The sequence below is a fragment of the Sus scrofa genome, unplaced genomic scaffold (assembly GCF_000003025.6).
Source record: "Sus scrofa isolate TJ Tabasco breed Duroc unplaced genomic scaffold, Sscrofa11.1 Contig908, whole genome shotgun sequence".
Classification (NCBI taxonomy): domain Eukaryota; kingdom Metazoa; phylum Chordata; class Mammalia; order Artiodactyla; family Suidae; genus Sus; species Sus scrofa.
The window spans coordinates 6,811-149,177 of NW_018085346.1; the positions used below are offsets into that span (position 1 = coordinate 6,811).

Genomic DNA, 142,367 nt, shown 5'->3' on the forward strand with positions numbered 1-142,367 from the left:
AAGGACAGATAGTAGAGTAGGAAGGACTTGGACTCTGTTCTTCAGGAGTGTGTGAGTGTTGGATTGCCAGCAATCAGGGCAGAGATAGACAAACATTGACAGCTGCCATATTGCAGCAGTTCCCACTCCAAAATCCTAGCCAGGCGGTGTACCCTAGCAGGGCCCTGTGGGGGTCCTGGGCACACAAGTCTTTCTGTGTCCTCCATTTCTTTTTTTAGGGAATAATCTTCAGCCTCCATAATCTTCCTTGAGTTCCAAAGGGCAGTTGCCAATCAGCTCTGATCCACATTGCTGTGGCTGTGGCATACTCCAGCAGGTACAGTTCTGATTTAACCTTTAGGCTGGGATCTACAATAAACCATGGGTGTGGCCCTAAAAGGCCAAAAAAAGAGAGAAGGTAACAAAGATGTTAAAGTAATTAAGAAAGACTCACTAGAGATGTAGGTCACTGTAACAAGGAACTAGAAACAAAAAAGGAACCAATAAAAATTAGACAATTCAAGGGCTGTGATAACAACAAGGCTAAAAGCAATGAATACCATATTAAATAATGCAGAAGAATGGATATGTTATCTAGAAGATATAACAATGGAAATAACCCAATCAGAATAGCAGGCAGAAAGATAAATTAAAAAAAAATGAAAGAAAACAATATAAGAGATCTATGGGATAATATAAAGCATGCCAACCTATGCATAACAGGAGTTCCAGAAAGGGAACAGAGAGAAAAGAGGCTCAAAAATGCATTTGACAAATCTACAAATAACAAGTGCTGATGAGGATGCGGAGAAAAAGAACACTCCTACACACTTGGTGGTCATGTAAATTGGTACAACCCCTATAGAAAACAGGTATAGAGGTTCCTCAGGAAGCTGAAGAGAGAACTACCATATGATCCAACAATCCAACTCCTGGGCATATATCCAGACAAAACTAAAACTCAAAAAGATATATGTACCCCTATATTCATAGAATCATTTTTCGTAATAGCCAAGACATGGAAGCAACCTAAATATCATCACTGACAGACAAATAGATTAAGAAGTTGTCAGACTTCCTATCGTGGCTCAGTGGAAAGAAATCAAACTAGGAACCATGAGGTGGCAGGTTCGATCCCTAGCCTTGCTCAGTGGGTTAAGGATCCAACATTTCCTTGAGCTATGGTGTATGTCGGAGATGCAGCTCGGATATGGCATTGCTGTGGCTCTGGCATAGGTTGGCCGCTACAGCTAAAATTGGACCCCTAGCTTGGGAATCTCCATATGCCACAGGTGCAGTCTTTAAGAAGAAAAAAAAAAGATGTGGTATATATATATACAAGGGATTACTACTCAGCCATAAAAAAAAAACAAATTAATGCCATTTGCAGCAACATAGTTGCAACTAGAGATTCTCAGTAAAGTAAGTCTGGAAGAGAAAGACAAAGACAACATGATACTACTTATATGTGGAATCTAGAATATGACACAAATGAACCTATCTACAAAACAGAATGAGACTCACAGGTATAGAGAACAGACTTGTGGTTGCTAAGGTGGGGTGGAGTGGGATGCACTGGCTGTTTTGGGTTAGTAGATGCCAACTATTATATTTAGAATATAAAATGAGGCCCTATTGTATAGTACAGAGAACTACATTCAGTCACTTGGGATAGCCCATAATGGAGGATAATATAAGAAAGAGAATGTATATATATAGGTATGACTGGTAACTTTGCTGTACAACAGAAATTGGCACATTGTAAATCAATTATACTTTAATAATTATACTTTAATAATTTAATGCTTCAATACTTTAATACTTTAATAATTATACTTTAGTAATTTAATAAACATACTTAATGCATTTGAAGAAATTATAGCTGAAAACTCCCAAAACTAAAGAAAGAAACAGATATCCAGGTATAGGAAGCATAGAGCATCCTAAACAAATGAACCTAAAGACACCCACAGTAAGACACATCATGATAATAATGGCAAAAGTTAAAGGTAAAAAGATGAATCTAAAGGCAGAAAGAGAAAAACAAAGTTACAAGGGAACTTCTATAAGGCTATCAGCTGATTTCTCTACAGAAACATCACAGACCAGAACAGAGAGGAATGATGTATTCAAAGTCCTGAAAGGAAATTACCTGAAACCTAGGATACTCTACCTAACAAGATTATCAATTCAAATATAAGGAAAGAAAGAATTTCTCAGAAAAGAGAAAACTGAAAGAATACAGCAAAACTAGACATCACCTATGAGAAATATTGAAAATTTTTCTCTAAATAGAAAAGAAGCAAGAATTATAGAAAATGGAAAAACATTAGGAAAGGCAAATATATAAAAACATGGAGGATCACTTTAAAAAGTCAATACATAGATTAAGAACAATCAAAACTTTTATAAACATGATTATAACTGCAAAAAGATAAACATGAAGATGTAAAATAGACATCAAAATCACAAAATGTTGGGGAGGGGAATAAAAAATGTAGATCATTTAGAATATGTTTAAACGTATATGACTATCATCTAAAGCAATTACATAAAGTCATGGGTTAACATACTGGAAAATCAGGATAACCACAAATCAAAAACCTACAATAGAGTCTCAAAAGCCAAAAAGAAAGGGAAAATCATCAAACCACAAAAGGAAATACAAAAAGAAGAAAGAAATAAAGAATAATTACCAAATCAACTTGAAAACAAGGTTTAGAATGGTAATAAACCCTTATTTATCAATGATTACTTTAAATGTCAACAGACAAATTGCTCATATCCAAAGACAGAGAGCGGAAGGTTGGATTAAAGAACAAGAACCTTTGGTGTTCCCATTGTGGCTCAGCAGAAATGAATCTGTCTTGTATCCATGAGGACACAGGTTCAATCTCAAGCCTTATTCAGAGGGTTAAGATTCTGGCATTGCTGTGAGCTGCAGTGTAGGTTGCAGAGGCAGCTCAGATGCCAAGTTGCTATGGCTGTGGTATAGGCAGGTGGCTACAGCTCTGATTTGACCACTACCCTGGGAAACTCCATATGCCACAGACCACAGGTGCAGCTATTAAAAAGGAAAAAAAAGAACCAAGAACCTAGAAAGAACCCACAATATGCTGCCTCAGAGACTCACTTTAGAGTGAAAGACACACATGGATTGAACACGAGGGGATGGAAAAATATATTTCACACCAATGGAAAAGACACGAAAGCATGTGTAGCAATACTCATATCAGACAAAATAGACTTGAAAACAACATGTATAAAGAAAAAAAGAAAGGCTTTATATAACGATAAGGGATTCAGTTCAAAAAGAATATATTACACTTGTTAATGTGTATGCAAACAAAAAGGAAATAACTAAATATATAAAACAAATACTAGAAAATATAAAGGGAGAAATTGACAGGATTACAATAACAGTAGAAGACTCTAATACCGCAATGACATCAATGGACAGGTCATCCAGAAAGAAAATTGATAAGGCAGCAGAGATTTTAAATGACGCAATAGAACAGTTGGATTTAATTGATATCTGCAACACATTACATTTTGAAAAACAGAATAAACATTCTTTGGAAGCATACATGGAACATTCTCTACAATAGATCACATACTAGGATACAAAGAAGTAATGTCAGGCATCCAGGATGAAGCACATTTAATGTTCAATTCAATTATTGGAAATATATCAACCTCAGAGTAAGTGAAAAGAAGGATATCTACATTTACTGCTTTCTTATTATGTACAAACATTACCTGTTTATTCCTAGAATGTTTAGGTCCTATATCATTAAAAATAAAGAACTAGAATGAGTGAGAGTTAAAAGAAAATACTAAACTTGTCCACAAAACTAAAAACACAAAATATCTGCAAAAAAAAAAAGATTTCAATTTTAAGTATATGAAAAGAGAGTTGTTCCTCTTTCCAGGATCTTTTGCCCATCAATGATAAACTACAATATAACCATAGATATAGTAGGAGTAAGTCACACAGTAATGAAGATATACAAATGATCCCAGTTCTCCCCAAGTTTCATTAAGAAGTACAAAAAGAAGCAATACTCATGTGCAAAGCAAGAAGAGGTGTGAAGGCCATAGGAGCTACAAAGATGATGTGATAAAAGAGGAAAGGTTTGCAGGTCTACATGTTTAGTTTTTCTGCATTTTCCAACATACACTCCAAATGGGTGGCACAGGTACTGAGGTTAGATTGCTTGGCTGAGCAACCTCCTCATGGCCCTTTTGATGTCTCTGTTCTTCAGACTGTAGATAAAGGGTTCAGCATGGGGTGACCACCGTGTACATCACCGAGGCCACTGCATCCTTCCTGAGAGAATGTGAGATGGTTGAGCTGAGATACACCCCAAAACCTGTTCCACGAAATAAGCAAACAACTGCCAGGTGAGAGCCACAGGTGGAGAAGGCCTTATACTTCTGACCTAATGAAGGCACTCTCAGAATGGAGGAAAGAATTTTACAGTAAGAGAAAAAGATTCCTGATATAGGGAGAAAACCAAAAATGGCACCAACAAAATACACAATAATGTTATTGGTGAAGATATCAGAACAAGCAAGGTTGAGGAGTTGAGAAGGGTCACAGAAGAAATTAGGAATTTTCACATCCTTGAAGCAGGTAAGTCGTAACACAATCCAATTGTGCACCTGGGAGTCCAAAAGGCTGACCAAAAAGACATCAAAACTAAGAAGCAGCAGAGGCGTGGATGCATGATGACCAGGTAGTGCAGTGGATGACAGATGGCCACAAACCTGTCATAGGCCATCAGAGACAGAAGCATATCATCCATGCTTCCGAAAAGGACGAAAGTAGACATCTGTGTCAGGCAGCCAGCAAAAGAGATGACTCTGCTGTGAGTTTGGATGTTCCCAATCATCTTGGGGATGGTGGCAGAGACAAAACCCATGTCAGCCAAGGACAAGCTGGAGAAGAAGAAGTACATGGGGGTGTGAAGGTGGGAGTCAGAGGCGACAGTCAGGATGATGAGCAGGTTCCCCAACATGGTGACCAGGTACATGGACAGAAATAGCCCAAGGAAGAAGGGCTGCAGTTCTGGATCATCTGAGAGTCCCAGGAGGAAGAATTCCGAGACACTTGTTAGATTTTGCTGTTCCATGAGGCTTGGATGCTGTGGGGAAAAGAAGACTGGAAAAAATAAGATAGGTAAATGTCATCCAGTACTGTGTATGTTTTGGGGATATAAGCAATTCTTTTGTATTGTCACATTACAATACACTTTAGTACCTTCAATAATATTTTCTCAGTGTGACAAATTCTATCTGCTTGAACTGTTCCCTCCTTGGTTTCTGTTTAGTCACCTCATTCTATATACACTTATCTTATATAAACTGGAATGAAGGGTAAAGAGAAGCAAGAATGTTGGAGATAACAGAGTCATGATCAGTTTTCCTATGGTGCAGCATGTTAGGGATCCAGGGTTTTACTGTAGTGGATTGGGTTGCTGCTATGGTGTGGGTTCAATCCCTGTCCCAGGAACCTCCACATGCCATGGGTGCAGCTAGAGAGAGAGAGAGAGAGAGAGAGAGAGAGAATAGAGCCATGATCTCAGTAAAATATAGCCTACTTTTTAGTAAAAATATAGAATGAGGTGTTCCCATTGCAGCTCAGTGGTAACAAATCTGACTAGTGCCCATGAGGACATGGGCTCTATTCCTGGCCTAGGTCAGTGGGTTAAGGATCTGGCATTGTGGTGAGCTGTGGTATACGTCACAGACACAGCTCAGATCTGGTGTTGCTGTGGCTGTGGTCTAGTATGGCAGCTGCATCTCCAATTAAACCTCTAGCCTGGGACCTTCCATATGCTACTAGTGTGGCCCTAAGAATTCAAAAATAGAGAGAGAAAAAATATATACAATGATAAATTCCCTTCCTTCTTTAATAAAAATATATAATTCAAAATTAATGATATTAGGACATGGTTATATATAAACCTCATATTATTCTAATACAATTCCATATATGTCCTTTAGCTAGAATATTTATAAATACTCTATAAAGCACAATACTGTGGAGCTCCCTTGTGGCACAAACAGGTTAAGGGTCAGGCTTTGTCACTGTTGCAGCTTGGGTTGCTTTTGTGATGTGGGTTCAGTCCCTGGCCCAGGAGCTTCCACATACTGCAGGTGCAGCCAATTAAAAAAAAAAACACAACACTGTGTAAACTGTAATCTAAATTAAAGTTGAATGTTAAGAATCAGAAAATATTTTTGGCCAGGCCCACAGCACATGAAAATTCTCAGGTCAGGGACTGAACCTGTGCCACCGCAGTGACAACACTAGATCCTTAATTCACTGAGCCATCAGGGAACTCTAGAAAACAAATTTTATGTGATAATTATCTTCACGAGTTTTATCATTCTTGAGTTTTCTTTATTCCCTCCGTAAAAATAAGTTTCTCAAATATGAGGGGTGTCTTTTATGAGACTGAGGCTCTACCTACTGAAAGGGCTTTTAAAAGTCATTGGTATATACTTCATATCTTTGGCTTTTCTGGACTTCAAATTTTGATAAGTAATCACCTAATCATAAAGCATTGATGACTACCAAAATTGTGTTAATATACAGAATTTTGTTTTCTTTTTAGAGCCATAACTGCAGAATATGGAATTTCCCAGGCTAGGGGTCAAATCAGAGCCACAGCTGCCACAGCAGGACTGGATCCAAGCTGCATCTGTGACCTATGCCTCAGCCTTCAGCAACACTGGACCCTTAACCCACTGAGCGAGGCTGGGGTCAAACCCGCATCCTCATGGCTGCTAGTTGTGTTCTTAACCTATTGAGCTACAATGGGAACTACAGAATTTCTGTCAATAATTAAACAATAATAAAATTTAAGTAATACCCTTGAAACATTTTGTTTTATATGAGTTTTTTCGACCAAGTAAAATCTCAGTAAAACATCCAGTGTGTGAGACCACTTCTCATTTTTTAGACTCTATTCTGTAGTGGCAAAATAAAAAGTGATCTCACACATTAGATGTAATACTTCATTATTTTTGGGTTAAATTCCAGTTTATTGAAATATAATTGAGAAAATTACATATTTGTTTTGTAAAACATGTAGGTTTTTTGTTTTGTTTTGTTTTTGTCTTTTGCCTTTCGAGGGCCGTACCTGCAGCATATAGAGCCTCCCAGGCTAGGGGTCCAATCAAAGCTGTAGCCGCCAGCCTACACCACAGCCACAGCAAAGTAGGATGCAAGCCGTGTCTGCAAACTGCACCACAGCTCATGGCAACCCCAGATCTCTAATCCACTGAGTGAGGCCAGGGATTGAACCTGAAACCTCATGGTTCCTAGCTGGATTCTTTTCCGCTGTGCCACGATGGGAACTCCCATGTAGATTTTTTAAGATGTACAAAATGATGATTTACTGCACATAGACATTGTGAATGATTATTATAATCAAGTTAATTAACATATCCATCAGATCACATTGTTATTATTTATATTTCTATGTTTGGAGGAAATTCTTAACCAGATCTCTCTCAGCAGATTTCAAGAATACAATACAGAATCATTAACTATTGCCACCATGCTGTATATTAGATCATCAGAACTTATTCATCTTATACCTGAAAGTTTGTATCCATTGAACAACAACTCCCCTCTACCTCTACCCCTTTCCCTTTATAATTACAGTTTTAATCTGTGATTCTCTGAATTTGATTTACTTAGATTCCACGCATAAGTGAGATCATATGTTAATTGCATGTCTGGTCTATTTCAATAAGCATGACATCCTCAAGTTCTATCTATGTTGTCACAAATGGAAGGATCTCTTTCTTTTATAACTGAATAATAATACATTGAATATTTTATGTACACATACACACACACACACACACACACACAGCACATCTTTTTTATGCACTCATCTGTCACCAGACACTTGGGATACTTCATGTTGTCACTATTATGAATAATATTGCAGTGAACATGGGGGTGCAGTGATCTCTGAGGTACCATTTTTTTTTTCCTCTGGACATGCAATCTGAGGCGGGGTCATTTGAAGATACAGGAGATCTATTTTAATTAGTAGCCATTTTTAATTTTTTAGGAAGCTCCATTCTGTGCCAATATTCATTCCCATCAACCAAGTGCAAGGGTTTCCTTTCCTCCACATCCTCCAGAACACGTATTATCATTGGTTTTCTTGACAGTAACCGTCCTAACAGATGAGAAGTGGTATTTGACTAGAGTTTTGACTTTCATTTCCTAAGATTAGTGATGGTGAGTGCTGTTTCATATACCTGGTGGTCTTTTTTTCATGGTCATAAACCCTTTATTTACAGTTGGGGAGCTCAGCATGAGGGATGGTCCCAGAGCCAGGTCAGGACCCATCCACTTGCATCTAGCTAACAGATTTTCATGTCCAACTTTCCTGATAGAGATGGCAATTCCTTTGCTTCTACTACCTGAAGGCAATTCTGGATCATTATTTTGGCATGTCACACTAGGATTTAATTGGGAAAATTTCAAAGTAGAGGAATGTAAACACACCTGGACAGTTCCATTATCTGTTCGATTGTGATAATAACAGAACTACCTAGAACAACAATTGTAGAAAGTTTTAAAAAAATCATTTTTATTGCTCAGACTAGTGATTTTCAGTTCCAGTTGGTCAATATATTTTTGAGAGTTAGTTTTAAAATACACAGTTACCCCAGCCTCAGCCTAGCTAGAAACAATTTTAGGAAATCTACATTTGAGATTCTTGGCCATCCTAATGTGCAGCTGGGGTTGAGACACACTGCTTTGAATATTGACTAACACTTGAAAAATGTTCCAATAATATTACTTATTATTACTATCATCAGTACCCATTACCTATTCAACTTTTTTTGGTATATCAGCTCCATCCCATTCCTCTGCACACCTGTACCCCAAAGGCAACCAATGTCATAATGTGGATGGGTGTATTGTCTTGTCAATGATGCCATGATATCATTAATGATTTATGAATCCATAAATAGCTTTCTTAGGGTTTAAGGACCTGATATCTTTGTGAGGATGCAGTTTCCATCCTGGGCCTCGCTCAGTGGGTTAAGGATACACCCCACCTGCAGTTCTGATTAGACCCCTGGTCCAGGAACTTCAATATGCCACAGGTGCAGCCATAAAAAGAAAAAATTTACCTTAACAATATACTATACATGGTGCCTCTAGAAATGTGTTCAGTTACCACAACCTGGTGGTGAAGTCTTTTTGTAACATACATAAAACTACTAAATCTTGTTGCTGATGCACATTATTATATAAATGAAGTCATTATTTTATTAGTATATAACCTTCTATTTATATATTTTAATATAAATTTAACAAATATAAATATATATTTCACGTATGTTCTAAATGTAATAATATATAATTTAATGTATTTTATTTATGTATTAAGTAAATATTTATTTTAAATGACATTTTATATGTTATAGTATTATTTACAATAGTTTCTTCTTACAACATTCCTATGAAAATTCTTTCACCTCTCTCCATGCCATACATATGAGAATTTGTATATAATATGTGAGTGGAGATTATTCATTAAAATTTCTAACAATTGGTGCATGTTCAATTTTACTTATATTAATTGCCTATATTTGTTTCAATACAAAAATCACTTGATAGAAACTGCATCCTCTTTTATTAAGGTATCATTCGAAAACATCCATGAAGTCTGTCTTGTGATATTTTCATGATAGCTGCACATGACATTTTCATTTTGTACAGGAAATCTTTTCAACTGCAGATTCCAAAGCTGGACAGAAAAACATGAGTGTTCGTAGAAAACCCCGCAATCCACAATGTAGTCCCATCATGGACCCTGTAAAATATTGCTGCATTCTTAGAATTCAGAGTTGCCCTCACTGAACCAAAAGATGATGAATCAACTCTTCTACCTTTATTTCACATCTGGGACCAAAGTTGGTTTGAAAAGAAACACTTTTGGAAGTTTCCTTGTGGCACAGCAGGTTAAGGTGTTGTTACTGAAGCAGCTCAGGTCACTGCTGGGGCCCAGGTTCAATCCCTAGCCCAGGAATTTCTGCACGCTGCAGGTGCAACCAAAGAAAGAAAGCAAGGAAGAAAGAAAGGGAAGGAAGGAGGAAAAAGAAAAAGAAAGTGAAATGCATTTTAGCTGCAGTGGAAGTGACAGAGAACTGTACAGGAAAAAGCACTTCAACTTTAGAGTCCTGGGTCTTTCACCCCCTATATGTGGAGTGTGTGTAAATGTCTCCTCCTCTCTGAGCTTCTTGGAAATGGAAAGTCTATATCCAAAGCTAGACCATGTGTGATCCCTAAGGGAAGTTTGGAATTAATCCATATTTGGTCATTTTGAGTAAATACATTTCAATAATTATTGGGCCTGTGTGTTTATCAATAAAACCCAATCCAAAAAAAAGGTGGAAATGTGGAAGACTTTCCTGTCTTGGAGCACTGGAGCATGGACTGACATGAAACACTAAAATGTGTCTCAGCCCGTGCAGCAAGAGGTACGGTCCCCTTCTTTTCTGACTCTTTCCCCCCATTTTATGATAATCTCTTGAGAGGTTTCTCAATCACTTAATGATGCAGATTCTATTACATGGAAAATAATAGGTACCATAGAAAGTCCATGCTCTAGTTACAAATAAGCACTATTTTATCTTGTCCCTGGTCCTATGGGACGTTCCTGAAAAGGATGAAAACACTGACATGCATGATCCAGTGGATGGAAGGAAGCCCTATTGCCCACACTTTGTTTCTATGAAACTGGAAGGGTCTATTCAACGCTATAACTAGGTTTTTAAAATTCTTGGTGCCTCCTCTCTGCCAACAAGGTGTAAGCTCTGGGGAATCAGAAATAGGTGGGCCCTGAGTTTGGAAGATAATATGAGAAAAATTATATATTATAATTTACATATTTATATATTAATGTATTCATATAAAAATAAATTAAAAAGAAAGAAAGAAAGAGGGAGTGTTAGGACGATTACTCCCTCCTCAAGAGAATAAACATAATTGTGGCAGAAAGTCGAGAGGGTACCAATATACAACATTTCATAATAAATCCCTATGAAATTTATATTCTTGGTTCTGGTTAGGGTGTGAGAAATATATATATATATATATGTATATATACGTACACGCACACACACACACACACACACACACACACACACCCCTGGGTCACTTTGCTGTACAGCAGAAATTGGAAGAACATTGTAAATCAACTAGACTAATTTTTAAAAATTAATAATAAAAAAGAATCTTTTAAAACTTTCAATTTATAAAAAAAGAGAAAGAAATAGGTGACCCTTGGTCATTTCTCTTCAATATGAAGATGTACTTATGTAAACAAATAAAAAAAAGTCCTCTCGTGGATGTAGGAAAGCCATAATACCAGATCACCAGACATTCAAATCTAATAATATAAGAATTAGCCTTGTCATTGTTACCAACAAAATATATGAAATTTATTTTGCACTTACTTTAAGCATCCATCACATAGTTATTGCATAGAGGACAAACATTATTTGCTTAGTCCTAATTAAGGGGAGTTTTATCAATGAGGCATCAACTCAGTTGACAATCCTAACTCCCAGAGAGACCAAGAAATTGCCCAAAGAATAAGGAAAGCACACAGGATTCAAAATGAAGTTGTCAGTCTCTGAGTCTCACACATTAAATTTCACTATTTCCAGGTTTTCTGAATGTTTTAGGCAGAGGTACAGAGGGCTAATCACAAATACATTTGAGATATATTGTTTTCAATGTTTTCATTTTCTTGAGCAGGAGTGAACACAAAGACTCTGCCTTACATCTCCTTTTTGATTGAGTGGGCTGATTATGAGTATGGACGAGGAAGTGAACGCTCAAAGTAAAATCCAGGAGCAAGATCAGCAGAGAGATCTACCCTTAAATTTCCAGTGCCAATTCTTTCTGTGACTTTGCCTGTATCTCATGCAACTTTCCTGTAGCTGATGCGGAAAATGTTCCCTATTGCCCTCCACTATATGCTCCAGAAAACTCCAAAGGGAAGGGCATCCTGAGCAATGAGTCTCTTCCAGGACTGACCTGGAAGTGACATGACTCTGGGTGGGCAGGGGGAAGTCTGCCCAGATACCCTGTGTCTGCAGTTAGTCTGCCCAGAAAGACTGGCTTCAAACATGGATTCAACCTTTTCTAACTCATGACCTGGCACAAGTTACATCAAATGCTGAGCTCCTTTCCTCTTATTAAAAAGAATAACAATGATGTGTGCCCTTGTAGTTTGGGTGAGGTTATACACATGAAATCAAACAAGTTACATAAAACACATATTCTAGAGCATAACATTTAGGAATCACTCAGAAACAGAATATGATGCTATAGTTGATGCCATCTTCCCCATTTTCATCATTCCTTCATGATCACTTGACATTCTCAGGGGGAGTTTTAGAAAGACCCAGGGGCTGCTCTGGTGGGAGATGCCAGCCAGAGGCAGAGCCAGTGAGGTTGCATGCCAAACTCAGAATGAGATTTCTCACACCCCAACCAGAGCGAAGAACATAAATTTCATAGGGATTTATTATGAAATGTTGTGATATTGGTACCCTCTCGGCTTTCTGCCACAATTATCATGTTTATTCTCTTGAGGAGGGAGTAATCATCCTAACGCTCCCTCTTTTTTTCTTTCTTTCTTATTTATCTTTTCTTTTTAAAAATCTTATTATAGTTGATTTACAATGTTCTGTCAATTCTGCTGTACAGCAAAGTGACCCATTTATACATATTTATACATTCCTTTTCCTCATATTATCCTCCATCATGTTCCATCACAAGCTGTTGGATATAGTTCCCTGTGCTATACACCAGGATCTCATTGCTTGTCCATTCCAAAGGCAATAATGTGCATCTACTAGCCACAAACTCCCAGTCCATTCCACTCCCCCCACCTTGGCAGCCACCTAACAGTCCCTCTTTCAATCACGGGCTTACTCAGTACTTACTGGGCTGGACTGCTTCTATGCTGGACCATGAACAAGGAGTATGCCTGGTGTGTGATGAAGTCTCAGGATTTGCAGGAAGATATCAGGCTGGGAACTTCAAATGCAGGTGCCCACAAATGGAAGAGACACAGATAAAGAACCACACTATTAGAACTGGCAAACTAATTGGCAGGAAGCAGCAATTATGCACAGTGGTGTGACCTGAGGGCTCAGTGCACAAAACTCAGAATTAGCCAATGAGCCCATGTGGTCCCAGTCTCTGGAGACTTGCTAATATTAATGGGTGTGGAAAAATATAAGAAAGGTGAAGGTCCTTGGAAGGGTCTCTGTTCTTCCTCTTTTCAGGAGGCAATTCCACTGTATTCCTTAGTTCTTACTTCCAATTTGCAGGATCTTAATATAAAATTATGATGTGTATACCCGACTCACTTTACTGTATACCTGAAATTAACACAACATTGTAAATCAAGTATACTCCAATGTAAAATTAATATTAAATTAAACTGAAAAAACTTCATGCTTTAAAAAATCAAAGCACACAGTGTGTGAGTTTGATATCTATAAATCTATTGTATTAAGCATGAAATCTTTACAGCTTTAGGTCTTCTATATGAAGGATATGATACTCTTTCCATTTTCTCATTTGAGTCTAAGGATAACTTCTTATTTTCATTTCCTTAGCCCTTGCTCAGGTTGGCCTTTTATATGGTGGATATTTTCAAGATTTTTGTTTGTTTGTTTACATATTTGAAAGACTTCTCTAAGTTTTTGCTCTAACCGAATTATAGTGGTGCACTAGAATGCTACTGAATTTTACATATTAACTTTCTAACAGATACTTCACTAAATATTTCAGAGAACACCTCAGAAGGTTGCAATCGAGGTGTCAGCCAGTGCTATAGGAATCAAAATTCCAATTAGGACCACGTCCAAGATGACTCTTGGTAGGATTCACATGTAAACAGGCTATTGTCCAGAATTACCATGGTTCATTGACACATGGGCCTCTTGATGGTCACAACATGGCAGTTGGGTTTTATCAACCTAAGCAACGCAAGAGCAAGAGAGAGGCAAGATGAAGAAAGCCAGCTTTATTGTCTGCTCAATTCTAATTCCCAGAAATGACACCCCAATATTTCTTCCACATTCTTATTGTTGGAAACAAGTCGCTATGTCCATCTCACACTCAGTGAGAGGGAAATACACAAGAGCATGAAAACCAGGAGTTGGAATTATTGAGAGCATCTCAGATGCTGTCACTCACACAGGCATCATCATTTATCAGAACTTTGACTCCAAGCACTTTGAGACTCAGGGCCTGTTCATTTGCCAATTCATAATCTCAAATTCATTGCACCACCTGATCTCAATAAAAATTCCCTGGTGACAATCTAGAAATGTGTGGAACAGTCTCTCCATTTGATGAAGACCCCAGTCCATTGCTCCTTTTCACCCAGTCCTAAAAAAAACCCCTGGTTTCTGAAACAGTAGGAGAGTACCTCCTCCCACCTCAGGCCACATGACACAGCAATTCCACTTCTGGGTATTTGTCCAAAGGAGATAGATGTCGTAACTATCAGAAAAAGATAGCTCAATTGGCATATTCATTACAGCAACTTTCACAATAGCCAAGAAAAAAGAAGAAGAAGGAAACAACCTAGTGTCCATTGATGATGAATGATGATGATGAAAGACAAAGAAATGTGATTACCTAAAATTAAAAAAATATAGCAGAAATTAGCATAACACTATAAATCTACTATAATCTAATAAAAATAAAATTTTAAAGGTCAACTTAAAAATTAAAAAAAGAAATTAAGAGCAAAATCAGTAAGATAAAAAGCAATCAATGCAAGAATTAAAAGAAATAACACAACTTTGTAAGTCAACTATATATTCAAATAAAATTTTTTGAAAAAAGAAATGTGACATACTAGTAGTACACAAAATGGAATATTATACAGCAATAGGAAAGAAGGAATACCTGACACTTGGTAGAATATGGATGAAATTGAGAACATTACGTTAAGTGAAATTAAGTCAGACAGAGAAAGACAACAAATGTAGGACCTGGTTTATGCAGATTCTGAGAATACTGAACTCATAGAAACAGAGTAGAATGGTGGTTGCCTGGGGCTGAGAGGTGGTAAGAATGAGGAGATGAGGTTTGAGTGACAGATGAAGACATTGCAGGGATTTAATGTACATCATGGTGACAATGGCTAACACTACAGTGTTGCATACTTGAAACTGCTGGGAGAGTAGAGTTATTTTTCTTACCCTAACAAAAACACACAAAAAGTATGGTAATTAGCTGAGGTAAAGGATGTGTTAATTAACTTTGGTAAACATTTCGCAAAACATGATAGTGTACACATTAAAGTTATGTAGAAAGTTATGATGTCAATTATGTCTCAATAATGCCAGAATAAAAAACCAACAAAAAACAAAAAACAATGTATCTATTTTTGCTTACAAACAATGTGCATCTACCTCAAGAATAATGTCTGCTGTTCTGTTCTTCACAGTTCCCGAACTGGTAATAGATTGGGGTACTATCCAGAAGAGGGGACTTCAAATGATTTGGTCAGAAAAAGCTGCCCTGTATAACAAGTTGAAGTATAGGTGAAAGTTACCCCATTTGCTAGTCATCTGGGAAATTTTTTTTTTATTTTAACATTATTGAGATATTCACACTCCATAAAATTCACCCATCTAATGTATGCAATTCAATAGTTTTTAGTATATTCACAGAGTTGTACAAGTATCACCATGATCCAATTCTAGAACATTTTCATCACTCCAAAAAGAATCCATGAAATTTTTAGAAATACACTAGCATCTAAAAGAGAACAGCTTGAAGGTCCCACTGTGGTGCAGTGAGTTAAGGACCTGGCACTGCCACCATGGTGGTGTAGGTGCCAGCTGTGGCTCACATTCCATCCCTGGCCTGCGAACTTCCATATGCTACAGGTGTGGCCAAAGAGAGAAAGAGAAAGAAAGAAAAGTTCTTCCCACAAAACATTCATATAATTATAATTATCAAACCCAAAATTAACCCTGCAAGAAATTGAGAAGATGTATTGAAATTCTCTGTGAAAATTTAAGCTGAGATCAAGAGCTGTCAAGAATGCACAGAGCGAATTATTTTTTACACTGTTCTAGCACAGAATGAAAATCCACCAGTTTAGTTGAATAAATTAGAAGGGCATACGGAACATGATTTAGGTGGGTGTGATGACCATGGTTAAAAAGTAATTCAAAATAAGCATAATCATGCAAAAACCAAAGGCAATTTCAGTTTATTAAGAATCTTAGGAACACTATCCTTACTATTTATTTATTTATTTATTTTCTTTTTAGGGCCACACCCCCAACATGTGGAAGTTCCCAGGCTAGGGTTTGAATCAGAGTTACATCTGCTGGCCTAAGCCACAGCCACAGCAATGCTGGATCTGATGTGCATCTGCAACCTATACTACAGCTCACAGCAATGCTAGATGCCCAACCCACTGAGCAAGTCCAGGGATCAAACCCACGAGCTCAGATTCATTTCTGCTACACCACAACAGGAACTCCTCTTTAATTATTATATATTTTTTTTGCCTTTTTTTCTTTTCTATGGCTGCACCCACAGTATTTGGAGGTTCCTAGGCTGGGGTTCCAATCAGAGCTGCAGCTGCCAGCCTAAGCCACAGCCACAGCAATGCCATATCTGAGCTGTGTCTGCAACCTACACCACAGCTCACGGCTGTTGGAGGCATGAATATGTGACGTAATGAAGAATGGAAAGAAAAGACTGGTGCCATAGAGTGGCTGTAGAATGTCAGTCTATACAAAGTCTTGTGACTCTCTCATGACCCTTGAGGCAAAACAAATGAGAACAACATCAAAGAATGGTATCTCGAAAACAAGATTGCTGAAGCATTAATGTTGCTGATGGAAAACCATCAGCTCTGACATTCTCAGGACTGGAGCCTTGGGGGATTTGTGGGAGAGGCCATAGATGGCTTGAAGCAAACAACAAATTATGGCCTGGGAGGGCTAAAACATTTATGATTAGTTTATTTATGTGCTTAGGAATAACTATGCTAACATATCTTGCTATCTATCTATTTGAAGTAAAATACTGATGTATCCCCTGCACGTACAAGGAAGTAGAACATAGGAAATAAAAACCATGAGTTGGGTCAGAGGGTTGCTATTGCCTCTTGAAGGCTGTAGCCCCCTGATCCCCTCTCTATTGCTGTGTCTCTTTCTTCTTATTTCTGTGGCATCACGGACTTCAGGACTTGGGTAGACAAGCAGACCTCGTCACATGGAAACACTGGATCCTTAACCCAATGAGCAAGGCCAGGGATCGAACCCACAACCTCATGGTTCCTAGTTGGGTTTGCTAACCACTGAGCCATGACAGGAACTCTTCCTTTCATTTTATTATTTTACTTTGTGTGTATGCTTTTATTTTATTTGCCACACCTGCAGCATGAATAAATTCTTAGGCCAGCAATCAAGCCACACCACAGCAGTGACAATGCCAGATCCTTAACCCACTGAGCCACCAGGGAACTCAGGAGCTCCTTAATTTTTATTTTATATTGGAGCATAGTTGATTTATAATGTTGTCTTACCTTCAGGTGTGCAGCAAGTATTCTGTCATGTGATGGTTATGATCTGCAAAGATCCTAGAACTCTTTCTCAGACCCATTAAAGAAAGGACAGAAGAAGCAAGAGTCAGGTGCTAAGCAAGGAGAACAGCAAAGGCCATAGGAGCTACAAAAAGGATGAAATAAGAGAGGGAGAATTTCAAGTCTACATGTTTAATGTTTCTACATTTCCCAAAGTACACTCCAAATGGGTGACACCCACATACTGAAATTAGATCATTTGGCCAAAGAACCTCCTCATGGCCCTTTTGATGTCCCTGTTCCTCAGACTGTAGATGAAGGGGTTCAGCATAGGGGTGACCACAGTGTATACCACTGAGGCCACTGCATCCTTCCTGGGGGAAAGTGAGAGAGCTGAACTGAGGTACACACCAAGGCCTGTTCCATAAAATAAACAAACAACTGCCAGGTGAGAGCCACAGGTGGAGAAGGCTTTGTACCTCCCACCTGATGAGGAGACTCTCAGAATGGAGGAAGCAATTTTAGAGTAAGAGAAAAGGATCCCTGAGATAGGGAGAAAACCAGAGATGCCACCCACACAATACATGACTATGGTATTGGTGGAAGGGTCAGAACAGGCAAGGCTGAGGAGTTGAGAAGGATCACAGAAGAAATGAGAAATTTCCACATCTCTGAAGTAGGCAACTTTTACCACCACCAAACCGTGCATCTGAGAGACCAAAAGGCTGGTGAGGAGTGATACCAACACTAACAAGCTGCAGACACGTGGGTTCATGATGACCAAGTAATGTAGGGGGTGACAGATGGCCACAAACCTGTCATAGGCCATCACAGTCAGGAGGAGAGTATCCAAACATCCAAAAAACATAAGAAATGACATCTATGTCAGGCAGCCAGCATAGGAGATGACTCTGCTGTGAGTCTGGATGTTCACAATCATCCTGGGGACAGTGGTGGAGGTGAAGCCCATGTCAGCCAAGGACAGGTTGCAGAGGAAGAAGTACATGGGGGTGTGGAGGTGGGAGTCAGAGGCAACAGCCAGGACGATGAGCAGGTTCCCCAACATGGTGACCAGGTACATGGACAGGAACAGCCCAAGGAGGAAGGGCTGCAGTTCTGGATCCTCTGAGAGTCCCAGGAGGAAGAATTCTGAGACACTTGTTAGATTTTGTGGTCCCGTGTATCTCTGACACCTTTTGAAAAAGAAGAGAGAGAGGTTTGAAAGAAAGGAAACAGGTAAATGAGCATGCAGTCCTACTATGTGCATATTTTGGATTCAGGAAATTTACAAGCCAATATTCACACTTGGGGTCATACACCCTGGTACCTTCAGCACTATTTCACAATGTCCCAAATCCAGTTTTCGTACAGCTCCTTTCTCACTGGATTCTATGTTATTCACCTCTTTCTATACATTGGCTTAAAGAATGTTAGAGGAGCAAGGAAATGGAGAGATAACAAATCCCTGATCATGGCAAAGGACAGTCTATTCTTTCAATGAAATATATTGAGTAAGAAAAAGCACAACATTGTAAATCAACTAAAGTTTAATAAAAACATAAAAGTTATATAAAAAAGAAATATCCCTCTCCCTTTTTGAAAAAAATCATTCTAATTAGTACACTTAGAATCAGCCTTAATTTATTCAGATATAGCACAAGAATTTGTTTTGACTTAGAATCTTGATAATCTAGATATTCCTAGAACTATGTTATCTGGACTCTAAATAAAAGTCAAATGTTCATAATTAGAAAGGGGTTTTGGGGGGTTTTGTTGGGGAGGTCTTTGTTGTTTTTTTAGGGCCACACCCTTGGCATATGGAGGTTCCCCAGCTAGGGGTCTAATGGGAGCTGTAGCCGCAGGCCTATGGCACAGCCACAGCTATGCAAGATCTGAAACACATCTGCAACCTACACCATAGCTCATAGAAGTGCAGGATCCTCCACCCACTGAGTGAGGCCAGGGATCGAACCCACAACCTCATGGTTCCTAGTTGGATTTGTTTCTGCTGTGCCACAATGGGAACTCCTAGAAAGGTTTTTTTATGTGTCTTTTATCTTCATGGGTTTTTATTATTCTTTGACTTTCTGATTTCCCCTATTTCTAGAAATGTATGCTCAATATGTGGTTTGTCTTTTAAAAGTCTTTTCAAGGGAAACCTGTGCACCACTGGTGGGAATGGAACTTTATTTGGCCACTGTGGAAATTCCTCACCTTTATGGTTAAAGGGGAAACATGCTTTTGGGACAAATAGGGTATTGAGACTGACATATAGACACCACTCTATATAAAATAGACAGGTAACATGTATAGCACAAGAAAATCTACTCAATATTAGAATAGGGGAAAAGAATCTGAAAAGGAATGGATATATATAATGGGTTTATTTTGCTGAACACCTGAACTAACACAACTTTGTAACTCCACTATACACCAATAAAATTAAAAAAATAAATAAAACTGCCCTGTGATTCGCTTTTCCATTTTTGGGTATTCATCTTAAGGAAATGAAAACACTAATAGGAAAAGTTACATGCACCGCTCTGTTCATTGTAGCATTATTTACAATAGCCAAGATATGGAAACAACCTAAGTGTCCATCAGTGGGTGAGTAGAGGAAGAAAACATGATATATACACACAATGGCACACGATTCAGCCATAAGAAGGAAGGAAATCCTGCCATTTCTGACAACATGTATGGACCTTGAAGGCATTAGGCTAAGCAAAATAAGTCAGATAAAGACAAGTCGTGTAATTCACTTATATGTGGAATCTAAAATCAAACAAACAAACCCTAAACTCAGAGAAAAAGAGGTGAGATGTGTAGTTTCCAAAAGCTGGGGGTGGGGGTGGGGAGTGGAGTAATTGGATGAAATGAGTCAAAATGTACACCCTTCCATTTATAAGATAAGAAGTACTAGGGGGTGTATGATACAACACAATGACTATAGTTGACACTGTTCTGTGGTATATTTGAAAGGTAGGAGAGCAAATCCTAAGAAATATCGAGAAAAAATGCTTTTTACTTTTTTTCTCTATATACAATGATGGATATTAATTTATTGTGGTAATCATTTCATAAAATGTTTGTCAGGTCATTATACAGAACACCTTAAATTTATACGGTGCTATATATCAATTACATGTCAAAAAACCTAGAAAAATAACTTTTCGACTAACATCTAAACTCGGTCTAGCCGGGAGTTCCCTGATGGTGCAGTGGGTTAAGAATACAGCATTGCCATGGTTGGAGCTCAGGACTCTGTGGTGGCATGGGTTCAGTCCCTGGCCTGGGATCTTCATGCAGCAGGTCCTGCCAAAAAGAGAAAAAAAAAATCCTTACTCTTGTAGACTTCACATTTTGGTAACTATAGGTTAGCAAATGCAAAGTCACAACCTCATTACCCCATAGATGGCATTAGTATACAGTGCACTTCTCAATCATTGAACAGGAGTCCCCGTTGTGACCAGTAGATTAAGAACCTGACTAGTATCCATGAGGATGCAGATTCGATCCCTGGCCTTAACAAGGAAATGATATTTCCATATCTCAGGTTTTCAAACTGGACTCTAAAGTGCATTGTTATCATAGGAAATCTATAATCCATCATATTAGTGCCACCAGTGCCCCTAAAACCACTGGGTCAGTATACTAAATCACAGATATGTGTATAAATGCCTCAGCCTCTATGTGCTGGTGTTCTTTATCTGGAAATTGAGATGATAACAGCCAGCTCCACAGATGTGGGGCATCTTAGAGTGGTGGAACTTAGAAACATTTGGTCCTTGCTTTGTACCAGAATTATAATTATTTTTGGAATAGTGGGTTTATGGATGAAATGCAACCCTAAGAGAGTTTTAATAATCTTTTATTTGATTATAGTTTTACTTAAAGGATAGTTGATTTACAGCATTGTGCCAATTTCTGCTGTACAGTATAGTGATCCAGTCATACATATGTATACATTCTTTTTCTCATGCTATCTTTTGTCATGTTCTATCCCAAGAGATGGGATATAGTTCCCTGTGCCGAACAGTAAGACCTCGTTGATTATCCATTCTGAATATAATAGTTTGCATCTACCAACCCCAAACTCGGTGTCCTTCTCACTCCTTCCCTGCTCCCCCTTGGCGACCCAAAGTCTGTTCTCCATGTCTGTGAGTCTGTTTCTGTTTTGTAGATAAGTTCATTTGTGCCATATTTTAGATCCACATATAAGTGATATCATATGGTGTTTGTCTTTCTTTTTCTGACTTACTTCTCTTAGTACGAGAATTCCTAGTTGCATACATGTTGCTGCAAGTGCCATTCTTTTGTTCTTTTTAGGGCTGAGGAGCATTCCATTGTGTATATGTAATTGGTTATATGGCAGAAAATCTGAAGGGTCTCTTTTCCCAGGGAAGGCACATAGAATGACTTGGAATCCTTTTTCTTTTTTGGTCTTTTTGTCTCTTTTTAGGGCCGCACCTGCAGCATATGGAGGTGCTCAGGCTAGGGGTCTAATCGGAGCTGTAGCAGCTGACCTACCCCAGAGCCACAGCAATGCGGGATCTGAGGCGCACCTGCAACCTACACCACAGCTTACAGCAATGCCAGATCCATAACCCACTGAGCGAGGCTAGGGATCAAACCTGCAACCTCATGGTTCCTACTCAGATTTGATGCCACTACACAATTATGGGAACTCTGACTTAGAATCCAAAAATGTGTCTAATCCCACATGATAAAATGTAACTTCCCCTACTCCTTCTGCCTTTTCTTTTTAATATTTATGAAAATCACTGTGTTGTTCTTTGAGTAATTCAATGTCATGGAGCTATTAAGTGGAAAATAATAGATCCCATTGAGAGTCCATGTCATACACACAGGCAAGTACCATTTTATCTTATCTCTTGTCCTATGGGGCATCCCGTAAACACAGGCAAGAAAGCATCAGTGTGTGCAAGCCATATTGATGATTCTGTGTTTCTGTGACCCAAGGAAGGGTCTACTCAATAGTTATCATACCTGGGGAGTTAAGGATCAAGCATTGCTGCAAGCTGGGCATGGGTCACAGACTCAGCTCAGATTGATGTTGCTGTGGCTGTGGTATAGGCACAGCTGCACCTCCAATTCGACCCCCAGCCTGGGAACATCCATATGCCATAGGTGTGGCCATTCAGAAAGAAAGAAAGAGAGAGAGAAATCAATGCAACTCAGCCACTTCCATCTAAGTGCTCAGTATCTACTCGTGTAGGGACAAAAATAAAATGTTTTGTCAGGTATTCATTCAAAATTACACTGTTAGATCACAGGATACTTTGCCCAATTATATGAACCTTAGAGTTATCAAAATCAATAATATTTTTATCAAAAAGTTTGCCCTTAGTTTATGCATCCACCCCATATTTACCCACATAGACAGTATCCATTCCCTGTTTCTTACTCAGTGAGGTGGTATCAAACCAAAATCAACTCAGATGACAATGTCAATGCTCTGAGATACTAAGAACTTGCTCCAGCTCGCTAGATAATAAATACAGCAGATAGGATTTAAAATTATATGGTGGATCTCTGAGTCACAGGTAGTTAACTTCTTCACACTAATACAATTCAGGGAAGTTTAAAGCAGAGATCCACAGGTCCTAACCAATGACACATCTTCTGTACATCGTCTCTGTTTCTGGTCTCCTGAGTATGGATGATGTTATGTCTCCAATTTAAATGGGGAAGGCTGAATTGCAAGAATGGAGGAGGAAGTGGACGGGTGAGGCAATATCCAGGAGCAGAGATCTGCCCTCAGCTGTTATGAGCCATTGATTTCTGTGATCCTGCCTATGATCTCAGCCATCCTTTCTATGGTTGGTGCCACCCACGGCTCTCCACTGCGGTTTACTGGTAACCTCCAAAATGAAGATCACAGTAACTGGAGATGCTTGATGGAATGGCCAGAGAAGTGAAATGACTGGGTTGGCAAAGGGAGAATGTTGGCCAGGTGCCTGTATCTGGATTCAGATTGTTTGATTCAAAGCTGGCATCATCTCATTCTATCCCATGATCTGGTGCAAGTTACAATAAAAAAAACCTATCATCTTTTCCTCATCTGTAAAAGAATAATAACCTGTACACATATATATGAGGAGTGACTATGCAGATGAAAAAAATAAGCTATGTGGAGCACTTAATTCAGAGCCTGACCCTTGGGAAACTTTAATGAATATTCATGATACCACATATATAATCATCTGGCATCATCCTCATAAACACCTTCATGATCATCTTGGAATATAGAGGGGACAGTTTAGAGGGTCTCATTTCCTGCTCTGGTGAGAGAGATGCCAACAGAACCTAGAGCCAGTATGGGAGGAAAGCAGAAATAAGACTTCTCACTGAGACCAACAGCATCAACTTCATACGCCTCTGAGCTGACTGCGTATTGGTGCCCTACTCACTCATCCTCCAACTGTCCTGCTTATCCTGATGATGAAGAAACCATCCTGATAGATGCCCAAGAGTGGGATTGCAGGGTCATATGGAAGTTCTATGAATAGATTTATAAGGTATCTCCAAACTGTTCTCCAAAGTGGCTGTACCAGTTAGAGACACATTCACCCTCATGTTCATTGCAGCACTATTCACAATAGCCAGGACATGGAAACAATCCAAATGTCCATCGACAGTTGATTGGATTTGGAAGATGTGATATATATACACAATGGAATACTACTCAGCCATAAAAAAGGATGACATAATGCCATTTGCAGCAACATGGATGGAACTAGAGAATCTCATACTGAGTGAAATGAGCCAGAAAGACAAAGACAAATACCATATGATATCACTTATAACTGGAATCTAAATTCCAGCACAAATGAACATCCCCTCAGAAAAGAAAATCATGGACTTGTAGAAGAGACTTGTGGTTGCCTGATGGGAGGGGGAGGGAGTGGGAGGGATCGGGAGCTTGGGCTTATCAGACACAACTTAGAATAGATATACAAGGAGATCCTGCTAAGTAGCATTGAGAACTATGTCTAGATACTCATGTTGCAACAGAACAAAGGGTGGGGGAAAAACTGTAATTGTAATGTATACATGTAAGGATAACCTGACCCCCTTGCTGTACAGTGGGAAAATTAAAAAATAATAATAATAATAAAAAAGAAAGAAAAAAAAGAAACCATCCTGCCCCAGTCCCTCCCATACTCAGTCTCTCCAGTGGTACTCACTGCAGGGCACTGCCTTCTTGCTGGGGCATGACAAAGGAATGATGATCAATTGCCCTTCACAGGCTGGGTGAGCGATGAAGGTTCAGTTTCTGTTCACAGGACAGACAGGAAGACAGGGTCAGATGGACCCCTTGATGAAGACAATGACTATGACAGGAGAAGACACACGTACTGATCCAGCTGGACTGGGACCATCAAACTGAAATGTTGCAAGAGAGGACAAGATGGCGGAGGAGTAGGGGGACACGCTCGCCCTCTCCCACAAACACAACAAAAAAAGCACATCTACAGAAGAAATGACTCGCACAGAACAACAACCAATCGCTGGCAGAGGAACCTAAACTCCAATAACGGCAAGAAGTTCGTGACATTATTGGGCAGAACGGGAGAAAAGAGGAGAGTGAGAGAAGGTGAATCCGAGCGGGACGGGCGATCCCGAAAGGGAACTGCGGAGGAGAAAGGGATCCCGCACCCTGGAAAGTCTCCTACCGGGGGAAAGATCAAACGAACCGGAGGAATCTCCAGATGCAGAGAAGAATGTAGCAGTAAGTCGGAGTACGGAAAAACGATCAAGAACCCAACGGACCATCTGAACTACGGGCACAGTCACCAAAAATTGAGACGCCTGGGTGGGGGCTGGGCACCGAATCCTCAGCTCCAGAGGTTAGTCCCCGGGAAAGGGCCGGGGGACGCCTGGGTGGGGGCTGGGCACCGAGACCTCAGCTCTGAAGGTTGGTCCCCGAGAGGGGGCTGGGGGACGCCTGGGTTGGGGCTGGGCACCGAGACCTCGCCTCCGAAGGTTAGTCCCCAAGAAAGGGCCGGGGGACGCCTGGGGGGGGGCTGGGCACCGAGACCTCAGCTCCAGAGATTAGTCCCCGGGCTAGGGGGGCGGGGAAGAGCGGAAACTGCTTGGGAGGTCTCTAAACCATTTGACGGGGCAGAGACTGCCTGGGAGACTAGAAAACAAAGCTGTCGCAGAGGAAGGGAGCAATACTCTAGGGGCGGGGAAGTGGAAAGCCGCCTCAGAGGGAACCTGGGAGAAGAGCCTGGTCTGCGCCCGTGCTGGGGAGGGGAGAGAAGAAGGGGTGGGTCCCCATAGAATACCCCCCACGCCACAGCAAGCTTACAGGCCCGCTAGCTAGCAGAAAGCTGTGCTTCCCAGTGCATTCCCTCCCCCCACCCCCGCCACCCCCTACGCTCTCGCCGAACCTGGGGCTGCCTGCCATCCAGGAGGGCTGGCCTCAACAATTGCCTGAAGCCTACCACCGCAGGGGCTCTCCCTGCACAGGCCTGCTTGCCCTTTGGAGGGGCTACACTTCCACAGAGCAGCACCAAACACCACCAGCCCCCTAGAAAAGGCCTGCAGCCCAGAAAAGCTAGAACAAGCCTAGCCAGGCCGTGAATAGATTGAACTAATTCTCCAACGGTTTTTCTGAGACTGGCTCCCCCGGGGAGGAGCCTCTTGAGTCTCCAAGGGCCCTGCTACACGCCCAAGACCCCAGGGGGTGCTAAGACCTAGTGGACCAGCTGCATAGGACTGCCAGCTCCAGGCAGGACCCCCTGCAGCCCAGAAAAGCTGCAACAAGCCTGGCCGAATCGGGAAAAGATCTCAGACGGTCTTTCTGAGTCGGGCTGTCCTGGGGAGGAGCCTCTTGAGTCTCCAAGGGCCCTGCTACCCGCCCAAGACCCCAGGGGGTGCTGAGACCTAGTGGACCAGCTGCATAGGACTGCCAGCTCCAGGCAGGACCCCCTGCAGCCCAGAAAAGCTGCAACAAGCCTGGCCGAATCGGGAAAAGATCTCAGACGGTCTTTCTGAGTCGGGCTGTCCTGGGGAGGAGCCTCTTGAGTCTCCAAGGGCCCTGCTACCCGCCCAAGACCCCAGGGGGTGCTGAGACCTAGTGGACCAGCTGCATAGGACTGCCAGCTCCAGGCAGGACCCCCTGCAGCCCAGAAAAGCTGCAACAAGCCTGGCCGAATCGGGAAAAGATCTCAGACGGTCTTTCTGAGTCGGGCTGTCCTGGGGAGGAGCCTCTTGAGTCTCCAAAGGCCCTGCTACCCGCCCAAGACCCCAAGGGGTGCTGAGACCTAGTGGACCAGCTGCATAGGACTGCCAGCTCCAGGCAGGACCCCCTGCAGCCCAGAAAAGCTGCAACAAGCCTGGCCGAATCGGGAAAAGATCTCAGACGGTCTTTCTGAGTCGGGCTGCCCTGGGGAGGAACGTCTTGAGTCTCCAAGGGCCCTGCTACCCGCCCAAGACCCCAGGGGGTGCTGAGAACCAAGTGAAATCTGCTACCATCGTGGGGTGGACCTCCCAGTCCTGTCTGCCCTCAGGAAGTCCTCCTTTGCTTCAAAGAAACACTGTTAGTCCCATCAACACTCCAGAAAAGCCACACTGCCTCAAAAAAGATTGACCAACAACGACAGCCCTCAGGAAATATTCCAGGGCAGTGACAAGGCAAACACTACCCGATAAAGGAGAGTACAACTCCCTCAGGAGAAAGAAGACAACAAGCAAGATGAAGAAGCTGAGAAACCACCCCCAGTCAAACCAACAGGAGAACTCACCTAAAACAGTCAACAATGAAACTGATCTCTGCAGTCTGACAGACCTGGAGTTCAAAAGAGAAATAGTGAAAATACTGAAGGAATTAAGAGAAGATATGAACAACAATGCAGATACCCTCAGAAAGGAGCTAGAAAATATAAGGAGGAGCCAAGAAAAACTAGAACATTCATTTGCAGAGATGCAAACTGAACTAGGGGCAGTAAAAACCAGAATGAATAATGCAGAAGAACGAATCAGTGATATGGAAGATAGAATAATGGAAATCACTCAATCTGGTCAACAGACAGAAAACCGAATCAAAAAACTGGAAAGCAATATAAGAGACCTATGGGATAATATAAAGCAGGCCAATCTACGCATAATAGGAATTCCAGAAGGAGTAGAAAAAGATAAGGGAATGGAAAATATATTTGAAGAAATTATCGCTGGAAACTTCCCAAATCTAAAGGATACTGGATTCAAGATACAAGAAGCACAGAGGGCCCCAAACAAACTGAACCCAAACAGACCCACACCAAGACACATCATAATAAAAATGGCAAAAGTTAGTGATAAAGAGAGGATCCTAAAGGCAGCAAGAGAAAAACAGAATGTTACCTACAAGGGAACCCCCATAAGAATATCAGCTGATTTCTCTACAGAAACACTACAGGCCAGGAGGGAATGGCAAGAGATATTTAAAGTGCTCAAAGGAAAAAATATGCAACCTAGAATACTTTATCCAGCAAGAATATCATTTAAAATAGAAGGGGAAATAAAAATTTTTCCCAACAAACAAAAACTTAAAGAATACAGCAACACAAAACACAGGTTAAAGGAAATATTGAAAGGGCTTCTCTAAACCAAAAAGAAAGGAAGGAAAGGGAAGAAAAAAGAAAAGAAAAAAAAAAGAAGAAGAAGAAGAAGAGGAAGAACTAGGACTGAGGAAACCACAATCAGAGAGCAGTCACTCAAATAAGCCAGCATACAGATTTAATCATGAACATGCTTCAAACAAAATAAAATTAAAAAGAAAAAAATAAAAGAGTCATCAAAACCATAAAATGTGGGCAAGGGATGTTAGGAGGTAAATAATCCTTTTTGTTTGTATGTATGTCTCTCTTCTTAATTTTAATATAATAATGAAGTGTTTGAACTTACAGGACCATCAGGCTAAAACACACAATTATGGGAAGGGGTTAGCATACTTAAAAAACAGGGCAACCACAAGCAAAAACCAAATATTGCATTTGCAAAAAATGGAAAAAAAAATACACTCAAGCAGATAATAACAGGAGACCATCCAACCAAAAAAAAAAAAAAAAAAAAAAAGAAGAATGGAGAACCATAGAATCAACTGGAACACGAGGATCAAATGGCAATAAATAATCATCTATCAATTATCACCTTAAATGTCAATGGACTGAATGCCCCAATCAAAAGACACAGAATGGCTGAGTGGATAAAACGGCAAAAACCTTCAATATGCTGCCTACAAGAAACTCACCTTAGGACAAAAGATACATATAGATTGAAAGTGAAAGGCTGGGGAAAAGTATTTCATGCCAATAGACATGACAGAAAAGCAGGAGTTGCAACGCTCATATCAGACAAAATAGACTTTAAAACAAAAGACATAAAGAAAGACAAAGAAGGACACTATTTAATGATTAAGGGATCCATCCAAGGAGAGGATGTTACTATCATCAACATATATGCCCCAAACATAGGAGCACCCAGATACATACAACAAATATTAACAGACATAAAGGGAGATATTGATGAGAATACAATCATAGTAGGAGACCTTAATACCCCCCTCACATCAATGGACAGATCCTCTAGACAGAAAACCAATAAAGCAACAGAGATCCTAAAGGAAACAATAGAAAAGTTAGACTTAATTGATATCTTCAGGACACTACATCCACAAAAATCAGAATACACATTCTTCTCAAATGCTCATGGAACATTCTCAAGAATCGACCACATATTGGGACATAAAGCGAATCTCAATAAATTTAGGAGCATAGAAATTTCTCAAGTATCTTCTCTGACCACAATGCCATGAAATTAGAAATCAACCATGGGAAAAGGAAAGAGAAAAAACCTACTCCATGGAGACTAAACAACATGCTACTAAAAAACCAATGGGTCAATGAGGAAATCAAGAAGGAAATTAAAAACTATCTTGAAACAAATGATAATGAAGACACAACCTCTCAAAATCTATGGGATGCTGCGAAAGCAGTGCTCAGAGGGAAATTTATAGCAATCCAGGCCTTTCTCAAAAAAGAAGAAAGATCCCAAATTGACAACTTAACCCTCCACCTAAATGAATTAGAAAAAGAAGAACAAAGAAGTCCTAAAGTCAGCAGAAGGAAGGAAATTGTAAAGATCAAAGAAGAAATCAATAAAATAGAGACTCAAAAAACAATAGAGAAAATTAATAAAACCAAGAGCTGGTTCTTTGAAAAGGTGAACAAAATTGATAAACCCCTGGCCAGACTCACTAAAAAGAGGAGAGAAAGAACCCAAATCACCAAAATTATAAATGAAAAAGGAGAAATCACAACGGATACAGCAGAAATACAAAAAACCATAAGAGAATACTATGAACAACTATATGGCAATAAGTTTGACAATCTGGAAGAAATGGACAATTTTCTAGAATCTTACAGCCTGCCAAAACTGAATCAAGCAGAAACAGACCAACTGAACAGACCAATCACTAGAAATGAAATTGAAGAGGTCATAAAATCACTCCCTACAAATAAAAGCCCAGGACCAGATGGCTTCACAGGTGAATTCTATCAAACATATAAAGAGGAATTGGTGCCCATCCTCCTTAAACTCTTTCAAAAGGTTGAAGAAGAAGGAAAACTCCCAAAGACATTCTATGAGGCCACCATCACCCTCATTCCAAAACCAGGCAGAGATACCACCAAAAAAGAAAACTATCGCCCAATATCATTGATGAATATAGATGCAAAAATTCTCAACAAAATCTTAGCCAACCGAATCCAACAACATATCAAAAAAATTATACACCATGACCAGGTTGGGTTCATCCCAGGTTCACAAGGATGGTTCAACATACGCAAATCAATCAACATCATACACCACATTAACAAAAAAAAAGTCAAAAATCATATGATCATCTCAATAGATGCAGAAAAAGCATTTGACAAAGTTCAACATCCATTCATGATCAAGACCCTCGCCAAAGTGGGTATAGAGGGAACATTCCTGAATATAATCAAAGCCATTTATGATAAACCCACAGCAAATATAATCCTCAATGGGGAAAAACTGAAAGCCTTCTCACTCAAATCTGGAACAAGACAGGGATGCCCACTCTCACCACTGCTCTTCAACATAGTTTTGGAAGTCTTAGCCACAGCAATTAGACAAACAAAAGAAATCAAAGGCATCCATATAGGAAGAGAAGAGATCAAACTGTCACTGTATGCAGATGACATGATTCTATACCTAGAAAACCCTAAGGACTCAACCCCAAAACTCCTTGAACTGATTAATAAATTCAGCAAAGTGGCAGGATATAAGATTAACATTCAGAAGTCAGTTGCATTTCTGTATACCAGCAATGAAACATTAGAAAAGGAATACAAAAATACGATACCTTTTAAAATTGTACCTCACAAAATCAAATACCTCGGAATACACCTAACCAAAGAGGTAAAGGACCTATATGCCGAGAACTATAAAACCTTAATCAAAGAAATCAAAGAAGATGTAAAAAAATGGAAAGATATTCCATGTTCCTGGATTGGAAAAATCAATATTGTGAAAATGGCCATCCTACCCAAAGCAATCTACAGATTCAATGCAATCCCTATCAAATTACCCATGACATTTTTCACAGAACTAGAACAAACAATCCAAACATTTATATGGAACCACAAAAGACCCAGAATCGCCAAAGCAATCCTGAGAAACAAAAACCAAGCAGGAGGCATCACTCTCCCAGACTTCAAGAAATACTACAAAGCCACAGTCATCAAGACAGTGTGGTACTGGTATCAAAACAGACAGACAGACCAATGGAACAGAATAGAGAATCTGGAAATTAACCCTGACACCTATGGTCAATTAATCTTTGACAAGGGAGGCAAGAACATCAAATGGGAAAAGGAAAGTCTATTCAGCAAGCATTGCTGGGAAACCTGGACAGCTGTATGCAAAGCAATGAAACTAGAACACACCCTCACACCATGCACAAAAATAAACTCCAAATGGCTGAAAGACTTAAATATACGACAGGACACCATCAAACTCCTAGAAGAAAACATAGGCAAAACACTCTCTGACATCAACGTCATGAATATTTTCTCAGGTCAGTCTCCCAAAGCAATAGAAATTAGAGCAAAAATAAACCCATGGGACCTCATCAAACTGAAAAGCTTTTGCACAGCAAAGGAAACCCAAAAGAAAACAAAAAGACAACTTACAGAATGGGAGAAAATAGTTTCAAATGATGCAACTGAAAAGGGCTTAATCTCTAGAATATATAAACAACTTATACAACTCAACAGCAAAAAAACTAATCAATCAATGGAAAAATGGGCAAAAGACCTGAATAGACATTTCTCCAAAGAAGATATACAGATGGCCAACAAGCACATGTAAAAATGCTCCACATCCCTGATTATAAGAGAAATGCAAATCAAAACTACCATGAGATACCACCTCACACCAGTCAGAATGGCCATCATTCATAAATCCACAAATAACAAGTGCTGGAGGGGCTGTGGAGAAAAGGGAAGCCTCCTGCACTGCTGGTGGGAATGTAAACTGGTACAGCCACTATGGAGAACAGTTTGGAGATACCTTAGAAATCTATACATAGAACTTCCATATGACCCCGCAATCCCACTCTTGGGCATCTATCCGGACAAAGCTCTACTTAAAAGAGACACATGCAGCCGCATGTTCATTGCAGCACTATTCACAATAGCCAGGACATGGAAACAATCCAAATGTCCATCGACAGATGATTGGATTTGGAAGATGTGGTATATATACACGATGGAATACTACTCAGCCATAAAAAAGGATGACATCATGCCATTTGCAGCAACATGGATGGAACTAGAGAATCTCATACTGAGTGAAATGAGCCAGAAAGACAAAGACAAATACCATATGACATCACTTATAACTGGAATCTAATATCCAGCACAAATGAACATCTCCTCAGAAAAGAAAATCAATCATGGACTTGGAGAAGAGACTTGTGGTTGCCTGATGGGAGGGGGAGGGAGTGGGAGGGATCGGGAGCTTGGGCTTATCAGTCACAACGTAGAATAGATTTACAAGGAGATCCCGCTGAATAGCATTGAGAACTATGTCTAGATACTCATGTTGCAAAGAAGAAATGGTGGGGGAAAAACTGTAATTGTAATGTGTACATGTAAGGATAACCTGACCCCCTTGCTGTACAGTGGGAAAATAAAATTAAAAAAAAAAAAAAAAAAAAAAAAACTGAAATGTTGCAGGGCACAGGCTGCTTATTTACACGAGTCTGGGCTTGAGAGCTCAATGCCCAGAGCTCATAATTAGCCAAATTGGCCCATATTATCTCAGTCTCTGAGGGTTTGTTAATATTAATGGTACAGGACTACAAGAGATCTCCTTCATAGGATTTGGATCCTGCCCCTTCTCAGGAAGAATATCACCTTTACTCCTCCTCCCGAGCTTACAGTTTCATACATCTTAATAAGAAAATTCAGACTTACTCTGTGTGCGTGTATTAGTTTCATGTGTACAGCAAAGTGATTAAGTTATGCATGTATGCATATATGCATATATATATTCTTTTCATATCCCTTTACATTATAGTTCATTATAAAACACTGAAGATAGTTCCCTGTGCTATAGAGCAGATCCTTGTTGGTTATCTATTATATATAGTGTGTATATGTTAATCTCAAACTCCTAATTTATCTCTCCCACATCCCTTTGGTAACTATGTTTTCTATGTCTTTGCATCTGTTTTGTAAACACAGTTCATTTGTATCACATTTGTCTATGTGGCATCATTTTTTAGATTCTACATATAAGCGACGTCATATGATATTTGTCTTTATGTGACTTCCTTCCCTTAATATGATAATTTCTAGGTCCATCCATGTTGCTGCAAATGGCATTATCATTCTTTTTATGGCCCAGTCATATTCTACTGCATATATGTACCACTTCTTCCTTGTCCATTCATCTGTTGATGGACATTTAGGTTGCTTCTATGTCTTGGCTACAGTAAACGGTGCTGCAGTGAATATCGGGGTGCATGTGTCATTTCAAATGATAGTTTTCTCCAGATATATGCCCAGGAGTGGGACTACAGGATCATACAGTAACTCTATGTTAGTTTTTTTTAGAGAACCTCCATACTGCTCTCCACAGTGGCTGCACAATTTACATTCCCACAGATGTGTTAAATTAACCTCTATTGACATGTCAGTTTATAATCATCAAATGCATTCAAATGACCGAGTGATTTTAGGGAGAATTGGGTCTTCTATAGCAAGAATCTGATGGTATTCTTATTTTCTCAGTTAATTTTTTGATTGTGGAAACAACACTTAACATGAGATCTACCTTTTTAACAGATTTTGAAATATTCATATATTATAATTGACTGTAGGTACACTGTTGTACAGCACATCTGTAGGGCTTGTTCATCTTCATTCACTGAAATTTTATGCCGTTTTATGAGTAATTCTCATATTATTTCCCTCTCCTGCCAGCCCCTGGCAACCACTTTTCCACTATATGATTTTATGAATTTGACTATTTTAGATGAATCATATAAGTAGAATCATGCAGAATTTGTCTTTCTGTGATTGTCTACTTCACTTAGCATAATGTCTGCCCATGTTGTTGCAAATGGCAGCACTTTTTTCTTTTCTTTTTTTTTTGTTTGCTTTTATGGCTGCACCCAGGGCATACAGAAGTTCCCAGGCTAGGGGTCCAATTGGAGCTACAGCTGCCAGCCTGTGCCACAGCAGCACATCATCACAGAAGCACCAGATCCTTAACCCACTGAGCAAACCTGCAACCTCATGGTTCCTAGTCAGATTTGTTTCTGCTGCGCCATGACAGGAACTCCGTAAATGCTTTCTTGAATGTGGTTTGTAGACACTAAGAGAAAGCAGTTTCCATAGAAAAGGGAACACTAACAGAAAACACAAGCATACATAACAGAATGAGAGTTAGAAGGCAAGAAGAAATCTTAAAGGGCTGCTCCCCAACCTGGAAGCCTCACAACCAAGGTCATTAATTCCATGTGTTTCCATTTCTCTCTCCTTCCCATATTATTTTATGCCAAGTACTCTATGATATCCCATCCCTCTAAGGACTTACCTCACTGCCTTCAGATCTTCAGATGCCATTTCCCAACTTCTAAAATATATTCAGCCATGATTTAACTAGGTTTCCATAGTGTTCCAGGCACTGTTCTTTAAAACATAAACTCAGAGTTCCTGTTGCGGTGTAATGGAGAAGAATCTGACTGGTAACCATGAGGTTGTGGGTTCAATCCCAGACTTTGCTCAGTGGGTCAAGGATCCAGCATGGCTATGGCTGTGGCTGTGGCTGTGGCTGGCAGCTATAGCTCCGATTAGACCCCTAGCCTGGGAACCTCCATATGCCATGGGTGCATCCCTAAAAAGCAAAAAAATAAAATAAAATAAATAAACCCATTTATCACTCTCAACCATTCTATGGAGTAAGTATCATTAAAAATCCCATTTCATCAAGTAGGAAACTGAGGTACTGAGAAATCAGAGGACTTGGCAGTGGTTAGCAAAGAGTAGAACCAGGATTTGTGGCAGAGGAGTCAGGCTCTAGGATTTATAATTTGACATGATCCTTACTACCACACCTAGCTTAGCAGTTCAGTACACTGGTTCTGAAGCATAGGCTACCTTCTGTGCAAGCATAGTGATGGCTAGCCTCAACCCTGGAAGCTTAGTTGATTTGTCCCATCAAGCCCACCCCCTCAGATTATTAACTAAAATATGAGTTTTATTTGAGCGTTTCTCCAGTGAAGCTCATTGTCCAGATTGAGCCAGACACCACAGTCTAACCAAATTAGTTCTTGGCAGGGGGCAATGAGGCCAAGGCACCACCAACACACATGGCTGTGCTAGAATACTAGGTGAAAGTGGGAAAAGGCAGAATCCTCCAAGAGGCAAATTTTGGCACCTCCGAAGGAAGAATGGTCAAATCATCTGAAAGGGGCTGATGCTGAGCTAGACACCACAGAGGCTGATGGACTCTTTTTTGAAGTGATAGATTTTGAAGGCAAAGATTAAATTGTGCTAACAATTAGAAGGAAGGAAGAGATCATCCCTGAAAGTGTTATCTGTATATAATAATGACATTTGTAATTGCTTCTACTGAATGAAAACTAAATTGTTAGCCAAAGTTTACATTTTTTCTGTTTTTATGGGGGGAGGGGTGTCACTAATATGGTAAAAATATTTTACATTTGTGGACTCCATTCCATCCATCGCTTTGTCAGTTACACGGCAGAATTATCAGCTCCATGGATGTACGAAACCAAACAGGTGTCTTGGAATTCCTCCTCTGGGCCTCTCAGAGGACCCAGAACTCCAGCCACTCCTCTTTGGGCTGTTTTTCTCCTTGTGCCTGGTCTTGGTGTGTGGGAATCTGCTCATCATTCTGGCTTTTACCTTCAACTTCCACCTCCACACCCCCATGGGCTTCTTCCTCTCACACCTGTCTTTTCTGATATTTGTCTCAACACCACCATGGTTCCCAAGTGCTGATGAACATCCAGACAGTGAGCAAAGCCATCACCTAACCTATGCTGACTGCATTACCCAGATCTATTTTTTCTCAGTTTTTGTGTGTTTGGACAACCTCCTCCTGGTCATGATGGCCTATGACAAATTTATGGCTATCTGTCACCCCTGCACTAAACAATGATGATGAACCCACACTTCTGTAACATGCTGGCTCTAGTCTCTTGGATTGCCAGTGTCATCGTCCCCCTCCTCCAGAGTCTGATGGTGCTGCATCTCTCATTCTACACACACACGGAAAGACACCACTTCTTCTGTGAACTGGCTGAGGTGCCCGAGTCCACCTGTTCTGATGCTCTCAGCAATTATATTGTGCTGTATTCTGTGACAGGCCTGATGGTTATTATTCCAGTAACTGGGATTCCTTACTCTTCCTAAGATTATTTCCTCCATATTGAATGTGTGCTCAGTGGAGGGGAAGTACAAAGCATTTTCCATCTGTGGGTCTCACCTAGTGGTCATTTCCTTATTCTACGGGACAGGGTTAGGCATGTACCTCAGTTCTGCCTTCTCCTCCTCCTCCTCAAAGGGGACAGTGACCTCAGTGGTGTATACCATGGTCATCCCCATACTGAACCCCTTCATCTAGAGCCTGAGGAACAGGGACATGAAGGGGGCTCTGAGGAAATTTGTCATCAGGTCCTTCTTCCCCCTGTGAAGAACCATGGATGCTGAGACTGGGATGTTATTATGATAACCAAGGGTCAATACCCTGGTAGACAGAAATACCAAATATTTGACTCCTTTGAGCATGTGACTTGTCCCTCTTGTTCTGAAAGACCATCACTTGGGTTTCTTTTGAGTTTACATGCCCACAAGCAACCACTTCCCATGAAATACCTTTAGTGACATTTATGCCCTCTTACCTCTGCAGATGGGTTTATACTTGGTCTCTGAGAATTGTCATTAGCTATATCAAGATAATCATCAATTCATCCACCATAATGGCAAACACTCAAATGTCTGAAAATACCAAGAACTAGCAGAGACTTGGAACAATGGGAACTTTCAGAAACTATTAGTATACTTGTATATTTATACAAGAAGTATAACTCCATGCAATTACTTTGGCACTTCTACTAAGTGCAAATATACTCCTACAGCAGAGCTCTCCAACTCTCAGGTATATACCTAGCAGAAATGGGTGCTTACATCCACAAAGCAGGTCTAAAAATGTTTGTAGCAATGCTTTTCATGAAAGCATCAAACTGGAAATAATTCAAATGCCCCTTAGTGGTAGAATGGGTAAACAAACTATGGCATATGGCATAAATTATGCAGAATGCAGAAAATTCCACACCAATACAAAAAGAACAAATTAGAGCTATGTACAATGACATGGACAAGCCTCAAAAACATAAAAGGCATGAAAGTGTGTTTGAAAGGCATGAAAGTGTGTTTGTTATATGACCTCACTTTCATTGACTCTAAGAGCAAGTAAAACCACCTGACGGAGAATGGAGTCAAGATAGTGACTGTTTGTCTCTTTCAGACTTACTTCACTTAGAATCTCTAGCTATATCCTGTTGCTGTAAATGGTGTTATTTTGTCCTTTTATGGCAGAATAATATTGCATTGCACATATGTACCACATTTTCATAATCTGTCAGCGGAAATTTAGGTTGTTTCTATGCCTTGGCTATGGCGAATAGTGCTGCAGGGAACATAGGGGTGCATGTATCTTTTAGAATTAAAGTTTTGTCTGGATATATGCCCAGAACAAATATCCTCATCTTACTCAGCTGCCCATCATCTCTGGAGCTGTCTCATAGTCTATCTCTGTGCAGTCCAAGATGGTAATCACCAGCTACCCATGACTATTCACCACATTTCAAGCACTCACTAACCCATGTGCCCAGGAACATATTTGGACAATGAAGATATAAAACATTTTCATTATCAAAAAACAAAAGTTCAATAGGACAGCTTTTTTCTACGGCTTTGTGGGGAAATGAAATTTTCCTGGATTTCTCACTGCTCTTGCACTGAGAGCCCTAGCCTCCCCGAAACCAGAAAGTATATGAAGTAAAGATAGAGAATGTTAGATTTCACTTCCCTTGGAAATGTTTTGCTGTTGTTACATGAATGAGCCAACGATGGCCTCTGTCTATTGGCCCCCAAGGATGTTTATAGCTTCCTTGTGGGTTATCACTCTTAAGTGCAAAAGCCTGTCAGCACTAAACTCAACTTTCAGGCATCCAGATTTTAGAAATAGCTCAAACAATCACATTTGAAGCCATTTAGAGTTGCCTGCTTTGCACACCCTGAAAAACTCACTGGAGAGCTGTTACCAATGGATGATAGAAGGACCTTACAGATTTAAGACCCCAAGCAGCTCTAGCCCTTTCCTTCCATGGCTCTCTGACCCAGGGACCCAGTGTTCCTGTGTGTGAAAGTGAGCTCAGGGTTTCCCACTTTGCTGTCTTGGACACTTTTCACCTATGATTTACTTCATGTAGTGATATGAAGAGATCTCCTTTTACCATGTGAAAACCAACTTGTTCTAATTCTATGCTTGTGTTCCTCCCCCCATTATCTTATAGATGCATTTTTATTTTATTTTATTTATTGTATTTTATTTTATTGTTTTATTTCAGTGGCTACTCCTGTGGCATTGGTAGTTCCCATGCTAGAGGTTGAATCCAAGCCTCAGCTGCAACCTATACCAGGGCTGTGGTATTGCCAGATAATTTAACCCACTGCAGCCAGCCAGGGATTGAACCCAGGGATCAAGCCAAGGTCTCTGCAGTGACCCAAACCTCTGCAGTCAGTTCCTGAACCTACTGCACGACAACAGCAACTCCTGAAAGCCTGATTTTATTACCAATATGCATATCACAGTTTTCCATCTATTCTAAAATCAGGCATCTGATCCAATCCCAACTCTGCCATTTACAGCATATGACTGAAGCAAATTGATCATCTTCTCTACTGTGTTATTCACCCTAAAATAGAGGTTTTAACCCTCAGGTAAGGTTATTATTAAATAAACGAATATTAATAAAGACTATGATATTCATTTTTAGTACTTCCGTTAATAAGTTTTCTTAACTGTGAATACCACACTCTTTATTACTATTCATTCGTTTAATAATAATCCTGACCTAAGAGTTATTGTCTCTATTTTAGGGATGAGTAACACATAGAGGAGCAATGGAGTTGTGTATTATTTATACAATTTCATATATATTCATATGACTGTGAAGAATATATTCATAAACTCTAATATATTCATATATTCTGAAAAATATATTCAGATATTCATGTCTGATAGAGCAAGTCTTTGATTTAGGGTGCTGGCAGATACTTAGATGGCCCTATAGAATTGCTCCTTAAGGATGTTGATTGGCAAAGAATGAGTAGTTTAGATTCTAATGGGATATTTTTCAGAGAGAATCCTGAGCCCTGCATGACATCATGCCTATGGAGAGGGGATCTCATAATGTGAAAAAAATGTAACTGTCCACAAATATCCCATGTGGAAATAGAATTGTCAGGCACAGTTTCCAATTTTATTATGGTTCTTTCTTTCTTTCCCAAGGGCAAAGCTGTTTAGAAGGAGTCACACTAGGAACATTTATTTAATTAGGTGCTTTGGAAATTCAACCCCAGATGCCCTGAAAGGATAAATGTTCCTTGTGTGTCCCTGTGCTCCCAGCTCACATACCCCAGAACAGGAAGAATATTATCACCTTGCCTATTCCACGTGTATCTGGACTTCATACCAACTTTCTTTCTGGGGGTCTCTCACCATCCATCAGTGCAACCAGATTTTCTTCCCTGCTATCACCTGGATGGTCGATGTGGGCTTAGTAAGTGCTTTCAGAAAGAGAACCGTGTATATGTGCATGTGGAGAAGGCTTTTGTGAGCAGTTAAGTGATTCTAGGGACAGGCACATGAGTAGTGGCTGTGAGCTTCTACTAAAAATTTCTTAAAAAATGTGGGCATGTGGCTTCTAAGTGGACCAGACTCTAGTTGAATTAAATGATGGTGATTTATCTTCTACTGATAACTTCCATGGTAATCTGACTGGTAAACTGATAAATTTACTGATAAGTTCCCTGTAATCTGACTGCCCTTTCAGGGCTTGGTATGATACTGCCTGAGCATTTGAGCTAGATTTTCCTTATCATTTGGAAAAATAGTGTCTCTTTCTTTGTGTGCTATAAGTGACCCTCCAACAACACAGCTTGTATTATAATCCCCCTGACCACTGGAAGCACTTTATTCTATTTATTAATTTATTTTGGCACTTTAAAAATTATGAATGACTTTAAATTTTGGTAAAGGGTAATTTTGTGCAATATCTTTCTTAATATATATTTCTTAAGGGTAATTTTGGTACAATATATTTCTTAATTTTTAGCAGACTTCAATTGTGAGGATAAATGCTTCATAGTCACACTGAATTTATTTTAATATTTTTTTACTATTTTTGGCAGGTATTTGTATTCTGCCATATAACATCATAAAAGGAATGCTTAGCAAAGTTTTAATATGCCTGGAGGAATTTTTGAAGCTCATAGCAACACAAATCATTTTGTCACTCCACTAATTTTTCCTCTTCATTGGTATATTTTATTCCTATCAGAATGAATTTTGATTCTTCCCTATTGTTTAGGATTTAATCTAGTGAATGTGCTCCTGATTGAAATTATAGAAACCCCGTGAAACCAGCTTCCACAGAAAAGGGAAGATTTACAGAAAACACGTATATGTATTTAAACAGAATGAAGAAGAAGGTGACCAGAAGTCTTGAAGGTGCTGCTCCCCAAACTGGAAAGCCTCCCAGCCAAGGTCATCATTTCTGTTGATTTCCATTTCTCTCTCCTTCCCATATTCTTTGAAGCCAAATGATCTATGATATCCCATTCTCTCTAAGTATTTGACTCACTGCCTTCAGCTCCACAGACTATATTTCCCAAATTCTAAAATGTGTTGAGCCATGATTTCTGATGTTTCCATCATGTTCCAGGTACTGTTGTTTAGAACATCAACCCATTTATACCTCTCAACAATCCTACAGAGTAGGTATCATTAAAATCCCATGTCCCCAAGTAGGAAACTGAGGTACTGAGAAATCCAAGAACTTGGCCAAGAGCAATGAAGAGTAGAACCAGGATACATGGCATAGCAGTCTGACTCTAGGATTCCTAATTTAACATGATCCTGACCACCACACCTAGCTTTGCAGTTCAGTACACTCCTTCTGACTCATAGGCTGCCTTATTTTCAAGCATAACTATGGTCACCCCTAACCCCAGACTCTCAGGTGATGTGTCCCATCAGGTCCACCCACTCTGGTTATTAAGTAAAATATGAGTTTTATTTTTAAATATCTTCATGGAATCTGATGGCCAGATTTGGGCACATGCCACTCTCTCATCAAATTAGTTCTTGTCAGGGGGCAGTGGGGCCAGAACACCACCAACACACATAGTTTGGCTAGAGGACTAAAGAAATGTGGGACAAGGCAGAATCCTCCATGAGGCAAATTTCAGCACCACCAAAGGAAGAATGTTCAAACCATTGATATGCTCCGTCTGAAAGGGGCTGATGCCAAGCTGGGCACCACAGAGGTTGATGGTTTCTTGAGACAGATTTTGTACGCAAAGTCTAATTTGTGATAAATTTCAGAAGAGGGAACAGATTATCCCTGAAAATGATACCTGTATAAGATAATGACATTTGTAATCACTCCCAGGCGATGAAAACTAAATTGTTAGCCAAAGTACATATTTTTCCTGTTTTTTTTTTTTGAGGGGGGTTACTAATAGGATAAAAATATTTTTATATTGGAGACTCATGTTTGTTTGTTTTAATTAGCATAGGTTTGTCATTTACCTGGCAGAATTAACAGATACATGGATACAGAAAACCAAACAGGTGTCTCAGAATTCCTCCTTTCGGGCTTCTCAGAGGATCCAGAACTTCAGCCCCTACTTTTTGTGCTGTTCTTATCCATGTACCTGGTCTCTGTGCTTGGGAACCTGCTTATCATCCTCACTGTCACCTCTGATTCCCGCCTCCACACCCCCATGTACTACTTCCTCTCCCACCTGTCTTTTTCCGATATTTGTGTCAACTCCTCTGTAGTTCCCAAAGTGCTGGTGAACATCCAGACAGCGAGCAGAGCCATCACTTATGCAGGCTGCATTACCCAGATGTTTTTTTCCTCAGCATTTGTGTGTTTGGACAACCTCCTCCTGAGCGTGATGGCTTATGACCGCTTTGTGGCCATCTGTCACCCCCTGCACTACACAATTATGATGAACAAACCCCTCTGTGGACTGCTGGTTCTAGTCTCTTGGATTGCCAGTGTCCTGGTCTGCCTCCTCCACAGTCTGATGGTGCTGCGTCTCTCATTCTGCAGACACACAGAAATTGCCCACTTCTTCTGTGAATTGACAGAGGTGCTCAAGTCTGCCTGCTCTGATGCTCTCAGCAATTATGTTACACTTTATTCTGCAGTTGGTCTTCTGGCTGTTGTTCCACTGTTTGGGATCATTTTCTCTTACTCTAAGATTATTTCCTCCACATTGAAAATGTCTTCAGTGGAGGGGAGGTACAAAGCATTTTCCACCTGTGGGTCTCACCTAACAGTCATTTGCTTATTCTACGGGACAGGGTTAGGCGTGTACCTCAGTTCTGCTTTCTCCTCCTCCTCCTCAATGGAGACAGTGGCCTCAGTGATATACTCCGTGGTCATCCCCATGCTGAACCCCTTCATCTACAGCCTGAGGAACAGGGACATGAAGGGGGCTCTGAGGAAGCTTTTCAGCAGGTCTTTCTTCTCCCTGTGAAGAGCCATGGATGTTTTAACTGGGAAGTTATGATAACCCAGGGTCAATACCCTGGTAGACGGAAATACTGAATCTTCAAATCCTTTAAGTGCATGCCGGTCCCTCTTTTTCTGAAATACCATCGCTTGAGTTTCTTCTGAATTTACACACCCACGAGCAACCGCTACCCACAAACTTCCTTAGTGACATTTATGCTCTCTTTCTCATGCAGACATATTTATCCAAGTCTCTGCTGCATCATCAATAGACATATCAAGACAGCAAATAATTCATCCCCCAGAGGGGCTAAAATCCAAAAGACTGACAATACCAAGAGCTAGCAAGGACTTGGAGCAATGGGAACTTTCACACACTACTAGTTGGCTGGTATCCTTATACTAGAGTATAAATCAATGTAAGTCTCTGGCACCTCTACTAAGTTTAAACATACTCCTACTCTATAGCCTAGCTCCCCCACTCAGGTATATACCTGGAAGAAATGGGTGCTTATGTCTACAAAGCATGTCTAAAAATGTTTATGGCAGTGGAATTTTGGATACAACCAAACTGAGAATAAGTCAAATACCCATCAGTGGAAGAATGAATAAAGAAACTATGGCATACCCAAATGCAGAAAACTCCACACCAATATGAAAAGATGAAATTACTGCTATGCATGATGACATGGACAAACCTCAAAGTCATAGTTTGGAATGGCATGAAAGTGTGTTTGTTTTATGATCTCACTTTTATGAAATCTAGTAGAATGCAAAGCCTCCCAATGAAGAATGGAGTCAGGATAGTGGGGAGGTATTGACTGGATCAGGGCACAAAGACACATTCTGGGCAATGAAGGTGTTTTATATCTTGATCTAGGTAAGTAGCTACATGAGTATATACATCATTAAAAGTTCTTCATGCATTAACAATTTTTGCATTGTATTGTTTTATGTCATACCTCAATTAAAATAAAGAATGGAAACTGCCAACCATATACAGCAGTGGCATAGTATTCACAGGAAATTGCCCCTTCAATATTATTACATATCATTCAAAATGTAGGTTTGCTTTCCTAGACCAAGTCTTGACTCAAATGAAGTAAAGCATGGACTACCTGCGGTGGTGCAGTGGGTTAAGGATCAGATTGCAGTGGCTGGCTTGCTGTGGAGGAGTGGGTTTAATCTCTGGCCTGGTGGAGTAGGTTAAAGTATTTGGCATTGCTACAGCTGTGGAGCAGGTCACAGTTGTGGCTTGGATTAAATCTCTGGCCCAGGACATTCTATATGCTGTGGGTGCAGCTGCTTATACACACACACACAAACACACACACACACACATAATTTTAATATATACATACTGTTAACAGGATTTTTAAAATATAAAAGTCTCATTCTGTTAGTGCCATATTCATAACTTCCTTTCAGTGTGATATGTGCTATCTGTCATATGCCACCATAGTTCTAACCAGGATGAGCTGAGAATTGTATTTCCAGAACAGGCAATTGCTTCTCCATTTACCCAGAATATTACTAGATTTTCTTTCCTATCTATTCTGTGTAGTTCTCAGCATCTTAACATCTTGGTCCCTTCCCCATTTTCAACTTGAATATTTCAGACAAATAGCCAAAACATGGCTGTACATAGCAGCCAATGAATTGTTTATTCTGTAACAAAGACAGATCAGATTACCATTAGGTTACTTTGTTTAAAGGGAAAATTAATATTCAAGAAAGGATTGTTTTACAGTTTCTTCCTAGCACAGTGCAACATGTATCCATGTCTAAATCTATATACCAGATTTCAGCTTGAGCCACCAACATGCCTCTGAGCTCTTCCCTCCCAGTGTCTTCAAATGAGGGGGATTTCAGTGGATGAAGATGGAGGAGGGCATTTCTTAGAGCATGGGCAAGCCAGTGAACATAGTGAAACATTTTCAGGGACCAAAGGCAGTTTGGTGATGGGAGAAGAGTCACATGGAAATATATGGGCGAGATATGTGGAAATGGTAAAAGCGTAGAATGTCTTCTGTGGGCATGTGTATTTAATTCATCGAATGGTTAATGATTCCAGATAATTATTTCCATTAGCATTCTGGAAGAAAAGAGGAGATGTCATCCACAGTGCACATGACAGTGGGATTATCCTCTCCCTAGTCCTGTGGTCATGTCAATGACCTGATCTTTGTCAGCTGCCCATCATCTCTGGAGCTGTCTCATAGTCTATCTCTGTGCAGTCCAAGATGGTAATCACCAGCTACCCATGACTATTCACCACATTTCAAGCACTCACTAACCCATGTGCCCAGGAACATATTTGGACAATGAAGATATAAAACATTTTCATTATCAAAAAACAAAAGTTCAATAGGACAGCTTTTTTCTACGGCTTTGTGGGGAAATGAAATTTTCCTGGATTTCTCACTGCTCTTGCACTGAGAGCCCTAGCCTCCCAGACACCAGAAAGTATATGAAGTAAAGATAGAGAATGTTAGATTTCACTTCCCTTGGAAATGTTTTGCTCTTGTTACATGAATGAGCCAACGATGGCCTCTGTCTATTGGCCCCCAAGGATGTTTATAGCTTCCTTGTGGGTTATCACTCTTCAGTGCAAAAGCCTGTCAGCACCAAACTCAACTTTCAGGCATCCAGATTTTAAAAATAGCTCAAACAATCACATTTGAAGCCATTTAGAGTTGCCTGCTTTGCACACCCTGAAAAACTCACTGGAGAGCTGTTACCAATGGATGATAGAAGGACCTTACAGATTTAAGACCCCAAGCAGCTCTAGCCCTTTCCTTCCATGGCTCTCTGACCCAGGGACCCAGTGTTCCTGTGTGTGAAAGTGAGCTCAGGGTTTCCCACTTTGCTGTCTTGGACACTTTTCACCTATGATTTACTTTATGTAGTGAGATGAAAAGATCTCCTTTTACCATGTGAATACCAACTTGTTCTAATTCTATGCCTGTGTTCCCCCGATATCTTATAGATGCATTATTTTATATTATTATTTTATTTTAATTTTATTACATGGCCACATCTGTGGAATATGGAAATTCTTGGATCAGAGAGTAATCCAAGCTTCAGCTGTGGTATTGCCAGATATTTGATCCACCTGCCCCCAGCTGGGATTAAATCAGGTATGAACCCAGGCCTCTGCAACCCAAGACACTGCAGTCAAATCCTTAACCCACTGTACCACAGCAGGAACTCCTAAGGCACCATTTTATTTTCAAATTCCCATATCACAATTTTATTTTATTTTGTTTTTATCATTTATATACATATATTTTATCATTTATATATATATATTTTATCATTTATATATATATATATATATATAAAAAAAAAAAAATATATATATATATATATATTTTGGGGGGCACAGCATGGTGACCCAGTTCCACATACATGTGTATCTATTCTGAAGTCAGGTATCTGGTACAATCCAAACTCTGCTATTTTTGACATATGATTGCAGCAAATTGATCTTCTTCTCTACTCTGTTATTCATCCCTAAAAGAGAGATAATAATCTGTAGGTCTTGGTTACAGTTAAATCAATTAATAATAATAAAGAGTGTGGTATTCACTGCTATTAATTTTGTTGATAAGTTTTCTTAACAGTGAGTACCACACTCTTTATTATTATTAGTTCATTCAGTAGTAACCCTGACCTAAGAGTTATTGTCTCTATTTTAGGATGAGTAACAAAGTAGAGAAGCAACAGTGTTATGTATTATTCATATAATTATGAGTAATATATTTATATATGATGAAAAATATATTCAGATATTCATATCTGACAGAGTAATTCTTTAATTTAGGGTGCTGTCAGGGTCTTAGGCAGACCTATATAATTGTTATTGAAGGATGTCAACTGGCAAAGAACAAATAGTTCAGATTCCAATGGAATATTTTTCATAGAGACTCCTGAGTCATGCATGACATCAAGCCTAAGGAGAGGGGATCTCATAATGTAAAAGAAAGCATGACTGTCCCAAATTTCCCATCTGGGAATAGAATTGTCAAACACAATTTCCATTTTTATTATGATTCTTTCTTTCTCAAGGGCAAAGCTGTTTAGAAGTAGAGTCACACTAGGAACATTTACTTAATTAGGTGCTTTGAAAATTCAACTCTGGATGTCATTGAAAGAATGAATGTTCCTTGTCTGTCCCTGTGTTCCCATAACATTGACCCCAGACCAAGAAGAATATTGTCATCTTGATGATCCCACGTGTATTTGGATCTCATATCAACTTTCTTACTGGAGCTCTCTTCCCCATTCATCCTTCCATCCATCAGTGCAACCAGGTTTTTGTCCCTGTTATCACATGGGTGATCCATTTGGGCTAAGTGCTGTCAGAAAGAGGAGTGTGTATACGTGCACATTGTGGAGGCTTTTATGTGTAGTAAAGTAACTCCAGGGACAGGGACATGAGTGCTGGTTAAGAACATCTAGTAAATAATTCATAAATATTTTAGGTTTGTGGCTCCAAATTGGACTCCAGACTCTAGATGCATTAAATAATGTTGATGATGAGACTAAACACTCTTTTCTTACTGGTAACTTCCATGGTAATCTGATTGCCCTTTCAGGGCTCGGTATGATACTGCCTGTTCATTTGAGCTAGATTTTCCTTGTCATTTAGGGAAATAGCTTCTCATTCTTTAGATGTGATTAATGGCCCTTCAACCACACATATTGTATTACAACCCCCTTGACTGTTGGAAGCACTTTTATTTCATTTACTAATTTATTTTTGACACTTTAAAATTTACAAATCACTTTAAAATCTGGTAAATGGGTGTGTAACATTTTCAGAATGTATCTATTTGTGTGAGTTATCAGTATATGAATCTACAATATATTTCCTAATTTTAAGCAGTCTTTTTCTAAAATTTATTTTTTATTGTTATTTCCCCCAACATATTTTTCTCCCACTCTAAAGCATGGGAACCCAGCTACACATACATGTGCACATAAATTTTTTCTCCCATTGTCGTGCTGCATTGTAAGTATCTAGACAAGTTCTCAGTGCTATACAGCAGGATCTTATTGTTAATCCATTCCAAAAGCAATAGTTTGCATTCATTAACCCCCATCCCAATCCACCCCACTCCCTCCCCCTCCCCTTGGGCAACCACAAATCTATTCTCCAAGTCCATGATTTTCCTTTCTGTGGGAAGCTTCATGTGTGCGGCATATTAGATTCCAGATAGGAGTGATGTCATATGGTATCTGTCTTTCTCTTTCTGACTTACTTCACTCAGGGTGAGAGTTTCTAGTTCCATCCATGTTGCTGCAAATGGCATTATTTCATTCTTTTTTATGGCTGAGTAGTATTCCATTGTGTATATAAACCACATCTTCTGAATCCAATTGTCTGTTAATGGACATTTGGGTTATTTCCATGTCGTGGCTATTGTGAATAGTGCTGCAATGAACATGTGGGTGCATGTGTCTTTTTAAAGTAGAGTTTTGTCCAGATATATGTCCAAGAGTGGGATTTCTGGGTCATATGGTAGTTCTATGTATAGTTTTCTAAGATAGCTCCATACTGTTCTCCATAGTGGTTGTACCAGCTTACATACCCACCAACAGTGCAGGAAGGTTCCCTTTTCTCCACAGCCCCTCCAGCATTTGTTATTTGGGATTTATGAATGATGGCCATTCTGACTGGTGTGAGGTGGTATCTCATGGTAGTTTTGATTTGCATTTTTCTAATAATCAGGGATGTTGAGCATTGTTTCATGTGCTTGTTGGCCATCTGTACATCTTCCTAAGAAAAGTGTCTCTTCAGGTCTTTTGCCCATTTTCCATTGGGTTGTTGGCTTTTTAGCTGTTGAGTTGTAGAAGATGCTTATATATTCTAGAGATTAAGCCCTTGTCAGTTGCCTCACTTGAAACTATTTTCTCCCATTCTGTAAGTTGTCTTTTTGTTTTCTTTTGGTTTCCTTTGCTGTGCAAAAGCTTGTCAGTTTGTTTAGGTCCCATTGCTTTATTTTTACTCTTATTTCTGTTGCTTTGGGAGACTGACTTGAGAAAATATTCATAAGATTGATGTCAGAGATTGTTTTGCCTATGTTCTCTTCTAGGAATTTGATGGTGTCTTGTCTTATATTTGAGTTTTCAGCCTTTTTGTGTTTATTGGGTGCATGGTGTGAGGGTGTGTTCTAGTTTCATTGCTTTGCATGCAGCTGTCCAGGTTTCCCAGCAAGACTTGCTGAAAAGACTGTCTTTTCCCCATTTTATGTTCTTGCCTCCTTTGTCAAAGATTAATTGACCTAGGTGTCAGGGTTTATTTCTGCATTCTCTATTCTGTTCCATTGGTCTGTCTGTCTGTTTTGGTACCAGTACTACACTGTCTTGATGCCTGTGGCTTTGTAATATTGCTTGAGGTCTGGGAGAGTTATGCTTCATGCTTGGTTTATCTTTCTCAGGATTGCTTTGGCGATTCTGGGTCTTTTGCGGTTCCATATAAATTTTTGGATAGTTTGTTCTAGTCTGTGAGAAATGTCATGGGTAATTTGATAGGTATTGCTTTGAATCTTTATATTGCTTTGGGTAGTAAGGCCATTTTTACAATATTAATTTTTCCAACCCAGGAGCATGGAATATCTTTCCATTTCTTTACATCCACTTCTTCTTTTTTTTTTTTTTTTTGGACAATGGAAATCTGACACTGTGTCTTTACATCCTCTTCAATTTCTTTGAGTAATGTTTTATAGTTCTTTGCATATAAGTCTTTTATCCCCATCGTGGTTTCTTTTTTATTTTTAATTAATTAATTATTTTTTTTTTTTTTTTTTTTGCTTTTCTCCTCATACTTGAGGAGAGGAGAACTCCCAAGTGCAAATAATCATGACTGTCCCCAATTTTCCCATCTGGGAATAGAATTGTCAAACACAGTTTCCATGTTTATTATGGTTATTTCTTTCTCAAGGGCAAAGCTGTTTAGAAGTAGGGTAACACTAGGTACACTTATTTAATTAGCTCCTTTGAGACTTCAGCCCTGGAAGTCCCTGAAAGGATAAATGTTCCTCGTCGCTCCCTGTAATTCCAGCTCACTAACCCTAGACCAGGAAGAATATTGTCACCTTGGTGATCCCAGGTTTATTTGGATTTCATACCAACTTTCTTTCTGGAAATCTCTCACCATCCATCCTTCCATCCACCAGTGCAACCAGGTTTTCTTTCCTGCTACCACAAGGGTGATCCATTTGGGCATAGTAAGCACTTTCAGAAAGAGAGGTTTGTATTCAGGCACATGGAGGAGGCTTTTGTGAGCAGTAAGTTAACTCCAGGGACAGGGCTATGAGTAGTGGCTAAGAGCATCTCATCAACATTTCCTAGAGGAATTCCCATCCTAGCTCAGTGATAATGAACCTAACTAGAATCCATGAGGATGTCGCTTCAATCCCTGGGCTCACTCATTGGGTTAAGGATCTGGTGTTACTATGAGATGTGGTGTAGACTGGCAGCTGTAGCTCTGATTGGACCCCAATCCTGGGAAGTTCCATATGCTGCAGGTGTGGTCATAAAAAGAAGAAAAAAATTCCTAAAGATTTTAGATTTGTGGCTCCTAAGACTCCAGACTAGAGTGAATTAAATGCTGGTGATGATGAGACCAGGCATGCTTACCTTATTGATAACTTCTGTCAATCTGACTGCCTTTTCACGGCTTGGTATGATACTGCCTGTTACTTTGAGTTGGATTTTCCTTATCATTTAGGGAAATAACCTCTTTTTCTTTATAGGTTGTATGTTCACCTATAGCAACACATCTTATATTATAACTCCCTGCCCTTTGGAAACACTTTTATTGTATTAATTAATTTATTTTGGCTATACTTGCATTGTGAGGAAATTCCTGGGCCAGTTATCAAACCCAAGCCACAGCAGTAACAGTATCAGACCTTAACTCTCTGAGCCACAAAGGACTTCGGAAGCAATTTTAAATTAATGAATGACTTTCAGTTGTGGCAGATGGTTATATCATCATCATCAGAATGTGTCAATATGTGTTAGGTGTCTATGTGTTATTCTATAATGTAGTTCTTAATTTTAAGCAGTCTTCAACTATGAGGATAAGTGCTTCTTTGTCAGGTTGAATTAATTTAAATTTACTTTTGTGTACTGTCCTTGGCAGCAGTTTGTATTACTGTCATTTAACATCATAAAAGGAATGACAAGAAAAAATTTGCTATGTTCAGAAGAATTTTTGAAGTCCATAGGGACCCAAAGAAATCATTCTATCACTCCTCTCATTCTTCCTCTTCATTTGTATATTTTATTTATTTTTGAAATTACTCAATGAATTTTATTACATTTATAGGTGTACAACAATCATCACAACCCAATTTTATAGAATTTCCATCCCAAACTCCCAGCCCACTTCCCCACCCGCCAAGCTGTCTCCTTTGGAAACCATGATTTTTTCAAATCGTGGTTTCCAAACTGTGAGTCAGCATCTGTTCTGCAAAGAAGTTCACTGTGGCCTTTTTTTAGATTTCACATGTAAGTGATAGCATTTGATGTTGGTGTCTCACTGTCTGACTGACTTCACCTAGCGTGATAATTTCTAGGTCCATCCATGTTGCTGCAAATGCCGTTATTTCTTTCCTTTCTATGGCTGAGTAACATTCTGTTGTGTATATGTACAACATCTTTATCCACTCTTCTGTCAATGGACATTTAGGTTGTTTCCATGTCTCAGCTATTGTATATAGTGTTTCCATGAACACTGGAGGACATGTGTATTTCGGAGTCTTGGCTATTGCATATAGAGAGCTGCAATGAACATACAGGTGCATGTATTTTCTTCAATGAACGTTTTGTCTGGATATGTGCCCAGGAGGGGGTTGTTGGGCCATACCGTGGTTCTATATTTAGTTTTTTTAGGTATTTCCACAATTTTTTCCTTAGTAGTGTTTGTACCAATTTACACTCTCATGAAGAGCATTGGAAGACTTGATTCTAAGCCAGAGACAAAGAGGATGGATGAGTATCCCAGAGGACAAGTTCAGTGGTTGAAACATCATTATAAAATCCTGTATATCACAAATAACAGAATGTAGGGTTCCTAAATTTTGTCATGTTAAGGCTTTTATACCCAAACCGTCTCTTCAAGAAATTAAAGAAGTAGAGAGGGTTGGAATTGACATATACCATAAGATCCACAAATAGATCGATATCAAGGACCTAGAGTATAACATAGGGAAATCTACTCAATCCCATGTAATAACCTATATGGGAAAAGTATCTGAATAACAATGATATAGGTATATGTATAACTGATTTTGTTTATATTAGTTTCAGGATATAACTAATACAACTTCTAAGTGAAAACTATACTCTGAAAAAATTTATTTTATTTTATATTATAGTTGATTTACGAAGTTGTGCCAATTTTTCCTGGACAGCAAAGTGCTGCAGTCAATAAATACGCATTCTTTTTCTCCTGTTATCTTCCATCAGGTTTTATCCCAAGAGATTGGACATAGTTCCCTCTGCCATACAGTGAGTCCTCATTGCATATCCATTCTAAATTTAATAGTTTGCATCCACTAACCACAAACTCCCACTCCATCCCACTCTAATTCTGTTCAGTGGTGATTTCATGTTCTTTCCCTTCCTCAGCCATCCAGCTGAGGCATCAGCAGCATGGAACCAGGAAATCAAACAAGTGTTTTAGAATTTTTACTCCTGGGACTGTCTCAAGACTCAGAGCAGCAACCCATCTTATTTGGGCTCTTTCTGTCCATGTTTGTGGTCACCGTGTTTGGGAACCTGCTCATTATCCTGGCCATCAGCTCGGACCCCCATCTCCACACCCCCATGTACTTCTTCCTCTCCAACCTGTCCTTGGCTGACATCTGTTTCACTTCCACCACCATCCCAAAGATGCTGGTGAACATCCAGACACAGAGAAAAGCCATCAGCTATGCGGGCTGCATCACACAGGTGTATTTTTTCATGGTTTTTGGAGGTATGGATACTTTTCTTCTCACTGTGATGGCCTATGACAGGTTTGTGGCCATCTGTCACCCCTGCACTACACCGTCATCATGAACCCCGTCTCTGTGGTCTACTGGTTCTTTTGTCATGGGTCATCAGTTTGTCATACTCCCTGATCCAGAGTCTGCTGATGTTGCGGCTGTCCTTCTGTTCCAACTGGGCAATTCCACACTTTCACTGTGAACTCTCTCAGGCCCTCATGCTTGCCTGCTCAGACACACTTGTCAATTACATCCTGCTATAGCTGGTGACTGGCTTTCTTGGCATTGTTCCCTTCTCAGGGATCCTTTGCTCCTATACCCGAATTGTCTCCTCAATCCTGAGAATCTCATCAGCTCATGGGAAATACAAGGCATTTTCTACCTGTGTATCTCACCTGTCTGTGGTTTCTTTGTTCTATGGGACAGGTCTTGGTGTGTATCTCAGCTCTGAGCCATCTTCCTGGAGAGGTATGGTTGCTTTGGTGATGTACACTGTGGTCACCCCAATGCTGAACCCCTTCATCTACAGCCTGGGAACAGGGACATCAAGAGGGCTCTACAAAACTTCTTGGGAGAATACCCTGCGTTCAGTGATGGGAACACTGGTCCAGGGGTTTTGAGCTGACAATCGTAGCAGAAGTCGGCTCAAGAAATTGTGCCTCTTAATCACATTGAATTTTGTTTCTCACTGATACTCCATTAGTGGCACTGGTCGAATTTGGCCTTGGGAGGACGTTGTCTTAACCTCTTATGATGATTGCTTGATTATCTCAATTCTACTCTCCACACCCCCTCCTTTTATTTATCCATTATGGCCGCTCAATTTGCATTTCCAGTCCTGCATGTTGATACCAGCCACTTCAAGTACAGACTCATCATTGTTGAATGAGAAATTCTGAAATAATGCATTGGAGTACCTGTTGTGGCTCAGTGAGTTAAGAATCTGACTATCGCCAGATGTGAGTTCATCCTACCTTGCCCACTGGTTTAAGGATCTGGCTTTGCCACAAGCTGAGGATATGGATCCTGAGTTGGCATAGGCCTCAGCTGCAGTTCTGATTTGACCCCTAGCCCAAGATCTTCTATATGGTGCAGGTGCAGCTATAAAAAAAAGATACACCACCTTTTATCAACACTAACACTTGTTAGTTCTTATCAAATGTGTTTATTGACAGTCCTTACTGAGCACCATTGGTGTGCCAGGCTGTTGTAAGTATCTGCAACATAGCAGTGAAGGGGGGAAAAAGGACAGGATTCTTTACCCTCATAGAGCTTAAATTCTAGATCTCAGAGTTTAACAGATCCTGTCATATGTCCAAATAGAAAATACACTGAGGGGTGAGTTATTTATTTGGTTATTAGTGAGGTTGAACTTTCTTCCATATGTTTTGTACATTTGCAGATAAGCTATGAAAATGTATCACTGGAGATAGGAAAATGGCAAGCCCCAGAGTATTAGAACTGATCAGGTGCTAATAAGTCTTTGGGTCTAGTTGCCTAATTTTACAGGTGAATTTATTGAGCTGGAAACACAAGAGTCCAGATGGTGATGAAACCTGACTGAAAGGGAACAAAATTTCAAGTCTGGTGCCAGGACATAGTGTTGGATTACAAATCGGGAGAGTGGGAATGGAATCATAGAATTGCCAGTCTCTAGGTATGGGATGCTGACCAACTTCAGGTAATGAAGGATATGTTAGGACAAGTGGACATATTTATTTGTTTGATTTTTTTGGCCATGCCCATGACGTGCAGAATTACCAGGCCAGTGATGGAATCTGTACCACAGAGTGTCCTGAGCCACAAAAGTGACAACTCTAGATCCTTAACCAGCTGAGCCACCTGGGAATTCCTGGATGTCTTCATATTTTCTTCACCATAAAGAAATTGGACGTTGTGCCTAGTCTTTGGATGGTGGTGTTTGCCCAGACACTGCAGGCAGGAAAGGCAAATATAAATACATAGATATTTATCATGGTAAAGAAGAGTCCAAGCCTACTCCAGGGCTGGCATCTATTGGAATCAACTTATCACCAAGGATTGTTCTCGAAAGATGTTACCATTTTGAGAACAACAATGGGCTTCCTAAAGGGGAACCTGCCTCCACTTTAATTCCTTTAATTTTGAGGCTTTGAGGATGAAACCAGGCTTGGGCCTGCAAACTGGGGAAAAAATCATTGTGGCAGCAAATTCTGACTTCTGCTGATCTGTTCTTGATATTTTTGGTTGTCTAAAGCAATCAAATAAACTAATGTCCTTTTTTTTCAGATCCGTGGAAAGATTCCACTAACTGAGAGCTGCTTTCACATTTTTGTGTTATTTTCACTTTGTGAGAAAATTATTATAGTTGATTTACAATGTAATGTCAATATGTTTGTATGGTAAAGTGACCCAGTCTCTTATATCAATACATTATTTTCCTCATGTTATCTTCCATCATCTTCCATCACAACAGATTGGTTAGAGTTCCCTGTGCTATACAGTAGGACTTCACTGCTTACCCACTCTAAATTTAAAAGTTTGCATCTAGCAATCCCAAACTCCCAGTCCCTCCCACTCCATCCCCCTCCCCCTTTGCAACCACAAGTCTGTTCTCAACCTCTGTGAGTCTATTTCTGTTCTATAGAGAGGTTCATTGGTGCCATATTTTAGATTCCACATATAAGGCATATACGGTATTTGTCTTTCTCTTTCTGACTTACCACACTTAATATGAGAATCCCTAGTTGCATCTATGTTGCTGCACATGGCCTTATTAGTAATTTTTTATGGCTGAGTAGTATTACCAGTGCTCTGGAGGTCAGCTCATCTATGACCTGCTGTCACCACCACAGATCCCTGTGGATCCTGGAACCCAGTTGCCATTCTGGACTTGTTGCCTTGCTACCAGTGTTAATGCTGCCCTTTGAGTCTAGAACTCAAGTTACTTGTAAACATAAATTAAAACTTATGCTTCAGTGTGGAGGTTGGCTGAGCAGCCCATACTCAAAAACACAAGACTTTCAAAGTTGGAACAACAGTGGAAGTTTTGGATATATATTGACAAAGACTGCCTTTACATTCCCCTAAATGTGATTAAACTTTAAACACATTTCTACTTGATTTCTGCTCCTGACCTCTATTTTCATAGAGCACTGATGTGAGGATTTTTTTCCTTTTCAGCCACGCCTGTAGCATACGGAAATTCCCCGGCCATGGTTCGAACCTGCACCACAACAGTGACCTGAGCCACAACAGTGACAATGCTGGATCATTAACCCACTGCAGCCCAAGGAAACTCCATGTTAGAAAACTTTCAAACTCTTTCTTTGCTCATTTTAAATGTGAATAAATCTTCTCAGAGCCTTTTGTCCTTTTTACAAACCAGAAATGATTTTCTTAAAGTTATCCCTTTGAAATATAATCATCAAGTGATACATCTATCTCCTAGCTTCTGTGGATGGTATGAGCCTAAATTCAATAGGCAGCAAGTAGCAATCACAGACAGACTAATCATATCAACCAACCTCCCTCCCCTAATATCTCCCGGTGCTTTTCCATTAGCTAGCCTCAGCTCTCATTTTTGGAGCTTCCATTGTGGTTCATCAGCTTAAGGACTTGATGTTATCCTCAGTGAGGATACAGGTTCCATCCTTGCCCTCCCTCAGTGGGTTAAGGACCTGGTGTTGCCACAAGTTCTGGCAGAGGCTGCAGCTGCAGCTTCTAATTCACCCCTAGCCTGGGGCACTTCCCTATGCCCCAGAACGTTTATGCAGATGTAAAAAAATAAAAAATCATCTCACCTTTTGATTCAGTGGAGATGAGTTCAATATCTCTCCATTGTTGCAATAACCTTGACTCCAACTGCTAGAGTTTTGGATAAAGTATTCATACCTCTTGGACTATGATGCAGTTTTTCTTTTGTACAATCAATAACTTTCTAGATTTCATAACAGATTTCTACCAACCTTTGTCTTGGCAATGACATTGCCTATTTTCTTGCCTTTTTAAGTCAACACTATCACATCTCACACAAGACCAGACTGGAAGAGGAGCAAAACTTATTTTCCTTATGCATCCGTTTAACCTGGAAAAGAATAGCTGAGGCAGCTTGTGCAAAGATTGTCTCCATAATACTAAACATGTATGAGATCACTCAGAAAGCAGTAATATTAAAAGAGGAAGAGAGGACTGACCTGATGGAGAGAACACCAGGAGAATTTAGATGGGAGGCCAAGGAAAGCATCTTTAAGGGCTGACATTGAAGTAAAAAGTTAAGTTGGAAAGGGGAAGAAAATTAGACAGAGAGAAATAAGTGTGCTTGTCTGGGGGCAGGAAAGAACATGGTCTGTTTGAAGAACTCCAAGAAAACCCGTATATCTAGGCAAGTGGGTTCTCAAGTTTATTGTGTGGTGGAATCACCTGATAACACTTCCTAAAACACAAGTATTTGGGTTCTAGCTGTAGCAGTTCTGATTCAGCAGGTGAGACCTGAACATGTGCACTTTTGAATTCCTGGGGGGGGTGATGATGATGGTACTAGTCCTTGGACTTGTGAAGGAGTTAGAAAGGGATAGCAGGGACTAGATAATGAACGGACTTACTGACCTTGGCAAGTTTACTCTATGAGTTTCAGAAAACAATTGGAAAATTGTTTGTGTGTTTATTTGGATGTATCCATAGCATATGTAAGTAACTGGGCCAGGAAATGAATCCAAGCCACAGCTGTGACCTACGCTACCTGATCCACTGGGCCAGGCCAGAGATTGAACCCCCACCTCTACAAAAACCCGAGTTGCTGCAGTTGGATCCTTAACCCACTGGACCACAGTGGAACTCCTGATTGGAAGAATTCAAGCAAAGAGATACAAGATTTGGTTCCACTTAAAAAGTTAATCTGGTGTAAATGGAAAGAAACTGAATATTGAGAAGCCATTTAGGACCCTCTTGTAAGAGCAAAATGTCTGTATGAAAGGTTTTCTTTTTTCTTTCTTTCTTTCTTTCTTTCTTTCTTTCTTTCTTTCTTTTTTTTTTTTTTTTTTTCCTTTTCTTTCTTTCTTTCTTTCTTTCTTTCTTTCTTTCTTTCTTTCTTTCTTTCTTTCTTTCTTTTTTTTTGGCTGCACCTGCAGCATGCTAAGGTTTTCAGGCCAGGGATCAAATACATGCCACAGCAGTGCCCTGGGCCATGGCAGTGACAACTTCAGATCCCTAGCCCTCTGAGCAACCAGGGAACTTCTGAACTGGTTTTGAAGAGTGGGGAAAGCAAATCATCTGAGCCATCACTGTTCAGATAATTTAATAGTTTGGAGACAGGGAAAATAGGAAGAAAAGACCTGAAATGACAAAAAGTGGGGTCCCTGTATGACCTGGGAAAGAATAGGTCTTTCAGCTGAAAATTTGAACAGCTATATGCTAGTGAATGTTTTGTTCTGTTTTGTTTCCTTCTTCACATATTTTTTTTTTTGAAGTATAGCTGACTTAGAGTATTGTATCAATTTCTGCTGCACAGCACAGTGACCCAGTCATACATATACATACATTCCCTTTCTTATGTTATCTTCTATCATGGTCTATCCCCAAAGTATGCCAGGAAGTTTTGACAGTGGAAGCAAGAGAGTTATGTAGTTCTGTCGGCAAGCATGAAGGTAAAGCACATTCCACAAGCTGGTGTCATCAGTACATCTCTTTGTTCCAATGAACAAGCCTCAGAATGTTCCTCAAAGTATTCCTCAGTTCATAAGAAACCTCCTCTTCCCAGTAGGGCAGACATATCCTCAATGTTAAACACTGAGATCACCCCTACTTTCAATGTCTTTAAAAATCGAATGAACAGAGGGATTAGAGGAATCTGGTCAGATATGTGACAAAATCAGGGAGGAGGAGGTGTGAAGGGCTTAGGACTTGACTATTGGCTCTAGAAGTTAGAGGAGGAGAAATTTCAGGAGGATGACAGAAGTCAAATACATTGTTATTCTTTTTTTTTTTTTTTTGCTTTTTTTAAATCATTATTTACCCAACACAATTTTTTTTTCTATTGTATGGCATGTTGACCAAGTTACACATACATTTATACATTCTTTTTTCTCACATTATCATGCTCCGTCATAAGTAACTAGACATAGTTCTCAGTGCTACACAGCAGAATCTCATTGCTAATCCATTCCAAAAGCAATAGTTAGCATCCACTAACCCCAAGCTCCCAATCCATTCCACTGCTATTCTTAAATCATATTTTAGTTCTACTCTGAAGTTTAACTTAAAAATTTAGTAGGGCTCTTCTAAGCCTTCTTTTATTAATTTATTTATTTTTGGCTATGGTGCATTGGCTTGATATGGGATTTCAGTTCTCAGATGAGGGATTGAAATTGGAGCTCAGGAAAACATTGTGTAAACAGAAAGCAGAGGGACAAATAGGTACATATACAGTGGGTGACTGCAGATTCAGAATTTCTTGTTGCATATGTTTGATTTTACTGACTTTTTCAGTCTTTTTTTCCTTTTTAGGGATTCATGTGAAGCATAAGGAAGTTCCCAGGATAGGAGTCAAATTGTGGCCTGTGCCACAGCCACAGTAACACTAGATCCTAGGTGAGTCTGTGACCTACACCTGAGCTCCTAGCAAGGCTGGATCTTTAACCCACTGAATGGGGCCAGGGATTGAAACTGCATCCTCGTGGGTACTAGTCAGGTATGTTTACACTGAGCCATAATGGGAATTCCTGCCTTTTCCAATCTTATGAACCCCCCAAATCACTCATGTGTTCAGATTAGCCTACTCTGCTGATAATCCTCCACAGGGCATGCTTGATGTCCCTGTTCCTTAGGCTGTAGATGAAGGGATTCAGCATAGGTATGACCACAGTGTACATCATGGAGACCACTGCCCCTTTCCTGGAGGAAGATGAGACAGCTGAGCTGAGGTACACACCAAGGCCTGATACAAAAAACAAGTAAACAACAGACAGGTGGGAGCCACAGGTGGAGAAGGCTTTATACCTCCCTCCTGATGATGAGATTCTGAGAATGGAGAAAAGAATTTGAGTATAAGAGTAAAGTATCCCTGAGAATGGAATTCCAGCCAAGATTGTACCAATGAAATACATTAATATAATATTGATGGAGATGTCAGAACAGGCAAGACTGAGGAGCTGAGAAAGTTCACAAAAGAAATGAGGGATTTCCACATCAGCACAGAAGGTGAGCTGTGACATCATCAGGTAGTGCAACTGGGAGTCCAAAAGGCTGATGGAAAATGACAGCAGGACTAAGAAGCCACAGAGGTGGGGGTTCATGATGACCAGGTAGTGTAGGGTGTGACAGATGGCCACCAACCGGTCATAGGCCATGACTGTCAGAAGTAGACTCTCCAAACAGGCAAAAAGAGGAAGAAGCACCACTTGTGTTAGGCAGCCTGCATAGGTGATGGATTTGCTGTGTGTCTGGAGGTTCACTAGCATCTTGGGGACAGTGGTGGTGCTGATACTGATGACAGCCAAGGACAGATTGGAGAGGAAGTAGTACATGGGTGTGTGGAGGTGGGAGTCAGAGGTGACAGCCAGGATGATGAGCAGGTTCCCAAGCAGGGTCACCAGGTACATGGACAGGAGGAGCCCAAAGAGAAGGGGCTGTAGGTATGGATCATCTGAGAGGCTCAGGAGGAAGAATTCTGAGGAATGTGTATGATTCTGTGGTTCCATGTTGAGGGGGCACCTTTTGAAAAAGAAGAAAGGGTTGAATAAACCAAACAATGTTGGGGCACCCAGATAAGTATCCATACTTTGGAATTTAGCAATTCATGAATACATTTTTCATGCTTGAAGACCATACACCACAGTGCCTTCTGCAGTATCTCTCAATAGTTAGCTGTTCTTCATTGATGACAAAAACATAGAGCTTTTTCTTTATACAGATAATTTTAGAGGCATGAGGACAAAGGATATTAGAGAAATAAGGAATTCCGAGATAACAAATCCATAACACAGTAAAATATCTGTCCCCATCTTTTGCATGAGTAATATAGAATAAAAATATTCTTCTCTTTTTAAAAATATTTTTCTTCCTTATTTTTGTTTATGAAGAAAATTTCATTGTCATTTATTCAAGTCACTTTCTTAGTTTCATGAACATAAAAGCCTGGTTTCTATTAATGATTACCTTCTTTTTGATTCTCATTGTTAATCCATTCCGAAAGCAATAGTTTGCATTCTGTTAACCCTAAGCTCCCAATCCCTCCCACTCCCTCCCCTCCCTCTGGGCAACCATAAATCTATTCTCCAAGTCCATGATTTCATTTTCTGTGGAAAGTTTCCTTTGTGCTGTGTATTAGATTCCAGATATGAGTGATATCATAAGGTATTGGTCTTTCTCTTTCAGACTGATTTCACTCAGGATGAGAGTCTCTAGTTCCATCCATGTTGCTGCAAATGGCATTATTTTGTCCTTCTTATGGCTGAATAGTATTCCATTGTGTATATGTACCACATCTGCCTTATCCAATCATCTGTCGATGGACATGTGGGTTGTTCCCATGTGTTGGCTCTTGTGAATAGAGCTGCAATGAACATGCGGGTGCATGCATCTTTTTTAAGGAATGTTTTGTCCGGATATATGCCCAAGAGTGGGATTGCTGGAACATATGGTAGTTCTACGTATAGATTTCTAATGTACCTCCATACTCTTTTCCAAAAAATATGCAACCTAGAATACTCTATCCAGCAAGAATATCATTTAAAATAGTCGGGGACATAAAAAATTTCCCCAACAAACAAAAGCTAAAAGAGTATAGCAATACAAAACCCATTCTAAAAGAAATACTGAAAGGGCTACTTTAAATTCAAAAAAAAAAAAAAGAGGAAGAACTAGGATGCAGGAAACCACAATCAAAGAGCAGTGACTTAAAATATTTTTCTAATTAAAGGACACAAAAAAAGCACTGAAATATACTGTGTGTTCTGCAAATACAGTACAAGACATTACCTTGATTTGCAGTGTAGTTCCAAAGAGCTAAAACCACACTCACAGGAGTATAAATTAAACTCAAATGTTTATAATCAGATAGGATTTGTTTACATTTGTCTCTGTAAATGAAATTATACTATATTTACAATGTTGTGACAATTTCGGCTGTACAGCCAAGTGACCCAGTCATAAGTATATATGCATTATGTTCTGTATTACTTTCCATCATGGTATAGCCCAGGAGATTAGATAGAGTTCCCTGTGCTGTACAGTAGGACCTCATCGCTTATCCATTCTGAATAGAATAGTTGGCATCTACTCACCCCAAACTCCCAGTCCCTCCCACTCCTTCCCCCTCCACCTTGACAACCACGAGTCTGTTCCCTATGTCTGTGAGTCTGTTTCTGTTTTGTAGATAGGCTCACTTGTGCCATATTTTAGACTCCACATTTACGTGATATTGTAGGGTATTTGTCTTTTTCTGACTTACCTCACTTAGTATGAGAATGTCTAGTTGCATCCATGTTGCTACAAATGACATTATTTTGTTCTTTTTTTTTGGTGGCTGAGGAGTTTTCCATCATATATATGTACCATATCTTCATAATCCATTCCTCTGTTGATGGACATCCTGGTTGTTTTCATGTCTTGGCTATTGTGAATGTTGCTGCAAGGAACACAGGGGTGCATGTATCTTAGTGAATTATAGTTTTATCCAGATATATGCCCAGGAGTAGGATTGCTGTTTCATATGGCAATTCTATTTTTAGTTTTCTGAGGTACCTCTATACTCTTCTTCATAGCAATTGTACCAATTCACATTCCCACCAGCGGTGTCAGAGGGTTCCCTTTTCTCTGCCTCCTTTCCAGCCTTTGTTATTGGCAGACTTGTTAATGATGGCCACACAGACCGGTGTGGGGTGGTCCCTCATTGCAGTTTTGATGTGCATTTCTCTAATAAGTGATGTTGAGCATCTTTTCATGTGTCTACTGTATATGCCAATGATCTTTAAGGGTTTTTCATCTTTACTTGTCTATGACATCCATCTTCAATCGACATAAGTGCTCACTCAAATGTGTGGGGTTTTTGGTCAATTTTTTTTTCAAAAATAACTCAAATACAAACATTTGGCCTTGGCGGATTTCATATATATATATATTTCTTTTAATGGACACACCTGTAGCGTGTGTAGTTTCCGGGGCTAGGTGTTGAATTGGAACTTCAGCTTCGGTAGCCAGCGAAGCAAAGTCCAATAGAAGAAAGAGGAGAGAGAACTGCTCTGAATTGTCATGAGCTGATTCTTTCTAGGATCCCTGCCTTCAGCTCAGCCATCCTTCTTGTAGTTGATGGGACAGGTGCTGCCCATGCCCTCCACTCTGGTCCTCCATGAACCCCTTAAAGGGAAGAGCACAGTGAGCAAGGGTCTCTGCCTGGGATGAAAGGGAAGAGAGTTTGCTTTTTGCTGTGTTTTTGTAGGTTATGGCTTGAGACATCTTCTTCAATATGTCCCAAATCTCCAACATTTTTCTAATATTGATTTCTTATCAAACCCAACCCTCTTAATGAACATTTGAGAAATTTAGGATGAAATCCAGGTCTCAATCACCAAGTTGGCCCTTTGTATGCCAACTTGAGAGGTTTTCAAGTCAATTCTTCCTTCTAGAGGGATAACATTTCTACTAAATTCAGTTCCCCGAATTCAGACTATGTCAGCAGGAGAGAGGACTGTGTAGGTGCCTATGAATGGAGTTTCTCTGTCTGCATTCAAATCAGACTTTACCCATTTGCTACCACAGGGTCCTGATAAAACCACTTGAAATCACAGTGGTCCCCAGCTCAGCTGTAAAGTGGTGATAAGAGATAAAAGGAGACAAGCTACATAAAAACCTTATCTCAGCACCTGGCACTTGAAATCCTTAAGTAAAGGCTTGTGATATTTTGGTTACTGCCTTCATTTTCATCATCATCATCATCATTTTCATGATCAAGTGGAGCACTTAGGGGAGAGTTCAGAACCACCTATTTCCTGTACAGGTGGAAAAGATGCCAATGGAAGAGAGGAACACTGTGAGGGGAAAACAGAAATTTAAATAAAATTTCTTGGATCCCCACCAATCCCCAAAACCTCAACTTCATAGGTGTCTGAGGTGAATCTTGGTGTTTTGCTATCCTCGCCTGGCTATCCCAACTGTCTGCTGGCTTCATAATGAGAAAACAAGTTTCTCCCAACCCCTTCTGCATGCAGTGTCTCCCACAGCTCTTGGCTCACCCTGGACTGTGCTGTGTCTCTGCTGGAGAAGGACTGTGGAAGGCCCATGTCCTGCCCCTCCCCTACCTGATGTTGGTTGCAGGCTGAGGCTTTGTTCTCAGGACTGGCAGGAAGGCAGACCCAGGTATGGACCTCCTGGTTCAGACAACCATGGCTAATGAGACAAACACATATGGATCTCATTGGACTGGAGCTGGTTAAATGAAGGGCTAAGAAGCACATTCTGATTATTTGCAGAGTAATGACCTCAAGACCTCAAGGCACCAAGTATATAATTAGCCAAATTGGTCCATAGTCTCTCAGTCTCTGAGGATTTGCTAACATAATAGAGGAGGAAAAGGCATAAAGTGAGTGCACTTGGAAGGACTGAAGCCCTTCCCCTTCTCAAGGGGAAGTTGACCCCTCCTCCTCACCTTTGTTTTCTAAATTATGTATCTTATCATTCAATGTAGACACATTTTTATTAGAGAAAGTCATATGTATTTTTATTTCTGCAAATCCATTGAATGTGCCATGTAATTTAGAGAGATGTAGATATTCCACCTCAAGATTCTGATCATTTTTCTATTTTCTTTTTTTTTTTTTAAATTTTATTTTCCCACTGTACAGCAAGGGGGTCAGGTTATCCTTACATGTATACATTACAATTACAGTTTTTCCCCCACCCTTTGTTCTGTTGCAACATGAGTATCTAGACATAGTTCTCAATGCTATTCAGCGGGATCTCCTTGTAAATCTATTCTAGGTTGTGTCTGATAAGCCCAAGCTCCCGATCCCTCCCACTCCCTCCCCCTCCCATCAGGCAACCACAAGTCTCTTCTCCAAGTCCATGATTTTCTTTTCTGAGGAGATGTTCATTTGTGCTGGATATTAGATTCCAGTTATAAGTGATATCATATGGTATTTGTCTTTGTTTTTCTGGCTCATTTCACTCAGTATGAGAGTCTCTAGTTCTATCCATGTTGCTGCAAATGGCATGATGTCATTCTTTTTTATGGCTGAGTAGTATTCCATCGTGTATATATACCACATCTTCCAAATCCAATCCTCTGTCAATGGACATTTGGATTGTTTCCATGTCCTGGCTATTGTGAATAGTGCTGCAATGAACATGCGGGTAAATGTGTCTCTTTTAAGTAGAGCTTTGTCCGGATAGATGCCCAAGAGTGGGATTGCAGGGTCATATGGAAGTTCTATGTATAGGTTTCTAAGGTATCTCCAAACTGTTCTCCATAGTGGCTGTACCAGTTTACATTCCCACCAGCCGTGCAGGAGGGTTCCCTTTTCTCCACAGCCCCTCCAGCACTTGTTATTTGTGGATTTATTAATGATGGCCATTCTGACTGGTGTGAGGTGGTATCTCATGGTAGTTTTGATTTGCATTTCTCTTATAATCAGCGATGTTGAGCATTTTTTCATGTGTTTGTTGGCCATCTGTATATCTTCCTTGGAGAAATGTCTATTCAGGTCTTTTGCCCATTTTTCCATTGATTGATTGGTTTTTTTGCTGTTGAGTTGTATAAGTTGCTTGTATATTCTAGAGATTAAGCCCTTGTCTGTTGCATCATTTGAAACCATTTTCTCCCATTCTGAAAGTTGTCTTTTTGCTTTCTTTTTGGTTTCCTTTGCTGTGCAAAAGCTTTTCAGTTTGATGAGGTCCCATGGGTTTATTTTTGCTCTAATTTTTATTGCTTTGGGAGACTGCCCTGAGAAAATATTCATTATGTTGATGTCAGAGAGTGTTTTGCCTATGTTTTCTTCTAGGAGTTTGATGGTGTCCTGTCGTATATTTAAGTCTTTCAGCCATTTTGAGTTTATTTTTGTGCATGGTGTGAGGGTGTGTTCTAGTTTCATTGCTTTGCATACAGCTGTCCAGGTTTCCCAGCAATGCTTGCTGAATAGACTTTCCTTTTCCCATTTGATGTTCTTGCCTCCCTTGTCAAAGATTAATTGACCCTAGGTGTCAGGGTTTATTTCCGGATTCTCTATTCTGTTCCATTGGTCTGTCTGTCTGTTTTGATACCAGTACCACACTGTTTTGATGACTGTGGCTTTGTAGTATTTCTTGAAGTCTGGGAGAGTTCTGCCTCCTGCTTGGTTTTTGTTTCTCAGGATTGCTTCGGCGATTCTGGGTCTTTTGTGGTTCCATAGAAATGTTTGGATTGTTTGTTCTAGTTCTGTGAAAACTGTCATGGGTAATTTGATAGGGATTGCATTGACTCTGTAGATTGCTTTGGGTAGGATGGCCATTTTCACAATATTGATTGTTCCAATCCAGGAACATGGAATATCTTTCCATTTCTTTACATCTTCTTTGATTTCTTTGATTAAGGTTTTATAGTTCTCGGCATATAGGTCCTTTACCTTCCTTATTTCTTTCTTTCTTTCTTTCTTTCTCTCTCTCTCTCTCTCTCTCTCTCTCTCTCTCTCTCTCTCTCTCTCACTCTCTCTCTCTTTCTTCCTCCCTCCCTTCCTTCCTTTCTTTCTTTCGTCTTTTTTGGGCAACACCTGTGGCATATGGAGGTTCCCAGGCTACAAGTAGAATCTAAGCTGTCTCTACTGGCCTGTAGCTGGCCTACAACCACCGCAACACCAGGTCCAAGGTTTGTCTTTTACCTACACCATAGCTCACGGCAACGTGGGATCCTTAACCCACTGATTGAGGCCAGGGACCTAACATGCATCCTCATGGGTACTAGTCAGATTTGTTTCTGCTGAGCCAAGATGGGAACTGCCATATTTCTATTTTCTTGGTTAATATTTATGTCTCTGGAAACTTCCTATTTTTCTTTATGAACCCCTGGTTTAAGGTTTGGATTTTATTTTTTGGAGATTTATTGTTTTTGTCCTTTTCAATGACTGTTCAAATTCTACTAATTTTATTAGAATTTTAAATTCTAAATCATTTTTCAGACTTCCTTCCTTCCTTCCTACCTTCCTTCCTTCCTTCCTTTATCTCTTTCATTTTTTTTTAAGGCTGCGCCTGTGATATATGGAAATTCCCAGGCCAGGGGATGAATCGGAGCTACAGTTGCCAGCCTATGCTACAGATGCAGCAACACCAATTCCAAGCCTGAACCACATCTGTGTCATAGCCTGCAGCTGACAGCAACACTGGGCCCTTAACACACTGAGCAAGGCCAGGGATTGAACCCTCATCCTCATGGGTACTAGTTGGGTTCATATCCCACTGAGCCACCATGGGAACTCCTGTAAGGCGCCACTTGCATGAGCTCCAGAGGGTGGGTGCTTGCCACTGATGACATGTCAGACTCCAGAACTCCAGAGGCAAGGTGTAGATCATTGTCTCCACTGAGGGACTCCCTGTCCCTACCTTCCTGGGAACATGTGCATGGACCGTGGCTGCCACTACCCCAGAAGGCCCCACAACCAGGCACCAACCCCTCCCCTTGCATTCCTGGGAGTGGATGTGGTCCACCACCCCTAAACTTCCCACAACCGTGCAATGACATCTGCCCACAACTCCCTGGGAGTGTGCTTGGCTCACTGCCTTCTCTTCCAAGGGGCCCAGAAGAAAGCACTGAGTATTGCCTCCACCTTCCCAGGAGCTTGTGTGGCTCACTGTCATGACCAAGAGTCCCACACCTGCCAACATCTGTTCCTCATTTCCCCGAGAGGATGTGTGACCCACTGTCTTAGGAGCCACAAGGCCCATGACAAGTTGAGAGCTTGTGGCTGCCACTAGGCTCTAGGAGGGGTTGCACAAGCCACTGCCATCTCCCTCACAGACTCCATCACCAGCCAGAACCCAGCTCCAGGAGCAATTGTGAGCCTCCACTTCTCCCATCATGTGCTCTGGAGGCACGTGCAAGATGCCAACATGACTGAGAACTCAGGAATAGGTAAGAGCCACTGCATTAGCACATCTAACATCAAGCACAAGCTGAGGGAAGAGGAGATAGGCATCCATATAATATACCCTGAGACTAAGGGGGAAGAGCTGAAATCTCTCCTCCCAATTGTGTGAACCACTGGTTTTATACCTCCACTGACAGCCTTATAAATTCTGTGCTGGTGGAGCTCCCCTTGTGGCTCAATGGTGATGAACCTGACTAGTATCCATGAGGTTTTTGGTTTGATCCATGGCCTCATTTAGTGGGTTAAGGATCTGGACTGGCCATGAGCTGCAGTGTAGTTTGCAAATGTGGTTCAGAGCTGGCTTCACTGTGGCTGTGGTAAAGGCTGGCAGGTGCAGCTCTGATTCAATCCCTAGCCTTGTAACTTAGGAATGCTGAAAGTGTGACTCTAACTAAATAGATAAATAAATACATAAATAGATAAATTCAGTTCTGGTGGAATATCCACATGGATGAGTGCTACCAAAGCTGAGATGGGTCTGGCTTCAGCATCTGTGGGCTCTGTGGGTATACACATATGGGGCTTGGACCAGGCCAGAGTCTGAGCTGCCTCCATATCTTCCACAGCATGTCCAGGTACACAGATACTGCTGTCCTGAGTCCTCAACTTGGTGCATCTGCACTGGTGGCCTAGTGAAAATACCTGAGAGACACCAGGGCCAATTACCAACATACACGTGGTTAAAGTGGGGTTGAGAGCAACACCAACAACAGTGTATTTTGTAAGACCACACTATGGGGACAGGGTGACATGACAGAGCACATTCACAGTCAATTAACTCAAGCAGAAGGATACTCAATGGCTCCTCTCCCAGTGGGACTGCTTCAATCCCATCTGCCTGGCACTACAGGTCAGAAACAGCTCAGAAACATATTTGCAGGTTTCTGCAGCAACAACTAGAGAGAAAACCCTGCCCTTTACTGAATAGTGACAACAAAGAGCAAACAGGGGTCCCCAGTCCATATTCAGTGCAGGTTCTGGTCACTGCAATTTCAATCACACTTTCAATTGATGTGAGAGTAAACCACAGATATTCAATACCCAAGTTCAAGTTTATCTGATTACTGCTCAATTAGAGAGAGTGCATGTCTTTGACTATATTTCCTTTAGAACCTTTATGTTGGAATCTTGATGTCATTAGTATAATTTGGCTTATGAAATTTGATATGTGGGAGAATGGTCTGTTGCAACCTTCCACGTCTTACCTGTGCAGTCCTCCTGGCTCAGAGTTCTATGCATGAGGAATTCAGATATTTATTTCTCATTACCTGATTTGTAAATATAGAGTATATATACCCAATTAAGTTGAACATGGAAGGAAAAAGTCTAATTATGTGTCTGTGCATAAATATCAGAGGGAGGCCAAATGCCCAAATGGCAGGAGTGTAGAGAAGAATTGGAAGGAAAAGTGAATAATTAGAAATTGAAGAATGCTGGAGAAATAAGAAAATTGTAATAATAATAACCGTGATGATTTCATAGTGGGAAGTAGAGATCAAATACTAGGATCACTGCTCAACTGAGATGTCATAGTATATGAAAATCAAAGATAGGCTTGTGAGTGAGTTGTTTTGTGATTTTACCAATCCACTATCTTTGCTATGATGAATTTTCTTGAAGGAGGCAGAAAGATCCTCACCTTGTATTTTCTTATTACATGTCCACTTGAGAGATTTATATCATGATTACTTGTCCCTTCTTATTCTTGAAACTTATAAAATCACCATTTAATTTGTGATGCAATCTTGTGCAGACTATTCTTTGGGTAACATTTGATCCTATTGAATATTGATAGTAATAGAAGAAAACCAAACATTAATTATCTCAGGGGTTTATATATCACTGTATGTAATATCCAGTAGTCCAGGAAGGAAGGGAACTTATGGATTAATGTAGTATAAATATTTTGAATTTTTTAACACTTATGAAAGGGTAGGGGTATAAGAATGAATTTGATCCCAAGCTAAAGAGATATGGCTTTGACCCAGTCCCTAGAAGGTAACCTTTATTTTTATTTATGTGTATATATATATATCTGCATATTTTATTCTTATTTTTATGTCCACACCTGTGCCATATGGAAGTTCCCATGCCAAAGGTGAAATTAGAGCAGCAGCTGCTGGCCCACACCACAGCCACAGAAATGCCAGATCTGAGCTGCATCTGTGATCTACACCACAGCTTATGGCATGACTGGATACATAACCCACTGAGGGAAGCCAGGGATTGAACCTGCATTGCCAAAGAGACAATGCTGTGTTCTTAACCTAATGAGCCATAATGGGAACTCCTCTGGGAGGTAACTTTTTAAACCTTTGAAATTTCCTTAATGATAGGTGTATTAGCATTCATGGTGGATACTCTAGGCCATACCAGAGAATTCGTGCTAATAGAAAGACAAGCCAGAAAGACAAACCATTAGAATTAGAGTTTTGGGCAAAGTGACATCAACACAAACTCTGAGGAGCGAAGCTCAAAAGTGAATTCAACAATACGGACAAAAATGAAACCAATCAGGCTTATGGAATGAAGCCTCTATAAAATGTCTAGAAACTGAAGCTCAGGTGAGCTACCTACTTGGTAAGGCTTTTTTGAATATTGTCAGCAATTTTCAACAGGAAGAAGAAATGAGTCTTGACTCCATGGAGAGAGGACAGAAGAAGCTTCACCATGGGATGTTTGAGATCCTGTCCTGGGTTGGTTTCTTTAGTCTGGTTCTAATTTGTATCCTTTTGCTATAATGAAACTCTAATCCTATATTCATAACTTTTCTGAGTTCTGTGAGTCATTCAAGTGCATTATGAACCTGAGGGAGTCCCCTCACTTTGAGTCCTTCTAGAGAATTATTGAATGAGAGAAAGTCCTCAACTTTGTTGCCAGCATACCTGTAGTGAGGGTGACCCTAGAAACCCTGAAATTGTGGCTGGTGTCTGAAATGAGGGGCGTCTTATGAAGGCTGTTCCTTGGGATTTTGTGGTATTTGCAAACTCTTTGTAGGGAGGAAGGGCAGTGCAAAAAGTCAAGCCAAGTTGAAGTCCATCAAAGGCCTCTGAAATCCACCAGGAAGCTCTGGAGCCAGTATGATTCCTGAGAGATGGTTGGAGGTGGGGCAAAGGGGTCAAAGGCTTATATCCCCACATCATAGAGTCATTGGATGTGGGCTGCCTGGTGGTGATCTGTAGCTGAAGCAGGTTCTTCTAGGAGGTGATTGCTGATGACTGAGTAACACCCAACATTTGGAGCAGTATATCCCTAATTCCCTACAGGAGATATATTTTTATCATAGTAAAATGCCATAAAATTTACCCCCTTAACTATTTTTTAGTATGAAGTTCAGTTGTGTTAAGTACCTTCATATTGTTTTGCATCCATCACTACCATGTGCCTCTAGAACCTTTTTCATCTTCCCAGGTGAAAACTCTGTCCCCATGAAACACGAAGTGCCCATTCCTCCTTCCAAACTTCTGAAAACTACCATTTCACTCTCTGTCTCTTAGAGTTTGTCAAAATACATTGGATGTTTTGGTTATTAAGATAGGGTTTGGATCCATCTTAAGAAATGGGAGGAAAATTACGTGAAAAGTATAGAAACAATAAGAAGGGAGAGCAGTGCTTATTTTGCAAAGATAGAAACAAAACTACCCATGATTGAGATTCCTGGGTAGTGCATGTAGAAAGTGATGTGCTATACAAAACCATGGATGGGCTATGACTTTCATGGGGAGCACAAATAATAGCACAATTCCATCAGCACTGTTCGAAGAGGAAAAGTCGTGTTAAGAAAAAGCAGAGAGCCAGAAAATTGCACATAGACTATGTGACTCCAGATTCTGAGTTTATTGTTGTACATATTTGATTTGCATGCCATTACCAGTTGAGAACCAAATAAAGATAGCACAGTTATTGAGATTAGACTATTCTGCTGATAATCCCCCACAGGACACACTTGATGTCCCTGTTCCTCAGGCTGTAGATGAAGGGATTCAACATAGGTGTGAACACAGTGTACATCACCGAGGCCACTGCACTCTTCCTGGGGGAGGAGGAGATGGCCGAACTGAGGTACACCCCAAGGCCTGTTCCATACAACAAGCTAACAACTGACAGGTGAGAGCCACAGGTGGAGAAGGCTTTATATCTCCCTCCCGATTATGAGACTCTCAGAATGGAGGAAAGAATTCGAGCATAAGAGTAAAGGATCCCTAAGAGTGGAATCCTACCAAAGATGGTACCAATGAAATAGATTAATATGTTATAGGTGGAGGTGTCAGAACTGGCAAGACTGAGGAGCTGAGAAAGTTCACAAAAGAAATGAGGGATTTTCACATCTGCACAGAAGGTGAGCTGTGACACCATCCAGTAGTGCAGCTGGGAGTTTAAGAGGCCAATGGAAAATGACACCAGGACCAGCAAACCACAGAGGCGGGAGTTCATGATCATCAGGTAGTGTAGGGGGTGACAGATGGCCACCAACTGGTCATAGGCCATGACTGTCAGAAGTAGACTCTCCAAACAGACAAAAAGAGGAAAAAGCATCACTTGTGTTAGGCAGCCTGCATAGGTGATGGATTTGCTGTGTGTCTGGAGGTTCACTAGCATCTTGGGGACAGTGGTGGTGCTGATACTGATGTCAGCCAAGGACAGATTGGAAAGGAAGAAGTACATGGGTGTGTGGAGGTGGGAGTCAGAGCTGACAGTCAGGATGATGAGCAGGTTCCCAATTAGAGTCAATAAATACATGGAGAGAAAGAGTTCAAAGAGAAGAGGCTGCAGGTCTGGATCATCTGAGAGGCCCAGAAGGAGGAATTCTGAGAAATAGGTATGATTCCGTGGTTCCATGTTAAGGGAAACATCTAAAAAAAAGAAGATATTGGTGAATAAATGAAACAATTTTTGAGGCACCAAGAGAAGTGTCTTATTTATTTATTTATTTATTTATTTATTTATTTTCTGACCACACCTGTAGCATATGGAAGTTCCCAGGCTAGTGATCAAATCAGAGCTGCAGCTGTGGGCCTATTCCTCAGCCACAGCAACACTGGATCTAAGCTGTATCTGTGACATGTGCTGCAGCTTGCTACAATGCTGGATCCTTAACCCACTGAGCAAGGCCAGGGATAAACACCACATCCTGATTTTCACTCTGTCTGGTGGTTAACCCATTGAGCCATGGTGGGAACCCCTAGTGTTGATACTTTAGATTTAAGCAATTCACACAGAAATTGTTCATGGTTCAAGAACATACACCCTAGCACCTTCAGCACTATTTCTTCATTGTGAGCATTTTCTTCTTCTTTTTTATTTTTTTTGTCTTTTTAGGGCCACACTCATGGCATATGGAGGCTTCCAGGCTAGGTGTACATCAGAGTGTAGCCACAGGCCTATGCCACAGCCACAGCAACCTGGGATCTGAGCCATGTCTGCAACCTACACCACAGCTTGCAGCAATACCAGATCCTTAAGCCACTGAGCAAGGCCAGGGATCAAACCTGCATCCTCACGGATGCTAGTCAGATTCATTTCCACCAAGCCAGGATGAAAACTCCTGTGAGCTCCTCTTTATCGATGCCTAGGGCACTCAGTTGTTTCTTTATTACATCTGTTCTAGAGGCATGTGGCCAAAGACGTCTGGACAATGTATTGTGTGAAAACAAATCCACAAATGTAGGAAAATATCTGCCCCCTACTTTTGAAGGAACCAGGGAGAATAAAAACTAATTTTCTCTTTTTCAAATATCTTCTAATTAAGGATGCTAAAAGTAACTAAATTTGCCTCTCAAGAAATTTCGGTTCAAACTAATCAATAGACCATTAGGGCATAATTGATGGTGGCTCATCCTGATGGCAGGAATGGCTCCTAAGAGACATCTTAGCACTGAATAAATGCTCAATCAGAATTTGAATCATTATTGGATGAGTTAGTCATTGATGAGATACAATCCTAATAAAGATTTAATGTTATTATATTCTCCCATAAGGAGAGAGAGAGAGAAGCCTATCAGGTCCCAGACAACTCATTCAGAGTGAGTGGAAATCGTAAAATGTGTCTCAGACACAAAATCATGTTGCCTACCCCTTTCTTTCTCTCTGTTTTATTTTTATGATTCACTACTTAAAAAAAACCTGTATGTTATAGATTCTAATAAAAAGAATATGAGGAGTTCCCATCATGGCTCAGCAGAAATGAATCTGACTAGTATCCATGCAGATGCAGGTTTTATCCCTGGCCTTGTTCAGTGCATTAAGGGTTTAGCGTTGCGATGAGTTGTGGTGTAAGTCACAGATGTGGCTCATATCTGCCTGTGGCATAGGCCAGTGGCTACAGCTCTGATTTGATCCCTAGTCTGGGAACTTCCATATGCTGGTGCAGCCCAAAAATAGGCAAAAAAAAAAAAAAGAAGAAGCAGAAGAAAGAAAGTGATAAGGCCCTCAGGAAGTGACACAGAGGCATACTAGCACTGTTTCATCTTTTGTGTAATGTTATAAGACATCACTGGAAGAAATGAAACTATAAGCAAGAATGTGCACAGTGTGTGGAAGATGTATTGCCCAAATTTTTCTGAGAACCAAGGAAGAGTCTGTACAATATCTAACATAGATTTTTTGTTCTGGTAGCCTGTGCTGTGCTAGGCTAGAAGAGGATCTGAGAAGATCAAAATAAACGAGACTCAGATATTTCCCTCCAGGTATTTGGAAGCCACTTGCATGAGGACAAAATAAAATGTTTTGAAGCATCTATGGAAAACCAAGCCTCAGATCACAAGATAGTTTCACTGAGTGTACTTCACCTTGAGGATGATAAAGATGATGTGATGCTGATGACAATGTATAAAATTTACTTTACCTTTACTATAATGCATCCATTTCACATAAATTCACATTCTTAACACCCCATTTGTTTCATTCTTAGTCAATGTAATGGTATCAATTGGATATCAAATTAGAGAACAACCCTGAAGCTCAAAGATACTGCAAACTTGCCCTGTGTCATTCAGATAAAAAGTAGGGTGGGAAGGATTCAAAACTAAATTGTGTGTCTCTGATTTCAATGCGCTGAACTTGTCTGCTGTGTTTCCCTACTGGTCAGAGTTTCAGCGGAGGTTCAAAAGCCTCTTGCAAACTTCCTAAGTTAAACTTCTCAGCTTTTTCTAAATTCTTGCATAAGGATAGAATCCAACACCTTAACGCTTTACTCCTGTAGAGATAAAAATAAATAAGTAATCAGGTAATTATTCCAAATACATAACAAGTTAATACCAATGTTATTTAAAATGTTTCAGAGAAAATAAAGTAAGAAACATCTGCCAAAAAAAAGAGAGAGAGAGAATAAAAGAGGAAGTGGGCAGTGAAGCAAAGTGTAAGAGAAGGGAAAAAAAGAACTGCTTGAATTGTCATGAGCTGATTCTTCCTGGGATCCCTGTGGCCAGCTGAGCCTTACTTCCTGTAGTTGATAGAGCACATGCCACCAATGCTCTCCACTGTGGTCCTTCATGAACCCCTAAAGGGAAGAGCACAGTGAGCAGAGGTCTTTGCCTGGGATTAAAGGGGCAGAGTTTTCCTTTTGCTGTTTTTGTTTGTAGTAGGTTGATAAAATTTCTGAAATGTGTCTCAATCCTTAAACATTTGTGAAGTTTTTTTAAAATCAAATCCAGCCCCTCTGATGACCAGTTGACAGTTGAGCAATTAGGATGAAAGCCAGATCTCAAACCCTAAATTGGCCTTCATATGCCAACTTAGGAGAATTTCAAGTCAATTCATCATTAGAGAAGGACTCTCTGAACACAGGCTGTGTCACCAGGAGAGAGTACTGGGTAGGTGCCCTATGAAAGGAGTTTCACAGTCTGCAATCACAGCCAACTTAACCCTGTTTTTATTGCAAGCCTTGATAACATTCCTTTAAAATACTCTATCCCTATCCTCAACTGTAAAATGATGCTCATGCATGTTTGGAGGGTAGTAGTGCAGAGAAAAGGCACAAAGTGCTTCATTAAAAATCTTAACTCAGCACCTGGAACATGAAATCCCTAGGTAAAGTTCTGTGACATTTGGGTTATTGTCAACACTTTCATCATCATCACCTTCATGATTGTCTGGAGCACTTTAGGGATAGTTTCGAGGGACCTCTTTCCTTCTCAGTTTATAGAAAATATGCCTGCAGAAGCTGGAGCAGTGTGGGAGGAAGACAGAAATTTAAATAAGTGTTCTAGGATCCCCACCAGAACCAACAACATCAAATTCTTGGCTTGTGAGCAGAATCTTTGCCTTTTGCTATCCTTCCCCTGGCTTTCTCAAATGTCCCCCTGGCTTGACAATGAGAAAACAACTGTCTCCCCCTGCACCTGGCTCTCCCTGGGCTGGGCTGTGTCTCTGCTGGAGCAGGACAGAGAAAGGCAGATGGCAGCAGCTTTGTTCTTGGGACTGGCAGGAGACAGACATAGATGTGGACCTCTGGTGCAGACAAAAACTCTGGGAAGATCACACACACAGAATGGAACCCATTGGACTGGAGAAGCTACCCGAAGAGCTGGGAAGCACAGGCTGAGTATTTACAATGTGGCAGCCTTGAAACCTCAATGCACACAGCAGGTAATTAGACAAATTGGTCCTTGGTCTCTCCTTGGTCTCTGAGGATTTGCTGATTTAACCGAGGGAGAAAAGGAGGAAATTGAGTGTATTAGGAAGGATATAGGCCTTTCAAGTTCTCAGGAGGAGGCTGACTTCTACTCTTCCCCTCTGACTTCAAAGCTGCTTATCTCCTCCTGAAATTCAGACAGCTTGTCTTTGTTTTTCATTTAGAGAGAGAATTTTGTGACTTTTGTATCTGTAAATCCATTGAATTAGTTACGTGATTTACAGAGATTGAGGTCTTCCATACCGAGATTCTGAGGGCATTTCTATTTTCTTAGTTAAGATTTAGGTCTCTGGGAATTTCCTGTTTTTGTTTATGTGGCCATGGTTTGGGGTTTTACCTTTTGTTTGTTGGAGATTTATTGGTTTTGCTACTTTAAATGATAGTTCAAATTCTAGTGCTGTTTTGTAAATTTTAAAGCCTAGTTAATATAATATTCTAATTTTCCTGTCTAGTTGATGTATGTCGTTACATTACACAACCGGGAATTTTGACATATTGATCTGGTAACTTGCTAGTTTGCTTTAATACTTCAAGGGGGCTCAGAGAGGTCTACATTCCAAATGTCAACCAGGGCTGAAGTCCTATCGTTCCTTGACCAGAAGAGTATCTAATTCCAAGTTCACTTACGTGGCTGTTGAGAGGATTGCATTCTTTGAAGGCCAGAGGTGTCCTGTAGTTTCTGACCAAGTGGACCTCTGAAAACATGGCAGCTGGCTTCCCTCATGGGTGAGGTGGTGAGACGGTAGGAGCGGGCTGCAAGATGAAAGCTGAGTCTTCCTACACATTCGCGTTGGAAAGGATAGCCCATATTTTTTTCCAAGTTCTATTCTTTGGAAGCAAGTCCCTGTGTCCAGTACACCCATAAGGAGATGGGTATATAAATAATATGAATACTTGTGGTGGGGTTTATTGGGAGCATTTTGAAGCTACGCATTGCACAGTGTTCAGTCTCTGGCAGGAATGTTGATGCTAAGAAGAATATGAGTATGGAGATATTTTTTAAAAAAATATGTAGTTGATTTACAATGTTTCTTCAGTTACTGTTGTACAGCAAAGTGACCCAAACCTACACAGTACCCTTTGTAGAGTAGGTCCCCATCTCCCATCTACTCCAAATGTAATAGTTTACATCCAAAACACCCCCAAACTCCCCATCCAACTCATTCCCTACCTCCTGACTTGGAAACCACATGCCCATTTGCTATGTTTGGGAGTCTTTTGCTCTTTTGTAGATAGGATTGCTAGTGCCATATTTTAGATCCCCAAATTAGTGATATCATATGGTATTTGACTTTCTCTTAATTTTTTTATTTTTAAATTTTTTTTGTTTTTATTTTTTTCCATTATAGCCGGTTTACACAGTTCTGTCAGTTTTGTACTGAATAGCATGGTGACCCAGTTACACATACATGTATGCATTCTTTTTTTCTCACATTATCATGCTCCACCATAAGTGACTAGACAGAGTTGCCAGTGCTACACCTCAGGATATCATTGCTAATCCATTCCAATGCAATAGTTTGCATCTATTAACCCCAAGCTCCCAATCCTCCTATTCCCTCCCCTTCGCCTTTGGCAACCACAAGTCTATCCTCCAAGTCCATGATCTTCTGTGGAAAAGTTCGTCTGTGCCATAAAATAGATGCCAGGTATAAGTGATATCATATGGTATTTGTCTTTCACTTTCTGACTTAGTTCATTCAGTGTGAGAGGCTCCAGTTCCACCCATGTTGCTGCAAAGTGCATTATTTCATTCTTTTCATGGCTGAGTAGTATTCCACTGTGTATATATAAAACATCTTCCTAATCTGGTGATCTGTTGGTGGACATTTGGGTTATTTCCATGTCTTGGCTATTGTGAATAGTGCTGCAATGAACATGCAGGTGCATGTGTCTTTTTAAAGGAAAGTTTTGTCCGGATATGTGCACAAGAGTGGGATTACCGGGTCATATTGTAGTTCTATGTAAAGATTTATAAGGTTCCTGCATGCTGTTCTCCATAGTGGCTGTACCAGTTTACATTCCTACCAACAGTGAAGGAGGGTTCCCTTTTCTCCACACTCCCTCCAACATTTGTTATCTGGATTTATTACTGATGGCCATTCTGACTGGTGTGAGGTGGTATCTCATTGTAGTTTTGATTTGCATTTCTCTAATAATCAGCGATGTTGAGCATTGATTCAGGTGCTGGTTGGCCATCTGTATATCTCTTCCTTGGAGAAATGTCTATTCAGGTCTTTTGCCCACCTTTCAATCCGGTTGTTGGCTCTTTTGCTGTTGTGTTGAATAAGTTGTTTATATATTCTAGAGATTAAGCCCTTGTCAGTTGCATCATTTGAAGCTATTTTCTCCCATTCTCTAAGTTGTCTTTTTGCTTACTTTTTGGTTTTCTTTGCTGTGCAAAATTTTGTCAGTTTGATTAGGTCCCATTGGCTTATTTTTGCTCTTATTTCTGTTGCTTTGGAAGACTGACCTGAGAAAACATTTGTAAGGTTGATGTCAGAGAATGTTTTGCCTATGTTCTCTTCCATGAGTTTGATGGTGTCTTTTCTTATATTGAAGTCTTTCCTCCATTTTGAGTTTATTTTTGTGCATGGTGTGAGGGTGTGTTCTAGTTTCATTGATGTGCATGCAGCTGTCCAGGATTCCCAGCAATGCTTGCTGAAAAGACTTTCTTATTCCCATTTCATGTTCTTGCCACATTTGTCAGTGTTTAATTGACCATAGGTATCTTGGTTTATTTCTGGGTTCTCTATTCTGTTCCATTGGTCACTTGTCTCTTTTGGTATAGGTACCACTGTCTTGATGCCTGTGGCTTTGTAAGATTGCCTGAAGTCTGTAAGAGTGATGACTCCTGCTTGCTTTTTATTCTTCAGAGTTGCTTTTGGAATTCTGGGTCTTTTGTGGTTCCATATAAATTTTTGGATAGTTTGTTCTAGTTCTGTGAAAATGTTGTGGGTAATTTGATAGGGATTGCATTGAATCTTTAGGTTGCTTTGGGTAGTATGGCCATTTTTATAATATTAACTTTTCCAACCCAGGACCATGGAATATCTTTCCATTTCTTTCCATCTTCTTTAATTTCCTTGATTAATGTTTTATAGTTCTTGGCACCTAAGTCCTTTACCTCCTTGGTCGGGTGTATTCCAAGGTATTTGATTTTTTGGTTTGCAATTTTAAAAGGTATTGTATTTTTGTATTCCTTTTCTAATATTTCATTGTTAGTATACAGAAATGTGACTGATTTCTGAATGTTAATCTTATATCCTGCTACTTTGCTGAATTTATTGATCAGTTCAAGTAGTCTTAGGGTTTTCTATGTTTAGCATCCTGTCATCTGCATACAGTGACAGTCTTACCTCTTCTCTTCCTATTTGGATGCCTTTTATTTCTTTGGTTTGTCTAATTGCTGTGGCTAGGACTTCCAATACTATGTTGAATATCAGTGGTGAGAGTGGGCATCCTTGTCTTGTTTCAGGTTTTAGTGGGAAGACTTTCAGCTTTTCTCCATTGAGTATTGTATTTGCTGTGGGTTTGTCATAAATGGCTCTGATTATGTTAAGGAATGTTCCCTCTATACCCACTTTGGTGAGAGTTTTGATCATGAATGGATGTTGGACTTGTCAGATGCTTTTTCTGCATCTATTGAGGTGATCATGTGGTTTTTGACTTTTCTTTTGTTAATGTGGTGTATGATGTTGACTGATTTGCATATGTTGAACCATCCTTGTGAACCTGGGATGAATCCCACCTGGTCATGGTGTACTATCTTTTTTATATGTCATTGGATTCAGTTGGCTAAATTTTTGTTGAATATTTTTGCGTCTATATTCATCAAAGATATTGGCCTATAGTTTTGTTTTTTGGTGGTATCATTGCCTGATTTTGGAATTAGGGTGATGGTGGCATCATTGAATGTCTTTGGGAGTGTTCCTTCTTCTTCAAACTTTTGAAAAAATTTAAGGAGAATGGGCACCTGTTGATCTTTTTATGTTTGGTAGAATTCACCTGTGAAGCCATCTGCTGCTGGACTTTTATATGTAAGAAGTGTTTTTATGACCTCTTCAATTTCATTTCTAGTGATTGGTCTGTTCAGTTGGTCTGTTTCTTCTTGATTCAGTTTTGGCAGGCTGTCAGACTCTATAAAATTGTCCATTTCTTCCAGATTGTCAGATTTTATGGCATAGAGTTGTTCATAGTATTCAATCATGTTTTTTTTTTTTTATTTCAGCAGTATCCATTGTGATTTCTCCTTTTTCATTTCTTATTTTGTTTCTTTCGGTCTTTCTCTCTGCTTCTTAGTGAGTCTACCCAGAGGTTTGTCAATTTTGTTTACCTTTTTAAAGAACTAGCTCTTGATTTTATTTATTTGGTTTCTATTGTTCTTTGAATCTCTATTTTTATTGATTTCCTCTTTGATCTTTATGATTTCCTTCCTTCTGCTGACTTTGGGTTTTGTTTGTTCTTCCTTTTCTAATTCATTTAGGTGGTGGGTTAAGTTGTCAATTTGAGATCTTTCTCCTTTTTTGAGGAAGGCCTGCATTGCTCTGAATTTCCCTCTGTGCTGGGGTCAGCTCAGCAGGATGGGGCTGAAGAATGGGTGCTGTGGAACTTAAGGAAAAAGAGTTAACATAAAACAAGACACAGAGACATTTATCTTAAGTAAAGGTGGGAACCAGGGGACTCAAGGTCTCAGGGACCAAGAGCCCTGCCTCAAGAAACCACACTGCTTTTATTGTGAGATCAAGTGAGGAGTGGCTATGGGTGGATGATACAGGGTTTGTTTACTCTTATACTATTTAAAAAGCCACTTAGGTGGTAAAGGGTTAAGCTCTTACTCTGACCTCTAGGCACATAACAGTTCGTAAGCTTAAGTCACTTATGCCTTTAGGTCTTTGTTCTTAAGCTTAAGTCATTTACCAGTACTGTGACTGTTTTTCCAAGCAGGAAGATGGGATAAAGTAAAGAAGGACAAGATGGAGTTTTCAAGGAAACATGACTTGGGACACCTCTGAGCACTGCTTTTATGGCATCCAACAGATTTTGAGAGGTTGTGTCTTCATTACCATTTGTCTCAAGGTATTTTTTTAATTTCTTTCTTTACTTCCTCATTGACCCATTGGTTTTGTTAAGTCTCCATGTAATAGGTTTTTTTCTCATTTCTTTTCCTGTAGTTGATTTCTAGTTTCATTCCATTGTGGTCAGAGAAGAAACTTGAAATAATTTCTATACTCTTACATTTGTTTACGTTGGCTTTGTGTCCCAATATGTGGTCAATTCTTGAGAATGTTCCATCCCCTTTTCTTCTTCTTTTCCTTCTGGCATTCCTATTATGTGTAGATTGGCCTGCTTTATATTATCCCATAGGTCTCTTATATTGCTTTCATGTTTTTTCACTTGGTTTTCTGTCTGTTGTCCTGTTTGGGTGACATCCATTATTCTATCTTCCACGTCATTAATTCATTCCTCTGCATTATTCATTCTGATTTTTATGGCCTTTATATCCATTTTTATTGCTACAAATGAATTTTCTAGTTCTTGGCTTCTACTTACATTTTTTAGTTCCTTTCTGAGGGAGTCTGCATTACTGTTCATATCTTCTCTTAATTTCTTCAGTATTTTCACTGTCTCCCTTTTGAACTCCAAGTCAGCCAGACTGCAGTTTTCTGTTTCATTGCTGACTGCTTTGGATGAGTTCTGCTGCTGCTTTAACTGGGAATGGTTTCTGAGCTTCTTCATATCGCTTGTATTTTTCTTTTTCGTGGTGGAGGTGCACGCCCCATGACTGGGCAGGATTTACCCTGGTGCTGCTGCGAAGTGCTTCCTGAGGGTGGGCAGTGTTGGTGGAACTGCTTTGAGGCAGCAGGGCATTTCCCAAGGATGTGCAGGGCTAGCCATGGCACTCTGTGGCAGAGGGTGTTTCCCACGTGTGGGACTAGCAGGGTCACTCTGAGGCAAAGGAGCACTTCCCAAGAGTGAGGTTGGGCTGGACTGGCAGGTGTGCACTGTGGTGGAGGTGCACTTCTCATGGCAGGGTAGGGCTTGCCCTGGTACTCCTGAGCCATGGAGCTCTTCCTGAGGGTGGGCGGTGCTGGGCAGCTTGCTCTGCAGGTGTTGAGTGCTTCCTGAGGGCAGGCAGGGCGGGCAGGCTTGCTCCACAGTAGTGGGGCATGTCCTGTGTGTGGGCAGGCTGGGCCAGGGAAAGCCATGGTGGTGGTTGGTTTCCCTCAATTGATGGCAAGTGGCTTTTGGCCAGGCACATTTGGGGTGGGGGAGGGAGGATGTGCTGGGAAGCTCTGCTCTCTGCTAGCTGGCAGGTAAGCATGCATGCTGGGGTGCAAGGAGTATTCTCCTCCTCTCCTCACCCCAACACTGGTGCCTTGTCTCTCCTGCAGCCCCAGACCTTCTCCCGGGTTCCCTCTGTTGTGACTTTCCACTCCCCAGCTGTTAGAGCATTGCTCCCTCCACCCATGACACACTGCTTCCTAATCCCTCAGGCTATCTCCACACTGCCAACCCCAGCCCGCACCCAGGGACTAACCTCTGGGGCCTAGGTCCCAGTGCCCAGTCCCCACCCGAACATCTCAGTCTTTAGGGCCTGTGCCATGGTTCCGATGATCTGTGCAGCTCTCACTCTGCTTTTCAGATCTCAGACCTGCTGCTGCATTTTCTCAGCATCTGGAGATCCCTCCAACTGGGTTGATCTTTCTGTCAGTTAGGCGACGTTCCAGGTTTGAGGGTTCCATTTCTCCTTCACAGTTCCCTCTTAGGAGTACCAGTCCAGTCCTGATTCCCCTTCTCTCTCTCTCCTCTTTTCTCTTGTTTTACCCAGTTATGTCAAGAGACTCTTGCCATTTTTGTAGGTTTAATTTCTTCTTCCAGCATTCAGTTGCTGTTCTGTGTGAGTCGTTTTACGTGTAGATTTGTGTAGATTTGTTGTTGTTGTTGTTGTGTTTGTGGGAGAGGGCAAGTGCATCCCCCTACTCTTCTGCCATCTTGCCTCCAATTATATGTGTGTTTAAATGGCAGGAGGAATTTTGGGGGACAAGATGGCAGGAGGGTAGAGAAGGGTTATAGAAAAGGAAGTGATTTGGGGGAAATTTTAGAGTGCTTGGGAAGTAGGCAAAATCTAATCCTAAACTGAAATCCTTTATTGATGGGATGAGGGGATCTGATATGAAAGTCACTTCCAAAGCTGAGTTTTAGAGGACATGTATAAAAACCAAAGACATTTACCTTTGTGCCAAAAATGAGGATAAGCTTTGTGCTCTTTTACTAATTTTCCCTCACATGATGAGTATCCTTGAGGGACATAGAAAACTACCTTCTCCTATTATCTTTTTAGATCTCCAACTGAGAAATTTCTTTCCTCACCATTTTTTCTTTGTACTCGTAGAACTTATAATAGTCACCTTTCCTTTAAAATCTTAGGCATACTATTACATGGGGAAAAAGGATGCCATTGAATTTCATTATAGTAAACACAAACTATATGTTTCTTCTCTAAAGTATTTGTACAGCACTCTATTTAAGGTCTAATGGTCCGTGGAAGAAAGGATATACTGAATGTATTGATATTTGTCAGGGGAGGGGGAGGAGAGGGCAGGACTGGGAGTTTGGGGTTAGTAGATGGAAACTATTATGTTTAGAATGGATAAAAATCTAGGTCCTACTGTAGAGATCAGGGAATTGGATCCAATCTCCTAGGATAGACCATGACGGAAAAGAATATTAAAAGAATGTGTATAATATGTATGTGTAACTGAGTCACTTTGTACAGCAGAAATTGATACAATATTGGAACCTATAACTCAGTATTATCAAATATATCACAATATAAAAAATTAAATGTCTTCACTTTTCTTGCAAAATAAAAGAATAAAAATTTTACATGAATATTTATTCAAGAATAAATTTTCTTGAATAAAAATAATATTTTCTTCAAAACTATACAATGTAAAGTTATACTTATTCTCCACTCTGGCTATACTGTTTTTGAATATATAGACAAAAGATATTAACTATCAGCTCTCAAATTACTCAAGTTCTCATTTGCAAAAATAAAATTGTAAGATCTCCTCTCATAGTCCAGTTTGAGCATCAGAGTTCACTGTCAGTGAAGTTGGTAGGTGATTTAGCTTAGTGGGAAAATCAGAGTAACTAAACCAGTTATTGGATAGCTTTTCAGAAAACCAGAATAGTACCTCAGAAACTATAGGTAGGAGCTCTAATGGAAAGATTGATATGCACAGATACCTGGGTATGTACCAGAAAGGAGCCAAAGAACACTGATCATAGCAGGATACTGCTCAGCCATAAAAAAGAACAAAATAATGCCATTTGCAGCAACATGGATGCAATGAGATGATTATACTAAGTGAAGTAAATCAGAAAGAGAAGGACAAAACTCATGTTATATCACTTATATGTAGAATCTAAAATATGATACAAATGATCCTATCTGTAAAACAGAAATAGTCTCACAGACATAGAGAACAGACTTGTGGTTGCCAAGGGGAAGGGGGGAGGGATTGGGATGGACTGGGAGTTTGGGTTTAGTTGTTGAAAACTATTACATTTAGAACTGATAAGCAATGAGGTCCTACTCTATAACCCAGGGAACTTTATTCAGTGTCTTGGGATAGACTATGATGGAAGATAATATGAGAAAAGGAATCTATATATATGACTTGGTCATAATTCTATACAGAAGAAACTGGCATAACACTGTAAATCTACTAAATTCTAATGAAAATAAAATTAAACAAAGAGCATGGATACAAATTGAGATCCTAATGAGGTTCTTTTCCCAATTGTTAAGAACATGATTTTTGTTAGCCTTGAATATCAAAAATTAAGATAAAGTTAAGTTTATTCATAATGACTTGCATGTCTTAACAATCCACAGGCACCTTTAGAGCCACGTGGTAACTGGAAATATGAAAGCATCCCACTAAACTTAATTGTACACCCTAGGTAAAGACATGCCATTACAATCCCTTTTTGTTTCCTGAGCACAATTTGCATTCTTCTAAATTCAGAATCTCACAACATACCTTTATTCCCCATGCTATGGTTTATCATTCAGAGTTAAAGAAAAAAGAAACCATTCTTGCTATTTTAATGAAGATAATATAATGAAAGTCATTGATTCAATATTTATTGAAAGATTAAAGGCATAGAAGAAAAAAATGTGGTAACATAAAGACATAGTTTCACGCATCACAAAGAGAACAAAGAAATTTCAGCTATATGTGGGGATGGATGTTAACTAGATTTAATGTGTTGATTCACAACATATAGAAATATTAAATATTTATGTTGTATGCCTGAAACTAATAGAATGTTATATGTTATGAATCTCAACAAGTTAAATTGTTCTACTTTTTACTTATGTTATAATGAGAGGCGACTTCCAAGCTTCTTATACTCTGGACTCAACAGTCTACTAATATTTTAATCTGTTCTTATATTCCAATGAATTAGTCACATACATGGCTTAATAGCATCTTCTTCAGGATTTAAAAAAAATATTGGAGTATAGTTGACTTAGAATGTACAACCTTAAATTATCTATGTAATGTGATTGAGGAAACTTTGAGTAGAATAGAAAGGATATTTATCAGGAAAATTGGAAAAACCTCTCTGCTCTGATAGATCCTCTCCCATCGACTCCTTGGGCATTAAGCATCTGCATTTTACACAGGAAGGTCCCAATTGATAACTGATTATCCAAACTAAATAGTAATAGTGCCTACTTTCCAAAAGTTTAGATAAGAAATTAAATATCCACTGTACCTACTCAAGAATCTTCTCAAATTTATTAAGGGGTAAATATTCATAGATGTATTTGTTCTAAAGGTAAGGTTTAGATTCACTGAACAAATGGGGAAACATATAGGAAAATATAGAAGATATCCATAACAAGAAAGAGAGAGCTATGATTCTTTTGCAGTGAGAGAAATGAGAGTGCTCATGACTAAGAGTTCTGGATAATGCACAAGGAAATTGAGACAAGTGTACTGATGTACTATACATAATCCTGGAGTAACCGACTTAAGTAGTAAATCAAAAATAACCCCCCAATTTCATTAGAGTTATACTGAGAGTAACAGCTGTATAAACAAATGACAAAGGGCGATATGGGTCCATACATAACATGTGAGTTCATATTCAAAATTTCTTGTTGTGCATATTGGATTTTGCTGCATTTTCCTGTCCTGTGAACCAAAAGGATAAGACAGATACTGACATTAGGCTATTCTGTTGATAATCCTCCACAAGGCATTCTTGATATCTTTGTTCCTCAGGCTGTAGATGAAGGGGTTTAACATGGGGATGACCATGGTGTACATCGCTGAGGCCACTAAACCCTTCTGGGGGGAAGGGGAGACAGCTGAACTGAGGTACACCCCAAGACCTGTTCCATAAAATAAACAAACAACTGACAGGTGAGAGCCACAGGTAGAAAAGACTTTGTACTTCCACCTGTTGATGGAATTCTCAGAATGGAGGAAACAATTTGAGTATAAGAATAAAGGATCCCTGAGATGGGAATCCCACCAAAAATGGCACCAGCAAAATAGATTAATATGTCATCAATGGAGGTGTCAGAACAGGCAAGATGGAGAAGTTGAGGAGCACCACAAAAGAAATTAGGGATTTTCACATTTGTGCAGATGGTAAGCTGTGAAATCATCAAGAAGTGAATCTGGGAGTCCAAAAGGCTGATGAAAAATGACACCAGACCAACAAACCACATACGTGGGCTTTATGATAACCAGGTAGTGCAGGGGGTAACAAATGGCCACTAACCGGTCATAGGCCATCACGGCCAGGAGTAGTCTGTCCAAACAGCCAAGAGGAAAAAAAGGACACCTGAGTGAGGCAGCCTGCATAAGTGATGGATTTGCTGTGTGCCTGGATATTCACCAGCATCTTTGGGACTGTGGTGGTGATAAAACCAATGTCAGCCAAAGACAGATTGGAAAGGAAGAAGTACATGGGGGTGTGGAGGTGGGAATCAGAACTGACAGCCAGGATAATGAGCAGGTTTCCAAGTATGGTGACCAGGTACATGCAGAGGAAGAGCCCAAGTATGAAGGGCTGAAGTTCTGGATTTCTGAGAGTCCCATGAGGAGGAATTCTGAGACATGTGTAAGATTCTGTAGTTCCATGTAGAAGAGACACCTTTTGAAGAAGAAGAGATAGTTGGAGTTCTCTTGCAGTGCAGTGGGTTAAGGATCTTGCATTGTCTCTCTGGTATATTGGGCGACTATTATGCCACAGATTCTATGCCTAGCCCAGTTAATTCCACATGCTACAGGTGCAGCTGAAAAAAAATCTAGAGAGATGGCTGGACTAAACAAAACAAGACACCCAGATAAGTGTATACATTTTTGATTCAAGAACGCTACAGTAAAATATTCATACTTGAAGACCATACACCTCAGGACCTTCATGAATATTTCATTTGAGTTCTTAAAAGAATTTTCTTCTTCATGTCTGGGTTATTCACTTTTTTCTGTACACAGTCATGTTAGAGATGTTAGGCTGAAGAATGTTATAGAAGAAAGGAATTCTTGAGATAATAAATTCTTGAACACAGTAAAATATCAGTCCTCAATTTGAAAAATAGAATGAATATTCTCTTCAAGAGAAAATTGTTCCAATTAAATGAAACTATGAAGCACTATAAGGTATTTAGAATGAATAAGCAATGAGGTCCTTCCATGTAGCACAGGGAACTACTGTATCCTGTCATTGGGATAGATCATGATTGCAGACAATATGAGAAAAAGAATATATGTATATTATGACTGGGTCACTATACTGCACAGCAGAAATTGACTCAACAGTGTAAGTAAATATACCCTAATAAATTTAATAAAGTGGGAAATAAATTAATAAATTAAAAAAATTAAAGTACCTATCTTATACAAATTCTCTTGATTTGGAGTGTAACACTTGGAGAGATAAACTACATTAAGGATCCTAAATTAAAACAAACAGTATACTCTGTATTTTTATATGGCAATTATTTTCATGTTTTGTTTTCATAATTTGGTTATGACAGCCATCTTTTATGGAGACCAGTACTCACTTAAATATGTAGGCCATCTGGTCCAACCACTAAAATATAATTCAAACATATAAATATTTGTTCTTGCTGCACTTCATATTTTGATAAATTTGCTTTGTTATAGGCACAAAATCATGCATCACTAATTAAAGATGGTATTGATTTACAGTGCACCAGCGATTAAACATTATTTAAATTTTAATGAAATTCTGTACCTACTTTTCATTTTTTGTGATTTTCATCAGTCTGTACTATCTCAGGGAAATGTCTGAGGTTGAGTTTTGCTTTTTGCTGTTTTTGTTTTCAGAGGCTTTGATAAAAATTCTTAAATTATGTCTGTAATCCGTAAACATTTGTGAGTAGTTGATTTCTCATCAAAGCCAACCTTCTTATACATGGTTTAAGAAATTTCTAATCAAATTTGGTTTGATTTATTCTTGTTTTTTATTGCCATTACTCTAGGAGGTGGATCAAAAAAGATGTTGTTGATTTATGTCAAAGAGCATTCTGCCTGATTTCACTCAAGTGTTTTTTAGTATCTGGCTTACATTTAGGTAATTAATTCACTTTGAGGGTATTTTTTTTTGGTATGGTGTAAAATGTTCTAATGTCATTCTTTTACATGCAGCTGTCCATTTTTCCCAGCACTACTTACTGAAGAGACTGTCTTTCCTCCACTCTATGCTCTTGCCTCCTTTGTCATAATTAGTTGACATAGGTGCTTGTGTTCATTTCTGCTTTTTTTTTTAAATCACAACATAAATATTAACTTTATTGATTACTATCAAATGGATCATTCATTTCTGGGCTTTCTATCCTGTTTCATTGTTCTATATTTCTGGGTTTTTTTTTGTGTGTGCCAATACCATATTGTTTTGATGATTGTAGCTTTGTAGTATAGGCTAAGACAAAGCGCCTGATTCCTCCATTTCTGTTTTTTTTTCAATATTGCTTTGGCTACTTGGTGTCATTTCTATTTCTTTTTTTTAAGTATTTTATTTTTTAATTTCATTTCATGCAAATTTTAAAATATTTTGTTCTTATTCTCTGAAGAATGTCATTAGTAATTTGATAGGGATTGCACTGAATCTATAGATTGCCTTGGTCATTTTGACAGTATTGATTCTTCCAATCCAAGATCATGGTATATCTTTCCATCTGTTTGTGTTTTATTCCTAGGATTTATTCTTTTTGATGCAATGGTAAGTGCAATAGATTTCTGTGTATGAATTTTGCATCCTGCACTATGACACGACTCTGTCAATCAACTATAATCTAATAAATTGACACAACTCTGTAAATCAACTCTTCTCTAATAAAAACTAAAAAACTTAAATCAGAGTTTGAATCATAGTTGGAATAATGGGTTTATCAATGAAATGCAATCCTAAGAAATTATTTAAGGACCTTTATTTTATTGTACTGTAGAGAGATAGAAGCCCATCATGTCCAGGAATTCATTCATGAACATGTAGAAATCTTAAAGTGTGTCTTAATTCACACAATAAAATTCTCTCTCTCACTCTCCCTTTCTTTATAAAGAAAATATCATTTTTAAATGAATATTTTATATTCCATTAGTAGAAAATGATAGATTTCCTCAGAAAATCTCTGACAGAGATACACCAAAGCACTGTTTCATTGTTTGTCCAGTGCTGTGGACATCTCTAGAAGGAAGAAACTACCCTCCATGTGGAAGTCACACTGCCTAAGCTCTCTTTCAGATGAAACAAGGAGGGTCTATTCAATATTTAATAAAAATAGTTTTGCTTGCAGCTTACTCTGTGCCAAGCCAGTATAGGCTCTCTGGAAGCAGAAATGAATGTGATTTTTTCTTACCTTTATTTGGCCCTATACATATTTATGAATTATGTTCTTCGGTTGTGATACCTGTTAAAGCAAATATTGAAACAAACTGATCTCAGATTTAGATTTTGAGTTATCCAAAAGCATTAAAATAAGATTGTAAAGATAATAATAATAAATATCCATCCAAAATGATGTTCTAAAATGTATTAAAGTAGTAGTAAGCAATTATAAACTATCAATTTTTAAATTTTTAAAATTTGGTATGTTTGAGGTACAGTTGATTTTAAAGAACCATGCAGGTCATAATCTTCTGAGACAGAGGTATGATTAAGTCATTATGGTTTCGTGATCATAATGCCTTTGAGATCCCTTGGTTTTATCAAGTGTATTAACAGTTTGTTCTTGTGGTTCCCATAGTCTGTCTATTTTTATAGAGAGACATTTGGATAGTTGCTTATTTGAGTCAATTATGGATAAAGAAATTATAGCTAAAAAATACATGAAAGTGATTCAGTTGTTTCCCTCCAGCCACTCAGAAACCGCCTGTGTAAGGACAAAAATAAAGTGTTTTCTCAGGGCTCTGAAGAAAACTAAAACTTTGTATTACTGAAATACATGGCATTTAATAATAATGATAATGATAATGCCAAAAATATACTTACTGCAGGCATCCATCTCATAGTTACTCACATATTCAGTACTTATTATGTTTAATGCTTAATCATTACAGTTACATGGACTGGAGATCAATTCAGATGATAAAGCTGAGGCTCAGAGATGCTAAGAACGTGTCTTGGATCACACAGATAATGAGTAGAACAGAGGGATTTAAAATTAAATGGAGTGTCTCTGAAGCCCATGCCCTGACCACGTCCATTGTTTCCTTCCACTTCAGAGAGTCTAAGCCGAGGTTCAGAGCTCTGTTTCCTAAGGTATATCTTTTAACTACTTCCTGTTTCCTGACTAAGAATGTAACCCAACACTCTGATTTTATGTCTCCTTTAGAGACTGAAGGGAAATAAATTATAAGCATGAAGGAGGAAGTAGATAGTAAAACAAAATCAAGGAACAGGGCAAAGAAAGAGAGAGAACTGTCCTGGATCACTGTGTGTCAACAAGTTCTGTGACTTCCACCTATGGTCTCAGATAACTTCCTATGAATTTTTTTTTCTTGAGGGACACACCTGCAACATATGGAAACTTTCCCAGTCTAGGGGTCAAATCAGAACTGCAGCTGATGACCTATAGCACAGCCACAGCAACTCCAGATCCAAGCAGTGTCTGCGACCTACAGCAGAGTTCGCAGCAACGCTGGACCCTTAACCCAATGGGGACGACCAGGGGTTGTACCCCCGTCCTCATGGATACTAGTCTGGTTCATTATCGCTAAGGCACAATGGGAACTCCACTTCCTATAACTTATGCAGCAGGTGACACCTTCTACTCGCCAATGTGGTCTTATAGGAATCCCAAAAGGAAGAGCATAGTAAACTGGGTCTCTGGCCGTAGTGACAGAAAAGAGAAATATCAAGTTGGACTGACAGATGAAAATATTGTCTAGATGCACTGTGAATGGAGTCTGAATTTTGCATTCAAATCTGACTCCACCCCTTTCTATCCAAGACTATATTTACATACAAGTACATATAAATGTTTTCCTGCCCTTACCTGTAAAATAATGATAGTGAAGATTGTTCTTTTTTGGGGGAGGTTATATAGAAAAAAGTTAATAAGTAACCTTAAAAAATCCTATCTCAGTGTTCCCATTGTGGTTCAGAGGGTTAAGAACATGGCACAGTGTCCACGAGGGTGCAGTATGTATTCCTGGCCTCACTTGGTGGGTTAAGGATCTAGCAGGTCGCATGTGCATCTCTGATCTGGTGTTGCTGTGGTTATGGCCCAGCTTGTAGCTGTGGCTCTGACTTGATTCCTAGACAGGGAACTTCCATATGCTGCAGGTGCAGCCATAAAAAGAAAAAAAATACTTATCTCAGAGTCTGGCACTAGGAAACCCTACATAAAATGTTCATGATATTGTGATCAATGTCATCATTCCCATCATTGTCATCATTACCTTCATGATCATTTTGGTGATTAGCAGATAGTATAGAAGGAAATATTTCCTGCTGTGGTGGGAGAGATGTCTACAGGTGCTAGAATCAGTGCAGGATCAAAATAACATTGTTTGTGAGAGTTCCTGCACCCCCAACAGAACCAGGATTTAAACCTCATAGACCTCTAGCTGAAACATTGGATACTGATTCCCTCCCCTATAGCTGTCCTGCTTATCTCAGTGATAAAGGGAAAAAAATGCTTCTACAGCCTGTCTTCCATCCAGTTTCTCCCTGGGCACTCACCGGCTGCTCTGCATCTCTGCTGGGGCATGAGCAAAGACTGATGATCCCAAAACTCCTCTCTTGCCTGGTAAGCAATGAAAACTCAAGCACTGTTCTCAGGACTAGCATGGGTCCTCTGATGCAGGCAATGGATGACTCTGGGAAGAGAACATATAGGTATGAATCCCACTGGACTGGAACCAGAAACTGAGGAGCTGGAAGGCAAAAGTGATTATTTACCTTTGTGGGACCTTGGGGGCTCAATGCTCAGAAGCTCATAATTAGCCAAATAGGTCCAGGTCCTCCCAACCTCTGAGGACTTGCTAATATTAGTGAAAGCAGGAAAGGAGAAAAGGGGCTATCCTTGGAACCTTCCTCATCTTAGGAGAAAGCTCAAATTTATGACTTGCTTCTGACTTCCAAATTATAGGGATTCTTATAAAAATAACTCATATTCTATCAATTAAAAACATATAATGAATTTGGGTTTAGTAGATGCAAACTAGTGCCTTTGGAATGGATAAGCAATGAGGTCCTGCTGTACAGCACTGGGAACTACATTTAATCACTTATGATGGAGCATGATGGAGGATAATGTGAGAAAAGAATGTATATATGCATGTGTGACTGGGTCACTTTTCTGTAGAGTAGCAAATTGACAGAACACTGTAAACCAGCTATGATGGAAAAGATAAAAATCATTTAAAAAGATAAATAAATAAGTTAAGTATGCCTTAAATCTGCAAATCCATTAACTAATAATGAAATTTAGAGAGAATTAGGTCTTTTATATTCAGAATCAGATATATTTCTTTTTTTTTCAGTTAAGATTTACATCTCCAAGGAGAACTTCCTATTTTTCTTTTGATTGTCCTGGTTGACAACGTGTATTTTAGCAGTGGAAATAGATGTGGGCATTGGAGGTGGATATTTCTTGCTATTTTGAATGACAGCCCATTTTTTCATTTTTCTGCTGAGTTGATATATATTGGTACATTAGACAACTACCTATTTTCATATACTTATCAGGAAGTTAACTGTTTGATTAAATACTTCAGGAAGTCTCACAGACGTATACATTCAAAATATAGGCCAGTATTATGGAGAACAGTATGGAGCTTCTTTAAAAAACTAAAAAGAGTGTTAGCATGTGATCATGAAGTCCCATTCCTGGGCATTTATCCAGAGAAAACCATAATTTGAAAATGTACATGCACCCATATGTTCATAGCAGCTCTATTTACAGTAGCCATGGAAGAAACCTAAATGTAATCAGTAGATAAATTGGTAAAGATGTGGTATATATATATATATATACACACATATATATATATACATATATTGTGTGTTTGTGTGTGTGTGTATACACACACATGCACACATGCAATGGAATATTACTCAGCCATAAAAAATAATGAAATAATGCTATTTGCAGCAACACGGCTCAACCTAGAGATTTTTATAATGAGTGAAACATGTCAGACAGAGGAAGACATATAACATATGATATCATTTCTATGCTGAATCTAAAAAAAAGGATAAAAATGATCTTATTTACAAAACAGAATTAGATTCACAGATACACAAAACAAACCTAAGGTTAGTAAAGGGTATGGGGAATAAATTAGGAGTTTGTTAAAATATGCATACTACCATATATAAAATAAATAACCAGTGAGAACCTACTATATAACATGTGGAACTATACTCAATATTTTGTAATAAGCTATAAAAGCAAAGAATCTGAAAAGGAATGGATATATGTATATGTATAACTGAATCACTTTGCTGTGCACTTGAAGGTACCACAACACTGTACATCAACTATTCTTCCATAAAATAAACAATAAATAAGTAAAATGTAGGTGGGAACTGCCACCATATCAATGCTTGACTAGAAGAGGATATGATTTCAAGTTTGCTCATATGGCAAAGGCAGGATCCAGTTCCTCTTGGGCAGTTGGCCATAGGCATCCCTCAGTTTCTTGCCACATGGACTTAATCTACTGGACCTCTGAAATATGTGAGAGCTGAAAGCAGAAGAGGGCTAGCAGGCTGAAAGTCTGATTATTTACTCACTAATGTTGGAATAACACATGAATAATTTTCCAAATACATTTCGTTGCATGGAAGTCACTAGCTCTAGTCAACACCCCCCAAACTTTGTCTATAAAGGGTCATTAATACAGATGTGGGAGTTCCTGTTGTGGCTCAGCGGGTTGTGAACCTAGGCTGTATCCATGAGGAGGTGGGTTCAATCCCTGGGCTCTCTCAGTGGGTTAAAGTATCTGGCATTGCCATAAGCTGTGGCATAGTTCACAGGCGTGGCTTGGGATCTGGCACTACAGTGGCTGTGGCATAGGCTGGCAGCTGCAGCTCTTATTTGACCCCCAGCCTGGGAACTTCCATATGCCCCATGTGCAGCCCTGAAAAGAAAAACAGGTGAAAGAGCTAATTGGGAGCATCTTAGAAGCTGCTCATCACAAAGATTTCATCCTCTATCAGGAATTTGGGCTCTAAGCACCAGACTATAGAGATGTCTCTCTGCTTTTCATCATAGTACCCAGCTCTTTGGAGTTCCCTAGTGGCTCAGCAGGTTAAGAAACCAGCACAGTCTGGGAGTTCCCATCATGGTGCAGTGGAACCCAATCTAACTAGGAACCATGGGGTTGTGGGTTCGGTCCCTGGCCTCACTTAATGGGTTAAGGATCTGGCATTGCTGTGAGCTGTGTAGCCACAGACGTGGCTTGTATCTTGCTTTGCTCTGGCTCTGGCTTAGGCAGGCAGCAATAGCTCTGATTTGACCCCTAGCCTGAGAACCTCCATATGCCATGGGTGCAGCCTTAAAACAACAAAAAGACAAAAAAAAGAAAAGAAAAGAAAATAAACCAGCACTGTCACTGCTGTAGCACAAGTGTGATCCTTGGCCTGTGAACTTTTGCATGCCATGTGTGTGGCCAAAAAAAAAAAAAAAGAGGCAAATATAGTATAGTTCCCAATGCTTCATAACACCAACTTCTAAAAAAAAATTTTACTGGAGAATAACTTATGCATGAAAGTATTTGTTCTATTGTAGGTATTTCTGCAGATCCCACCATGCTGCCCCTGGCCATGTCATAAGAAGTCTCCCTGGTTTCTCTTAAATAGAGAAGTCTCCCAAGCTTTTCCATGTTGGAAATAAGTGTCACATACCCTTGGAAAGACTTTTTGCTTATCTCAAGGTGAACCACCTATAGAATAACATAGAGATGCTGGGATGTTCACTGCTGTCTCAGTAAAACTGATCAGCAGTGATCCTGGAGTGAATAATTTGCATGGTGATGATAATTGTGGGGCCATCCTCATGTCCTGAAGTTCAAAGTCTTCACAGTAGTTGGACTCATTTAGAATTTAAACTTTTTGTGCCATCACAATTCAAGATTTTAATTTTGAAATTACCTAATCTTTTTGTGTATTTTAGTAAGTTTTTTTGCATGTGGGAGGGGGTGTAGAGATGTAGAGAGTTCATAATATGCTTGTTTATGTTTTCTCGATTAGAGCTATATGTTGAAAGAGACATTTAAACTCTTAAAGAAAAAAACAAGAGTCGTTTTCTCTTTGCAACAGAAACCACAGCCATTTCAGGACCAATTCAACAAGAGTCTCTAGAGGTTTCTGCTTTCTGTTCAACTAGAAAGGGCACATCTCTCTACAAATGTATACTTCTTAGGATCTTTGTATTTAAACTCATGAAGTCTTCTTTATTCTTTTTATGGCTGAAACTGTGGTAAATGGAAGTTCCTGGGGCAGGAGTTGAATTGGAGCTGCAACTGCTGGCCTACACCACAGCCACAGCAATGCCAGACCCAAGCCACATCTGTGACTTATGCTGCAGCTTGCAGATCCTTATCCCACCGAGTGAGGAGGAATTGAACCCACATCCTCATGGAGACAACATGAGGTCTGTAACCCTCTGAGCCACAACAGGAACTCCTTGATGTCTTTTTTAAAATGTGCTTTTGTCCTATAGAGTGAGATAAAGTGAAGTGCATGGAAATCATTTCTGGCAACCTCTGTGTCTTCTCTTTACAGCCCACCTGGCTCTGATCTCTCTATATGAGGAACTCAGAGATTGGTTTCTAATTAATGGATATAAAGAATGTTTGATTATTTACTCATTACAATTGGATATGAGAGAAAGTATGCTAATTATATGTGTGTGCATAAGTGGCAGAAGAACATTTTAGGAGCCCACATGACCAAATAACAGGAGGAAAGAGAAGGATTGGAGAAGAAGGTGTGAGGGCTGAGACATTTTAAAATGCATGGGAGGAAGAAAAATCTAATATTTAAGAGAAATCATTTCTTAGTGGGAGGTTTCAATCAGGGACTAGTTCATTGTTAGTGAAATTCATAGGTAATTTAGGTCCTTGGTAAAAGGCAGGGTAAATTACTGTGCTGACCTACATGGGAAAAGAATCTGAAAAGGAATTGATAGATAGATATAGATATTGATATTGATATATCTGATTCATTTTGCAGTATACCTGAAACTAACACAACACTTAAGTCAACTATACTCCAAGAAAATATTTTAAAGGTTGAGTAATTTAAACCTGTTCCTGGATAGATCTTCAAAAAGCCCAGATTGCTATCTCAGAAACAATGTGTGGTATCTCTAAAGGGAAGGTTGAGATGACAATGGATACCTAGGTATGTAGCAGAAAACAGAGTGACCCCAAATCTGTGATCATGATGGAAAAGAATGATGCATTGTTATAAAGTGAATCCCAATGAAGTGTTTACTAGTGAAAGGAAAGGTTTCTGCTTTGCTGAGGGTGTGATCCTTTGCTGTCCTTGAGTAATAAAAATTAAGATAAGATTATACATAAGGACTAGGGTGACAATTATCTACAGGCACAATTAGAACCACACACTAACTGGATATACCACACCAGTATTTAAACTTCAACTTCATATCCAAAACTAAGCCATATCATTACAATCACCCTTATTTTTGTAGGCTAAGCTCACTTTGAAATTTTCAGTTGCTTCTCACAATGTAGCATTATCCCCCATACTATGATTTATTAGTCAGGGTTCAATCAAGAGAAAAGAAATCACACTAGTTATTTTAATGGTAATTGTTTAATATTGGTAATTATTGAGAGATGAAAGGCACACAAGAAAAGACATTGTTACACAGAGTGTTCACTGAAGGAAGTGGTGACAATGCCATAGGTTAAGGGGTATGGGGAAAAGTTGGGTGATAGGGAAGGGTGACTTTTCTCAAACATGAATTAGAAGGAACTAAGAGAAACGAGATGGAAATTCAGAACAGCAGTCTAAAAATGCTCGGTCCCCACCATAGTATCACAACTTAAAGTATTAAAGGGTAAATTTGGAGGAGAAAAACAGTACCTGAATAACCAGCTCGTATGACCAGCTCATATGGAGAGAGAAGACATATGAAAAAATATTATCAGAAATATTGAGAAAAAATCACATTGGTCTTGCTAAGGTAAATACTGTATCTTCTTCTTTATGAATTCTGATTACCTTAAGATCTTCAGGATCTAACTATGAACAGTATAGGGCCCAAGACATACAAGCTATCTTTGAATGAGAAGTCTGACAGAATTCAATAATCCTCAACATTGGCTTCACATAGACTCACTTGGTCATGCTCTGGACTTCCCTTGCCGTGCAGTGGATTAAGGATCCTGTATTGTCCCTGCACTAGCCCAGATCACTGCTGTGGTACAGGTTCAAACCCTGGCCCAGGAAATTCTATATGCCACAGACACAGACAAAAAAAACAAAAATCAGTCATGCCCTTTTTGTTCTCTAATCTAATTAAATCTTTGTTTTCTTTTTTTGTAATTCATACATTAGTTTAAGGCATACAACACAGTGAGTCGGTTATACATAATGAGAAATACATATTGTTTTTCCGATTCTTTTCCCTTATGGTTGTTATAGCAGATTGAATAGAGTTCGCTGTGCTGTACAATAGATTCTTGTTTAACTATTTTATACGTAGCCATGTGTATTGTTAATCCTAACCTCCCAAATTATCCCTCCCCTCCCCCACACCTCCCTTTTGTAATCATAAATTTGTTTTGTATGTCTGAAATCATGGTTAATTTGATGTTTGGAAGAAGAATGAGAAGGTGATGAAGAAGAAGGAGAAGAGTAAAAGGAAAAGAAAAAGAAGGAAGAGGAGAGGAGAAGGAGGAAAAAGAGGAGGAAGGGGAAGGAGAAGAGGAAGAAGAAGAGGAGGAGGGAGAAGAGGAAGAAGAATAAAAAGGGGGAATAGGAATGAAAGAGAAAGGGAGGGAAGGGGAAGGGGGCAGAGGGAAAGGATGATAAAAATGGAGCAGAAATAGAAGAAGAAAGCAGAAACTAAATAAAACCTATAATCTTGCCCAAATTACAGTCAATAATCATAAGCATCAAAAAGCATCTGAGCTGTAGGGTGACTTGGCTTCTTCCTCCACCAGCCAGTTTTCATGTTCCTTGCTGATCCTAAGTGTCATGGCTCTTCCCACCAAATATAATTCTGCTGTTTTAGATGTGTTTTCTCTGCACAGTGGCCTGTGGATGAGAGCCAATTCCATTAAGAGTTCCACTAAAGAAAGAGCATCCCCTCCAATCTTGGAAGGAAAACTAGTGATGTGATGATTGATCTCTTACATTTTACTTTAGAATGAAAAGGTTTTTAAAAGCCAATCCATGGAGTTCCCATCAAGGCACAGTGGAAACAAATCCAGCTAGGAACCATGGGGTTGTGGGTTCAATCCCTGGCCTCACTCAGTGAGTTAGGGATGTGGTATTGCCGTGAACTGTGGTGTAGAACGCAAATGCGGCCCAAATCCTGCATTGCTGTGGCTGTGGCAGAGGCCGGCAGCTACAGCGCTGATTAGACCCCTATCCTGGGAACCTCCACATGCTTCAGGTGAGGCCCTAAAAAGACAAAAGAAATTTATAAATTAAAAAAATAAAATCCAATCCAAGTAAATTTTAATGCTTGGTGGTGGGACTCAGGCAGGAGGATTTTTAAAGTTTATCAGATGCTTCCAATATGAAGCCATGATTGAGAACAAGTGACATATATTCCCCCATATACCTTCATCAATAGATCTGATTGAAGCCAAAGTTTTATAGAAAATAGACTTGGGTAGTTCAAATGATTGAAAATTTTATATACAGAATTCTCACTGTGGCTCAGCAGGTTAAGGACACAACATGACCTCTGTGAAGATATGGATTCAATCCCTGGTCTCAATCAGGGGGTTAAGGATCCAGTGTTGCTCTAAGCTGCAGGGGAGGTGGAAGATGCAGCTCAGATACAGTGTACTTTGGCTGTGGCATAGGCTGAAGCAGTAGCTCTGATTCACTCTAGCCTTGCGAACTTCCATATGAGGCAGGTATGGCTGTAAAAAGGAAGAAAAGAAAAATAAAATTCTATATACATTTTAAAAGAATTGTGAATTTCTACAGAATGCTGGGTCATAGGTGGCAAATGCAGAAGATTCCATAGATGTAATGGAATTCGCTCATGCAGTGATTTTTGCATACATACGATCCAGAATAGGTAAAAATACCCATTATTTTTCTGATATAGGTTATTCCAAACTATTGAGTAGATTTTCCTATGCTATACAGTAGGATTTCATTAATCATTTTTTTATACAGTAGCGTGTATGTATTATTCTTACCCACTTAAAACTAATACAACATGGTAAATCAACTTTACCTCAATAAAATTAAACTTTAAGAAAGATCAAGAATGGTATCTTAATCCCATCAAACATATGCCCATATAGGAAATGTTTAGTTATTATAAATATGATAAATAAATAATGTGAGCTACAAAACTTATATGACCCAACAAACATATCTGCCAATTCCAGATGTTTTGTGTGCAATTATTTTTAAACAGCAGGTGGAAAAAAAAAACTGGGCAAGTATTGAAATTAGGTTGTTCTGTTGAAGAGCTTCTGTAAGGCCCTCGTGATTTCCCTGTTCCTCAGGCTGTAGATGAAGGGGTTCAGCATGGGGGTCACCACTGTGTACACCACTGAGGCCACTGCATCATTTCTGGGAGAATGTGAGACAGCTGAGCTGAGGTACACCCCAAGGCCTGTTCCATAAAATAAACAAACAACAGCCAGGTGAGAGCCACAGGTGGAGAAGGCTTTGTACCTCCCACCTGATGAGGGAACTCTCAGAATGGAGGAAAGTATTTGTGAATAAGAGAAAAGGATGCCTGAAAGGGAAAATCCACCAAAGATGGCACCAATGAAGTACATCATTACTTTATGGGTGGAGGTATCATCACAGGCAAGCTTGAGGAGTTGAGGAGGGTCAAAGAAGAAATGAGGAATTTCCACTTTGGTACAAAAGGTAAGATGTGACATCATCGCACAGTGCAGCTGGGAGTCCAAAAGGCTGAACAGAAAAGACCCCAGGACCAGCAGGCTACAGAGGCGGGGGTTCATGATGACCTGGTAGTGCAGGGGATAACAGATAGCTACAAACCCATCATAGGCCATCACACTCAGAAGTGCACTGTCCAAACACCTGAAAAGATTAAAGAGAGGCAACTGAATCAGGCATCCCACATAGGAGATGACTCTGCTGTGAGTCTGAATGTCCAAAAGCATCTTTGGGACCGTGGTAGAGGTAAAGCCGATGTCAGCCATGGACAGAATGGAGAGGCAGAAGTACATGGGGGTGTGGAGGTGGGAGTCAGAGCTGATGGTCAGGATGATCAGTAGATTCCCAGCACGGTGACCAGGTACATGGACAGGAACAAGAGGAAAGTTAGAGGCTGCAGTTATGGGTCCTCTGAGAGCCCCAGGAGGAGGAATTCCAAGACACCTGTGAAATTCTGTGGTTTCGTGGAGCAGAGGCACTTTCTGAAAAATAGATGAGAGTTGATATAAAAGGAAACAAGTATACATGTACCCATCAGTGTGTCTCTGCTTCAGAGCCAAGCCGTTCATACATAAAATATTCAGCTGAGGACCACAGACCTTTAGCAATATTTATTTGTCATAACAAACACACCATTCTACGAACGTCTTTTTTTCCAAGGTTTTTTCCTCCATACATCTGTTTGTATATGTATCATATTGAAAAAAATAAGCTAAAGAACTTAGAGGAGTAAGGATATTTAGAGACCCAAAAAGCCCTCCATAAGTAATGAAAGGCCAACAGGGACTTGCTTTATAGCACAGAGAATTCTGCCAAATATTCTGTGATAACCAATGTGGGAAAAGAATTTGAAAGGGAACAGATGTGTGTACATGTATAACTAAATCACTTTGTTGTACAGCAGAAATTATTACAACTTTGTAGATTAACTATACTTCAATAAAATTTTAAAACCTAAAACAACACCATAAGCACACTAAAATACCAGTTCTGATTCTTTCAAGGAACCCAGAGGAATAAGAAATATCCTTTCCTCTAAAGAAAAAAAAATCCTAATTGAAGGACACTAATAGACAGTCATATATACTGTATTTTATCAAAATGAGGTACAATTAATGTCCTTGATCTGTACCATTTATAAAACCCTAAGAACTATGCAATAAAGCATGTGGGCATACTTTGTGTGTGTGATGTTTGGTTGCTGGCAGATTTTAAGCCATTCTTTTTTGTGTGTCTTTGTTGCTATTGTTGCCGCTGTTGCTGTTTTGGTGTTTGGGGGCAGTTGCCATTTTTATTTTTTTAAAATTAAAGTATGATTGATTTATAATGTTGCATCAATTTCTGCAGTACATCAAAATGACCCAGTCATACATATATATACATTCTTTTTCTCATATTATCTTCCATCTGTTCTATCCCAAGAGATTAGATATAGTTCCCTAGACAATCTATACAGTAGCATTAAGCTTTACTTTTCTCTCTTCCCCTCTGGCTCAAATTGTGGGCAAGTTTATAATAAGTTCCTGGTGCCCCTTCCTTTGGTCATGCTAGGAAAATTCAAACCAAGCCACCTTGAGCACACAGGCAGGAACTATCACTTGGAAATTATATTCTTGCCACAATTAAAAAAAATTTTTTAACCCCCAAACCAGCCACTTTCTTTGAACTCTTCCCCCATTTCAAACTCACTTAGAGGACCTTCCCTGCACTCCCCAGACAGGAAGATCTTCAGCTGAGGAGTAAAACCTATTACACCCTCTTGTATGTGTGGCATTTTCCGTCACACCATCCAAGCCAAATCTGGCATGGGAGTCTGTGTTATTTCTGCAGAGTGTCCACTGCAACAAGTGAGGCACTGGGACAATGACCACCACCATCCGAGGTCTTTCTGCTCATGCTGCAGCTTGCTCACTCGCTTTGTTGCCTGATGGCAAACACACACATTGGCAACTGCCTCCTGGCAAGCTTGTCCTTCAGACTGTGCTGCACTGAGCTGCATACATTGAGCCCTTCCAATCCTCTCTTAGAGGTGTAGCTAATCTAGCATAGAAGTTTCACTAATTATTTGGCCATTTGAGACAAGAGTTTGGGATTGTATCTGCCCTTAATGTGGCCCTGGGTATTGTGTCTCAGTCCAGACCTGTCTGTACATCTTCAAATAAACCTGTGGCTGACACTAGGGTCAGGGGAAAGACTCTTACCCTGATGGCTATGTGTTTCAAGCATGCAGTGGCCCGCATGGGTGCTCAGGGGAAAGAGGATACCCTGTGGAAAATATAGGTACCTTATGTGGTTGCTCATGAGGGTGGAAGGCAGAGGATTGTGATAGAGGGAGAAGGGGAAAGAGAGAGGAGGTGGGAGAGAAAAGAAGAGAAGAAAAAAAACAGTATTGTGTATTTTCTGTCATCTGCATCAGAAAAAGACCAAAATCTTTAAACACCACCGCTGATACCATTGCCCATGCCTTTGTTACAACAAAGAACTAAATCCTTGTGCTTATAGGGAGAAACATCCATGACACCTATGTAGTACAGTGAAAGAGTTATGTCAAACACGATTTATGCACATATATAAAGCCTGCAAAACATACCTCAGTTTGGACTAGCCACTTTTCAAGGGTCCACATGAAACTAAACGGTACAGAAAGGCACTCTCCTGTACCCTGTGAATAGACTCGCTGCTCAGATCCAAACCTGGGTGCGCTCCTTCTTACCCCAAGACCAATTTAAAGAAGAATACTCTGCTGAAGTATAAAAGGAACCAATAATGTGTGTACCTCTATCTTGTTGGTAATTGTGCAAATGGAAATTTGAAGGCTACATAGCACATAGCTAAGACCCTGTCCCAGGAAAACCTTGATGAAGCTTGTGATATTATGCTTACCCTCTTCATCACCAACATGATCATAATGATGACATGTAACATCATAGTTTTTTATGGCCACCTGGTGGTATATGGTAATTCCTGGGCCAGGGACTGAATATGGGCCACAGCTGCATTTAACCCTCTGAGCCAGTCCAGGGATTGAATCCTTGCCTCCAGAGTGAACTGAGCCACTGAAGCTGGATTCTTAACCCACAGTGCCACAGTGGGAACTCCTCCAAGATGATCTTGGAGTGCTTAGGGGATGATTCAAAGAGATCCACTGCCTTCTCTCTTGTGGATGATGCTTATGGATGCTAGAATGGGTGATGCAGGAGAGAAGAATTCTGAATGTGAGTTCTGAAATCCCCAGCAGAAAAACAGAACATAGATTTCATCAGCTACTGAGCTGAAACTAGCATACCAGTGTCCTCCCACCCAACTACCCCATACACTCTCCTTGTCTTGATGAGGAAACAATTCCCAACAGTCCCTCCCCCATCCACCACCTCCCTGGGTACTCACTGGTCCATGTTGTATCTTTGCAGCATCATGACCTAGGAGTTTGGACCCACTGCCCTCTTCTGCCTGATGAATAATGAGGGCAAAGGCTCTGTCCTCAGAACTGAGGAAGACATACATAGGCATGAATCCCCTTATGCAGATAATGACTCTGGGAGGAGGAGATACATATAAAACCTGCCTGAGAATGGTACCCTGAAAGGCTGGAGACACTGGCTAATTATTACTTACTCCTACATTGCCTTAAAAACACAATGCACAGAGCTCCTCATTAACAAAGTTGGTCCATATTATCCCAGTCTCTGAGGACCTCCTAATATTAACAAAAGAAGAAAACGAAATGTATTTTGAGCATTCTGGGGCCTTCCTCTCCTCAAGAGAATGCTCACCTGTACTCTTTCAATGTACAGATTGAATTGCATTCCAACTTCAAGCATCCTAACTTAACGTGCAGCCTCTTTTTAAAAATTTCATGTATGACTTTTTGACTTTGACATCTCCAAATCCATTGTGTCAATCCAATAAATTAAGGATAATTGTATAACGAGCTCTGAAGTTACTTCTCTTTTCTCAGTTAGGGTTTATGTCCCTAAGAGGAACGTTCTAGTCCCCTTTTTAGGGATTTTTGCTCATTTAAATGATGGCTCAAGTTGTAATTTTTCTCTTTAATTGATGGATATTGGTATATTAGAAAACTATGGACTTCATACACTTATTTTTAAGTTGCTACTTCTCTTAAAGAAACCAGAGTATCTAACAGATGCAAATCAAGGTGTCAGCTAGAGCTGCAGTCCTCTCAAAGTTTCACTGGAAGAAGAATTGTTTTCAAGCCTGCTCATGTAGTCCTTAAAAAGATGGAGTTCCCTGTGGGCTGTGGACCAGAGGCTTTTCTCCATTCTCTGCCACATGGGTCTCTCATGGGGAAGCTCACAGTTGCCAGTTGGTTTCCATCAAATGAAGCAGACAAGGAGATGGAGAAACAAGGGTCAGAAAGAGGAAAGGCAGTCTTTTTGCACCCTAATCTCAAAAGTGATATCCCATTAGTTTTGCCCTATTGAAAGGTTTGAAAACAAATCTCTAGCCCCAGATTGTCAAATTTGTTGCCGTATAGTTGTTCATAGTATTCTCTTATGGTTTTTTTGTATTTCTGCTGTATCCATTGTGATTTCTCCTTTTTCATTTTAATTTTGGTTATTTGGGTTCTTTCTCTCCTCTTTTGAGTGAGTCTGGCCAGGGGGTTGTCAATTTTGTTCACCTTTTCAAAGAACCAGCTCTTGGTTTTATTCATTTTCTCTATTGTTTTTTGAGTCTCTATTTTATTGATTTCTTCTTTGATCTTTATAATTTCCTTCCTTCTGCTGACTTTAGGGCTTTTTTGTTCTTCTTTTTCTAATTCGTTTAGGGGGAGGGTTAAGTTGTCAATTTGGGATCTTTCTTCTTTTGTGAGAAAGGCCTGTATTGCTATAAATTTCCCTCTGAGCACTGCTTTCGCAGCATCCCATAGGTTTTGAGAGGTTGTGTCTTCATTATCATTTGTTTCAAGGTAGTTTTTAATTTCCTTCTTGATTTCCTCATTGACCCATTGGTTTTTTAGTAGCATGTTGTTTCGTCTCCATGTAGTAGTTTTCTTTCTCACTTCTTTTCCCATGGTTGATTTCTAATTTCATGGCATTGTGGTCAGAGAAGATACTTGAGATAATTTCTATGCTCCTAAATTTGTTGAGGTTAGCTTTGTGTCCCAATATGTGGTCGATTCTTGAGAATGTTCTATGAGCATTTGAGAAGAATGTGTATTCTGCTTTTTTTGGATGTAGTGTCCTGAAGATATCAATGAAGTCTACCTTTTCTATGGTTTCCTTTAGGATCTCTGTTGCTTTATTGGTTTTCTGTCTAGAGGATCTGTCCGTTGATGTGAGGGGGGTATTAAGGACTCCTCCTATGATTGTATTCTTTTTTTATTTTTTTTTTGTATTTTTGCTACTTCTTGGGCCACTCCCATGGCATATGGAGATTCCCAGGCTAGGGGTCTAATCGGAGCTGTAGCTGCCAGCCTAGGCCAGAGCCACAGCAACGCGGGATCCTAGCCGCGTCTGCAACCTACACCACAGCTCTCGGCAACGCCGGATCGTTAACTCACTGAGCAAGAGCAGGGATCGAACCCGCAACCTCATGGTTCCTAGTCGGATTCGTTAACCACTGGGCCATGACGGGAAGTATTCTCATCAATATCTCCCTTTATGTCTGTTAATATTTGTTGTATGTATCTGGGTGCTCCTGTATTTGGGGCATATATGTTGATGATAGTAACATCCTCTCCTTGGATGGATCCCTTAATCATTAAGTAGTGTCCTTCTTTGTCTTTCTTTATGTCTTTTCTTTAAAGTCTATTTTGTCTGATATGAGTGTTGTGACTCCTGCTTTTCTGTCACGTCTATTGGCATGAAATATTTTTCCCCACCCTTTCACTTTCAATCTAGATGTATCCTTTGTCCTAAGTTGAGTTTCCTGTAGGCAGCATATTGAAGGTTTTTGCCTTTTTATCCACTTAGCCACTCTGTGTCTTTTGATTGGGGCATTCAGTCCATTGACATTTAAGGTGGTAATTGATAGATGATTATTTATTGCCATTTGAACCTCGTGTTCCAGTTGATTCTATGGTTCTCCATTCTTCCTTTCTTTTTTTTTTTTTTTTTTTGTTGGATGGTCTCCTGTTATTATCTGCTTGAATGTATTTTTTTTTCATTTTTTACAAATGCAATATTTGGTTTTGGTTTGTGGTTGCCCTGTTTTTTAAGTATGCTAACCCCTTCCCATAAGCGTGTGTTTTAGCCTGATGGTCCTGTAAGTTCAAACACTTCATTACTATATTAAAATTAAGAAGAGAAACATACAAATAAACAAAAAAAAGGGTTATTTACTTCCTAACATCCCTTGCCCACATTTTATGGTTTTGATGACTCTTTTTTATTTTTTTCTTTTAATTTTATTTTGTTTGAAGCATGTTCATGATTAAATCTGTATGCTGGCTTATTTGAGTGACTGCTCTCTGATTGCGGTTTCCTCAGTCCTAGTACTTCCTCTTCTTCTTCTTTTTTTTTTCTTTTCTTTTTTCTTCCCTTTCCTTCCTTTCTTTTTGGTTTAGAGAAGCCCTTTCAATATTTCCTTTAACCTGGGTTTTGTGTTGCTGTATTCTTTAAGTTTTTGTTTGATGGGAAAAATTTTTATTTCCCCTTCTATTTTAAATGATATTCTTGCTGGATAGAGTATTCTAGGTTGCATATTTTTTCCTTTGAGCACTTTAAATATCTCTTGCCATTCCCTCCTGGCCTGTAGCGTTTCTGTAGAGAAATCAGCTGATATTCTTATGGGGGTTCCCTTGTAGGTAACATTCTGTTTTTCTCTTGCTGCCTTTAGGATCCTCTCTTTATCACTAACTTTTGCCATTTTTATTATGATGTGTCTTGGTGTGGGTCTGTTTGGGTTCAGTTTGTTTGGGGCCCTCTGTGCTTCTTGTATCTTGAACCCAGTATCCTTTAGATTTGGGAAGTTTCCAGCGATAATTTCTTCAAATATATTTTCCATCCCCTTATTTTTTCTACTCCTTCTGGAATTCCTATTATGTGTAGATTGGGCCACATTATATTATCCCATAGGTCTCTTATATTGTTTTCCAGTTTTTTGATTCGGTTTTCTGTCTGTTGACCAGATTGAGTGATTTCCATTATTCTATCTTCCATATCACTGATTCGTTCTTCTGCATTATTCATTCTGGTTTTTACTGCCCCTAGTTCAGTTTGCATCTCTGCAAATGAATGTTCTAATTTTTCTTGGCTCCTCCTTATATTTTCTCGTTCCTTTCTGAGGGTATCTGCATTACTGTTCATATCTTCTCTTAATTCCTTCAGTATTTTAACTGTTTCTCTTTTGAACTCCAGGTCTGTCAGACTGCCGAGATCTGTGTCATTGTTGACTGTTTTAGGTGAGTTCTCCTGTTGCTTTGACTGGGGGTGGTTTCTCAGCTTCTTCATCTTGCTTGTTGTTTTCTTTCTCCTGAGGGAGTTGTACTCTCCGTGATCGGGCAGTGTTTGCCTTGTCATTGCCGTGGAATATTTCCTGAGGGCTGGCGTTGTTGGTCAATTTTTTTTGAGGCAGTATGGCTTTTCTGGAGTGTTGATGGGGCTAACAGTGTTTCTTTGAAGCAAAGGCGGACTTCCTGAGGGCAGACAGGACTGGGAGGTCCACACCATGATGGTACCAGATTTCACTTGGTCAGGAAGAGCTTGCTCTGGTGTTTTTAGGCTTTGGGGTTCTTGCAGGGGGTTTGCGGTGTGGGGCAGCTGTTCCTCAGGCGTGCAGCACCCCCTGTGGGCTGGAGCAGCTATCTGGGTCACTGAGAACCTAAGAGGCTCTTCCCTAGGGCAGCCCAACTCAGAAGGACAGCCTGAGAATGTACACGGATCTTTTCACATTTTGGCTGAGCTTGTTGCAGCTTTTCTGGGCGGCAGGGGCTGTTCCAAGGGGCTGGGCATGCTGAGCAGCTATTCCGTGGGAGTGGGTCAACCCCTGTGGGCTTGGGCGGGTAGCAGGGCCACTGGAAACCCAAGAGGCTCCTCCCCAGGCAGCCCAACTCAGAAAAACCATCTGAGATCTTTTCCCAACTCGGTCAGGCTTGTTGCAGCTTTTCTGGGCTGCCTTGAGCTGGCAGTCCTATGCAGCTGGTCCACTAGAGCATCCCCTGGGGGCTTGGGCGGGTAGCAGGGCCGTTGGAGATTCAAGAGGCTCCTCCCCAGGGCAACCTGACTCAGAAAAACTGTTGGAAACCCAAGAGGCTCCTCCCCGCAGCAACCCGACTCAGAAAAACCGTCCGAGAATTAGGCCGATCTATTCACAGCCTGGCTAAGCTTGTTCTAGCTTTTCTGGGCTGCAGGCCTTTTCTCGGGGGCTGGTGTTGTTTGGTGCTGCTCTGCGGAAGTGTAGCCCCTCCAAAGAGCAAGCAGGCCTGTGCAGGGACAGCCCCTGTGGTGGTAGACTTCAGGCAATTGTTGAGGCCAGCCCTCCTGCATGGCAGGCAGTCCCAGGTTCGGTGAGAGCATAGAGGGTGGCAGGGGTGGTGGGAGGGGATGCACTGGGAAGAACAGCTTTCAGCTAGCTAGCGGGCCTATAAACTTGCTGTGGCGTGGGGGGTATTCTATGGGGACCCACCCCTTCTTCTCTCCCCTCCCCAGCACGGGCGCAGACCAGGCTCTTCTCCCAGGTTCCCTCTGATGCGACTTTCAACTTCCCCGCTCCTAGAGTATTGCTCCCTTCCTCTGCGACAGCTTTGTTTTCTAGTCTCCAGGCAGTCTCTGCCCCGTCAAATGTTTTCTAGACCTCCCAAGCAGTTTCCACTCTGCCCCGCCCCCCTAGCCCAGGGACTAATCTCTGGAGCTGAGGTCTCGGTGCCCAGCCCCCACTCAGGCGTTGCCCGGCCCTTTCTCGGGGATTAACCTTCGGAGGCGAGGTCTCGGTGCCCAGCCCCCATCCAGGCATCCCCTGGCCCTTTCCCGGGGACTAACCTCTGGAGCCGAGGATTTGGTGCCCAGCCCCCACCCAGACGTCTCAATTTTTGGTGACTGTGCCCGTAGTTCAGATGGTCCGTTGGGTTCTTGATCAGCTTTTCCGTACTCCAGCTTACTGCTCCACTCTTCTCTGCATCTGCAGATTCCTCTGGTTCATTTGATCTTTCCCCCGGTAGGTGACTTTCCAGGGTGTGGGATCCCTTTCTCCTCCACAGTTCCCTTTCGGGAGCACCTGTCCCGCTCGGATTCACCTTCTCTCACTCTCCTCTTTTCTCCCATTCTGCCCAATAATGTCACGAACTTCTTGCCATTATTGGAGTTTAGGTTCCTCTGCTAGCGATTGGTTGCTGTTCTGTGCGAGTCATTTATTCTGTAGATGTGCTTTTTTTGTTGTGTTTGTGGGAGAGGGCGAGCGTGTCCCCCTACTCCTCCGCCATCTTGTCCTCACTCCTGGCTTCTTAACACACAGAGTGAAGCCAGGGAACCCAGATTGTCATGGATACTAGTCAGGTTCATATCAATGAGCCACAACAGGAAATCCCACACTACCTTATATTTTCATGTTTTAGTTTATTTTATTTTTGCCTTTCCAAGGCTGCATCGATGGAATATGGAAGTTCCCTGGTTAGGAGTAAAATCGGAGCTGCAGCTGCCGGCCTATGCCACAGCCACAGTAACTGCCAGATCCAAGCTGCATCTGTGACCTACACTGCAGCTTGCAGCAAACCCAGATCCCTAACCCACTGAGCAGGGCCAGAAATCAAACCAGCATCCTCATGGATATTAGTTGGGTTTGTTATCAACCACCCTGAAGGGCATTCCCTGTCTTTAATTGAAACCACTCACCTCGTGTCAGGCCTTAGTGAAGCCAAGTCCTTCTGTCTTGGCACAGAAAGGATCCAGCCAGAGCCAAAGTGGCAGGCAAAGAATGAGTTCATCAGCACAGAATGCTTGTGAAAAAGGCGAACAGGGCAGGTGAGAAGGTTCTGCCCCAGGATCCACAGGACTTTATGTTTAGATACAAAAGAAAAGTGGGGAGGGGAGAAGACCACCTCTTCTTCTTTCTTGTGCAGATGTCAAGGCTTACATCATTGGTTCCCTTTTGACCCTATGTGATTAACTAGGATTGTCATGGCTCTGTGGATATAAGTAATAGGGTGGTGTTACATACTAAAATATGGTAATTCATCTCAGGTTTCATTCTAACACCCCCCTTTCCCTAGCTTTTCCCCTTCACCTATATTTCTGTCTTGCTACATGCAAAAATATTACTCTTGGAGGACAATTAACTCATTGACTTCATATAAGAAGAATGAGACCCTGCTTCTAGTGTCTTGTGTTTTAACTGTCAGTCTTTGTGGCTTGAGGGTGCCTGGTGCTTAGACACACCAGGTATTCCATCAGTATAGAGTAGATTGCTGCTAGGTTATTGGATTCTTTTCTTGGATGGCCACTTGATTATAGCAGTTTCCCAAACTCCCTTAAAATTCCCTTCCTGTCTTTAAAGCCCTAGTGGGAATTTTAAACTGATTATTGAATAATCCTCCTCTATCCCTATCAATAGCATAGTGCATAGAGGGGATCAGATATTAGGGCCACCACCAAAAAGTAGTGTAGGAGACATGGAGTATCTGAAATATAGATGTTGGTGTTTATGTAGTAATTTAGTGATTTGCTTTATGCTTTTCTCAATTCTCCTCATATGTGAGTATTCTTGAAAGAACTAGGAATCTTTTCACGCTCAGGGTTTGATGTGCGATTGAGAAATTTCTATCCTCATTTTTTTAATCCCTTTATTATTTATAGAAATTTTCAAACCTCAGATTTTATTATATGAGTCTTAACCCTGTCATGACTGTTAGAGAAAGATACCCCATAGGGGTTCTGAGGATAAACAAAAAGAAACCATACACTTTTTTCTCTCTCTAGGAATTCATAGAGATGACTAGAGAAGCAAGAGTTCCTGGGGAAAATAAAAATATTGAATGTTTAAATGTTAAATTGCAAAACCAGACAAAGATACCACCAAAAGAGAAAACTATTGGCCAATATCTTTGATGAATATGGTTGCAAAAATTCTCAGCAAAATTTTAGCCGTCCAAATCCAACAACATATCAAAAAGATCCTACATCCCAGATTCACAAGGATGGTTCAATAAATGCAAATCAATCAAATGCCATACACCACATTAACAAAAGAAAAGTCAAAGACCATATGATCATTTCAATAGATGCAGAAAAAGCATTTGACAAAGTCCAACATCCATTTGTGATAAAAACTCTCTCCAAAGTGGGTATAGAGGGAACAAACCTTAACATAATCAAAGCCATTATGAAAAACGCACAGTAACTGTAATACTCAGTGGAGAAAAGCTGAAAGCCTTCTCACTAAAATCTGGAGCAAGACAGGGATGCCCACTCTCACCACTGTTATTCAACATAGTATTGGAAGTCCTAGCCACAGAAATTGCACAAACAAAAGAAATAAAGGGAATACAAATAGGAGGAGAAGAGATAAAACTGTCACTGTATGCAGATGACATGATACTTTACATAGAAAACCATAAGCACTCAACCCAAAAACTACTTGAACTGATCAACAAATTCAGCAAGTAGCAGGATACAAGATTAACTTTCAGAAATCAGTCATGTTTCTGTATACTAACAATGAAATATTAGAAAAGGAATACAGAAATAAAGTACCCTTTAAAATTGCACCCCAAAAAATCAAATACCTGGGAATACACCTGACCAAAGAGGTAAAAGACTGATATGCCAAGAAATAGAAAACATTAATCCAGGAAATTAAAGAAGATGTAAAGAGATGGACAGATATCCCATGCTCCTGGGTTGGAAAAATTAATATTGAAAAAATGGCCATACTACCCAAAGCAATCTACAGATTCAATGCAATCCCTATCAAATGACCCATGACATTTTTCACAGAACTGGAACAAACAATCCAAAACTTTTTACGGAACCACAAAAAAAAAAAAAAAAAAAAAAAAAAAGAATCACCAAAGCAATCCTGAGGAACAAAAACAAAGCAGGACATATAATTCTCCCAGACTTAAGGCAACATTACAAAGCCACAGTCATCAAGACAGTGTGGTACTGGTATCAAAACAGATATACAGACCAATGGAACAGAACGGAGAACCCAGAAATAAACACAGACAACAATGGTCAATCTTTGACAAAGGAGACAAGAACATAAAATGGGAAAAATACTGTCTATTCAGCAAGCATTGCTGGGAAACCTGGACAGCTGCATGCAAATCGATGAAACTTGAATGCACCCTCACACTATGCACGAAAATAAACTCAAAATGTCTGAAAGACCTAAATATAAGACAAGACACCATCAAACTCCTGGAGGAAAACATAGGCAAAACACTCTCTGACATCAACATCATGAATGTTTTCTCAGGTCAGTCTCCCAAAGCAAAATAAAATAAGAGCAAAAACAAACCAATGGGACCTCATCAAACTGAAAAGCTTTTGCATGGCAAAGGAAACCAAAAAGAAAACAAAAAGACAACTTAAAGAATGGGAGAAAGTAGTTTCAAATGATGCAACTGACAAGGGCTTAACCTCTAGAAAATACGAACAAGTTATACAACTCAAGAGCAAAAAAGCCAACAACCCAATGGAAAAATGGGCAAAAGACCCGAACAGACATTTCTCCAAGGAAGATGTACAGATGGCCAACAAGCACATGAAAAAATGCTCCACATCCCTGATTATTAGAGAAATGCAAATCAAAACTACCGTGAGATACCACCTCACACCAGTCAGAATGGCCTATCATTAATAAGTCCACAAATAACAAATGCTGGAGGGGCTGTGGAGAAAAGGGAACCCTCATGCACTCTTGGTGGGAATGTAAGCTGGTACAGCCACTATGGAGAACTGTATGGAGGTACCTTTGAAATCTATACATAGGAGTTCCCTTTGTGGCGCAGTGGTTAACGAATCCGACTAGGAGCCATGAGGTTGTAGGTTCAATCCCTGCCCTTGCTCAGTGGGTTAATGATCCTGTGTTGCCGTGAGCTGTGGTGTAGGTCGAAGCTGCGGCTCGGATCTGGCATTGCTGTGGCTCTGGCATAGGCCAGCGACTAGAGCTCTGATTGGACCTCTAGCCTGGGAACCTCCATATGCCTCGGGAGCAGCCCAAGAAAAGGCAAAAAAAAAAAAAAAAAGAAATTTATACATAGAACTACCATATGACCCAGAAATCCCACTCTTGGGTATATATCTGGACAAAAGTTTCCTTAAAAAGCACACATGTACCTGCATGTTGATTGCAGCACTATTCACAATAGCCAAGAGCTGGAAACAACCCAAATGTCCATCAACAGAAGACTGGATTAGGAAGGTGTGGTATATGTACACAATAGAATACTACTCAGCCATAAAAAAGAACAAAATAATACCCCTTTTTATTTTTTAGACACTTCTTATTTATTATACTTAGGTACATAATTTAATGTTAAAAAGCAGAGATGCACCTAATATCTGCCTTCACTGTGTTACATTTGACTCTGCAGATAATTGTGTTCAGTCCTTGCCATCAATCTGGTCAAGGTCACACTGTATAAACATAAAAAAAGTGTAGTCAGGAGAGTTCACATTGTGGCTCTGTGGTAATGAACCCAACTAGTAACTATGAGGATGCAGGCTCGATCCTTGCCCTTGCTCACTGGGTTAAGGATCCAGCATTGTGGTGAGTTGCAGTGTAGGTAGCATATGATGACTTGGTTCTGGCATTGCTATGGCTGTGGCATAGCTGGCAGATGCAGCTCCAAATCGACCCCTAGCCTGAGAATTTCTATATGCTGTTGGTGTAGTCCTAAAAAAAAAAAAATAGACAAAAAAAGGAGTAGTGTCAGGACCTTCCACAAAATGGCAAAGAGAAGGACATAGACCTCACTTCCCCCTCTCCCCATAACCAAGCACATCCAAAATATATCTCCATTTGGAACAGTTCTAACAGAAACCCAAATGAAAACTGGTAGATCTATTAAACCAGCAGAGCTACAAGAAAGATCCATATGACTGGGTTGGAGGAAGAAAACAGAGGTGTCTGGATGGGACCAGCATCCCTGGGAGGGTGCTGTGAAAAAGAAAATGTTCCCCCACCTTAAGAAACCCCTAAGAACCCCCTCTGCTGCCTGGGACCATCTGCAAGGACAGATAGTAGAGTAGGAAGGACTTGGACTCCGTTCTTCAGGAGTGTGTGAGTGTTGGATTGCCAGCAATCAGGGCAGAGATAGACAAACATTGACAGCTGCCATATTGCAGCAGTTCCCACTCCAAAATCCTAGCCAGGTGGTGTACCCTAGCAGGGCCCTGTGGGGGTCCTGGGCACACAAGCCTTTCTGTGTCCTCCATTTCTTCTTTTTAGGGAATAATCTTCAGCCTCCATAATCTTCCTTGAGTTCCAAAGGGCAGTTGCCAATCAGCTCTGATCCCACATTGCTGTGGCTGTGGCATACTCCAGCAGGTACAGTTCTGATTTAACCTTTAGGCTGGGATCTACAATAAACCATGGGTGTGGCCCTAAAAAGCCAACAAAAGAGAGAAGGTCACAAAGATGTTAAAGTAATTAAGAAAGATTCACTAGAGATGTAGGTCACTGTAACAAGGAACTAGAAACAAAAAAGGAACCAATAAAAATTAGACAGTTCAAGGCCTGTGACAACAACAAGGCTAAAAGCAATGAATACCATATTAAATAATGCAGAAGAATGGATACGTTATCTAGAAGATATAATAATGGAAATAACCCAATCAGAATAGCAGGCAGAAAGATAAATTAAAAAAAAAAAAGAAAGAAAGCAATATAAGAGATCTATGGGATAATATAAAGCATTCCAACCTATGCATAACAGGAGTTCCAGAAAGGGAACAGAGAGAAAAGAGGCTCAAAAATGCATTTGACAAATCTACAAATAACAAGTGCTGATGAGGATGCAGAGAAAAAGAACACTCCTACACACTTGGTGGTCATGTAAATTGGTACAACCCCTATGGAAAACAGGTATAGAGTTTCCTCAGGAAGCTAAAGAGAGAACTACCATATGATCCAACAATCCAACTCCTGGGCATATATCCAGACAAAACTAAAACTCAAAAAGATATATGTACCCCTATATTCATAGAATCATTTTTCGTAATAGCCAAGACATGGAAGCAACCTAAATGTCCTCACTGACAGACAAATAGATTAAGAAGTTGTCAGACTTCCTATCGTGGCTCAGTGGAAAGAAATCTGATTAGGAACCATGAGGTTGCAGTTTCCATCCCTAGCCTTGCTCAGTGGGTTAAGGATGCAACATTTCCTTGAGCTATGTTGGAGATGCAGCTCGGATATGGCATTGCTGTGGCTCTGGCATAGGTTGGCGGCTACAGCTAAAATTGGACCCCTAGCTTGGGAATCTCCATATGCCACAGGTGCAGTCTTTAAGAAGCAAAAAAAATATGTGGTGTATATATATACAAGGGAATACTACTCAGCCATAAAAAAAACAAATTAATGTCATTTGCAGCAATATAGTTGCAACTAGAGATTCTCAGTAAAGTAAGTCTGGAAAAGAAAGACAAAGAGAACATGATACTACTTATATGTGGAATCTAGAATATGACACAAATGAACCTATCTACAAAACAGAATGAGACTCACAGGTATAGAGAACAGACTTGTGGTTGCTAAGGTGGGGTGGAGTGGGATGCACTGGCTCTTTTGGGTTAGTAGATGCCAACTATTATATTTAGAATATAAAATGAGGCCCTACTGTATAGTACAGAGAACTACATTCAGTCACTTGGGATAGCCCATGATGGAGGATAATATAAGAAAGAGAATGTATATATATATATAGGTATGACTGGTAACTTTGCTGTACAACAGAAATTGGCACATTGTAAATCAATTATACTTTAATAACTATACTTTAATAATTTAATGCTTCAATACTTTAATACTTTAATAATTATACTTTAGTAATTTAATAAACATACTTAATGCATTTGAAGAAATTATAGCTGAAAACTCCCAAAACTAAAGAAAGAAAGATATCCAGGTATAGGAAGCATAGAGCATCCTAAACAAAACGAACCTAAAGACACCCACAGTAAGACACATCATGATAATAATGGCAAAAGTTAAAGGTAAAAAGATGAATCTAAAGGCAGAAAGAGAAAAACAAAGTTACAAGGGAACTTCTATAAGGCTATCAGCTGATTTCTCTACAGAAACATCACAGACCAGAACAGAAAGGGATGATGTATTCAAAGTCCTGAAAGGAAATTACCTGAAACCTAGGATACTCTACCTAACAAGATTATCAATTCAAATATAAGGAAAGAAAGAATTTCTCAGAAAAGAGAAAACTGAAAGAATACAGCAAAACTAAACATCACCTATGAGAAATATTGAAAATTCTTCTCTAAATAGAAAAGAAGCAAGAATTATAGAAAATGGAAAAACATTAGGAAAGGCAAATATATAAAAACATGGAGGATCACTTTAAAAAGTCAATACATAGATTAAGAACAATCAAAAACTTTTGTAAACATGATTATAACTGCAAAAAGATAAACATGAAGATGTAAAATAGACATCAAAATCACAAAATGTTGGGGAGGGGTATAAAAATGTAGATCATTTAGAATATGTTTAAACTTCTATGACTATCAGTCTAAAGCAATTACATAAAGTCATGGGTTAACATACTGGAAAATCAGGATAACCACAAATTAAAAACCTACAATAGAGTCTCAAAAGCCAAAAAGAAAGGGGAAATCATCAAACCACAAAAGGAAATACAAAAAGAAGAAAGAAATAAAGAATAATTACCAAATCAACTTGAAAACAAGGTTTAGAATGGTAATAAACCCTTATTTATCAATGATTACTTTAAATGTCAACAGACAAATTGCTCATATCCAAAGACAGAGAGTGGAAGATTGGATTAAAGAACAAGAACCTTTGGTGTTCCCATTGTGGCTCAGCAGAAATGAATCTGTCTTGTATCCATGAGGACACAGGTTCAATCTCAGGCCTTATTCAGAGGGTTAAGATTCTGGCATTGCTGTGATCTGCAGTGTAGGTTGCAGAGGCAGCTCAGATGCCAAGTTGCTATGGCTGTGGTATAGGCAGGTGGCTACAGCTCTGATTTGACCACTACCCTGGGAAACTCCATATGCCACAGACCACAGGTGCAGCTATTAAAAAGAAAAAAAAGAACCAAGAACCTACAAAGAACCCACAATATGCTGCCTCAGAGACTCACTTTAGAGTGAAAGACACACAAGGATTTGAACACGAGGGGATGGAAAAATATATTTCACGCCAATGGAAAAGACACGAAAGCATGGGTAGCAATACTCATATCAGACAAAATAGACTTGAAAACAACATCTATAAAGAAAAAAAGAAAGTCTATATAATGATAAGGGATTCAGTTCAAAAAGAATATATTACACTTGTTAATGTGTATGCAAACAAAAAGGAAATAACTAAATATATAAAACAAATACTAGAAAATATAAAGGGAGAAATTGACAGGATTACAATAACAATAGAAGACTTTAATACCGCAATGACATCAATGGACAGGTCATCCAGAAAGAAAATTGATAAGGCAGCAGAGATTTTAGATGACACAATAGAACAGTTGGATTTAATTGATATCTGCAACACATTACATTTTGAAAAACAGAATAAACATTCTTTGGAAGCATACATGGAACATTCTCTACAATAGATCACATACTAGGATACAAAGAAGTAATGTCAGGCATCCAGGATGAAACACACTTAATGTTCAATTCAATTATTGGAAATATATCAACCTCAGAGTAAGTGAAAAGAAGGATATCTACATTTATTGCTTTCTTATTACATACAAACATTACCTGTTTATTCCTAGAATGTTTAGGTCCTATATCATTAAAAATACAGAACTAGAATGAGTGAGAGGTAAAAGAAAATACTAAACTTGTCCACAAAACTAAAAACACAAAATATCTGTAAAAAAAAAAGATGTCAATTTTAAGTATATGAAAAGAGAGTTGTTCCTCTTTCCAGGATATTTTGCCCATCAATGATAAACTACAATATAACCATAGATATAGTAGGAGTAAGTCACACAGTAATGAAGATATACAAATGATCCCAGTTCTCCCCAAGTTTCATTAAGAAGTACAAAAAGAAGCAATACTCAAGTGCAAAGCAAGAAGAGGTGTGAAGGCCATAGGAGCTACAAAGATGATGTGATAAAAGAGGAAAGGTTTGCAGGTCTACATGTTTAGTTTTTCTGCATTTTCCAACATACACTCCAAACGGGTGGCACAGGTACTGAGGTTAGATTGCTTGGCTGAGCAACCTCCTCATGGCCCTTTTGATGTCTCTGTTCTTCAGACTGTAGATAAAGGGGTTCAGCATGGGGGTGACCACCGTGTACATCACCGAGGCCACTGCATCCTTCCTGAGAGAATGTGAGATGGTTGAGCTGAGATACACCCCAAAACCTGTTCCATAAAATAAGCAAACAACTGCCAGGTGAGAGCCACAGGTGGAGAAGGCCTTATACTTCTGACCTAATGAAGGCACTCTCAGAATGGAGGAAAGAATTTTACAGTAAGAGAAAAAGATTCCTGATATAGGGAGAAAACCAAAAATGGCACCAACAAAATACACAATAATGTTATTGGTGAAGATATCAGAACAGGCAAGGTTGAGGAGTTGAGAAGGGTCACAGAAGAAATTAGGAATTTTCACATCCTTGAAGCAGGTAAGTCGTAACACAATCCAATTGTGCACCTGGGAGTCCAAAAGGCTGACCAAAAAAGACATCAAAACTAAGAAGCAGCAGAGGCGTGGATGCATGATGACCAGGTAGTGCAGTGGATGACAGATGGCCACAAACCTGTCATAGGCCATCAGAGACAGAAGCATATCATCCATGCTTCCGAAAAGGACGAAAGTAGACATCTGTGTCAGGCAGCCAGCAAAAGAGATGACTCTGCTGTGAGTTTGGATGTTCCCAATCATCTTGGGGATGGTGGCAGAGACAAAACCCATGTCAGCCAAGGACAGGCTGGAGAGGAAGAAGTACATGGGGGTGTGAAGGTGGGAGTCAGAAGCGACAGTCAGGATGATGAGTAGGTTCCCCAACATAGTGACCAGGTACATGGACAGAAATAGCCCAAGGAAGAAGGGCTGCAGTTCTGGATCATCTGAGAGTCCCAGGAGGAAGAATTCTGAAACACTTGTTAGATTTTGCTGTTCCATGAGGCTTGGATGCTTTGGGGAAAAGAAGATTGGAAAAAATAAGATAAGTAAATGTCATCAAGTACTGTGTATGTTTTGGGGATATAAGCAATTCTTTTGTATTGTCACTTTACAATACACTTTAGTACCTTCAATAATATTTTCTCAGTGTGACAAATTCTATCTGCTTGAACTGTTCCCTCCTTGGTTTCTCTTTAGTCACCTCATTCTATATACACTTATCTTATAGAAACTGGAATGAAGGGTAAAGAGAAGCAAGAATGTTGGAGATAACAGAGTCATGATCAGAGTTTTCCTATGGTGCAGCATGTTAGGGATCCAGGGTTTTACTGTAGTGGATTGGGTTGCTGCTATGGTGTGGGTTCAATCCCTGGCCCAGGAACTTCCACATGCCATGGGTGCAGCTAGAGAGAGAGAGAGAGAGAGAGCGAAAATAGAGCCATGATCTCAGTAAAATATAGCCTACTCTTTAGTAAAAGTATAGAATGAGGTGTTCCCATTGCGGCTCAGTGGTAACAAATCTGACTAGTACCCATGAGGACATGGGCTCTATTCCTGGCCTAGGTCAGTGGGTTAAGGATCTGGCATTGTGGTGAGCTGTGGTATACGTCACAGACACAGCTCAGATCTTGTGTTGCTGTGGCTGTGGTCTAGTATGGCAGCTGCAGCTCCAATTAAACCTCTAGCCTGGGGCCTTCCATATGCTACTAGTGTGACCCTAAGAAGTCACAAATAGAGAGAGAAAAAATATATACAATGATAAATTCCCTTCCTTCTTTAATAAAAATATATAATTCAAAATTAATGATATTAGGACATGGTTATATATAAACCTCATATTATTCTAATACAATTCCATATATGTCCTTTAGCTAGAATATTTATAAATACTCTATAAAGCACAATACTGTGGAGCTCCCTTGTGGCACAAACAGGTTAAGGGTCAGGCTTTGTCACTGTTGCGGCTTGGGTTGCTTTTGTGATGTGGGTTCAGTCCCTGGCCCAGGAGCTTCCACATACTGCAGGTGCAGCCAATTAAAAAAAAAAAAAAACACAACACTGTGTAAATTAAAGTTGAATGTTAAGAATCAGAAAATATTTTTGGCCAGGCCCACAGCACATGAAAATTCTCAGGTCAGGGACTGAACCTGTGCCACCACAGTGACAACACTAGATCCTTAATTCACTGAGCCATCAGGGAACTCTAGAAAACAAATTTTATGTGATAATTATCTTCACGAGTTTTATCATTCTTGAGTTTTCTTTATTCCCTCCATAAAAATAAGTTTCTCAAATATGAGGGGTGTCTTTTATGAGACTGAGGCTCTACCTACTGAAAGGGCTTTTAAAAGTCATTTGGTATATACTTCATATCTTTGGCTTTTCTGGACTTCAAATTTTGATAAGTAATCACCTAATCATAAAGCATTGATGACTACCAAAATTGTGTTAATATACAGAATTTTGTTTTCTTTTTAGAGCCATAACTGCAGAATATGGAATTTCCCAGGCTAGGGGTCAAATCAGAGCCACAGCTGCCACAGCAGGACTGCATCCAAGCTGCATCTGTGACCTATGCCTCAGCCTTCAGCAACACTGGACCCTTAACCCACTGAGCGAGGCTGGGGTCAAACCCGCATCCTCATGGCTGCTAGTTGTGTTCTTAACCCGTTGAGCTACAATGGGAACTACAGAATTTCTGTCAATAATTAAACAATAATAAATTTTAAGTAATACCCTTGAAACATTTTGTTTTATATGAGTTTTTTCAACCAAGTAAAATCTCAGTAAAACATCCAGGGTGTGGGACCACTTCTCATTTTTTAGACTCTATTCTGTAGTGGCAAAATAAGAAGTGATCTCACACATTAGATGTAATACTTCTTCATTATTTTTGGGTTAAATTCCAGTTTATTGAAATATAATTGAGAAAATTACATATTTGTGTTGTAAAACATGTAGGTTTTTTTGTTTTGTTCTGTTTTTGTCTTTTGTCTTTCGAGGGCTGCACCTGCAGCATATAGAGCCTCCCAGGCTAGGGATCCAATCAGAGCTATAGCCACCAGCCTACACCACAGGCACAGCAACGTAGGATGCAAGCCATGTCTGCAAACTACACCACAGCTCAGGGCAACCCCAGATCTCTAATCCACTGAGTGAGGCCAGGGATCGAACCTGAAACCTCATGGTTCCTAGCTGGATTCTTTTCCACTGTGCCATGATGGGAACTCCCAGGTAGATTTTTTAAGATGTACAAAATGATGATTTACTGCACATAGACATTGTGAATGATTATTATAATCAAGTTAATTAACATATCCATCAGATCACATTGTTATTATTTGTATTTCTATGTTGGGAGGAAATTTTTAACCAGATCTCTCTCAGCAGATTTCAAGAATACAATACAGAATCATTAACTATTGCCACCATGCTGTATATTAGATCATCAGAACTTATTCATCTTATACCTGAAAGTTTGTATCCGTTGAACAACAACAACTCCCCTCTACCTCTACCCCTTTCCCTTTATAATTACAGTTTTAATCTGTGATTCTCTGATTTCGATTTACTTAGATTCCACGCATAAGTGAGATCATATGTTATTTCCATGTATGGTCTATTTCAATAAGCATGACATCCTCCAGTTCCATCTATGTTGTCACAAATGGAAGGATCTCTTTCTTTTATGACTGGATAATAATACATTGAATATTTTATGTACACATACACACACACACACACACAGCACATCTTTTTTATGCACTCATCTGCCACCAGACACTTGGGATACTTCATGTTGTCACTATTATGAATAATATTGCAGTGAACATGGGAGTGCAGTGATCTCTGAGGTACTGTTTTTTTTTTTTCCTCTGGACATGCAATCTGAGGTGGGGTCGTTTGAAGATACAGGAGATCTATTTTAATTAGTAGCCATTTTTAATTTTTTAGGAAGCTCCATCTGTTTTTGGTAAAGGATGTGGCAATATTCATTCCCATCAACCAAGTGCAAGGGTTTCCTTTCCTCCACATCCTCAGAACACGTATTGTCATTGGTTTTCTTGACAGTAACCATCCTAACAGATGAGAGGTGGTATTTGACTGGAGTTTTGACTTTCATTTCCTAAGATTAGTGATGGTGAGTGCTGGTTCATATACCTGGTGGTCTTGTTTTCATGGTCATAAACCCTTTATTTACAGTTGGGGAGCTCAGCATGAGGGAAGGTCGCAGAGCCAGGTCAGGACCCATCCACTTGCATCTAGCTAACAGATTTTCATGTCCAACCTTCCTGATGGAGATGGCAATTCCTTTGCTTCTACTACCTGAAGGCAATTCTGGATCATTATTTTGGCATGTCACACTAGGATTTAATTGGGAAAATTTCAAAGTAGAGGAATGTGAACACACCTGGACAGTTCCATTATCTGTTCGATTTTGATAATAACGGAACTACCTAGAACAACCATTGTAGAAAGTTTTAAAAAAATCATTTTTATTGCTCAGACTAGTGATTTTCAGTTCCAGTTGGTCAATATATTTTTGAGAGGTTGTTTTAAAATACACAGCTACCCCAGCCTCAGCCTAGCTAGAAACAATTTTAGGAAATCTACATTTGAGATTCTTGGCCATCCTAATGTGCAGCTGGGGTTGAGACACGCTGCTTTGAATATTGACTAACACTTGAAAAATGTTCCAATAATATTACTTATTATTACTATCATCAGTACCCACTACCTATTCAACTTTTTTTGGTATCTCAGCTCCATCCCATTCCTCTGCACACCTGTACCCCAAAGGCCACCAATGTCATAATGTGGATGGGTGTATTGTCTTGTCAATGATGCCATGATATCATTAATGATTTATGCATCCATAAATAGCTTTCTTAGCGTTTAAGGACCTGATATCTTTGTGAGGATGCAGTTTCCATCCTGGGCCTCGCTCAGTGGGTTAAGGATACACCCCACCTGCAGTTCTGATTGGACCCCTGGTCCAGGAACTTCAATATGCCACAGGTGCAGCCATAAAAAGAAAAAATTTACCTTAACAATATACTATACATGGTGCCTCTAGAAATGTGTTTGGTTACCACAACCTGGTGGTGAAGTCTTTTTGTAACGTACAGAAAACTACTAAATCTTGTTGCTGATGCACATTATTATATAAATGAAGTCATTATTTTATTAGTATATAACCTTCTATTTATATATTTTAATATAAATTTAACAAATATAAATATATATTTCACGTATGTTCTAAATGTAATAATATATAATTTAATGTATTTTATTTATGTATTAAGTAAATATTTATTTTAAATGACATTTTATATGTTATAGTATTATTTACAATAGTTTCTTCTTACAACATTCCTATGAAAATTCTTTCACCTCTCTCCATGCCATACATATGAGAATTTGTATATAATATGTGAGTGGAGATTATTCATTAAAATTTCTAACAATTGGTGCATGTTCAATTTTACTTATATTAATTGCCTATATTTGTTTCAATACAAAAATCACTTGATAGAAACTGCATCCTCTTTTATTAAGGTATCATTCGAAAACATCCATGAAGTCTGTCTTGTGATATTTTCATGATAGCTGCACATGACATTTTCATTTTGTACAGGAAATCTTTTCAACTGCAGATTCCAAAGCTGGACAGAAAAACATGAGTGTTCGTAGAAAACCCCGCAATCCACAATGTAGTCCCATCATGGACCCTGTAAAATATTGCTGCATTCTTAGAATTCAGAGTTGCCCTCACTGAACCAAAAGATGATGAATCAACTCTTCTACCTTTATTTCACATCTGGGACCAAAGTTGGTTTGAAAAGAAACACTTTTGGAAGTTTCCTTGTGGCACAGCAGGTTAAGGTGTTGTTACTGAAGCAGCTCAGGTCACTGCTGGGGCCCAGGTTCAATCCCTAGCCCAGGAATTTCTGCACGCTGCAGGCGCAACCAAAAGAAAGAAAGCAAGGAAGAAAGAAAGGGAAGGAAGGAGGAAAAAGAAAAAGAAAGTGAAATGCATTTTAGCTGCAGTGGAAGTGACAGAGAACTGTACAGGAAAAAGCACTTCAACTTTAGAGTCCTGGGTCTTTCACCCCCTATATGTGGAGTGTGTGTAAACGTCTCCTCCTCTCTGAGCTTCTTGGAAATGGAAAGTCTATATCCAAAGCTAGACCATGTGTGATCCCTAAGGGAAGTTTGGAATTAATCCATATTTGGTCATTTTGAGTAAATACATTTCAATAATTATTGGGCCTGTGTGTTTATCAATAAAACCCAATCCAAAAAAAAGGTGGAAATGTGGAAGACTTTCCTGTCTTGGAGCACTGGAGCATGGACTGACATGAAACACTAAAATGTGTCTCAGGCCGTGCAGCAAGAGGTACGGTCTCCTTCTTTTCTGACTCTTTCCCCCCATTTTATGATAATCTCTTGAGAGGTTTCTCAATCACTTAATGCTGCAGATTCTATTACATGGAAAATAATAGGTACCATAGAAAGTCCATGCTGTAGTTACAAATAAGCACTATTTTATCTTGTCCCTGGTCCTATGGGACGTTCCTGAAAAGGATGAAAACACTGACATGCATGATCCAGTGGATGGAAGGAAGCCCTATTGCCCACACTTTGTTTCTATGAAAATGGAAGGGTCTATTCAACACTATAACTAGGTTTTTAAAATTCTTGGTGCCTCCTCTCTGCCAACAAGGTGTAAGCTCTGGGGAATCAGAAATAGGTGGGCCCTGAGTTTGGAAGATAATATGAGAAAAATTATATATTATAATTTACATATTTATATATTAATGTATTCATATAAAACATAAATTAAAAAGAAAGAAAGAAAGAGGGAGTGTTAGGACGATTACTCCCTCCTCAAGAGAATAAACATAATTGTGGCAGAAAGTCCAGAGGGTACCAATATACAACATTTCATAATAAATCCCTATGAAATTTCTATTCTTGGTTCTGGTTGGGGTGTGAGAAATATATATATATATATGTATATATTTGTACACGCACACAAACACACACACACACACACACGGGTCACTTTGCTATACAGCAGAAATTGGAAGAACATTGTAAATCAACTATACTAATTTTTAAAAATTAATAATAAAAAGAATCTTTTAAACCTTTCAATTTATAAAAAAAGAGAAAGAAATAGGTGACCCTTGGTCATTTCTCTTCAATATGAAGATGTACTTATGTAAACAAATAAAAAAAAAGTCCTCTCGTGGATGTAGGAAAGCCATAATACCAGATCATCAGACATTCAAATCTAATAATATAAGAATTAGCCTTGTCATTGTTACCAACAAAATATATGAAATTTATTTTGCACTTACTTTAGGCATCCATCACATAGTTATTGCATAGAGGACAAACATTATTTGCTTAGTCCTAATTAAGGGGAGTTTTATCAATGAGACATCAACTCAGTTGACAATCCTAACTCCCAGAGAGACCAAGAAATTGCCCAAAGAATAAGGAAAGCACACAGGATTCAAAATGAAGTTGTCAGTCTCTGAGTCTCACACATTAAATTTCACTATTTCCAGGTTTTCTGAATGTTTTAGGCAGAGGTACAGAGGGCTAATCACAAATACATTTGAGATATATTGTTTTCAATGTTTTCATTTTCTTGAGCAGGAGTGAACACAAAGACTCTGCCTTACATCTCCTTTTTGATTGAGTGGGCTGATTATGAGTATGGACGAGGAAGTGAACGCTCAAAGTAAAATCCAGGAGCAAGATCAGCAGAGAGATCTACCCTTAAATTTCCAGTGCCAATTCTTTCTGTGACTTTGCCTGTATCTCATGCAACTTTCCTGTAGCTGATGCGGAAAATGTTCCCTATTGCCCTCCACTATATGCTCCAGAAAACTCCAAAGGGAAGGGCATCCTGAGCAATGAGTCTCTTCCAGGACTGACCTGGAAGTGACATGACTCTGGGTGGGCAGGGGGAAGTCTGCCCAGATACCCTGTGTCTGCAGTTAGTCTGCCCAGAAAGACTGGCTTCAAACATGGATTCAACCTTTTCTAACTCATGACCTGGCACAAGTTACATCAAATGCTGAGCTCCTTTCCTCTTATTAAAAAGAATAACAATGATGTGTGCCCTTGTAGTTTGGGTGAGGTTATACACATGAAATCAAACAAGTTACATAAAACACATATTCTAGAGCATAACATTTAGGAATCACTCAGAAACAGAATATGATGCTATAGTTGATGCCATCTTCCCCATTTTCATCATTCCTTCATGATCACTTGACATTCTCAGGGGGAGTTTTAGAAAGACCCAGGGGCTGCTCTGGTGGGAGATGCCAGCCAGAGGCAGAGCCAGTGAGGGTGCATGCCAAACTCAGAATGAGATTTCTCACACCCCAACCAGAGCGAAGAACATAAATTTCATAGGGATTTATTATGAAATGTTGTGATATTGGTACCCTCTCGGCTTTCTGCCACAATTATCATGTTTATTCTCTTGAGGAGGGAGTAATCTTCCTAACGCTCCCTCTTTTTTTCTTTCTTTCTTATTTATCTTTTCTTTTTAAAAATCTTATTATAGTTGATTTACAATGTTCTGTCAATTCTGCTGTACAGCAAAGTGACCCATTTATACATATTTATACATGCCTTTTCCTCATATTATCCTCCATCATGTTCCATCACAAGCTGTTGGATATAGTTCCCTGTGCTATACACCAGGATCTCATTGCTTGTCCATTCCAAATGCAATAATGTGCATCTACTAGCCACAAACTCCCAGTCCATTCCACTCCCCCCACCTTGGCAGCCACCTAACAGTCCCTCTTTCAATCACGGGCTTACTCAGTACTTACTGGGCTGGGCTGCTTCTATGCTGAACCATGAACAAGGAGTATGCCTGGTGTGTGATGAAGTCTCAGGATTTGCAGGAAGACATCAGGCTGGGAACTTCAAATGCAGGTGCCCACAAATGGAAGAGACACAGATAAAGAACCACACTATTAGAACTGGCAAACTAATGGGCAGGCAGCAGCAATTATGCACAGTGGTGTGACCTGAGGGCTCAGTGCACAAAACTCAGAATTAGCCAATGAGCCCATGTGGTCCCAGTCTCTGGAGACTTGCTAATATTAATGGGTGTGGAAAAATATAAGAAAGGTGAAGGTCCTTGGAAGGGTCTCTGTTCTTCCTCTTTTCAGGAGGCAATTCCACTGTATTCCTTAGTTCTTACTTCCAATTTGCAGGATCTTAATATAAAATTATGATGTGTATACCCGACTCACTTTACTGTATACCTGAAATTAACACAACATTGTAAATCAAGTATACTCCAATGTAAAATTAATATTAAATTAAACTGAAAAAACTTCATGCTTTAAAAAATCAAAGCACTCAGGGTGTGATTTTGATATCTATAAATCTATTGTATTAAGCATGAAATCTTTACAGCTTTAGGTCTTCTATATGAAGGATATGATACTCTTTCCATTTTCTCATTTGACTCTAAGGAGAAATTCTTATTTTCATTTCCTTAGCCCTTGCTCAGTTTGGCCTTTTATATGGTGGATATTTTCAAGGTTTTTGTTTGTTTGTTTACATATTTGAAAGACTTCTCTAAGTTTTTGCTCTAATCGAATTATAGTGGTGCACTAGAATACTATTGAATTTTACATATTAACTTTCTAACAGATACTTCACTAAATATTTCAGAGAACACCTCAGAAGGTTGCAATCGAGGTGTCAGCCAGTGCTATAGGAATCAAAATTCCAATTAGGACCACGTCCGAGATGACTCTTGGTAGGATTCACATGTAAACAGGATATTGTCCAGAATTACCATGGTTCATTGACACATGGGCCTCTTGATAGTCACAACACGGCAGCTGGGTTTTATCAACCTAAGCAACGCAAGAGCAAGAGAGAGGCAAGATGAAGAAAGCCAGCTTTATTGTCTGCTCAACTCTAATTCCCAGAAATGACACCCCAATATTTCTTCCACATTCTTATTGTTGGAAACAAGTCGCTATGTCCATCTCACACTCAGTGAGAGGGAAGTACACAAGAGCATGAAAACCAGGAGTTGGAATTATTGAGAGCATCTCAGATGCTGTCACTCACACAGGCATCATCATTTATCAGAACTTTGACTCCAAGCACTTTGAGACTCAGGGCCTGTTCATTTGCCAATTCATAATCTCAAATTCATTGCACCACCTGATCTCAATAAAAATTCCCTGGTGACAATCTAGAAATGTGTGGAACAGTCTCTCCATTTGATGAAGACCCCAGTCCATTGCTCCTTTTCACCCAGTCCTAAAAAAAACTCCTGATTTCTGAAACAGTAGGAGAGTACCTCCTCCCACCTCAGGCCACATGACACAGCAATTCCACTTCTGGGTATTTGTCCAAAGGAGATAGATGTCGTAACTATCAGAAAAAGATAGCTCAATTGGCATATTCATTACAGCAACTTTCACAATAGCCAAGAAAAAAGAAGAAGGAAACAACCTAGTGTCCATTGATGATGAATGATGATGATGAAAGACAAAGAAATGTGATTACCTAAAATTAAAAAATATAGCAGAAATTAGCATAGCACTGTAAATCTACTATACTCTAATAAAAATAAAATTTTAAAGATCAACTTAAAAATTAAAAAAAGAAATTAAGAGCAAAATCAGTAAGATAAAAAGCAATCAATGCAAGAATTAAAAAAAATGACACAACTTTGTAAGTCAACTATATATTCAAATAAAATTTTTTGAAAAAAGAAATGTGACATACTAGTAGTACACAAAATGGAATATTATACAGCAATAGGAAAGAAGGAATTCCTGCCACTTGGTAGAATATGGATGAAATTGAGAACATTACGTTAAGTGAAATTAAGTCAGACAGAGAAAGACAACAAATGTAGGACCTGGTTTATGCAGATTCTGAGAATACTGAACTCATAGAAACAGAGTAGAATGGTGGTTGCCTGGGGCTGAGAGGTGGTAAGAATGAGGAGATGAGGTTTGAGTGACAGATGAGGAAATTGCAGGGATTTAATGTACATCATGGTGACAATGGCTAACACTACAGTGTTGCATACTTGAAACTGCTGTGAGAGTAGAGTTATTTTTCTTACCCTAACAAAAACACACAAAAAATATGGTAATTAGCTGAGGTAAAGGAGGTGTTAATTAATCCTGAGGTAAAGGATGTGTTAATTAACTTTGGTAAACATTTCGCAAAACATGATAGTGTACACATTAAAGTTATGTAGAAAGTTATGATGTCAATTATGTCTCAATAATGCCAGAATAAAAAACCAACAAAAAACAAAAAACAATGTATATATTTTTGCTTACAAACAATGTGCATCTACCTCGAGAATAATGTCTGCTGTTCTGTTCATCACAGTTCCAGAACTGGTAATAGAATGGGGTACTATCCAGAAGAGGGGACTTCAAATGATTTGGTCAGAAAAAGCTGCCCTGTATAACAAGTTGAAATGTAGGTGAAAGTTACCCCATTTGCTACTCACCTGGGAAAAAATTTTTTTTATTTTAACATTATTGAGATATTCACACTCCATAAAATTCACCCATCTAATGTATACAATTCAATAGTTTTTAGTATATTCACAGAGTTGTACAAGTATCACCATGATCCAATTCTAGAACATTTTCATCACTCCAAAAAGAATCCATGAAATTTTTAGAATTACACTAGCATCTAAAAGAGAACAGCTTGAAGGTCCCACTGTGGTGCAGTGAGTTAAGGACCTGGCACTGCCACCATGGTGGTGTAGGTGCCAGCTGTGGCTCACATTCCATCCCTGGCCTGTGAACTTCCATATGCTACAGGTGTGGCCAAAGAGAGAAAGAGAAAGAAAGAAAAGTTCTTCCCACAAAACATTCATATAATTATAATTATCAAACCCAAAATTAACCCTGCAAGAAATTGAGAAGATGTATTGAAATTCTCTGTGAAAATTTAAGCTGAGATCAAGAGCTGTCAAGAATGCACAGAGTGAATTATTTTTTACACTATTCTAGCACAGAATGAAAATCCACCAGTTTAGTTGAATAAAATAGAAGGGCATACGGAACATGCTTTAGGTGGGTGTGATGACCATGGGTAAAAAGTAATTCAAAATAAGCATAATCATGCAAAAACCAAAGGCAATTTCAGTTTATTAAGAATCTTAGGAACACTATCCTTACTATCTATTTATTTATTTATTATTTATTTATTTTGCTTTTTAGGGCCACACCCCCAACATGTGGAAGTTCCCAGGCTAGGGTTTGAATCAGAATTACATCTGCTGGCCTAAGCCACAGCCACAGCAATGCTGGATCTGATGTGCATCTGCAACCTATACTACAGCTCACAGCAATGCCAGATGCCCAACCCACTGAGCAAGTCCAGGGATCAAACTCATGAGCTCAGATTCATTTCTGCTACACCACAACAGGAACTCCTCTTTAATTATTATATTTTTTTGCCTTTTTTTCTTTTCTATGGCTGCACCCATAGTATTTGGAGTATTTGGAGGTTCCTAGGCTGGGGTTCCAATCAGAGCTGCAGCTGCCAGCCTAAGCCACAGCCACAGCAATGCCATATCTGAGCTGTGTCTGCAACCTACACCACAGCTCACGGCTGTTGGAGGCATGAATATGTGACGTAATGAAGAATGGAAAGAAAAGACTGGTGCCATAGAGTGGCTGTAGAATGTCAGTCTATACAAAGTCTTGTGACTCTCTCATGACCCTTGAGGCAAAACAAATGAGAACAACATCAAAGAATGGTATCTCGAAAACAAGATTGCTGAAGCATTAATGTTGCTGATGGAAAACCATCAGCTCTGACATTCTCAGGACTGGAGCCTTGGGGGATTTGTGGGAGAGGCCATAGATGGCTTGAAGCAAACAACAAATTATGGCCTGGGAGGGCTAAAACATTTATGATTAGTTTATTTATGTGCTTAGGAATAACTATGCTAGCATATCTTGCTATCTATCTATTTGAAGTAAAATACTGATGTATCCCCTGCACGTACAAGGAAGTAGAACATAGGAAATAAAAACCATGAGTTGGGTCAGAGGGTTGCTATTGCCTCTTGAAGGCTGTAGCCCCCTGATCCCCTCTCTATTGCTGTGTCTCTTTCTTCTTATTTCTGTGGCATCACGGACTTCAGGACCTGGGTAGACAAGCAGACCTCGTCACATGGCAACACTGGATCCTTAACCCAATGAGCAAGGCCAGGGATCGAACCCACAACCTCATGGTTCCTAGTTGGGTTTGTTAACCACTGAGCCATGACAGGAACTCTTCCTTTCATTTTATTATTTTACTTTGTGTGTATGCTTTTATTTTATTTGCCACACCTGCAGCATGAATAAATTCCTAGGCCAGCAATCAAGCCACACCACAGCAGTGACAATGCCAGATCCTTAACCCACTGAGCCACCAGGGAACTCCAGAGCTCCTTAATTTTTATTTTATATTGGAGCATAGTTGATTTATAATGTTGTCTTACCTTCAGGTGTGCAGCAAGTATTCTGTCTTGTGATGGTTATGATCTGCAAAGATCCTAGAACTCTTTCTCAGACCCATTAAAGAAAGGACAGAAGAAGCAAGAGTCAGGTGCTAAGCAAGGAGAACAGCAAAGGCCATAGGAGCTACAAAAAGGATGACATAAGAGAGGGAGAATTTCAAGTCTACATGTTTAATGTTTCTACATTTCCCAAAGTACACTCCAAATGGGTGATACCCACATACTGAAATTAGATCTTTTGGCCAAAGAACCTCCTCATGGCCCTTTTGATGTCCCTGTTCCTCAGACTGTAGATGAAGGGGTTCAGCATAGGGGTGACCACAGTGTATACCACTGAGGCCACTGCATTCTTCCTGGGGGAAAGTGAGAGAGCTGAACTGAGGTACACCCCAAGGCCTGTTCCATAAAATAAACAAACAACTGCCAGGTGAGAGCCACAGGTGGAGAAGGCTTTGTACCTCCCACCTGATGAGGAGACTCTCAGAATGGAGGAAGCAATTTTAGAGTAAGAGAAAAGGATCCCTGAGATAGGAAGAAAACCAGAGATGCCACCCACACAATACATGACTATGGTATTGGTGGAAGGGTCAGAACAGGCAAGGTTGAGGAGTTGAGAAGGATCACAGAAGAAATGAGAAATTTCCACATCTCTGAAGTAGGCAACTTTTACCACCACCGAACCGTGCATCTGAGAGACCAAAAGGCTGGTGAGGAGTGATACCAACACTAACAAGCTGTAGACACGTGGGTTCATGATGACCAAGTAATGTAGGGGGTGACAGATGGCCACAAACCTGTCATAGACCATCACAGTCAGGAGGAGACTATCCAAACATCCAAAAAGCATAAAAAATGACATCTGTTTCAGGCAGCCAGCATAGGAGATGATTCTGCTGTGAGTCTGGATGTTCACAATCATCCTGGGGACAGTGGTGGAGGTGAAGCCCATGTCAGCCAAGGACAGGTTGGAGAGGAAGAAGTACATGGGGGTGTGGAAGTGGGAGTCAGAGGTAACAGCCAGGACAATGAGTAGGTTCCCCAACATGGTGACCAGGTACATGGACAGGAACAGCCCAAGGAGGAAGGGCTGCGGGTCTGGATCCTCTGAGAGGCCCAGGAGCAAGAATTCTGAGACACTTGTTAGATTTTGTGGTCCCGTGTAGCTCTGACACCTTTTGAAAAAGAAGAGAGAGAGGTTTGGAAGAAAGGAAACAGGTAAATGAGCATGCAGTCCTACTATGTGCATATTTTGGATTCAGGAAATTTACAAGCCAATATTCACACTTGGGGTCATACACCCTGGTACCTTCAGCACTATTTCACAAAGTTCCAAATCCAGTTTTCATACAGCTCCTTTCTCACTGGATTCTACGTTATTCACCTCTTTCTATACATTGGCTTAAAGAATGTTAGAGGAGCAAGGAAATGGGGAGATAACAAATCCCTGATCATGGCAAAGGACAGTCTATTCTTTCAATGAAATATATTGAGTAAGAAAAAGCACAACATTGTAAATCAACTAAACTTTAATAAAAACATAAAAGTTATATAAAAAAGAAATATCCCTCTCCCTTTTTGAAGAAAAACATTCTAATTATTACACTTAGAATCAGCCTTAATTTATTCAGATATAACACAAGAATTTCTCTTGACTCAGAATGTTGATAATCTAGATATTCCTCGAACTATGTTATCTGGACTCTAAATAAAAGTCAAATGTTCATAATTAGAAAGGGGTTTTGGGGGGTTTTGTTGGGGAGGTCTTTGTTGTTTTTTTAGGGCCACACCCTTGGCATATGGAGGTTCCCCAGCTAGGGGTCTAATGGGAGCTGTAGCCGCAGGCCTATGCCACAGCCACAGCAATGCAAGATCTGAAATACATCTGCAACCTACACCATAGCTCATAGAAGTGCAGGATCCTCCACCCACTGAGTGAGGCCAGGGATCGAACCCACAACCTCATGGTTCCTAGTTGGATTTGTTTCTGCTGTGCCACAATGGGAACTCCTAGAAAGGTATTTTTATGTGTCTTTTATCTTCATGGGTTTTTATTATTCTTTGACTTTCTGATTTCCCCTATTTCTAGAAATGTATGTTCAATATGTGGGTTGTTTTTTAAAAGTCTTTTCAAGGGAAACCTATGCACCACTGGTGGGAACTAATTTTGTTTGGCCACTGTGGAAATTCCTCACTTTTATGGTTAAAGGAGAAACATGCTTTTGGGACAAATAGGGTATTGGGGCTGACATATAGACACCACTCTATATAAAATAGACAGGTAACGTGTATAGCACAAGAAAATCTACTCAATATTAGAACAGGGGAAAAGAATCTGAAAAGGAATGGATATATATATGATGGGTTTATTTTGCTGAACACCTGAACTAACACAACTTTGTAAGTCCACTATACACCAATAAAATTAAAAAAATAAATAAAACTGCCCTGTGATTCGCTTTTCCATTTTTGGGTATACATCTTAAGGAAATGAAAACACTAATAGGAAAAGTTACATGCACCGCTCTGTTCATTGTAGCATTATTTACAATAGCCAAGATATGGAAACAACCTAAGTGTCCATCAGTGGGTGAGTAGAGGAAGAAAACATGATATATACACACAATGGCACACGATTTAGCCATAAGAAAGAAGGAAATCCTGCCATTTCTGACAACATATATGGACCTTGAAGGCATTAGGCTAAGCAAAATAAGTCAGATAAAGACAAGTCGTGTAATTCACTTATATGTGGAATCTAAAATCAAACAAACAAACCCTAAACTCAGAGAAAAAGAGGTAAGATGTGTAGTTTCCAAAAGCTGGGGGTGGGGGTGGGGAGTGGAGTAATTGGATGAAATGAGTCAAAATGTACACCCTTCCATATATAAGATACAAAGTACTAGGGGGTGTATGATACAACACAATGACTATAGTTGACACTGTTCTGTGGTATATTTGAAAGGTAGGAGAGCAAATCCTAAGAAATATCGAGAAAAAAATGCTTTTTATTTTTCTCTCTATATACAATGATAGATATTAATTTACTGTGGTAATCATTTCATAAAATGTTTGTCAGGTCATTATACAGTACACTTTAAATTTATATGGTGCTACATATCAATTACATGTCAAAAAACCTAGAAAAATAACTTTTCGACTGTAACATCTAAACTCGGTCTAGCCGGGAGTTTCCTGATGGTGCAGCAGGTTAAGAATACAGCATTGCCATGGTTGGAGCTCAGGACTCTGCGGTGGCATGGGTTCAGTCCCTGGCCTGGGATCTTCATGCAGCAGGTCCTGCCAAAAAGAGAAAAAAAAATCCTTAGTCTTGTAGACTTCAAATTTTGGTAACTATATGTTAGTAAATGCAAAGTCACAACCTCATTACCCCATAGATGGCATTAGTGTACAGTGCACTTCTCAATCATTGAACAGGAGTCCCCGTTGTGACCAGTAGGTTAAGAACCTGACTAGTATCCATAACGATGCAGGTTCGATCCCTGGCCTTAACAAGGACATGATATTTCCATATCTCAGGTTTTCAAACCGGACTCTAAAGTGCATTGTTATCATAGGACATCTATAATCCATCATATTAGGGCCACCAGTGCCCCTAAAACCACTGGTTCAGTATCCTAAGTCACAGATGTGTGTATAAATGCCTCAGCCTCTATGTGCTGGTGTTCTTTATCTGGAAATTGAGATGATAACAGCCAGCTCCACAGATGTGGGGCATCTTAGAGTGGTGGAACTTAAACATTTGGTCCTTGCTTTGTACCAGAATTATAATTATTTTTGGAATAGTGGGTTTATGGACGAAATGCAACCCTAAGAGAGTTTCAATAATCTTTTATTTGGTTATAGTTTTACTTAAAGAATAGTTGATTTACAGCATTGTGCCAATTTCTGCTGTACAGTACAGTGATCCAGTCATACATATATATACATTCTTTTTCTCATACTATCTTCCATCATGTTCTATCCTAAGAGATGGGATATAGTTCCCTGTGCTGAACAGTAAGACCTCATTGTTTATCCATTCAGAATATAATAGTTTGCATCTACCAACCCCAAACTCGGTGTCCTTCCCACTCCTTCCCTGTTCCCCCTTGGCAACCCCAAGTGTGTTCTCCATGTCTGTGAGTCTGTTCCTGTTTTGTAGATAGGTTCATTTGTGCCATATTTTAGATCCACATATAAGTGATATCATATGGTGTTTGTCTTTCTTTTTCTGACTTACTTCTCTTAGTATGAGAATTCCTAGTTGCATACATGTTGCTGCAAATGCCATTCTTTTGTTCTTTTTAGGGCTGAGGAGCATTCCATTGTGTATATGTAATTGGTTATATGGCAGAAATTCTGAAGGGTCTCTTTTCCCAGGATATGAACATAGAATGACTTGGAATCCTTTTTCTTTTTCTTTTTTGGTCTTTTTGTCTCTTTTTAGGGCCGCACCCACAGCATTTGGAGGGTCTCAGGCTAGGGGTCTAATCGGAACTGTAGCAGCTCACCTACCCCAGAGCCACAGCAATGCGGGATCTGAGGCGCACCTGCAACCTACACCACAGCTCACATCAATGCCAGATCCGTAACCCACTGAGCGAGGCTAGGGATCAAACCTGCAACCTCATGGTTCCTACTCAGATTTGATGCCACTACACCATTATGGGAATTCCGACTTAGAATCCTAAAATGTGTCTGAGCCCACATGATAAAACGTACCTTCCCCTGCTCCTTCTGCTATTTCTTTTTAATATTTATGAAAATCACTGTGTTGTTCTTTGAGTAATTCAATGTCATGGAGCTATTAAGTGGAAAATAATAGATCCCATTGAGAGTCCATGACATACACACAGGCAAATACCATTTTATCTTGTCTCTTGTCCTATGGGGCATCCCATAAGCACAGGCAAGAAAGCATCAGTGTGTGCCAGCCATATTGATTATTCTGTGTTTCTGCGACACAAAGAAGGGTCTACTCAATAGTTATCATACCTGGGGAGTTAAGGATCAAGCATTGCTGCAAGCTGGGCATGGGTCGCAGACTCAGCTGGGATTGATGTTGCTGTGGCTGTGGTATAGGCCCAGCTGCAGCTGCAATTCAACCCCCAGCCTGGGAACGTTCATATGCCATAGGTGTGGCCATTCAGAAAGAAAGAAAGAGAAAGAAAGAGAGAGAGAAATCAGTGTGACTCAGCCATTTCCATCTAAGTGCTCAGTATCTACTTGTGTAGGGACAAGAATAAAATGTTTTGTCAGGTATTCATTCGAAATTACATGTCAGATCACAGGATACTTTGGCCAAATGACGTGAACCTTAGGGTTATCAAAATTACTAATATTTTTATCAAAAAGTTTGCCCTTAGTTTATGCATCCATCCCATATTTACCCACATAGACAGTATCCATTCCCTGTTTCTTACTCAGTGAGGTGGTATCAAACCGAAATCAACTCACATGACCATGTCGATGCTCTGAGATACTAAGAACTTGCTCCAGCTCACTAGATAATAAATGCAGCAGATAGGATTTAAAATTATATGGTGGATCTCTGAGTCACAGGTAGTTAACTTCTTCACACTAATACAATTCAGGGAAGTTTAAAGCAGAGATCCACAGGTCCTAACCAATGACACATCTTCTGTACATCGTCTCTGTTTCTGGTCTCCTGAGTATGGATGATGTTATGTCTCCAATTTAAATGGGGAAGGCTGAATTGCAAGAATGGAGGAGGAAGTGGACAGGTGAGGCAATATCCAGGAGCAGAGATCTGCCCTCAGCTGTTATGAGCCATTGATTTCTGTGATCCTGCCTATGATCTCAGCCATCCTTTCTATGGTTGGTGCCACCCACGGCTCTCCACTGCGGTTTACTGGTAACCTCCAAAATGAAGATCACAGTAACTGGAGATGCTTGATGGAATGGCCAGAGAAGTGAAATGACTGGGTTGGCAAAGGGAGAATGTTGCCAGGTGCCTGTATCTGGATTCAGATTGTTTGATTCAAAGCTGGCATCATCTCATTCTATCCCATGATCTGGTGCAAGTTACAATAAAAAAACCTATCATCTTTCCTCATCTGTAAAGAATAATAACCTGTACACATATATATGAGGAGTGACTATGCAGATGAAAAAAATAAGCTATGTGGAGCACTTAATTCAGAGCCTGACCCTTGGGAAACTTTAATGAATATTCATGATACCACATATATAATCATCTGGCATCATCCTCATAAACACCTTCATGATCATCTTGGAATATAGAGGGGACAGTTTAGAGGGTCTCATTTCCTGCTCTGGTGAGAGAGATGCCAACAGAACCTAGAGCCAGTATGGGAGGAAAGCAGAAATAAGACTTCTCACTGAGACCAACAGCATCAACTTCATACGCCTCTGAGCTGACTGCGTATTGGTGCCCTACTTGCTCATCCTCCAACTGTCCTGCTTATCCTGATGATGAAGAAACCATCCTGCCCCAGTCCCTCCTGTACTCAGTATCTCCAGTGGTACTCACTGCAGGGCACTGCCTTCGTGCTGGGGCATGACAAAGAAATGATGGTCAATTGCCCTTCCCAGGCTGGGTGAGCGATGAAGGTTCAGGTTCTGTTCACAGGACAGACAGGAAGACAGAGTCAGATGGACCCCTTGATGAAGACAATGACTATGACAGGAGAAGACACACGTACTGATCCAGCTGGACTGGGACCATCAAACTGAAATGTTGCAGGGCACAGCTGCATATTTACACGAGTCTGGGCTTGAGAGTCAATGCCAGAGCTCATAATTAGCCAAATTGGCCCATATTATCTCAGTCTCTGAGGGTTTGTTAATATTAACGGTACAGGACTACAAGAGATCTCCTTCATAGGATTTGGTCCTGCCCCTTCTCAGGAAGAATCTCACCCTTACTCCTCCTCCCGAGTTTACAATTTCATACATCTTAATAAGAAAATTCAGACTTACTCTGTGTGCATATATTATTTTCATGTGTACAGCAACGTGATTAAGTTATGCATGTATGCATATATGCATATATATATTCTTTTCATATCCCTTTGCTTATAGTTTATTATAAACACTGAGATAGTTCCCTGTGCTATAGAGCAGATCCTTGTTGGTTATCTATTATATATAGTGTGTATATGTTAATCTCAAACTCCTAATTTATCTCTCCACATCCTTTGGTAACTATGTTTTCTATGTCTTTGCATCTGTTTTGTAAACACAGTTCATTTGTATCACATTTGTCTATGTGGCATCATTTCTTAATTCTACATATAAGCGACTCATATGATATTTGTATTTATGTGACTTCCTTCCCTTAATATGATAATTTCTAGGTCCATCCATGTTGCTGCAAATGGCATTATCATTCTTTTTATGGCCCAGTCCATTCTACTGTATATATGTACCACTTCTTCCTTGTCCATTCATCTGTTGATGGACATTTAGTTGCTTCATGTCTTGGCTACAGTAAACGGTGCTGCAGTGAACATCGGGTGCATGTGTCATTTCAAATGATAGTTTTCTCCAGATATATGCCCAGGAGGGGGACTACAGGATCATACAGTAACTCTCATGTTAGTTTTTTCTTAGAGAACCTCCATACTGCTCTCCACAGTGGCTGCACAATTTACATTCCCACAGACGTGTTAAATTAACCTCTATTGACATGTGAGTTATAATCATCAAATGCATTCAATGACGAGTGATTTAGGGAGAATTGGTCTTCTACAGCAAGAATCTGATGGTATTCTTATTTTATTCAGTTAATTTTTGATTGTGGAAGCAACACTTAACATGAGATCTACCTTTTTAACAGATTTTGAAATATTCATATATTATAATTGACTGTAGGTACAACTGTTGTACAGCACATCTGTAGGGCTTGTTCATCTTGATTCACTGAAATTTTATGCCGTTTTTATGAGTAATTCTCATATATTTCCCTCTCCTGCCAGCCCCTGGCAACCACTTTTCCACTATATGATTTTATGATTTGACTATTTTAGATGAATCATAAGTAGAATCATGCAGAATTTGTCTTTCTGTGATTGTCTACTTCACTTACTAAGGTCTGCCCATGTTGTTGCAAATGGCAGCACTTTTTTCTTTTTTTTTTTTTTTTTGCTTTTATGACCGCACCCAGGCATACAGAAGTTCCCAGCTAGGGGTCCAATTGGAGCTACAGCTGCCAGCCTATGCCACAGCAGCACATCATCACAGAAGCACAGATCCTTAACCACTGAGCAAACCTGCAACCTCATGGTTCCTAGTCAGATTTGTTTCTGCTGCCCATGACAGGAATCCGTAAATGCTTTCTTGAATGTGGTTTGTAGACACTAAGAGAAAGCAGTTTCCATAGAAAAGGGAACACTAACAGAAAACACAAGCATACTAACAGAATGAGAGTTAGAAAGAAAAATCTTAAAGGCTGCTCCCCACTGGAGCTCACACCAAGGTCATTAATTCCATGTTATTTTTCCTTCCCATATTATTTTATGCCAAGTACTCTATGATATCCCATCCTCTAAGGACTTTACTCACTGCTTCAGATCTTCAGACGCCATTTCCCAACTTCTAAAATATATTCAGCCATGATTTTAACTAGGTTTCATAGTGTTCCAGGCACTGTTCTTTAAAACATAACTCAGAGTTCCTGTTGCGGTGTAGTGGAGAAGAATCTGACTGGTAACCATGAGGTTGTGGGTTCAATCCCAGACTTTGCTCAGTGGTCAAAGATCCTGCATGGCTAATGGCTATGGCTGTGGCTGTGGCTGGCAGCTATAGCTCCGATTAGACCCCTAGCCCTGGGAACCTCCATATGCCATGGGTGCATCCCTAAAAGCAAAAAAATAAAATAAAATAAATAAACCATTTATCACTCTCAACCATTCTATGGAGTAAGTATCATTAAAAATCCCATTTCATCAAGTAGGAAACTGAGGTACTGAGAAATCAGAGAGCTTGGCAGTGGTTAGCAAAGAGTAGACCAGATTGTGCAGAGGAGTCAGGCTCTAGGATTTATAATTTGACATGATCCTTACTACACACCTAGCTTAGCAGTTCAGTACACTGGTTCTGAAGCATAGGCTACCTTCTGTGCAAGCATAGTGATGGCTAGCCTCAACCCTGGAAGCTTAGTTGATTTGTCCCATCAAGCCCACCCCCTCAGATTATTAATTAAAATATGGAGA

The 142,367-nt window shown here is 39.8% G+C and overlaps 3 protein-coding genes and 6 pseudogenes across 3 annotated transcripts; 1 reads left to right on the forward strand and 8 right to left on the reverse strand.

Moving 5' to 3' along the window:
• Window positions 1-4,260: 4,260 nt before the first annotated feature.
• LOC110259148 lies at window positions 4,261-4,940 on the reverse strand (annotated as a pseudogene).
• A 12,922-nt stretch (window positions 4,941-17,862) lies between these two features.
• LOC110259146 lies at window positions 17,863-18,860 on the reverse strand (annotated as a pseudogene).
• Window positions 18,861-52,668: 33,808 nt separating this feature from the next.
• LOC110259149 lies at window positions 52,669-53,628 on the forward strand (annotated as a pseudogene).
• Window positions 53,629-59,749: 6,121 nt separating this feature from the next.
• LOC110259150 (olfactory receptor 18-like) lies at window positions 59,750-60,505 on the reverse strand. Its single transcript, XM_021082460.1, has one exon. The coding sequence runs from the start codon at window positions 60,503-60,505 to the stop codon at window positions 59,750-59,752; it is 756 nt and encodes a 251-aa protein (XP_020938119.1).
• An 11,493-nt stretch (window positions 60,506-71,998) lies between these two features.
• On the reverse strand, window positions 71,999-72,577 carry LOC110259151 (annotated as a pseudogene).
• Window positions 72,578-86,974: 14,397 nt separating this feature from the next.
• LOC110259152 lies at window positions 86,975-87,550 on the reverse strand (annotated as a pseudogene).
• Window positions 87,551-100,906: 13,356 nt separating this feature from the next.
• On the reverse strand, window positions 100,907-103,609 carry LOC110259153 (putative gustatory receptor clone PTE01). The gene is made up of 2 exons (XM_021082461.1): window positions 103,571-103,609; window positions 100,907-101,851 (listed from the first exon to the last, which is right to left on the reverse strand). Exons 1-2 carry the CDS (start codon window positions 103,607-103,609, stop codon window positions 100,907-100,909), a joined length of 984 nt encoding a protein of 327 aa, XP_020938120.1.
• A 16,072-nt stretch (window positions 103,610-119,681) lies between these two features.
• Window positions 119,682-120,647, reverse strand: LOC110255323 (olfactory receptor 7E24-like; the record flags this gene model as incomplete). The annotated part of the gene is made up of 1 exon (XM_021082462.1): window positions 119,682-120,647. A coding segment is annotated over one exon (966 nt), but the record flags the coding sequence as incomplete, so codon positions are not given.
• Window positions 120,648-133,399: 12,752 nt separating this feature from the next.
• Window positions 133,400-134,397, reverse strand: LOC110259147 (annotated as a pseudogene).
• Window positions 134,398-142,367: the final 7,970 nt, after the last annotated feature.

Bases quoted from the DNA above. Each gene is read 5' to 3' on its own strand.
- LOC110259153 (XM_021082461.1), bottom strand. From the start codon at position 103,609: ATGCGGGCCACTGCATGCTTGAAACACATAGCCATCAGG. The intron at 101,852-103,570 runs GTAAGAGTCTTT...TCTATTTTTCAG, and splicing joins TGAAACACATAGCCATCAGG to AAAGTGCCTCTGCTCCACGA.
- LOC110259150 (XM_021082460.1), bottom strand. From the start codon at position 60,505: ATGTACTACTTCCTCTCCAATCTGTCCTTGGCTGTCATCAGTATCAGC.